Source organism: Ammodytes marinus (genome assembly GCF_949987685.1).
Source record: "Ammodytes marinus genome assembly, chromosome: 10".
In the NCBI taxonomy this organism is placed as follows: Eukaryota; Metazoa; Chordata; class Actinopteri; order Uranoscopiformes; family Ammodytidae; genus Ammodytes; species Ammodytes marinus.
The window spans coordinates 5388350-5532528 of NC_137214.1; the positions used below are offsets into that span (position 1 = coordinate 5388350).

At 40.3% G+C, this 144179-nt stretch overlaps 7 protein-coding genes across 9 annotated transcripts; 3 read left to right on the forward strand and 4 right to left on the reverse strand.

Moving 5' to 3' along the window:
• Positions 1–33347: 33347 nt before the first annotated feature.
• LOC307256096 (D(1) dopamine receptor-like) lies at positions 33348–34627 on the reverse strand (the record flags this gene model as incomplete). The annotated part of the gene is made up of 1 exon (XM_080034963.1): positions 33348–34627. The coding sequence occupies one exon, from the start codon at positions 34625–34627 to the stop codon at positions 33476–33478; it is 1152 nt and encodes a 383-aa protein (XP_079891089.1). The 3' UTR covers positions 33348–33475.
• A 23376-nt stretch (positions 34628–58003) lies between these two features.
• Positions 58004–62446, reverse strand: nek12 (NIMA-related kinase 12; the record flags this gene model as incomplete). The annotated part of the gene is made up of 2 exons (XM_080035990.1): positions 58004–58215; positions 61288–62446. 2 exons carry the CDS (start codon positions 62444–62446, stop codon positions 58004–58006), a joined length of 1371 nt encoding a protein of 456 aa, XP_079892116.1.
• Positions 62447–64399: 1953 nt separating this feature from the next.
• pin4 (protein (peptidylprolyl cis/trans isomerase) NIMA-interacting, 4 (parvulin)) lies at positions 64400–69115 on the forward strand. 2 transcript variants are annotated; one of them, XM_080034994.1, is made up of 4 exons: positions 64400–64547; positions 64740–64807; positions 66060–66179; positions 68585–69109. In XM_080034994.1, the coding sequence occupies exons 1-4, from the start codon at positions 64511–64513 to the stop codon at positions 68741–68743; spliced, it is 384 nt and encodes a 127-aa protein (XP_079891120.1). In that variant the 5' UTR covers positions 64400–64510; the 3' UTR covers positions 68744–69109. The 2 variants fall into 2 exon arrangements, with proteins under 2 accessions (XP_079891120.1, XP_079891121.1); XM_080034995.1 differs by having other exon boundaries at positions 64475–64604; positions 68585–69115.
• Positions 69116–70370: 1255 nt separating this feature from the next.
• Positions 70371–78970, forward strand: faf2 (Fas associated factor family member 2). Its single transcript, XM_080035090.1, has 11 exons — positions 70371–70438; positions 72121–72189; positions 72322–72456; positions 72991–73067; positions 73159–73297; positions 73395–73480; positions 73746–73837; positions 74357–74534; positions 75504–75675; positions 75875–76018; positions 77715–78970. The coding sequence occupies exons 1-11, from the start codon at positions 70376–70378 to the stop codon at positions 77895–77897; spliced, it is 1338 nt and encodes a 445-aa protein (XP_079891216.1). The 5' UTR covers positions 70371–70375; the 3' UTR covers positions 77898–78970.
• Positions 78971–82692: 3722 nt separating this feature from the next.
• On the reverse strand, positions 82693–109523 carry rnf44 (ring finger protein 44). 2 transcript variants are annotated; one of them, XM_080035704.1, is made up of 11 exons: positions 109160–109523; positions 105320–105512; positions 100674–100896; positions 99666–99785; positions 98977–99150; positions 95170–95331; positions 91907–92025; positions 87433–87520; positions 86716–86837; positions 86529–86628; positions 82693–86419 (listed from the first exon to the last, which is right to left on the reverse strand). In XM_080035704.1, exons 2-11 carry the CDS (start codon positions 105424–105426, stop codon positions 86357–86359), a joined length of 1278 nt encoding a protein of 425 aa, XP_079891830.1. In that variant the 5' UTR covers positions 105427–105512; positions 109160–109523; the 3' UTR covers positions 82693–86356. The 2 variants fall into 2 exon arrangements, with proteins under 2 accessions (XP_079891830.1, XP_079891829.1); XM_080035703.1 differs by having other exon boundaries at positions 99618–99785.
• A 7544-nt stretch (positions 109524–117067) lies between these two features.
• On the forward strand, positions 117068–136900 carry cdhr2 (cadherin related family member 2; the record flags this gene model as incomplete). Its single annotated transcript, XM_080035991.1, has 27 exons — positions 117068–117131; positions 117380–117468; positions 118107–118196; positions 118290–118412; positions 119954–120100; positions 120410–120485; positions 120890–120999; positions 121614–121826; positions 122550–122699; positions 122821–122982; positions 123603–123664; positions 123788–124031; positions 125626–125865; positions 125961–126030; positions 126709–127302; positions 127797–127868; positions 128280–128329; positions 128461–128612; positions 129156–129252; positions 130186–130274; positions 130389–130460; positions 133459–133594; positions 134887–135008; positions 135534–135647; positions 135900–135983; positions 136361–136424; positions 136748–136900. The coding sequence occupies 27 exons, from the start codon at positions 117068–117070 to the stop codon at positions 136898–136900; spliced, it is 3639 nt and encodes a 1212-aa protein (XP_079892117.1).
• A 2621-nt stretch (positions 136901–139521) lies between these two features.
• gprin1 (G protein regulated inducer of neurite outgrowth 1) lies at positions 139522–142883 on the reverse strand (the record flags this gene model as incomplete). The annotated part of the gene is made up of 3 exons (XM_080035992.1): positions 139522–139908; positions 139954–140063; positions 141299–142883. The coding sequence occupies 3 exons, from the start codon at positions 142881–142883 to the stop codon at positions 139522–139524; spliced, it is 2082 nt and encodes a 693-aa protein (XP_079892118.1).
• Positions 142884–144179: the final 1296 nt, after the last annotated feature.

Genomic DNA, 144179 nt, shown 5'->3' on the forward strand with positions numbered 1-144179 from the left:
CAACAACTGCCACACTCGCTGTTAGGTTATTCTTCTTCTTAGATGTTGGCTACGTGATGATGTGCCGCGTGCTGCACAATTTACGTTACGCGCTGCCCATTTTCTAAAAGGAGCTACGTACAAAAAAAAATAAAAAATGCGGAGGAGAAGGATTTTTATAGAAGCGGCGCACGTTCATGCCGCTGCTGAGTGAACGTGCGGGAAACACTGCTACTGGTCACGCGCATAGGCCGGGATGAGACAAGTGTGCGACGAGGAATGCTACATTCAGGTGCTCATCAAAAATCCAGAATTTGAATTTAGGATTCCGAAATCGTTCTGACTTTGATATTCATTAACTTTTAAGATGTAGGCTTACCCTAAGAATAGCAGTTGGCTACAAGGACGATTTAATTGTTAGGAGCGTTAAAGAAAATATTAACAGCTGTTTATTGCAATACAGTATAAGGGACTAGAATCCTGGGGGGGCTGAACCGGGGCTAAGCAGATTTCTAACGGGGCTTTAGCCCCGGTTAGCCCTGGTGTAGCGTCGTCACTGAGTTCAGTAGTATGATGGGGAAAAAGATCCTCCTGAAGTTGTGAAAAGCTTAAAACAAAGAGACTGTTCATTGAGGCGAGCTAGCTTCACAAGCGCCGCTCCTCTTCGTGTGTCAGCAGGTCTGTGTCCAAACAATGTGCCCTCTAACTGCATAGCCGGTGTCCAATTAAACAGTCTGTCACACTTTGCGTGAAGTAACCTCCTGGCGCCAATGTCCTGGACAGTGTAATCACTAACACAGCACTCATACACATAGCTACAGCATGTTAACAATCAGCTCCAGTACAAAAAATACCATCAAAAAGGAAAAGGAACCTAAACGCTGTTGTAACACTGTATTTGGCCCTCCATAACAATAATATCACGATATTTGGGATGGTCGCTATATTGCAAGAAATTTCATCTACTATATACGTCATGAAATCTGTGACTGAAAAAAAGACACCCATAAAAAGCCAAAAGGCAGGAATTGTGTATTTATTCACAGAACTGACATGAGAAGCTCCCTAATCCCAATTGTAGTAGGAAGGAAGCACTCTGACATGACAGATAGGCCCCTTGATTGATTTGCATGTGTTTACAGTAGAGTGAGCTCATGCTGTGTCAGGACTTTGCTTCATACAGAGCCTAATGATGTGGAGGCACTGTGGGAGTGGAGCCCCCCCGATGCCACAGTAATCCTGCTGATTACAGAGAGCACGCTTTGTCTACCCTACCCTCAAATCCTGTTTAAGGGCGCACTCACACTAGTGCCGTTTCCCTGTTCCGTGCTCAGCACGATTCAGCACGATTCCCCCCCTCCCCACTCCCCCCGCAGGCCCGTGCTCACACTGCTCGTGGCCTGGGCACACTTGCACCTTGCCTACGTCACCGTGCGCGTTTAGGATTTGGAGCTTAGTCTACTTGTAGGCTATACGACTGTTTGTGAATATTTTCATCCGGCCAAATTTGCATCAAATATTCCACTTCCACATTAGAGCAACGAGAATCCTTAAGCTATTGTTTTTTTTAAAATGTAGCCTTGACGTAATAGGTCGCGGTGGACAGTCTCATATTTGTGCAGCACGCTGTTTATTATTAATATAACGGCCCGTCATCAGACCATATGTATCCGGATGGTTTTGTACACATCGATCGCTCCATCAAATCCAAGTCAGAACTTTTTGTATGGGCAGAGATCGTTTTTTTAAGTGTCTTTATAAAGTTTCTTGTTAAACCTTAGTGTAGGCTACTGTTTCCTTATCACCGGGCCGCGGTGTGTTGTTTTGGGTGCGTCTCCACCGCCATGCGTAAATGCAGTTATGACAGCTGACGGGAGGAAAAATAAAAAAAATCATCTGACGAACGTGAGTAAACACGAAAACCTTTTTGTGTGCTTTCTGAGCCGACCTAATTAGCTCTCTCCCTCTTTTATTAGCCCACACCTAGGCTTACACACACGTTAATTCTCACACATTATAGCTACAAGTCCAAGTGGTGGGCAATTCTGGTGCCGACTAGTAAGGCAGCGGACGTTAACGGACAATGCATCCTTAATAAATTCACGTCAGGAACGCCGCCTGTGCGCTTGTTTGTGCGCGTGTCATCTCATTAGCATCTGTACTTTGGCCACGGCACACCACTCCCAGGTGTGCCGTGGCCAAGGGGCTGTTCCGTGCTGGAATACGGATGGCGTGGTCACACTTGCCAAACGTTCTAGACTTTAGTATGCTAATGAGCTTTGGCACGGGGCCGCGGCCCTAGTGTGAGTGGCCCCTAAAAGAGACCGGATTCCACAGACCTAATTACAATTAGTTTATAATAACAATGTAAAGAAACTAATTTTAAAAGACCTGAATAACACTGTAATCCACCATCTCCCAACCCACTCACATCTGAAGTGTGTGGTTCGTTTGCTGCGCTATATCGGACCTTTTTAAAATAACCGGGATTTTTATTGATTACCAATGTGATTATTCCCACCGTTGGCGAGTCAGATCCTGCAAGTGAAGGTTGAATTAGGAGATCTGGTAGATTTCCTCTAAGTGGACATACAGCTCTTCAGATCTCACACTGATGCTTTTCATCAGTACAGGATGGATTACAGTTTAGCAGATGACAGATAATAAGACTTCTAAAAAAGTAAACGTTCTGCCAACATATTTTGTTAATTAGTTTTCCAGTTAGTTTGCCTCAAAACAGAATTGAAAACAGTTGCCTTGACATTTTAGGGTTTCCTAACCGTTTACTTTTTTACAGTTTACAAAATAGCAGGCCTCATTCTCATCAAATATCCCTTAACGTTAATTCTGGACATCCAGCAGGGCTATACAGTACTTCCACTGTCAACTAAAGGTTCGCAAAGTGAATAAAACATGGTCTGGTTCTGTCAGTTACTGTATGTGCATTAAACAACTTGAGCATATATCTGAGGAACAACCTTTTCCTTGCCTGATTACTGCTGAATGAGGCAGCCGACAAAGTGGGGGTGTGGCACCACCGTGGATCATTGGCTGAAAGTCCCGACGAGACTACCTCCCCAAAGTTTTTTTTTTCCCAGCACCAATTTTTGTCCCACTTTGTAACACAACGACTTGTGCTGTGGATGCATGTTCTCACTCCGTGCCAAAGAAAGTGATGTGTTTTCTGGATTGGAATTAGATCTTGAGATCCAACACCTCCATAAAAAAGAAAGCATGTCTTCAGCGAGAGACTGGAGGGACAGGTTTTCAACAGACTTGGATGTGAAGGTGTCAGGCCTGCCCCTTGGTGTGGACGCACTTACGTCTCACAGAAAAGATTACTCTCAGAGCAACATGCACACGTGGCAATTCTCCCCAAAGTCAGCTTCTATCAAATCAGAGCCATCGGAACGAGGAGCGTCCTGGATATCCAGCCCTGTTCAGATGTCAACAAAGCCCCGTAAGTTATCAGGAGTTATGTCTCTAAATATTGGTTATAGAGTAGAGATTAAATGGTTAATGGAAGCATTTAATGTCTTCATATGCCTTAATGGCCCAAAGTGGAATCCAATTTAATGTGTTATGGATGTGAAACTGAGGCTAATAAAATAAAAATGAAGTGTCAACTGATAAATGTAAGGACAGATACATCTATCAAGGTTATATACTGTAGGTCTTAGTACATAAATGAATATAAAGGTTGAGTCAATCTTTAAAGTAAAGGAATAGGCTACACATGAAAGTTTGATCAAATAGTCATCTAAATAGTGAAACATGTTCCTCTTATTTGCCTGTACTTGAGTTTTTAATAAATGCATAACATTTTTCTATGATAAATGATTAAAAGAGTTGTAACTAATATACGGGTCACTCGATATATTGATTCAGCTCTTCATCAGTTTTTGGATGTCATACCAATAAAATTGTAAATAACAAAATAAAGGTGAAGTCAGCATTTCTGGAGACAGCTTGTTGTCAAAATCAATTAATATCTTCATCGATCCGCTACCTGTCCGTACTGTGTGTGTGCGCGCTGAAAATAAATCCAGTGTTAATGCACAGCCTATAGGCTCTGTAAACGGGCATGTTGCCAGCATTCTCCAGAATCGCTGACTCCACCTTTAACTGTACCATCTAACTCTATCTAATTGTGTCACAATCCTCTTGTCTTCTCATGTCCTCTCTAGAGATCTGTCTGTCGCTGTGCTCCTCTTGGAAGCACAAACCCAACCGTAAAGCCCGCACTCCCTTCAGCACCACACAGCTGCTGGCCTTGGAGACCAAGTTCCACCACAGGCGATACCTGTCCGTGGCTGAGCAGGCCCACTTCTCCTCCACCCAGGCCCTGTCGGAGACACAGGTCAAGATTTGGTTCCAGAACCGGCGGACTAAGGCCAAGATGCTGCAGCAGTAGGTCCGGGGGGGGGGGGAACACTCAATCTGGGGCCCTATGCGGTGACAGAGCCAGGCCGGTCCTTCTTGGGTTTTCCCCTCACTTTGAAACCTATACCAGCATCATCATCTCTCTACGAACTGGGCTGCTCATACGGCCCCATTCTCCCTGCTGCACACCTGGCCCTTTAAGCCTCACAGGTCGGACCCAGCCTCTTCCACTTATCCTGAGAAGGAAGCAGCATTTATACAGACAACGGGTGTCGGTCGGGATTTGTGTTAAAATAGAAAAAATAAGGGGAAAAAAAAGACCATTAAAGATTCATGACCTTCATTGGTCTCTGAGCTACAAGAAACATCTTTTTCACCAGAGATTCTATGGAGGGACAATCTCCCACATCCTGCCGATTCAGCAGGGGTTATGATAATGAATGGACTATTGATCAGGCCATGTGGAGCTCATTATTGATCGGAACAACAGATTGCTTTTTTTACCGCCTTTTTGATTCTTTTTTTTCTACTCTTCCTGTATAAGAGGCGGATTGCTGCATTTGGGGGTATTATTTTTCACTTGTAAGCCTATATGCAGTGATATTATATATTATACTCCTTCTATAATAATAATTGGAGAATGGCCTGGTGAAGTACATGCTTGCTTTAAAACCAAAGCATTCCAAAATGACATATTTATTTATACTAGCCCTTAGATTTTTTTTATATCGTGATGCATATCTCCATTTTTAAATGTTAATATTTTGTTTTCCACATTAAATTAAAGCTTTTAGTTAACAATCTCTTTTGTAGTGGCAAACAGACCTGGTGGTTAACCCCTTCATTTACCCGTTGAGCTTACCCCCTAGCCTGCTGCCCATCCATCAAGATGCTCTCTGATTCATGGAGAAAAAAATAAATTCTGTCCTCAAACAGTACAAGTCATTATATACTGATGAAACCAGGATCATCTGTGGCATTGTTGCCATCTATTGTAGCAGCAATCTAGAGTATTTAGCGGGTATTCCAAGGATTTCCCTCTTCCCTCTGACAAGAACTGTTAGCTCCACCAGATTGATTTTTCTCGTCATTATATGTTATGGATCACATTTTTAGAAATGCAGCCACATGCAACATCACTTATGTTTTCCCAGCAGACATTTTGACTAGTTAAATATTTAAAAAAATCTCCTGTTTTGCTAATTAGATTAGTAATGGTTCTGTTCTATTCATCCATTAATTATTGACAGTAGGACTTTTAACTTTTCAGAAAATGCTGTAGATCCACACGGGACAGAAGTAACGGCTCTGCTCATTGTTCTGCAGACTTGTCTTCTGCCTCTTCTACTCTCAATTTGATGAGTGCTTGTAAGAAAGTGAAAGGAGAAAGCCAAACGTTCCATAGAGTGCTTTGAATCCTACTCATTATCCTGCGCATTATGTAAGCTGATTAGTCGTCCATGCTATAATATCAGTTAACCCCTATTATGGCCTTTCTACTGTGTTGCCATCTTAATGCTCTTGAGCTGAATTGAAGGTAGCTTTGGTCTTGGATTGATTTAAACATAATTGTGTTTGAGGGAAAACCACCTACACATTGAAGCCCAAACAAAGTTTCATCTGGGTTCCCCTTAAGGTCTTGTTGTCCTTCTAAAACCATATGTTGACTAGCTGCAATCATTAATCTAGCTACCTTAGCCTAGCCGCTGGAAACGTAGAGTGTGGTGTAATAGCGTATGGCCGTTTGGCTGCTCACATGTATGGAGGATCCACTCTATGTATTGTATGGGTGTGTTTAACTGGGTGGCGCGGGTGAGGAGGTGTTGCACTCTTTAAGAGTTAGAGTTAACACCTTTGCTGGTTTTAAAAGTAAAATGAAATCATGGCTGAAATCAACCCAAGCATGCACCCATCATCCATAGATTGTTTTCTTAATGTTGTGATGTCCTGTTGTCTTGGTGTCTTACTGTTGTGATGTTGTTGTTGTGGTGTCTTAATGTTGTGATTTTAATGTCGTATTGTGTTATGTTTTACTGTTGTGAAATTGTGTGTTATTGTTTTTATACTTAGGTTTCCCTTTTTGACAGAGATGTATTACTCTGTTTCCTGTCCAGGGACTACAGATGAAAATTAGCTTATAGCTAAATCTGGTACTGCTTATGTGCTGTGCATTGTCCCTGTTAAATAAACAAATAAATAAATAAAAATAAAATAAGGAATGTTTATCCAGCCACATTCCCTCCAAAGATGTGAAATTATGTTTGCAAAAATGATTTTTTTTTAGAGATTTGTTCGTTTGATTTGAGCTGTGTTTTTAACCTGTATACTTTACATGTACTCAGTTCCTCTCTGTGGACTTTGTATAGCTGCGTTATTCCAGCCAGTCCTTATGCAGTCCACGGTTTAATTGTCCTTGTCCCTAAATTGTGACTCCAAAGCTCTGTGAAATGATGTGTGATAACAGCACAAGGCAGGCATCATATTCTCTCTCTCTCTCTCTCTCTCTCTCTCTCTCTCTCTCTCTCTCTCTCTCTCTCTCTCTCTCTCTCTCTCTCTCTCTCTCTCTCTCTCTCTCTCTCTCTCTCTCTCTCTCTCTCTCTCTCTCTCTCTCTCTCTCTCTCTCTCTCTCTCTCTCTCTCTCTCTCAAAATAGTCCAGGCCTCAAGTTTCAGATGTTTTCAACGTGAAACTTTAGCTGAAGATACGATCGCAGCTGAAAGTGGAGCAGCTAAACTTATTCTAGGAAAACAATTGGTCGAGTCTTGATTGTAAACTGGCCTACACAAATATAGAAACATATTAAATGAAATTTGCCACAAAAAAAGACATGCTATTTTGACAATGAATACTAGCGATCATAATCGACACGTTTTACTTCGGGGTGGGACAACAAATCCATATTGCCATATATCATCGTAATGTCTCTTGTGTCATGATATCGATATGCTAGCATTTCTTTTCTTTTTTTTAAAATATCAATATTTTATTACAACGTGAAGGTGAACACCTTTTTTCTTTTGCTATTTTCAAAGTCACTATTTAAAGGTGCATTATGCCATTTTTTGTGAAATTTTTCATGTACGATTGGCCAGTTTGTGATTCCTAGATTGCAAACTAACACATCTGATCAGCTTTTCACGTCAGTCCTGTGAATAAATACATAATTCCTGCTTTTTATGGGTACTTATCTTCTTCAGTTACACAGATATCATGATGTATCGTAGATGAAATGTCTTGCAATTTATCGATTATCTATCCTATTCTTACATTGTTATCGTATTTAGGAGGTGAACTCTTCCGGCCGAGTATTAATGGACTGGAGGATCACTAACAACCCTTTTAATGTAAATGTCGGCATTTAAATGTCCTGTATTTAAAAGGCCTTACGTTTTCAATTGATTTTTACGATTATGTAGTTGAAAGAACTTCATTGTTACCAATCTGCTCTCTGTCATTAAGAAATCTCACATGTTCCATTCACAAGCTTGTAAATTGATTTCAAAGATACATAATCAGCATGTCAGTTCACCCGCTTTGATCCAAACCTAAAGGAACTTGCAGTTGTGTCATGAACCCACTAGGTATAATAGTGCCCTGTCTGTTTGCAGCTCATGTCTTTCATACTGTCCTGAATAGACTACTCTCATATTAAAGACATATTCTTGGCATTTCAAAAGACATTTCAGAACACTTGAGGAAACTGCATATCATCTTAGATTTATAGAGATTTACGTGTTATCTAACTTACAGGCTCTTAGATAATGTATTTAATTCCTTATGAGGACACTTGGTAAATAAAAGATGAAACTCTGTATGCCTTGTCCCATTGTGCCGGTGGTGAATGGCACGAGTTTGGGGACTGTGGAATTTCTAGAGCTCAGTGTTGTAGGGATTTATTCTTAAAACAAACAAATCAACCATTAATATAAATACACCCCGCCCCCCCTTTTTTTGTATTGGGTTAGTTGCAGATATACACGATAATATGCTTCTGTCTTGATTGCTTCTACTCTACACTGACATTTCAGTAGACATGACTGCACATGGTGAGTTGGTAGTCTGAATCCATTTGTTCTTGTTCAAACGTGTCCCAGGCCACACAAAGCAGTCGGAGCCATTTTGTTTCGGTGATTTCTCGCCGGCCCTCTCCCCCCCCCCCATGTCCTAGCCTGTCTGAACATTTCACTATCTAAAACTGCACACAGGAGCAAAGTGTGAGATACAGCCAGCGCTTCATAGTACTGCAGGATAACACACACATTTCATTTGAGTACCGAACATCACGTTTCACCAAGGGCCGTGCACAGACATTTCGGGAGGCCGGGGGCTCGAGCAAAAAGAAAAAGACGCAATAATCCCACTGCCATCAATAATCACTCACTTTGTTCATAACACAAGACCTGTTTGTATTATTTTAACATATTATTTCATGAATAAACCAAAGTTTCTTCCGACGTATCTGCCTCAGAAATGAATTGCATATTTATAATTTGCCTTGCATGACAAGGACAACATTTTAATGTAGAATTAGACTAGCTTGAATGCTAGCAAGTACGGACTAAAAAGGTTTATAATGAGGGAATTACAACCAATTCCTACTGACGTGTTTTATCATATCATATTTAACAGTGTCTACCCCACATGAGTGATATAAGGGCTGGAGGGTTGTTTGCTTTTCATGAAAAGTCAGGACAAGTTGCAATGTAAATCTAAGAGGGCAAGGCATGCAAAGTACTCCCTTCATTTATAAGGCATATTTTTTCCTGGTTACTACTATACATTTCTGTCATTATTTTTTATAAGTTATTTATTATTAAGGGCACTTTTGGACTCTGGGGGGGCTCAAGGGCAGGGGCTCATGTCCTCCTTGGGCCCTAGGTGCACAGGCCTGTGTGACAGTATTGAGAGAGAGAGAACAAATAAAAGAGGGGTGGGAAAGAGGGAGATCATTTTTTGTTCTTTACTCCACGCACCTCGGAGGCAGGGGGAGTGAACAAACATTGACATGTGTTGTGTTGGAAGTGCTGTAATTAGAGGCCATGCTTTCATCTGGTCTTCAAAGGAGCAGGTGTACAGTGTTCTCCCTGAACAATCCCCGCTCTATCCTCCCATCTTTTGTTGTGGATTTTCCGGTTCTGCATCTTTGAACACTTTTTTAATTTTTTTAACTTTTTTGCTCTGACTTTCGGCAATTTCATCTCGACTCTTCATATTTCATGCCTCATGAGAGGTCAACGATTGTATAATTTTGCAATGAATAAATTTGCATCACTTTAAAACCAAATAATCTAGATGCTGGATGAAGCCAGATTTGCATTATATTAGTGTAGATTTTTGACAGAACAGATATTGGAAAAAAAAACTTTTTTCATTTTAGAAATACAGAAATGCATTTTCAGCGTTTTTTTTCAAAGAGCATAATTTATCGTAAATCAGACAATTAACCGCATATAATCAGAATTTTCTGTAGTAAACTTCAGAATAGTGCTTGGAATAATGATGTAAAGTTTGGTTGATGTAGGTGCTTTAAAAGCCGAGATCTTTAGTTCAGACTATTGAAAATAAACAACGAATGTTGAGATAATGTCCATTGAAGATGATTATATTGTAGAATTATATAGACTCAAACAGACAAGGTTTAGTCAAATAACAACTAAATGTACATTTCAAACCTGTTCTTTATGCTATTATAAAGGAAGACAAAATAGACAAATCTCAAAATTTACCAGTGCTTAAATTATTATTTTGCCTGGTGTTTCTCATCTTGAGTACATTTAAGTGCTGATGATGATGGCAAAAGAGAGACTAGCACAAACTATGGTGCCAGGCATAGATACACTAACAAGTTGACAGACTCCTTTCTGGGAGGAACCAGATCTTCACAGAAACACTCAGGCTCACACACACACACTGCGCTCAAAGGGATCCCATCTCTTGCAGTTTCTGTCTATTGTTTTGTTCTTTCAGCTGGTTCAAGGGACCTTTTCCTCAATCAGGTCACCCTAACCACATGACCTATTTAAAGATAAATAAGACACACCTAACAGCTTTGGCTTTGAGGTTAGAACACTGAAGGCTTTCTCTGGGGTTCTTTCCTTTCTTTAATATATATAAATATCTGGGGCACCAATTGCAACCATGGAAAGGAGTTATCACATATATGAGAACAGTCCACTTCAATATTCCTTTCGTTAATACTATTATTATTATTTTTCATTTGTTCCAATGTACACAGCCTGAATCACACCTTAGTTGTCCCTCCCTCTCTCCTTCACCATTTTTGTTCTTCTGTCTCGCTCCCTTAACTCTCAAACCCTGTGGATTTCTTTCTTTGGATTTTCTTTCCCATGGTGTTATTGTAGGAAAACATGTATCCCTCCCCCCGCTAAGCATGCAGCCTTCTATTTTTTGCACTGACATGGCTGTGTGTGTGTCTGCTCTTGTGGATGCTCATTTCAAGGCCTGCGATAGGCACGTCTACGCTCAAGATTACTGCCTACCCCTGAGATTAAAGAAAAAGCGTGACGTTGCATGTTAGTTAGAGCTTATAGTACTTTACATTCGGTGCATATTGTCCTTTTGTCTCTTGCATCTGTTTCAGCCTAAGCCCATAAGATGAGTCTTTTTCCCCACTGTGTTCTTGTCCAAACAGGAAACCGATGTCAACCCAATAAGCATCCTGCAGTGACATCCATACATTGGCCTCGGTCGGAGGTTTAGATCTGTGTGCGTCTGCTCCGTCTCCTGAGATCCCGTGAGTCATCCATCTCCCCCAAGGCCTACATTGTACCCAGACCTCCAACACTTTTTTGGGGGGGTTGGAGGGGGGGTTAACTTAATAACACACACACAAACGCTGACATGAGTATATGCACACACCCAGAAACACCGGAAGACTGATCCAAACAGACACATGGAGTGGGTGGGATTTATTCATTTCCATTCATTTAAAAAAAAACACAGTCAGTGCGTTTCCATGGCATAACTAGATTGGATTAAGACATATACCGAACTAGACACTCGAACGGACCGTGTTACTTGTCTGAGTAGTACAAATGGCCCTTCAGTAATCGGATAAATGTCCGATGCATGGCTGTCTCCACTATGCTAGGTGGCACTGTAGCCCTTTCAACAAGTGGTTAAGAGCCACGTCCGGTTCCCTTCTCTGGCAATACTTTTTATATATATATGTTTATATACATAAATTATTATATATATATATATAAATATGTATTTATATTTTTATATACTATCTATGCAATAACCCTACTATTTTTTTTACGTTGTCTCCTTCCACTTCCTTGTGAAATCCTCTGCAGGGATTCTCGAGCAGGCGCAGAAGTAAACTCCGATATGCGATGTCCGATCCCTGTATACATGCAGAGAGAATGCCGACTATGAACGAGTTATCTAGGTGTTCTTATCTGACTTATCTTGTCCGTTATTGTGCCGATTTGTGTGCGAAGTAGATCGGATAAAGGTGTTTACATGCAGTTTAAAAGTCCTGTTGAAGTCTTATTCGTTTAGTTACCCGATTATGAGTCTGCATGTAAACGCACTGACTGACACCAGAGTTATGGCAAATATTGAAAAGAGAGCAACTTGTGTTCAAACTCTCCTCAGAGGCTCTGGTTGTTGAGCGTTCCTCCATTGTTGTTTTTTGAGGGGACCGTTTGAGAAATCCGCTGGCGTCTCCAAGTCTCTGATTTGTATCTGACATCTGTAGTTGCCTTCTTCAACTGTGCATGTCCTTTAGGTGAAACTGTGAAGATCTTTTTTCGGGTGGTGGATGGAAACATTAAGGATAAGTCTGATTTTTTTATAAGATGTGGTTATGAGTCAAGCTTGAAGAAGTAATTTGGTTCACGTGGGGCATCATTTGAACCCAGTAAAAAGCGTCATGAAAGGACTGCGAGTGGTTTGTGCTCATTTGTCCAATGTACCATTCAGAATTAACATGTAAATGTTTACCAGTTTTAATACTGTTAATAATATGCCCCAGTTGCCACTCCTGCAAAGCATCTACTAATTCAGGAAAGCAGGTCTGCCCCCCCCCCCCCCTTCATCCCCCTGTCTGGGCACGTATTGAATTATTGATACACAGAGGTTGTGCTAAACAGGGGAGCAGACTTTCCAGATTGGAAAATAAAAGAGGATTAACACAGTCCTCCTCTTCCTCTGCTGCACTCTGCCCCCCCCCCCCCCCTATTGTGGACATATACCCTTTGAATAGAAAATCATTTGTTTAAATAGAGGGAAATAGCTGAATGTGTATTTGTTTTTTTTACCCCCGTTCGTTAGAGTCGGTTGGTCAGTCGGTTTGTCTTACATTTTGGTCCCAAGTGAAACATCTCAATAAAGTACTGAATGGATTGTCATGTCATTGGCAGTGACCTTCATTCCCCCAGAGGATAAAATCCCGCTGACTTTGTTTATCCCCTGAACTACGAATAAAACCAGTTATTTCTGACCTAACGGGACATTCATTGAGCCTTCACAGCTGTCGGTTAATCCTGTTATATAAATCTGTTAGCTAATGCTAATGACGAGGCAATAGTAACTAGTTCATGGGAAAATCTATCTTTTCTTGTAGTAATAGGCCCTTTTGAGTAGTTTTGGCCAAGTCGGTCATGGGAAGTTACCCCCAGGTCTTGGCCCAGCATATTACTGGGGTCTGGTCCAAGGCTAGCCTGAGCCAACCACAACGAAAGCTCTATCTAAGCCTTTTTTAAAGCCTACTCTTTAATGTAGATAGGGTGTCTGCCCCCCTCCCATGGAAAAACATTTTGTACCATTTAAACAAGAATGCTGGGTCACATAACGTGGAAGCTATTGAATAATAAGTTATTATTTTTTATTCCAATATTGGTCAAAAATAAATGAATAACATATTATCCATCAAAATGAGTGTGTATATGGCATGCCCTCCTGGAATACATTGGTTTACCTTCCAAAGTAAAATGTATCAATCTGGTGCACTTTGAGAGGAAAATTAATAAGAAGGTAATTCTACTGTATCCTGTGTGAGCTGTTTAGTACTATTTTCTGGAATAATTTAGAGACATTGGCTCAATGTTTCTTGGAGACATTAATGAAAACAAAATTCTATCCATTGTAAATAAATTAAAAAACAAGACATCTACAGATACAGACGGGTTAGATATGTTCATTGTGAAAAAAAACATTGATTGCATTGTTAAACCTTTAAGTTTCATATTCAATCTTTCTTTTCAAACAGGGGTTTTCCCTAATAGGATGAAGGTATCAAAGGTGGTCCCACTTTACAAGGATGGTGATAAGCATATGTTTACAAATTATAGACCAGTTTCGTTATTATCTCAATTTTCTAAAATGCTTGAAAAGATTTTTGTTAAAAAATTTGATGATTTTATTGAAAAGAAGCAGCTGTTGAACGAGAGCCAGTATGGATTCCGTTCTGGGAGATCTACTGCTTCTGCAGTCATGAATATAGTTGAGGACGTAGTAAATGCAACTGATAATAAGAAGCATACAATAGGTGTATTTATCGACTTAAAGAAAGCATTCGATACAATAGATCATTCAATTTTGCTATCAAAACTACAATCATATGAGAGGAATAGTATTGGATTGGTTAAGTAGTTATTTGAACAAAAGACAACAGTATGTTCAGTATTACGATAACAAATCCAATAATATGCAAATTCTATGTGGGATACCGCAAGGTTCAGTTTTAGGACCGATATTATTTATACTTTACATTAACGACATCTGTGATGTATCTAAGTTACTGAATTTTGTTATATTTGCAGATGATACAAACTTTTACCTTTCTGGAAATGATTTAAATGAATTAGTAAAAAGTATGGAACAAGAAATGGTCAAACTGAAGGAATGGTTTGATATTAATAGACTATCTTTAAATTTAAAGAAAAGGAAGTTCATGCTTTTTGGTAATAGAAAAAAAGATGAAAGTACTGTACTATCTATAGCAGGAACAATCATTGAAAGAGTTAAGGAAATTAGGTTTTTGGGTGTGCTCCTAGATGAAGGGTTGACGTGGAAACCACATATCTCACACATACAGAAAAAAATATCTAAGAGTACTTTTGTATTAAATAAAGTAAAATATGTGTTAGATTACACAAATATCTTATTTTTTCACTCTAAACTTTTGAAATTTAAAGAATTGGTCGAATTACAGACACTTATTTTATGTTTAAAGCAAAAAATAAAGTACTGCCAGCAAATCTTCAAAATCTGTTTATCCTTATAGAAAATGAAGGAAGAAGAAAAGGACACTTTAAGCATCAAGTTGCAAGGACAACAGCAAAACAAATGTGTATTTCAGTGGTAGGAGTGAAAGTATGGAATTCTCTGCAACGTGAACTACAGCAATGTAATATATTTCAGTTTAAAAAACGATTTAAAGAGAAAACAATGAATTTGTATGAGCACTTATAGAAATTAATGATTTCTATATTGATGGTTGTGATCATGGTTTGCTTTGTTTTGGAATCAGTTTCAGATTGATGTTTTGGTTTCTATTTTGTTCCATTTATCATCGTCATGCACTGACATGAGTTGACGAGTGTTTTTTTTTGTTTGTTTTGTTTTTGAGGGGGCAGGAAACATAAGATATTCTTCACCCTGCCTCCTTTTCCTCATGGTTTTATGGATTGTACATGTGAGAATGTTGAAATTAGTTTTGTTGGAAGACATCCATGGACAAAATAAATATAAATCAATCAATCAATCAACATGATGTGGAGTTATTGAAGAAAAAGTTATTGTTTGAAATATTTGTATTACATATTATCAATCAAAATGAGTGTGCTACATTACATGATCTCAATTCAGTTTAATTCTGTTGAACCTAATTTTCATGAACAAATCAGCAGCATGGAGGTTTTGAAATGGTTTTGTGTAAACGTGATAGTATTTTATTGACGGTAGTCAGTGGTCAGTGTTAACCGTTCTCCTGCTGCCTACTGCGGGTTAAACCAATAAGACGTCGCTGATGAATGTCTGTCGAATATCCGATTTGGAACTTACTTCACCGCAGTAATCAACGTTACTTAAACTTAGTTTGAGGTTTGCTAACATAACGTTATGAAATGGATGTGAGTAGAGCCGTTTCTTTCAGAGGCTCTCAAACAACCTCGGTCCCTCTCTGTGCTTCCCGCTGTCTGTGTATGTGACATGGACCTATTATATGTAGCAGCCCCGGAGTAAAACATGGCGCCCATTCATTTCTATGAAAGCTGCTCATTGGCGCAGGGCAACATCACGGATAGAATTCTGAGTTTTTTCTTCCCTCGTCAAGAGCGCACGTGAGTCCACACATGAGCGGACTCGCGTGCACATTTCGTGCTTGTACCGGATGTTGAAATATTCTTGTTCGGGAACAGTCTATGGCTGTGTTCGAAAAGCCCTACTTTCGTCCTACTCATACTAATTTTGACATCAATTTGAGTATGTTGTGGTTGTGTATGCGAGTTTGTGTATGCGAGAAATGCTCGGATGAGTACTTACTTCCGGGAAGATTTTGTGTATGGATCGATAGGTTCCTTTTCCCAACTCAACTGCCCCACAATGCATTGCCTCTTTTCAAATGACAAAGACGTTTTTTTTTAATTCTTTATTGCTTCTGCGTAAACGGTCCGACGAACCTCGCATACACAATCGATCATTAAGTATGTACATGTTGAGTATGAAGGAGGGAGGTGGTTAGTATGGCTTTTTGAACACAGCCAGTGTTCTTGAGCCGCGTCTGAGCATAATCGCGTTATTAACAGACCATGGAAGTATTAGTAACTTATGATGATTCTCTATATGTGATCTTTAAAATACACTCCGTTCTTGTAAAGCAATATAGTGGTTAACAAGTTCAAAACGAAGATTCCTCCTGCCATCTGTTTCACTACGTCTCTTTTCAACTGCCCAACCTCCTTATCCTGCTCATAAAACGCTTGAGGTGGCGTTTAAAAAAATATATAATTTTAGTTTTTGTAGTAGGCCTACATGGTCTAAAGATAATTATGAGTAGAGCCTTTGGTTGATATCCAGAAAAGTTCAATTGTTGGTCATCAGGGTCATGTGTTGGGTTGAGAGTCAGCAACACAGTGAAGCCCTACAGGCCTGTTCTATAACCCGGCCCCACACTGACCTGTGTGTGGAGGAGCAGCAGGGAAAGAGAATGTTCCTTACGGGAGCAATATAACATTGTTTCATGCACACTAAGCAGTACACTGTCTTACACGGGTTAGAACAGCATTTGGTCAGCTGGTGAACTGTGAGTCTGTTTGTTTTTTCGACTCACTGTTTTATTTCCTGTCAGCTGCTGTATACGTGTCGAGAACATATGACTGTGTTCAAACACTTGGCTCTTCCTCTGGCCTGTTAAAGGTCACATACCATGATCATTTTCAGGTTCAAAATTGTTATTTGGGTTTCTACCTAGGGATGGGGATCGAAACCTGGTTCTATTAAGGACAAATTTGATTTGTGGAGGGCTAGCGAATCAGTGAAGCCCGGAAGTGAGGCGGGTAGCACAAACAGCTAACAACAGTTAGCCATCGTTTTAAAGTGTTTGTTTGTTTCGTTCAGCGAGTACTCACATGCATCAACCCTTGTTGACTGCTCGACACCATGCTCGACACTCTCTGCTAAAAATCGTGCTCTTTATGGTCCATAAATATAAATACGTATTTCTATCTATGTTTATGGTCTAGAGAGCCGTCCCATCATTTCCGGCTTCCGTATTTTTTCGGGCCACAATACAGATTAGCGCCGCCTGCTGTTATGGAGACATTACGTCCCGCGCAAGCGCAGAGCGTACAGAAAGTCAGCAGTCGGTTTGGTGTGTTCTTTGCACTTTTTCGGCCGCGACGGGAAGACTGGAGCTCCCTGAATCGGCAGTCTCCATTTTCGGGTAGTCAGACTAGTGTGTCCTGGCCTTTACAGGGTTCCAGGTTCCATTTATTCACACACAGTCATACCGGTGGTGGACACGTGGCTGCCAATCAGCGCCTATACGGCCCCTCCGATCACCACAGACATACAGCAGTCATACACATTCACACGAGGCAAGTCGGGGGAAGTGTCTTGCCCTAGGACACATCAACCATGTACTTCATGCGCTGTGGTCAATTGCACTATGAATATAATGTTGTCCCAGGCACCGTGAAGACACACAGCAGGCAGTAACAGGTCTCTTCCCAGGCGGGACTGTTTCAGGCAGCACCGTGCACTTTTACGCTTTACGCACGGTGCCAAGACGATCTGCTAGGATTTGATGGTGAAGAATGTTCTATAATCTGCTTCAAATCCTCACAGGTCGGCTGTTACACACAGATCACAGGTTGGTACTGTGACATTGTTTTTAATAAAGCAGCCCTTATTAAATAAACCTGAGCTCTATAACTGTTTTTTCCTATATAAGTACACAACCCACTTCCTGTAGATTTCCCCCATAATATGACTATTATATCAATTCAATATAATTTGAAGCTCATGATTGTTGAAGAGAGACAGGGAGACAGAAAGAAGGTGAGTATAGAAAGTTTGCGCAACATTTGTACCAAGAGTTTCATAGGCCTGCTGCAATTAGCGCTGGCCTTTGAGGATAAGGTGCTATTTGCAACGAGGCTTATTTGCATAAGAATGGCGCAGTTTTGCACTGGATTTTGAATATTACCTCATTTAAATTTCATTATGGGCCAGGTGCTCCACAGGGGCAGTTTTAGTGCAGTCTGCGCTCATTCCCCCCTTTGCGCGTCCTCTTTGGATAGGATGCTATTTTCTTCTCTCATTTGCACTGGTTTAGCGGCCGCAAAAGCGGCGCAATCCTTTAGTGGATGTGACCCTGGGCCAATCCGAATAGTCTTTTTTGCATAGGAAATTTCCTTTCCTATCGAGATGACCCAGAAGTACTCGGCAGATAGGTGATCCGAATTCTCAAAATGCTTAGGAAAGGCATAGGAAAGGAGCCTCGATTCATCCTTTAACCCTCCTTTAGCATAGGTTACTCCGGACCAACCTATGCGAAAGGAAAGGAGATAGTGGTATCACATAATCCTTTACGGCGGCAAGATTTAAAGCAACAGGCCACCGCCGGAGTTTACCGACTCTACACGAATACGAACGAGAGGTAAAACAGAAGAGAGGAGAGGAGAAGAGAGGAAGATTTAACTCAGCTAAAACAAAATACCCCCTCCCCCCTCCCCTATAAAGATAATAAAGAACTCATAAAAGACCAACATCATAATAGTTATTTTCGTAGCACATAATTTACACCATAAGAAAATAAAATACCAACTTCACATTTAATGAAGTTACTGGGGGCAGTTCATTTCAACATCAACATAAGTGTAGCCTCTTTTTATTCCACATGTGAATTGGGATATATGGGAGTGATTCTCACTCTGTTGGCGACAACCTGATTAAAATCAATATGAAAAGAACGCATGGATCAAACGAGCGCTTGTTGTAGTCAATTTTCGGAGAATAGGCTATAGTGTAGTTTCACGCTAGTGACTCACGTCAGCAATACTCGCCGTCGCGCAATGACGTCGGTTAGGAAAAGTGGAGTCGAATTCTTTTGAAACAGTGCTGTCTTTTCCTATGTTCGATAGGAAGCACCTTTCATCTCTCCTTAACCCTGATGACGTTTAGGGGTTAAGGTATAGGAAAGGAGGCTTATAGGTTAGGAGATTGGACTATTCGGATTGGCCCCCTGAGTATTAGAGTCTGTTTCTTTAGGCCCGCCTTCCAAAATGCCCAGTCTGCTCTGATTGACCCTGATTCTAACTGCCAGTTGGATTCAGGGGGATCTGGTGGTGTTCTCACCACAGGTTGGTAATGGGGGGCGTGGCTTCTTCCCCTTATTACATCGTTTTTGAACACATGTTTCCAGAAAGGTGGAGGTTGAAAAAAAGAGAGAGGGTTGTTCTTTCTCATACTCTGGCGCTCAACAGTCACACAGGGGACCTATACAGTACATGGAAACGTGCATTTTGCATAACCTTCTAAAGTAACAGGACTTTCAGTTAGAAGCTGTCAGCCCTCCTCTCTTGGCTGAGTTTTTCTCTCACTGAGATCGCTGACAGTGAGGGGAACAGAGCCTGATTATTCACATGGTGGGAGTGTGACGCTCAATTTAACAGCTTTGTGGCAGAAACAGGTGGTGAACTGTTTCTTGGTTCTCTGACATCGACCAAATGATCCCAAATCCTTGTTCCCACACTAGCCTCCAAGCGTTGAAGAGGCTCCGGTTTGACAACTTCCTAAAAATAGCCCACATTGTGTCTCCTCCTGTCTGCTTCCCTCCTATATGGAATTTGTGATAGCGGCACAGATGCACAGCCACAGCTCCAGCCGGCCGTAATAAATGAATGTTTGAGTGGGTTTCTATTCTCGGAGCATCTTAAATGAGGCTGCGTTGTTCCGACTGCTCTCTCCTCTTCAGTCATGTCTGTTTCCTATTATAACTTGTGTAATGTTTCATTCATTGCATCCAATATTAGTTCTGCTTGCCATCTAAATGGTACAAGAGACCACAGGTAAATAGAGCGAGTCACTTTTATTACTTCACCAATGGATCTACTGTATATGAAAAAAAGCTTTGAATCAAAAGACTCCATTTTTAAAATAATGAAAAGCACTCATATCATCTCCACTTTACCAGCACTTTGAATTTGTTCTCCCTTTTAAGGGAACAACGATAACACTTTGTTTTTTATTATTGAACGCTTCATTGAACACATATATCTTTTTACTCCTATTTTTTTTTGAGAGAGTGAGACAATTTCACGCATGGCAGCAGACGAGCCAGAGTGACCCGGACATTTTTGAGTGTGTTGATGCTTTGCTGAAAAAAGCACGAGATCCAAACATATGTCACAAAGGTTCTGGCTTCAAAGAAACTGTCAGCTCTATAATGCTGCTTGTGTAGAGTGTGTAGAAGTGCCAGGAGCACATTGTCAATCTGTTCCACTTGCTTTTCAGGCAGCACAGGATTCCTCCCCCCCCTCCTCCCCCCCCCCCCCCACACACACACACACTTTGCCAAAAGAAAATCAATCAAATCAGTTTTTAAACCCCCACTGAACTACTGAGCCGTGACTTAAATATAATCGCTGTGTTAAGACACGGCCCCAAGGTATTATTTTTACTCAAATTTAAAATGTCAAGCTTGAGTTGACTGGTGCTCCAATTACAGCCAACCCCTCCCCTCTAGCTACCTCTCATAGGTCTATGTAACAATATATCTTTCTAATAGTAACTCAAAATCTTAAGAATAAAAGAGCAATTTTCAGTGTCTCTGTGGAAGTTAGAGTTAGTTCCTACAGTCAAGTCAAAGTCTTTTATTGTCAGTTCTGATATATGCAATGGAAATGGTGTTTATCTCTGGCCCACAGTGCAGTTAGAACGATAACATTAAAAATATAGAGTTAGATAAGATAAAGATAAACAATATTAACGTAAGATGAATTTCAAATACTAAGTAGTGCAAAGGAATTAAAACAGTATATAATAAAATAGTATAGCAAGTAAAAAATAGGTAAGTTAAAATGAAATGTGGTATGTGATCAAACATATTTACAATATGCAATATGCAACAGTGAGATAGTGTGGAGCTTAAAGGCTGTCTCTTATCGTGCACCTTGTAGTCACTGTGCTCCCCGTTTCTTCTCTGAACCATGAAGCAGCCTCTCCATCCGCCCAGCAATTTTAGAATTGTTTTGCTTTTTGCCTCATTCTCCGGCTCAAGAAAATTCAACAGAAGCCGATCCTGTAACTGTGCGTGCATTTTTGATATAGAAATGGGCAAAGGTCGCTAATCCAGGTTAGTTTAGCTCAAACACATGGTAGTCAAGGGGAGCAGGTCAAAATATAAACTTTACAACATCACTAAATGCTCCTGTCTGCTTGTTGGGACTTGTTTATTTACCATGTTATGTTTATATATCTATATTTATATATCTATATTTTTTTACACATACAGTCATATGAAAAAGTTTGGGAACCCCTCTCAGCCGGCATTATAATTGACTCTGCTTTCACACAAAAAAGATAAAAGTGGTATGTCTTTCATTTACCAGGAACAGCCAAGTACTGGGATGTTTTCCAAACAAAGATTTTTTGAAAAGCAGTATTTAGTTTTATGAAATTAAATTAAATGTGAAAAACTGGCTGTGCAAAAATATGGGAACCCTTGTGGTTTTGCTGATTTTAATGCATGTAACAGCATGTAAAACTGAGGACTTTAAACACAAAATTGGTTGGATTATGTTGTTAAGCCTTGAACCTCATATAAAGGTCTGTTTAATCATGAGAATAGGTATTTTAGGTGCCTAAATGCAAGTTGCACTTCTCTTTGACTCTCTGCAGAAGTGAAACAGAATGGGATCATCAAAACAGCTCCCAAAAGATCTTAAAAACAAAGATTATTCATTGTCATGGTTTAGGGAAGGCGACAAGAAGCTTTCCCAAAGGTTTCAATTGTCAATTTCTACTGTAAGGAATGTTGTCAGGGAATGGAAGGACACAGGCACAGTTGCAGTTAAACCCAGGTCTAGCAGACCAAGAAAAGTGCAAGAGCGGCATATGCGGCAGATTGTGAGAATGGTTGACAACCCAAAGATCACCTCCAAAGACCTGCAAGAACATCTGGCTGCAGATTGTGTATCTGTACATGGTTCAACAATTCAGTGCAATTTGCACCAAAACATCTGTATGGCCGGGTGATGAGAAGGAAGCCCTTTCTGCGCCCACGCCACAGATACAGTTGCTTGGAGTATGCTAAAGCTCATTTAGACAAGCCAGCTTCATATTGGAAGAAAATGCTTTGGACTGATGAGACAAAAAATAAGTTATTTGGTCATTATAAAAAGTGCTTTACGTGGCGAAAGGAGAAAACTGCATTCCAAGTAAAACACCTGCTACCTACTTTCAAATTTGGTGGAGGTTCAATCATGCTGTGGCCACTTCAGGGACTGGGGCCCTGGTTAAAGTGGATAGTCGGATGAATTCAACCCAGTTTCAACAGATTATTCAGGATAATGTTCAAGCATCAGTCACAAAGTTGAAGTTGCGCAGGGGTTGGATATTCCAACAAGACAATGACCCTTAACACAGTTCAAATTCCTGCAGAGGGAAAAGTACAATGTTCTGATATGGCCGTCGCAGTCCAATGACTTGAATATCATCGACAATCTATGGGATGATTTGAAGCAGGCTTTCCATGCTCGGCAGCCATCACATTTAACTGAACTGGATCGCTTTAGTTTGTAAGAATGTTAAAAATACCTACATCCAGGATCCAGACACTTATCACAGGCTACCAGAGGCGTCTAGAGGCTGTTATTTTTGCAAAAGGAGGCTCAACTAAGTACTGATGACATTTTTCTTTTGGGGTGCCCAAATTTATGCACCAGTCAAATTTTGTCATATTTTCTATTATTCCAATAAACAAAATGACACCGCTGAATTGCTTCTGTTTACCTAAGGTATGTCATATATGTAAGGGAATTTGCTTCTTTGAAATCCCAGCTAATGATTAACAAAAATCCCCAAAATTAGAAGGGTGTCCCAAACTTTTTCATATGACTGTATATTTTATACATGTTTTGTCATTTTACAACCAAATACACATGTGACCGTCACCGGCACTTGTGACCTGCTCCCCTTTGACTACCAGTGATTGAGCTAAGCTAACCTGGATGAGCAACTTTTGCCCATTTCTATATAAAAAAAAAATGTGAGGCATAAATGAAAAATGTTGAACTATTCCTTTAAGCTTGTCACTGTGCCATTCCTCGTGTAGTCGAGTGGTCTTCTGTACTACCCTCCCGTTCTGGTAATCCCCTTTTCAGATGCACAGAGCGGAACCTAAAACAGTATGCTCCAATTGTATAATCTCCCGGCATTCGCTGGCTTTGGTAGGAGGGGTTTTTGTTTACACTGCCCAGCCCTATTTGTTTTTTTATTCTAAGCAGTAATTTCCTTTCAACATATTTCCTTTTTTACCACGTGCCTCACTACCAATGAGCAATAAAAACAGACCTGCTGTATTTTTGCTGTATGTATAAGCAGCTCACTAACAAAACAAGCAGATGTGACATGCATATTTCAATGTTTGAATTTGAATAAGAAATATGATCACAAACTATTTTTGTAACTTGAACACATGCAATACTACTCAGAACCTGGCTGTGTGGCCTGGTGATATTATAGTGACTCCAGCCATTGAAATAAACTACATTCTAACACAGTTTAACAAGATTGCATGAATCACTGCCTCAGGGGGGTATTCCACTAAGAAAATAAATAGTATATGAGCAACACATGACCGTTAGCTATGGTGTGAGTTATCTCTTTGATGATGCACAGGGTTTCCCAAGCAGCCTTTGGCAAAAGAGCATCATGTGTCATGTGCTTTATTTAACAACAATTCAATATGTTGAAAAGGTCAGTACTGTTTACTTAAAAGTACAGTGTGTAATAAAGGTGTTTTTTAGTATCATGTAGTAGTGAGATTCTAGATTGCAATGCTTCCTTGCTTACCCCTCCCTTTGGGATAATTTACAGAAGATAAGGTAGCCTTCAAGCACAAGCTACTAAAGACGGGATCATCCACCACTGCCTCAAGTCTTTCCACAATATTAAGTGATGAGGTGAAGATGTATTTAGTTATTTATATTTAGCATTTCCCCAGGACGGCCATAATATATGAAAACGTGTAAGGTTGTTAAGTTGTCCGTTCATTGCTATAGAAACATGACAGTGCCACATGTCGGCGCGCCTCGCTCCTATCTAGATATAAAAGGCACACTATAAGGTAATCAAAGAAATCGATTAAACACTTATTTTAACATACTTATGAGTATTATATTCCATTTCTACCAAGTCTGTTCTGAAAAAAGAAAAAAAAATCCAATTCCCTTTACACACTGACTGCACCCTCAAACTCTTAAGACCAAATAAGGCAGCAACCATGGCCTATCTTATGTAAAGCGCTTTGAGTGCGAGAAAAGCGCTATGTAAATTAAATATATTATTATTATTATATTATCTTAGGCCTCAGTTGGAATGGACAACAATCTCCATTCCCCTGGCCAGTTGTCAGTCTTCACTGTCCCTGTCAGTCCCTGCTGCCGATGCTGTAGTGCTCTCAAAGAGATGAGACACATCTGCTCAGCCCCTGAAAAACTAGCTGATTAACATTCACATCATCACAATTCCCACGGGGCATCCTACCAGTCTGAGCATTCAGAACCGCCATCATCATGTGTAGCATGATCTCTCCTAAGAGCCTCTGTCCCTCTCTCCCTGCCACTCTGCGCCTCTCTCTCCAGCTGTGTCTGGAGTGGACATCACTCCTGCTGAAAACCCTTATTCATATCAGCCAGCCAGCCTCATTTGCACCTGTCTTCTTATTCACTGCATCATTAGATATGCCTTCCGCTGACAGGCTTTAGTGATGCTACTCTGCTGCTCTCACTCACTCTCACTTCATGCCACAAAATTAAAAAGGAAATGACCGATTAACTAGGCCAAGCCACATAATGAATGCACATGCATCCATTCCAATCACAACACCAAGGTTTTGATTAGTATGAAAAGTAAATATATATTTTGGGTTAACTATTATTACTAATATCCGATACCGAAATCCAGTGTTAATACACAGCCTAGGCTCTGTAAATGGGCATGCAAACAAAGGTTATCTAACTTAAGGGTGCCCATCGTAGCTAGCGACATGCTCGTTTACAGAGCTTAGGCTTCATGAGTCTGTGTATTCAAATTTGTGTAAAAAGAATCACTGAATATCAGGAATTTACAGTTTATTGTGTCCTCCTCCTCCTCTGTCCTCTGTGATAAATATTTGTGTCTGCCTATATGTGTTTACTCAGAGGAGAGACTCTCTGTGTTTCTCTGGCTCTCTCTCTCCCACTGGTGGGGTCAGAGGCCCTGTCCTCTCCACTGGAGCCTGTTGGAGTGACGAATGGCAACGCGGCACTGCCAGAGGCCTGCAGCACACACACACACACACACACACACACACACACACACACACACACACACACACACACACACACACACACACACACACACACACGGAGAGTGAGGGTGGAAGGAGAGAGCATGGTTGGTGTGATAAGAAGAAAGGGATGGGGGGGGGCCTTGGCACCAGGGACGATCACTAAAGGTCAAAAGATGTGCAGGGCAGAGCTAGGTTTGTGTGTCTATTTTTGAAGCACTAGATTGAAGTAGCCTATACTGCTGCTGAGAATCAGATGTGTGTTGACATTCTTTAAAAATTCATTTCCAGGTTTAAAACCTGAAATGATAACCCCCCATATACTGGTGGTGTAGCAGTGGTGGTGTAGCAGTCACGTTGGCCTATACCTTCTACTATCAGTTTAAAATGAATAAAGAGAAAGAGTGCATCAAAGGAGAGCCGACACACACAAAACCCAGCATTTCTCCCTGGGGCGTGCATAGAATCTCTTAAAGGTCCCATATTATGCTAAATGCACTTTTTAAATGTGTTCCAACATATCCATGCGTCCACGGTGTGCCTAGAGACTGCCAAAATATCAAAAAAAATAACAATCTCTCCTTTTCTCACTCTCCCCTTTTCTGAAACCCCCACCCCTCCCCCCAAAAACACTCCAGTCAGAATTATCCCCTTTTCTGACCTCACAAACCGTAAAGCCAGAAGCTTCCACTGTGCAGCCCACACCCCTATTTCTTATTGGTCCACGGCCCTGACAGACAGAGGGCGAGGCGTATCTGGCTTCGCTTCCGGACAGGGGGCGGGGGGAGCTCAAAGATTGTATATTTACGAGGGGACCTGCAACTCTTTTTTAAAAAATAGGCCATTGTGAGATTAGCTGAACATCAGCATAGTACAATAAATTATCTGAAAGTTTTTTTCAGCAAACAATTAAAGAAAAACATATTAGGGACCACTAAGACCATATAATATGGTGTATAATAGAACCGAAAAGTGTATAATATGGGAGCTTTAAGTGCACTTGATGTGAACCAACGTGGGGCCCAATATTAGTTTTGGCTGAATTACTGTAGGTGACACACATCTCTGTTGTATCCTTAGGTCCAAAACAGAGTGTGGAAGTGTTCCAACAGGGCGCCCTCCTTCAGATACAAAAAGAATGGGGACTACGGTGCATGCTACTAAGCCTGTATGTTTGAGGAAAAAAGGCTACATTTTTGCCCTAATTTTGGTCACACCAGACCAGAGGGTCACCTGAGCCACTCAAATTCCCCTTGTATCAACTTATAGTGCAACAGTGGAAGTCCCCTTAGCCATTAGCTTAAATGCACTGGTTTGAATGAAGATTTTTAAATAAGGCGCTTGATACATCTCCATGTAGCACTTACATGTGGCACTTTGTAGTTTGGTTTATTTGAAGCTACAGTACTTGCGGGATTCTTGTTGTTCTGAGTTTGTACCTTCATGGTTGAATGCACTTAATGGAAGTGGGGGAAGTCGCCCCCACCTCACCCCATGCACACCTCTGATTTTCTCCACATGCAAAGTGTAGTCAAGTCTTTAACCATGTTTCCGTGCTGATGCATTTATAGGCTAGAGTCACCAACCAACACGCTCACTCTCGATTATGCTCATCTTGTTGTGTAAGGTATTAAAAATGCATTAGAATCTAGCGCAATTACGATAGCTCCTCAAGTTGTGAATAATACATATTTAATAGAGTCATATGGATTCATGCAAACTGTTTAATGAGATATTAACTCCACAAGACCCCGCCTGAAGGGAGAGGGTAATGATATGCTAACCATTAACTACATACATTTAAGAAAAAAAATTAAATCCACTTTCTCATGACCAGTTGTGCTGCCCTATACTGTATATGGGCCAGTTGGTTCAGAATATAGATAGTGACTCTGTAGTCCAACTGTGTTGATACTTGTGGGGGTCATGTGATATTTACACAGCCATCCTTTGAGGCTGTTTTTTGAATTGCCATTGCTTGGTACTTACATAAGAAGCTGTCTGTCTTTTTGCCCGTTCTTTTCCTCTTTCTCTCTCCCTGTCTCAGTAAATCATTTCCCTAGGGCCAGTCATTAGCATCATCTGAAGTCCCCACGTTTGACATTGCTTCTTCCATTACGTGCCAATCTAAGAAAGAAAATCTCACAAGCTCCACTTTAGCTTAAGAATATAGACAGTATAGTATAGCGTTGTCCAAAAGCTATAGTATAGTGCCCAAACAGAGAGTGCGGGCTGACATAGCCGGCAGCCCGGCACTCTGAGTTTCGGCACTGGAGCAGGTGATAGTAACGCTGTCACACACAGAGACACACACACAGACACACACACACACACACACACAAACACACATATACAAACACACACATGCACATTCACTGTCTTGTCAGCCATCACTCTGAATGATGTCAGTCAAATTAATTGCCGTTCCCTTCCCGTGGCACGCTTGAGGAGGTTTGGCAGAGGCAAGGACGGTCCAGGGCTCAGAGAAAGCAAAGCTTCAAAGGACAATTCTTGAGTGTGTGTGTGTGTGTGTGTGAAGGAGAGAGTTATCATCACAGTATCGACACTTTTTCATTCTTCTAGTAAAGCCCAAACATAATTTGATTTAAAAACAATATCTCTGCTAAATCCATGTAGACTTGCAGTGTAATGAGTGTTCAATCCTGATGATCCCGTGTATGGGACAAGACATAGCACCTGCTTCACACTGAAATCCATCTGATTGGATGGGCCGGGGCCGAGCTTATTCAGATTATATGATCCATTTATCACTTAAAAAGAGCAGCTATATTTGGGAGGGAGTGTTTATCTGGGTCTCACAAAAGAAAAAAAACATCCCTTTCTGTTCTACTGAAGTGTATACGGGCCAAGGGAGAGAGAAAATAAATAAGAGAAGGAAGTTTCTTAATATAATGTCCAGTTATAAGTTGGAACGACGTTGACAGATTCTAACTTCAAGTGTCAATTAATCATAAGCAAAAACGCTATTACCGTAGAACACAAACAATGCATCTTTGCTATCGTCATAAGGCAGACAATGGGCTACAACCTCATTCTTCATGAAACCTGATGATGTAGGAAGATGGCCTTGGGGTAGTAGGATGGAAAAAAGGAAAGAGGGGCCGACCAGTAACCATGAGGTCGCTAGTTCAATCCCTGTCCTTGAGCAAGGCACTTAACCCCAAAACCTGCTCCAGGGGTGCTGTACTATGGATGGCCCTGCGCTCTGACCACCTCTGGAGTCTGGTGACTTGAGAAGGGATATGCGAAAAGATAAAATTTCCTTGTGTTAATTGACTTAAATTAATATTTCTCTCTATGTGCAGTGGGCTGTGAGAGGAGAGCTTCTTCTAATATGCACAACACCGTAGCGAATAATATTAAATACCTTTACTCTGATACAGTGCAGTTATTGGTGGAGAAGTTTCTGTAAAAATGAGGTTGTAGCAAAGATGCGAGCTTTGCGTTTAAATTTTTTTTTTGCTACGAGTTATTGATCCCTGAGTTGAAATCTGTCGATATCTTTATGACTTTACCGCAGTCTTTAAATGGCGACCGTATAATGAACAGAAAAAACTTTCTCTCCTTTTTTTCTCTCTCCTGTGCTTCTTATACTCCTCTGTATTGCTCTGCCCTCCCTCCACACTTCAACTATTGCTTCATCTCCCTCTCTATCACATTCACACATCCTTTCAGTCAACTTTGGCGCAAAGGAAATCAAAGAATCCGACGCCATCAGTGGGGATGCAGACACCACGCTGGTTTTCTTCACTTCAGGCAGATTAGGGCCATGCTGTTTGTTATTGCTACATTCCTTAGCCTCATAGCATAATTGCCTAAATCATATTTACTCTATTACTACTCTACTTTTACTCTATTCTACATCTACTTTTCGTTAGCCTAATAGCATAATTGCCTAAGTCATATTTTAAGGGTTATAGAGTAGGGTAAAGTAGATGTAGAATAGAGTAGATGTAGATTAAAAGTAGAGTAGAGTAAACATGATTTAGGCAATTATGCTATGAGGCTAACGTAATGATACATAACATGAGTGGACGGACCTATGTGAACACGAGTGTTATGCCAGAGTGAAATTGTGTGTGTGAGACACAGCTGGTCTTGTTAAACGTCACACTTTAAACTCTGATGTGAGATATGCTTCACAAATCACACAGTTGGATTTGAAGAAAACAAGACAAAATAGACTTTTATTTACGCTGTGCATTGGGAGATATTTCCACACGATCTGAAGCAGACACTAATACAACAGTTTCTTCTCACGGGTTTATACTGCATGTAACATAACATTAGAACAGGTCAGAACTTCATAACAATGGCTTATTCTAAATAGTTTTTAAGCCGAGTACAAACACCTTTTGTATATGTGCCATGAAAGCTCACTCGGAACTGGACATGAAGGAGCAAATAAGCACATCGAAAAATAAATAAATGCGATACACAAATAGAGGTAGAACTAACTGTTGACGATCATGGCAGTGCGTCCTATTCACTTTATAGGAGGCTGCCAGGGTCTTATTTCTCCATAGTTTGGGCCATGGTTTCTATCAGTCGAGATGATATTGTAATCACAATGCTTATTAACCTTAAGCTCACACATTTCCTGAGTGTACTTATTTGTTTGATACAATGTTTTTGATTTTGGGGTGGGACTGTTTTTCTTGACTGGGTGTAGTGAATGACCTAGGTCATCACTGAGAGGTTATGAAGACACATTGCCAAAATTGTCAAATTATCCCAAAATGTCTTTAACTATGAGTGATGACTTTGACACATCACTCATAAACGGTCTGATGAGAGCATGCATGGAAGAATATGAGGGCTACCTGAGAGAGAGAACAAAAAGATGAGGACCTTTTTTTCTTTATTATGCACTGGGAAAATAAAGTTGAAATGTCAAGATTAAAGACAAAATATTGAGATAAAAACTGAATACAGTGTCGAGAATCAACAGGACAGTTAAAGACTGCGGTGAAGTTGGAGAGATGTTTCTAATAGTCAATCTGTCAATGTCTTTCCACATGTAACCGTCCAGTTTTTTTCTTCCACTTTATTCTCAACATTTCATCTTTACTTTCAAAGCACATCATGAAAAAAAACGTCCTCCTCTCGTTTTCTTTTCTCTATCGTGGCCCCAATACTGTTCCATAGAAAAATATTTGTATGGAAGAGTAAAACAAAGTCAAAACATCAAATGCATCACACAAACTGTCCATTCTAAACACATTTACAGACCGTTCTTATTTATTACCACCATCCAAAAGTGTCATTTATTCAAAATGATATCTGTGATGATTTGAAATTTGCAGTGCGTATACACACAGAAGACCTTGCCTTGTACGACATCAATGGTACACTCCGTTCTATTGCCCTCACTCAACCCGACTTATTGTTGTCCTTTTTTCTAATGCAAAATGTAGAAAAAAGTCAAATGTAATGCGAGAAAGCATTTTTCAATTCATGAAATCGCGAATATGGACAATAAGGCTATTTCCTGATTTTGCAGAATGTTACCTCAACACTCAAGTGAGGCAGCAAAGGCATCAAACAAATGTAACGCTTATTCCTCATCATAGATTAGCTTTGGTAAAAACTAAAAAAAAAAGTACTTTAGTGATTGCAATGTTATCATAACCGGGGAGTGATGGCCAACCCTATAAAAATACGAACCAAGTTTATCGGAGAATATCCTTTGACAATTAAACCTAACCCAATATCAAATGAAAAACAACATCATTTAATCACTTACAACTCTGTATCAGCCTCTGAATAAGCACAATATAGTCAAAGACACCACCAGCCAAGCCAGACCTTTGCAATAGGCTATTCACCTTTTCCTTAACAGAGGTCACATCTGCTGTTGTTCATCTATAAAACACGTTCTAGAAGTGCAACAGAGCGTGTAGAGGTGTCGGTTGAGTGGATTATGTTTAAAGGTCACATATTGTGCTCCTGTTCAGGTTCAAAAATGGAATCTTAGTTTCTATTAGAAAACTGTTTTGATTGGTGTAGTGTCAAAGAAACCCTTTATAATTCTCACAGTGCCATTGCTAAATCTTCTCTTTTCAACCTGTCTGAAACGCTCCATTTTAATAGCCTGTCTCTTTAAGCCCTGCCTTCCAAAAAAACCCAGTCTGACTCTGCTCTGAATGACCCTGCATCTAAGGGCGTGTTCACACCAACTTTGTTGAGTGCGGTTGAAACAAACCCTGGAGCGTTTAAGCCCTTGGTGTGGTTCATTTGTGTTGGTTTGAATGCAGTCAGAGACACTAGTTCCCACTAAACAACCAGACTCTGCTCTGCTGGAAAGAGGTGGTCTCAAGCCGCTTGCAAGTGAGCTCTGGAGCAGATCATTGCTGGTGTGAACCCCATCCGCACTAATCACAGGAAGCGTAGTTTGTACGCATCATTTTGCCGTCTTTTGCATGATGTCTTTCATTAAATGCACGTTTTATCAAGTTATTTAGTGCACGTTGTCAGAGCATACGCCCATACGTCCGCTACAGTCTGCTGCTATTGTAACGTGGGCTGACAGAGGAAGTAGCACTAGATTCAATAGATTCTGGCTGTTACAATATGAGCTCCACGTTAAGCATGAAAATAACCGGCCGATGCTCTGTTTTCAGAAAGGTGGATGTAGCGAAAAGGAGATAAGGTTTTTTTTTTCTCATACTGTGGGAGTCTCTAGTCACACTCTAGGACCCATATTAATGTTAAAATCATGAACATGTGCATTTTGCATAATAGGTGACCCTTATAATTTGACATTTGGATGAGATATAAAAAAAAAGAGTTCTGAGCCAGTAGCGAATGTCCATTTCTTAAAACCTGTAAAGTCATAACGTTAATGGACGAGGCCAGATGTCAAAGCGAATCAGTTTGATTCTTGCTTGAATATTAGCTCAGATACAGTACATGTTCATCTGTGTAGTTAGAAGCATGATTTGGTCTGACGCTTTACTGCTGGAGTCCTCCGCAGAGCACAGGAAGTTGACGTCATGACTAAGACTATGTTATGTGTTGTAATGTGCGTGCTGGGGAGCGCTGCACTTACACTGGATTTGGCAGAGCATGTGTTTTGACAGGGGTTTGTGTATGTGACAGTATTGAAGGGAGCAACGTCTGACAGCATTAGGGACGTGTGCTGCCCAGTCATGGGATTATGTATCTCAGGGGGCGTGTCAGCACTTGCTGCGCTCACCACATCCTGCTGGCAGCACAGAGTTTTATAATCTCAATCCAACCAAATCCCCTCTCTCCACTCCTCTCCTCTTTTGGGAGCTTCTTTTTTCTATTGAAAGGCAGTGTAGAGGCCTCGGTGAGTGACCACGTTTACTTGCAAAGCGAAAACTCCGATATTGTTAACCCCAGTAAAATCATATTCCAGACCATTGCCACGTGAACAGCTGTTTTTGGTCACCTCAAGCAGAACAAGGTCATAGTCAGAGTAAGCAATAATCACATTAAGACAGCTGGACTATTCCGAGCTTAGTCGCATTATTGAGGCATTTAAACACTTTAATTGCGCTAAATATTCCCACCGGGCTTTCCGCAGTTTGCAACGCATGTCCTGGTTTACGGCTGTTAAAATAATTTGTGCGAACAATGTTGTACACCTCTTTAAAAGGAGAGGTGTCATTTTTGGCTGACAAAAACAATGCAAGACCATGTTCCAACGTAAAATGTATGATTTTTATATCGTTCATTTTCCTTGGTTGAATATATTGTCGGAAAAGAACGTTGCTGTTTTCTTTAGAATTTCTCCGTGTAAAAAGAAATATTCCCGTAGCTGCTGCACATGTAAACACCTTATTTGGATTATTGTCATTACCGTGATATGGACCTTCATCAGAATATGCTGTGCATGTTAACGTGGTCAGTTTGACAAGTCTGCACAAGGACAGGCCACTGGCCTAATACACATCGCGGTTCACATCGGGTCATTGTAGCCTCCGGTCACACTCAGTCAGCACGGAGCGTCCTCTTTTCAGGTCCATCAGAGCGGCCTGTGCACAGGAACACTGGGACTCTAAGCATTAAGGATGAGTCAACACTGTGAGAGAGTTGTGAGTCATTTCTTGTTCAGACTGACCGTCTCTATGTTATGGCCTCCTGGATGCAGTCTGTGGCAGCCCAGCAGGATGGAGAAGGCCTTGCGGAAATCTGCGTTGAAGGCATAGATGATGGGATTGATGGAGGAGTTGGCCCAACCGAACCACACGAACACGTCGAATGTCGTAGGGCTAATGCACGGGAAAGCCTCCCCACTCCCACTCCCACTCCCGCTCCTCGGCCGTTCGCAGAAGGGCACCATGCAGTTGAGGATAAAGAACGGGAGCCAGCAGCACACGAACACGCCCATGATCACCGACAGTGTCTTCAGAACCTTGGTCTCCCTCCTGAACGCCATTTTAAAGGAGCTTTCGGACTCTGCGATGCTGGAGCGTCCTCCTCCCGTCATGCTGTCGTGCCTGTTCTTGGCGCTTTCGGCCGCCCGCTCCAGGGCCGAGATCCTCCTGATTTGCCTGTGGGCGATGCGGTAGATCTGGGTGTAGGTGGCCAGCATGATGGCCACGGGGATGTAGAAGCTTATGAGAGAGGTGGAGATGGCGTAGGTCCTGTTCAGGCTGGAGTCACAGTTCTCCAGGCTGTGGTAAGACGTAGCGTTAAAATGTGTAGAAGAAGAGGAGGAGCCAGCGACAGGGCTGTGCTGAGATGTGGTTTGGTCCTTGTGCCAGTTGAGCTGAACGGGGATGAAGGAAATGAGCACAGACAGCGTCCAGGCCACGCTGATCATGACATAGGCCACCCGGGGCGTCATCTTCCTCTCGTAGAGGAAGGGGCTGGAGATGGCCCAGTAGCGGTCCAGGCTGATCACACACAGGTTCAGGATGGAGGCGGTGGAGCACATGATGTCAAAGGCCACCCAGGTGTCGCAGAAGGATCCAAACGGCCAGAAGCCCACGATCTCCGCGGCCGCCTTCCACGGCATGACCAAGATGGCCACCAAGAGGTCCGACACGGCCAGGGAGATCACAAAGAAGTTGGTGACCTTGGAGCGCAGGTGTCTGAACTTGGTGACGGCGGCGCAGACCAGCGTGTTGCCCAGCAGCGTGGTGAGGATCAGCAGCGAGAGGAAACAGCCGGTCAGGACCCGGCTGGAAGGAACCTCGTCCAAAAAGCCATCGTCGTTGATGACAGTTGTGAAGTTCACCAAATCCATCCCTGGACATATGTGTTTGTGTGGGGGGGTTGGGGGAGTGTGTCTTTTAAGTCTCATTAAGGTGCTACATTACATCCAAATAGGATTAGAATCTAGGGGCCTCCTGTGGTCTAGCCTTGCAAAAAGTAATCCCCATCATTGTATCTTCTGATACATGATGCATGCTGAGATGTTGGAGGTAAACCCTCTCTTGGCGGGACAGTTGCCGCCTGACCTGGCTCATTAGATCGGACATCTTGTGATTTGCAGCAGTGCTGAAAAAAAAGTCCTGGGAACTAAATTCCTCGATGTAATGACAGTGGCCCAGTTTGTAGGTCCCAAAGGGCTTTATTTTCAGGAATCCTTTGTCTGCCAACTAAAACCATCAGTGGCCCTGTGGAGTAAAGAAGAGTATTACATGACATTGCATATGAATTCAGTAAATACCTCCTGACATAACAATACCACATTGGTTTCAGAAGGATCCTTTATCCTTATTTATTGTTTTGGTCAATGTCAGCAATTATTATACAAACTTGTGTTTGTATATAAAAAAAAATATGTTCACCTTTTTTTATACAGGCAGGTATTTAAGAACAAGTTCTCATTCACAATGGCAGCCTAATAAGCGACAAATGCCACCCAAAAAAAGATAATACATTAGACGTCAAACATAGCAATATGTTGTTCCGTCGCAATAATGCGCTCAAATAGACTTCAACTGCCAGAATATGATTTTTTTTTTCATGATCGCATTTTAACTATTAGAGCACGAGCAATCCAGTGTCACACATCCTGCTCATGAAACCAAAATACTTAATCATCATACTCGCCTTTCACTCGTGCAGAAACGCGGACGGCTGTAGCTTCATTTCAACAATTTCAATTTCAAAATAAACGTCCCATCGCTGCCTTCCATGAGAACTTGACAGCGTAAAGAAGAGAGTACATCCAAAGGGATCACCGAGTCTCCATGTCCGACAAAAACACACCAACAAGCAGTCCGATAGTAGTATATCCTCGATGGGGTTCCACACAGTGACTGTTGTCCACCAATAATAAACAGGCCAGGCCAGGACCGTATATCTTTAAATGTCACTCATCCATCACCGCGCGCCTCTCACACGCGGCTGTATCCTCCTGTATCCCCCGATGCGCGTCTGCTGCAACCAAATCTGTGCGCTCCGACGCTATGACGTGTTCCCATTGAGGAGAAAGGGAAAGAAAGAATTCAAACATATGACCCTCCGGAGGACCAATGTCCCACCATACTGTCCAATGTACAGTGAAACACAGCAGGCAACATCTTGACAGGTCACGAGTCACTAGTGGCCTCTCATGCACAGTTTAAATACATCACATGTTTTCGGCGGGCGCTGTATCAGAGTTTGACCTATTTCATTCAGCAAATGTGGCTTAGTTTAATTCAATTAACATGGCTGGCTTATAAAGCAATAGAGTCAGGACAGGGACCAAACACGCAGGGTGGGGGGCGGTGGGTCGTTGACGCCCCCTAACGGAGAAAGAGAGCAAATGCGTGTGTAGAGGGGAAATACAGTAAAAGCATTGAGGAGGAAACACCATGCAGACTTAACTAGGTCAAATTAAGAGACAGCGCTGCTCAAAACATCATGTTTATATATTTGATTTATATGAATAAAATATACTATATACAGATCTAAAAAAATTATAGATATAGAAAAAAATATATAATAATTCATACAATTAACAACATATGAACAACTCCTTTTGTAATTACTTTCAGTACAGTGCTGAGAATGTTAATGGAAAGTTAGGTTGATGTAAATGCTTTAGAAGTTGAAATTTGTGGTTCAGAGTATTGAAAAAAAAAACAGTGTTGAGATAATGGCCTTTAAAGATGGTTGTATAGGAGAAATGTACAGACGCACACAGACAAGGTTTATTCAAATAAACACCCGCATACATTTTGGACCTTTGATTTATACTAGTATGAAAGAAGACATGTTATGGAAGCAAAATACACATCTCAACATTTACCAGTACGTGAAAATAACATGCTTTTGCCTGCAGCGTCTCGCCTAAAACTGTGCATAAAAGGTGTCAAGTCAGATGTTGCCTGCCTGTGTCACACTGTGCATTATTAGACAGCACAGTGGGATCTATTTGACATCTTTCCAGAAGTGTTATGTATTAAAATGGAGATTTGATGAAAGACAGGATTAGGCCCGCAGACCGAAGATTGGATCAGAAAAAGGAACATTCTCGGACAGAGTTTTCTTTTTTTTAATATGCAGACCAATGTCATGAAAAGGAAAAGGAAAAATCAGTCAGCGTGCATAGCCACAATTGTTCCATTCACTTCAGGCTGGTGTGTTGCATGCAGAGCGTATAGTGGCAACGCATACACAGTAGTGACATGCCAGCTGTCACCCCCATAGTGATGTTAAGCACTACTGACAGGAGGAAAAGAACCCCTGCTTTCAACCTTTTTCCTTCACCATCATTGGTGATTCATACATGGTTTACAGTTTTTCTCAGTCGCTTTGGTGCTTTTCTCAGATCAGAATGAAAATTCTCATAACTATTAGTTCAACCTCCTCAACATTTAGTCATTTGAGCACATCATAGTAGCAATTTCTCCTTCCTCTGAACTAATTGCAAATGCTTTTGGACATGTATCAGTTGCTTTCATACAATTATCTGCTGTTTTATAACATTGTCATTTGCTTATGTCATGTCAGTCAAAATGAACTATACTTATGGATGCTGAATAGTCGTTCCCAATAAAACTAATAGTCTTAATTTCATTGCTTGAGTCATTACATACAAAATTGTTGAACTAGTTATCAAATTCTGTCAAGCAAATATTATACCTTTTCTTTATCATAGATACTTTCCTCGCTGCATTGCAAGGGATACTATCCGTTGTGATGTAGATGAAAATATGTGGCCAGACAGACAGGAACGTCTGGATGTGCCAGAATGATTTACCTATATATGTTCAGTTACAATATGTCCTGTTATATTGTTCACATTTGTGCACAGCTCTACCAAAAGGGTGTTTTTTTATGTTTGTTCTAAATAAGTGACTGAAGTGTATTTTTCCTTTGCACAATGCTGTAGAATTGCAAAGAGCATATACAGTAAACATGTGAAACATACGTATTCAGTGTCTTGTACTCACTTACTCCCCTAACTACAGCAAAGTATAACTTTACTGTAGTTTTCAAATGGCTGTACAAGTAGTGTATAGTGCTGTCTTGAGCATTTTCAGGTAGTGTCACTGAGTTCTGACCTTTTTTTTACATTGGAAAACACTGAGAGAATAAACTGTCATAATGAAAACATGACAAAGCCATTTGACTATCTTGTTCATAAACGATGGTGTCAAGACTTCTCATTTTGATGACACCGGCAGTTTCATTGACATGAATACTTGCTTTTGAGGAATAGACTATCCATTTTGAGCAAGTGACGTACTTTTGCAGGTTATCCACTAGGTTTTGCAGTTTGCACTAATTGTTTTGATAGATAGATAGATAGATAGATAGATAGATAGATAGATAGATAGATAGATAGATAGATAGATAGATAGATAGATAGATAGATAGATAGATAGAGTAAGGCAAGGCAAGGCAAGGCAAGTTTATTTCTAAAGCACATTTCGGACACAAGGCCATTCAAGGTGCTTTACAGATGCAAAAACAAAATACATCAAGTATAGAGCACACATTAAAAAAAAGCGAATGAGAAACATGAATATAAATAAAACATAAAATAATTAAAACATTTAAAAAGAAGAAAAATAAATAAAAATTTAAAATTACAGGTTAAAACGGAAACAGTAAAGTCTTCAGACCTGATTTAAAAGAGCCGAGTGTTGAAGCAGACCTCAAGTCCCCTGGAAGTTTATTCCAGAGCGTGGGTGCATTAAAACTGAAGGCTGACTCTCCCTGTCTAGTCCTTACTCTGGGGACTGTCAGTAGCCCAGTCCCAGACGATCTGAGAGCTCTGACTGGTTCATAAGGAATCAGCAGGTCAGCGATGTATTTAGGCCCTAAACCATTTAGGGCTTTATAGACCAACATCAATATTTTAAAATCAATTCTTAGAGTGACAGGAAGCCAGTGTAAATACCTAAGAACTGGGGTAATGTGATCCACTTTTTTGGTCCTAGTGAGGACTCGAGCAGCAGCGTTTTGAATTAGCTGAAGCTGTCTGATTGATTTTTTAGGAAGGCCTGCAAAGACACTATTACAGTAGTCAAGTCTACTAAAAATAAATGCATGGACAAGTTTCTCTAAGTCCTGCTGAGACATTAGCCCTTTAATTCTTGATATATTTTTAAGGGTTTAGTAGGCTGACTTAGTAATTGATTTAATGTATTTTTTGAAATTCAAGCCTGAATCTATGACTACTCCAAGATTTCTAGGTGTGTGCTTTCTAACATAACAGATTTAAGTTGTGCGCTAACTTTTAATTGTTCATCCCTGGTACCAAAGACAATGACTTCAGTTTTGTTGTTGTTTAATTGAAGAAAGTTTTGGCACATCCAGTCATTGATTTGTTCAATGCACTTACTTAGTGCTTGAATCGGACTATAGTCTCCTGGTGATATGGTTATGTAAATGTGTGTGTCGTCTGCATAATTATGGTAACATAATTTGTTCTTGTTCATAATCTGAGCTAGTGGGAGCATGTAGATGTTAAACAGAAGAGGCCCAAGAATGGAACCTTGGGGGACCCCCTATGTAATATTTGTTCTCTCGGATTTGAAATTGCCTATTGATACATAGTAGTCTCTGGCCTTTAAGTATGATTCAAACCAGTTTAGTACAGTTCCAGAAAGTCCAACCCAGTTTGCTAGTCGATCTAGTAATATGCTGTGGTCAACTGTGTCGAACGCAGCACTGAGATCCAATAAAACTAATACAGAGCTTTTACCACTGTCTGTGTTTAAGTGGATGTCATTGAGGACCTTAACCAGAGCGGTCTCAGTGCTGTGGTGTTGACGAAAACCTGACTGAAAGACATCAAAGCAGTTGTTCATTGCCATGTAGTTATTTAGCTGCTGATAGACAGCTTTTTCAATGATCTTGCTTAAAAATGGCAGGTTAGATATGGGCCTATAATTGTTCATGACTGATGTTTCTAGGTTGTTCTTTTTTAGGAGTGGCTTGATGACTGCTGTTTTCAGGGCCTGTGGGAATACACCTGTCCGAAAGGACAATTTCTAGGACATCTGAGGCCATGCAGTTAAAAACCGGTTTAAAGAAACCTGTGGGTAGAATGTCAAGGCAACAGGAGGAGGAGTTCAGGTGTTGTATAATGTCCTCCAGGTTTTTCTAGTTAATCAGACAACATTCTGTCATGGCATCTGGATTGATTTTAAGTGGGCACAGGGATAAAACATATCTTGAACCCGGTACTGATGTGATAACAGCTTGTCTAATTTTATGAATTTTGTCAGTAAAGAAGGAGGCAAATTCATTGCAGGCTTTTGTGGAAAGATGTTCAGATGCTACTGACACAGGAGGGTTTGTGAGCCTGTCAACAGTAGCGAACAGGGCACGTGCATTGTTGCTGTTTTTGGTGATGATGTCAGAGAAAAAAGACTGCCTTGCATTTCTCAGTTCCGAGTTAAAAGTGCGAAGTTTTCCTTTGAAGATGTCATAATGAACATTGAGATTTGATTTTCGCCACCTACGTTCTGCTTTACGGCACTCTCTTTTTTCTAGTCTGACCTGCGGGGCATTTCTCCATGGAGGTCTTTTTTTACCAGAGATGACCTTCACCTTGGTGGGTGCAATAGTATCGATAATATTTGTAATTTTATCCAAACCTGAATAATCTTGACCCTAGTGTTCATGCAGCTTGCGGTGGGTATTTATGCACTGTAAACCAGCCGGTTTGAAAGGCGACCTGCAAGCAGATGTAGCGATTACAGGTGGTTCAGATTAATCCTGCTATTAGAAATTAATCTGAAGATTAATAATACCTTAATAATTTATTAAAGTTCAAAGGGGCACCACCATTCATTTTAAGAATGGAAAAATAATAGCAAATTGTCTCGTTTAATCAATGATTTATTCTCAAATGTTGATTAGTTTAATGTTCAGTTAAATAAATCAATATTAATAAATCCTAGTCTCAATGATCATTTCCATAAAATAATGTAATCAAATAATTACTATTATAAATTTGGTAATATGATCTTAACACTGAAGGCTACAGAATCCTTGTACTTGTTGGTTGCGGACTTCCCAATAATATTCACACAAATGAATGACAGAAACTTCTAGTTACAAAAGAAAATGCATGTCATTTATTAACATAAAGTAAATAAAATCCAACACATTTAAAAACCACTAAACTAAGGCCCTGTTCTCACGGCAACACGAAACGGTGCAAAAGCGGAAAAATTCCCGCGGTTGCACTATATCATGTACATGAAAACAGCAAACGCAGGCATGAAACCGCAAGTTTTTGAGATCTACTCCCAGGTAGCCTGGCATTCCCAGACCTGCCACTAGGCGCTGGCAAACTCCCAGGGAGGATTTTTTGGAAAACACAACGGTTTTGGTTTCTTGTAAACACCTAAACCATTTCCCCTGATAACGCTGACGTCACGGCTCCACTTCACGTATGCGTAGTCTATAACATTTGCTGTCAAAATACCCACACGCGAGTTATAAAGTTAGAAGACAACATAACATGCACAGTGTCTCCTCGGCACCATCACTGTGATCAGCGGAGAGTGTTGTGCAGGGCTCAAATATAACATTCACCAATTTAGTCTATAGTCTATTAAGTTATTGATACCATGCAACCGCCACTTTGTCTGGGGAAAGATTTGTGCTCTGCCGGTTTTTCTAGCAAAATAAACGTGCGTAGCTTCTATATGCCAGGGACACAGCTCTCTCTACATTAAAAAACACTATCCATAGTTCGCAGCGGTTAAGTTACTATTCAACAAAAGGAGCATTAAGGCTACGGCTTCACAGTAAAAGCATGTCACTGGCTAAACATTAATAGCATTTCACTGGACAAACGTGAGTTGACTTTTATTTTGTAGTACGCCTAACAGGAAAGATAGCCGCTCACAAAGCCCCTTCACTACCAGCATGTCTTCTATTTTCACGAGTTCAATGGGGGAAATAAGAGTACAGAAAGCTTGTCATTTACAATACTTGTAACCCCAAGCTTACACCAACCGCTTTATGAATGTTAGTGGCATTTATTTTCGGTTACAGTAAGGTTGTATGCATCAAATTGTACCGGAAAAGCTATCTACTACTACCTTGTACCACCAACTGCTGGCATGGCATGCTTACTACAGCGATTTTGTCCCGTTTCCTCTAAAAACATGTGTACGAGTGAAGATGTTAGATAAATTGTGTCTGAACGGGGGTTTTTTTTAAACCAAAAACGGGAAAACTGTCACGTTTTCACCGTGAGAACAGGGCCTAAAGCACACAGAGTGTGTGTGTGTGTGAGTGTGGGGGTGCAGGTCTGTGGATGCAAATTGAGTGTGTGAGTGTGGGGGTGTGAAAAACCTTTGTCTATGGGGGAGAGCTTGAGGCTTGGTTAGCCTGTGTGTTGTGTTCCCCTAAGGTTAAGGTCTCAAAGTATGTAACAAAACAACAATGAATAGTTCAAATCAGTACACATACATTTCCAAGTTAACAGTCTTTCAAGCCATGTGTTCTTGCTAAGCTAAGCTAACTGCCCAGAAGTTCATACGATACCAGATGTTTACAGAGCGTTTGTTGCAGTAAGGTGTGAGAGGTTCTGGATCCTTTGGCATGAAACAGGGGTTTTGCTTCGCAGGTCGGTCTTGATGCAGTTCGGATGATCTGGTGCTTTCTGGATCTTCAGTAGCAGCATGCTAACTGGCGTGGTTGCCTCTGGGCTACGGTTGTAGCTCTTAGCTTGATTCTTAGCTTCTTCGTCTTAAAGGTCTGGCCTTGGTGGGAGCTTGGTTCGTTCCCTGGTTCTTCTGGTTGCTCTTTAGTTGCTTGGAGCAACAGGGTGGATCCTTGTTCCTCTTTGGTTGAGAGGGGCTTCACGGCTGTTTGGACAGGCCATGCTGTAGAGCCTGTATCCGGGAGACCAGAGCTTGTCTGGGTCCAGAAGGTTGAGCTACCCCCGGTCTGGGTGGTTAGCAAGGCAGAAGAGAGCACCGAGCACCTCGGATGGTGCCTGAAGAAGAGCGGGCTGCACCACTCCGTTCGGAGATGCAGAGACTAATGCCTCGTTTCCACCGAGTAGAGCGGGTCGGATCGGAGCGGTTCGGTCCGGGTAGTTTGGCTTTTCATTTGCCAAAAGTTGGGTAGGGTACGGTTTAAGCGCACCTAACCGCTCTGAGCCGCTCCCGATCTCAGTACTCCTCTGTAGGGGTACTAGCCGCCTGAAAGCGGGCCGAAACGGCGGAGCCGTCATTTGATTGGTCGAAATAATCATTTCCGCCATGCATAGTCATCTCGGCAAGAGTGAAGAGAGTCTTGTGTATTGGCGAAATGTGAGCACAGCAATGTTTATTGTGTGGTGTTTTTCCTCGTCAATAAATGAATCAGTTGGTTACACTGTGTCCCACTAGTCACGTAGCTGCCGCAGCCAGCACTGTTCGCTCACTGTCTCTATCAGTTGCAACTTGCACCGAGCCGTCTCTGTGTGTTTTCGCCATAGATAGTAGGCTAGTAAATAGCCTACACGCTCACAACAACACGGGGGGAATAAATAAAGAAACGGCTGGTTTGACCAAGCAAAAACGAGAGATCGCTGGCTTGTGAGCGCGGCACTGTTTATTGTGTGGTGTCTTTCATCGTCATTAAATGAATCAGTTGGCTACACTGTGTCCCACTGCTACGATGTCACGTAGCTGCCGCAGCCAGCGCTGTTCTCTCACTGTCTCTATCAGTTGCAACTTGCACCGAGCCGTCTCTGTGCTCACAACAACACGGGGGGAATAAATAAAGAAGCGGCTGGTTTGACCAAGCAAAAACGAGAGACCGCTGGCTTGACCACAGTTGTTCCACAGCCCGATAGTTTAACCCACATTCTGGCGGCGGCTATCGCAGTCCAGCCTAAACCCCGCCCCACCAGTAAGGGTAGGGTCCGCGGTGGAAACAACACCGAGATTCTTAAAAGTGAGCTGTCCCGCTCTGAGCCGCTCTGATCCGACCCGCTCTACTCGGTGGAAACGAGGCAAAAGAGACTGAGCTGTACTAGCTCACTAGCTGTTATCATACAGCATAAGGGGCACTTTACACGGCCACGCAAAACGGTGCATACGCAGAAAAATTCTGCGGTTGCACTATATCATTTACAGGAAAACAGCAAACGCAAACGCAAACGCAGGCATGAAACCGCAGATTTTTGAGATCACCTCCGAGGGAGGATTTTTTGGAAAACTTAACGGTTTTGGTTTCCTGTAAACACGAAACCATTTCCCCTGATAACGCTGACGTCACGGCTCCACCCTCACACATGCGTAGTCTATAACATTTGCTGTCAAAAATACCCACAAGCGAGTTATAAAGTTAGAAGACAACATGAACGGTGTCTCCACGGCACCATCACTGTGATCAGCGGAGAGTGTCGTGCAGGGCTCAAATATAGGCTAACACTCGCCAATTTAGTCCAAGCGATCACCGCAGTAAGTTATTGAGACCACCCGCCACTTTGGCTGGGGAAAGAGTTCTGCTCTGCCTGTTTTTCTAGCTAAATAAACGTGTGTCACTTCTATATGGCAGGGACACGGCTCTCTCTACATTAAAAAACACTATCAGCGTGCAGCGGTTAAGTTACTGTTCAACAAAAGGAGCATTAAGGCTACGGCTTCACAGTAAAAGCATTTCACTGGCTAAACATTAATAGCATTTCACTGGACACACGTGAGTTGACTTTTATTTTGAAGTACGCCTAACAGGAAAGATAGCCGCTCACGAAGTCCCTTCACTATCAGCATGTCTTCTGTTTTTACGAGTTAAATGCTGAAATAAGAGGACAGAAAGCTTGTCTTTTACAATATGTGTAACCCCAAGCTTACACCAACCGCTTTATGAACGTCAGTGGCATTAATTTTCGGTTACAGTAAGGTTTTATGCATCAAATTGTACCGGAAGAGCTATCTACTAGGCTGTGTCACCGCTGACTATTGGCTTGGCATGGCTGCTACACTGCTACTTCAGCGATTTCGGCCCGTTTCCTCTGAAAACTTTGTGTACGGGTGAAGATGTCAGATAAATTGTGTCTGAACGGGGTTTTTTTTAAACCTAAAACTGGAAAACTGTCACGTTTCACACAGTGTAAAGTGCCCCTAAAGGCCAGGACACACCAGCCCGAAAATCGCCGTCGTAGAGTCGATAGGGGGTCGGGAGACGAATCTGTTTGGTGTGTGCCGTGACGTCGGCCGACGTAGAGGTCGTCGCGCTTGTTTTGAGCCCACAACATGTTCAATCGGCGGCCGACCGTCTTTCATTTGGAGCAATTTGATTGGTGGAGGGCTAGCGAATCAGTGAAGCCCGGAAGTGAGGCGGGTAGCACAAACAGCTAACAACAGCTAGCCATCGTTTTAATGTGTTTGTTCGTTTCGTTTTGAGAGTACTCACATGCATCAACCCTTGTTGACTGCTCGACACCATGCTCGACACTCTCTGCTAAAAATTGTGATCTTATGGTCCATAAATATAAATACGTATTTCTATCTATGTTTATGCTCTAGACAGCTGTCCCATCATTTCCGGCTTTCGTATTTTTTCGGGCCACAATACAGATTAGCGCCGCCTGCTGTTATGGAGACATTACGTCCCGCGCAAGCAACAGAGCGTACGGAAAGTCAGCAGTCAGTTTGGTGTGTTCTCTGGCCGCGACGGGAAGCCTGGAGCTTCCTGAAACGGCCGACACTATTTTTTGCGTAGTCGGAACAAGTAGAAACAAGTCGGACTGGTGTGTCCTGGCCTTTAGACTTCTGACTAATGGCAGAAGAGACAGGGGGACACATCCTGGGGGGGTTAGGACAGAGGGACTGATAGGTGTGAAAACACAGATAAAAGCCTTGGCTTCAACCAGAGGAATGTTGGAGGTTGTGACACCAACATTTTGCTGTAGAGTCAGAAACAAAGTCTTAATGAATGAATGAACCCATGTACATATTCACTACACAGACAGCCCCCAATATCCTTCGGATGTGCCCCCGAGACAATTGACATTGAACAATTGACACTAACCACGCCCCACAGCACTACCAAAAGGGAAAAACAACAAAAGAAAAAAAATTCACGCAACCCAAAGGGGAAACGCAACTGAAGCCTAACAGGGAAAGTTCAAATTCAGACATGTGCTCACCAGACAATCAACTCTGTTAGCCTAGCCTCAGCCGATTACCCACTATGAAAGGAACCTGATCCCAAACCAACCAGCCGCCAGCCTGTCCTATGTGATATTCCTCCAAACTGTTCAACTACTCAATCCAACCACTTATTGACCAGCCCCCATGTCACATCCCGGCTCAAGGGAAGGACAATGAGGAAACCACACAAGAGAATTAGTTTAACCAAATAATAATTTATTTAAACCAAGTTTAAAATAATCTACTAAATGGTAGTGATGGCAGTCTGACACTGAAGCTTCGATACGTGCTTCAAACCCTGATCTACAATTCCCAAGAAGCACTGCTTCGAAGCTTGCTTCAGTACGAAAAGAATCACGTGACATATGACGTCCGAAGCAGCAACTGCTTCGTTGCCTGAATCACTTGACTGGTCCGCGGCTCGGTGGAGAAGCTTTGAGCTATAAAAGAAACCGGTTCAATCCATAAACTGTTGAAAAACTAAGGCAGCCTACCTCAATACAAATCTTTGAGTGTTCCCCATCCCACATAATTAAGAGTTAGGCTACTCAAGCACACCCAACCAACCTTGCCCAAAGCCAGCCGGTCACCGCGGCACGGCCTAATTATTTAATGGAAAAAATTATCACACAATCAGCGCTACAACCGTTTTCGGGAGTTGTGTCCAGTATGTAATAAAACTGTTTGAAATGTCAAATAGATTAGGATAGGGGATAACACACCGGCTGAGGTGTGGATGTCCGGGGTTCGAATCTCGGTCGGTGGCAGAGGTCATTATATTGTAGGATTTTATAAAATGCTGTTTCAATTATATCCTAGCCTAAATCAGTTAGCCTATTTGGACATGGGCTAGGCCAATCCTTTTAAGAACAATTTAGACATCTGTATTTTGATCAATCTTTATTCGTGAATAGATCATGATATTGAGTAGGCCTATTTGGGTTTGTGGGGTGTGTGTGTGCGTCAAATAATTTTAAAAGTAGGGATACTTTGAATCCACTGCAGCCTCGCACTTCGCCAGCAGAGGTCACTGTCACTGAAGCTTCGAGTAATGAACCTATTTTCGAAACATTGGCTCAACTGGTTCAATGCTTCATAAAAGCTTCATTTGCCCATCACTACTAAATGGTGCGTGAATGTCAGTAATCAGTAATGGGTGCAGTGTCTGTGTGAGTGAAGAGTGTAATGTATGTGTAAAGCAGCACTAACTAAACCAAGAGCTGTCACACTCATCATAGTCTGGCATGACCACTTCCGCCAGCGTCTATTCGCTTGCGTCGAAAAGCTACGCATCCCTGACGCAGCCCCCTCCTATTCCGGTTGCTGGCTTTCCCCTATTGTGATCCCCCTCAAATTCGGAAACAATTCGCTCAGTCAACCCGTGTGCTTATGTGCAGCGCTCGCTCTCTCACACACACACACACACACACAGGGTGTGAGAAGTCACATTACTGTAGACAGAAATAAAGTGTGGCGATACTTCGGGATAATAATATTGGCGGCGGCGGTCCGGGATGCATCCTAGCTTAGCCTAGCTGTCCAACTTCATTGTACAACTACCCCCGGGCAGAAATACCCTCATAAACTCTGGAAAATGAAGCGTGGGGGTTTGAATTGAGCACCGGACCTTATAACCAGCTAGATTAAGATCCGCCGTTCCCTTTCTTTGGTGAATTGGTAAGCAACTCTTACGGCTACTTGCTGCAGTTGGTGTAGCGCTCACAACGTCAAAACCCTGTTCTGCCTGTAAACAGACGGACTACGGCTCTGACTACAGCGATAGGAGGTGGTGACATAAGTTCTCGAATGCTAAAAAGTCTACTCGACCGCCGTAGCCGTCCTCTCAACCGCCGATGATAATGTTACCAGAGATAACACTACGTGGGTGGCTAGTTAACTCCGGTTAAGTTATCCCGTGAGCTCCTCGGGGGCTAAAGTGTGTCTTGACATGCTGGTTAGAAAGCAACACACTATGTATATTCTTTTTGTCTTTAATAGTTTTTGTGTGGCGTTTGCGGGTTTAGCCATTTCTCTGACAGTCTCTGGACGTGAAGACGTTCCATCAAAATAAGTCCCCCCCCCGGCACTATTTTGCAGGACACCGCTGCTGCTTCCCGGGGTTAGCCCCGCCCTAGATGATTGTGATTGGTTTAAACAAATACAAACAGGCTAGCCCAGTTTCCCCCGGTTTCCCCACCCGAATAGACGGCTCTAAACAGAGTGCTTCCAGACCCTACTACTTGCTGTAGTTTGGTCTGGCTTTGCGAGACTACACTCATCATGACCCACGATGCTGGACAAAAATACCAACGCATGGCAACAACAGCATACTGTTGATGTGTTAAGAAAGCCGCCCAGACATGTCACACATTTTGTCATCATACTGACAGAGGATTGGCAGACTGTGACACACCAATGAAGTTTTACGTATTATGTGGTTGCTATTAAAGGAATACTTCACCCATACGGAACTGGCATTCTATCATTATAAAATCTCTATTATAATATAATGAATGAGGTTTTTCTTCCCTCAGTCTTCCCTTGGCCCAGCTGTCCTATTAATCCTAACCCTACATTTTACCATGTGTGATGTCATGCATGGGAAAATGTAGGGTTAGACAGTGAGACCATAAAACACTCTTTCTGCTTTTTCTCAGGCTAGGATGAACCGATTTCTATAATGTTTGCACATTTATATTACATAGAATCTCAGACTTCAATAATCTTTAATGATGGTCCATGGAAGTCAGGGACGACTGACTCAATGATAAGCACAGGAGGATCTATCACATGGAGTTTACTGATAATCAAAGCCCATCAATGACAATCAATGACAAGCGCAGAGAATGGATGATAAATGCATGTTCCCTATTACCGTGTGCTAGAAACCAGGCAAAAAAAAAAAAAGAGACACGACACCGGAATTGGCCGACTGTTACACACCATTTCAGTTGTATTAGGTCATATAGTTTGTGAAGCCCAACCCACAAGACAAATACTGTGACTTAATGAGTTAGACCTGGAAGTAGACCCAATTAGATTAGGTTTCAAATAAACGTTACGAGACTAGTGTGAATAGACAGTATAAAAATAGAATTCAATGTCCTTGTGCAATTCTGACAGTCCATAACCCCTTACACCCCCCCCTCCCCTCCAAACCACCACCCCCGTAGTTCTCACCCTGATTCACCACATACACACGCACGCACACGCACACACACACACACACACACACACACGCACACACGCACACACACACACACACACACGCACACACACACACACACACGCACACACAGTGTTCAGTGCACAGTCCTGCATGCATAACTGTCATGCCTGCCCTATCTGGGTTTATATAAGTGTTTTTTCATTGCTGGCATGCAGACATGTCAACTCTTGCTGTCCAAATGGGTAGAAAGACGAAAGTAGTTCCTCTTCTTCCTCTACATGTCTGTTTTACTCTTTCTTTCATCATGCTTTCTCTGTGCACCTCACACTTCTGGTTCAAAAGTCTCTCCTTAGCCGCCATACATAACATCGTATGAGCATCCAACATTGAACTTTTTCTGACTGACTGACATAATGAATGAATAATACTTTTTTGTCTTTGTTTTTTTGCACACACTTATTATGTCTTATTATTTGACTCAAAATGTTTGGAAAAAAATGTATACAGGTGTATTAAGTCACGTTTTTAAAATATTATTTTTTTATTTTGACGTCCAAATAGTGTAACATTGACTCTTTAAACAAAGCCTTGTATCAATGAAGGATTTACAAACACTTTGAACAGATTAGTGAATGAGTTGATTCATTTGACAACAGCAGCACAATATCTCTTAAATGAAAGAATGTTTTTTTTGTTCACATTGTGAATGTTTGTGCCGTCCAGACAGCTGGTTAGTAGGCCTACGTCATATAAAAATGTCTGTATAAAAAGAATAAATAAATAGTCAAATAAATAGAGATGTAAATTAAATAAATACATATATCATTGACATTTCTGGAAGATATAAAATCAGAATTAGAATAAAAATATATATGTATAAAAGCTGGTCATATCTGTAACAATGGAAGCTGCCCTTCATAAAACAGAGAACAGTTGAGAATATTCATCTCTTCGCATAGTTGTTGAGTCTCCTGAGGAAATTAGCGTACGGCTTGAACGGTTGACTGGGTTTGCGCTCTGTCATCGGGCATATGGTGTCATTCTGGAGAAAGCACAGTGTGTGTGTGTGTGAGAGAGAGAGAGTTTGATATTAGGACTCTTAATTATCATGGTCACTAATGACGTAAGCAAGTAAAAGGTAAACAGTATGAAATCCCACATCCACAGTCATGCTTGTGTCGACTAACCTCCTTATGCTGACCCAGAGCCTCTAGGTTGGCCTTAAGTTCTTGGAGGATGTCCTTGTCATCTTCCTGTAGTACCGTCACATTGGTCAGAAGGTCTTTGAGCTCCCTGACAAACACTCCCAGGCAGTAAAGCTGAATTGGGACAAAAAATAAAGCGGACAGGGCCCAGTCAGGCTATTGCAAATAAAACCAGAAAAAAAAAAAAGCAAAACATTGATCTTTAGAGTCTAGGCCATTAAGAGTGGTGAAATGATGCAAACTTACTGCATTCTTAGTCATATTCCTCGTCGGCTGTCTCACTGGCTATGGGGACAGAAAATGTATTCAAGTCAAGGCACTGTTTTTTAATATTTTTATAAAAATGGCATATTATGATGTCAACATTCATTGAAGGGTTTCAGATGAATTTCATTATAAAATCGCTATTATAATATAATGAATGGGGTTTTTCTTCCCTTGGCCCAGCTGTCCTGTTAATCCTAACCCTACATTTTTACTAGTGTGATGTCACACCAGTAAAATGTAAGGTTTGACAGTGAGACCATAAAACACTCAGCCTTTAAGTGAACAAGGTGTGATATCGTATCATTATATTAGCATTAGCTACTTACAGATGTGATGTTGACTCTGCTGTTCAATTGGTCCAGTCTCTCTATCATCTCCCCGTTGAGTGTTGTGTTGATCTCAACACATTGGCACAGGTGCAACAGGACCAGGGCAAACATGAGCTTCATCATACTGAAAAACCTTGTCTATTGTCTCCGCCTTCACAGCCACTCTGAGAAGCCTTAGCTTGAGATCTGATGTTATCAGCGTCTGCATCTCTCTATTTATACACAAGGAAGTTCCTAGTAATTGTTGTACGCCCACTTCAAATGTGATTTGACAGCTTAAACCTGCAGTGTGTAGAATTTTGGGTTTTATTTCCTAGCAGATTTTTCCTTTAGGTAACACTTTATAATAACTATCCGTTGTAACTCGTTAATAGATCATTAGTAAACTCTTAATTAATGATTATTAATGATTTGTTAAGTGTTTGTTAGCAGTTTGTTAAGGATTTATAACAATGGTAGATAGTTAATAGCTTAATAATTTAATCAGTTCATCTGGGAAGTAATCCGAGATACCGACGAGGCTGAAATAGGCTATAGACTATATACAGTGCATGGGCAACTGAGGGCAGCCCCATTTTCAAATATTTTTTCAGTTAATCTCGGATTACCTCCCAGATGAACTGATTCAATTATTAAGCTATTAACTATCTACCATTGTTATAAATCCTTAACAAACTGCTAACAAACACTTAACAAATCATTAATAATCATTAATTAAGAGTTTACTAATGATCTATTAACAAGTTACAACGGATAGTTATTATAAAGTGTTACCTTACTTTATAAAGTAATTATAATATCCATAAGTACATTTCCATATTTCTGCATATTTTGGACCAAGGCCTAGTGCCGCCATCTTGAAAGTGTCATAGTTGGAATGAGTTGGGGTTACCCAGGGAGTGTTGCATTCTAGAACTTTGTAGAACTTTCTTGATGATGTCATATTACACACTGCACCTTTAATTTCTTGTGTAATGTAACTAAGCAATGTACGTTAGCAATGTGTGGTGTATTTCGGTATAACACATTCTAAAATTATACTGTTTAATTAAGACATTGCTTAATTACATACAGAATTAACTATAAGGAAAGCCAGGAGCAGCTCTCTGCTCTCAGTGTATGCTGTTGGAGACAAGAATGTTGATTGTTTAGGTTAGAAGGCTGTGGTCGCTTTCTACATGCAGAGGGTCATTAAATCACGCTCAGCTAGTATATGTATAGAAGGCAGGGCTGGACTGGGACAAAAAATCGGCCCTGGCATTTTTGGCCATGGCAGCCCACCATGATTATTTATACGATATGCGGAGGCAGGGGCGTTGCACCAAATTCTGGGCCCCTATACAGGAAGTCCTGATGGGCCCTCTGAGAGGCGGTCTTACAATACAAACATGTAAAAGCTATGTTTGTCTATAGTCCAAAACGTATGAGTGACTGGTCCCTCTCTGAGCCAGATAACAACACAATGTTTCTATTGATGAATGACCAAATCATTACGCGTACTTGAACACAACCCCTGGTCTAATGACTCTTAATAAACATGCACACACAGAGGTTGCTTTCCGAATCGCATACTTTCTACTATATATTATGTAGAAAAAAGATTTAGGATGTCCCGATTCTTGTGGCCAGATTTAGGATGGTTAGAAGTACCCGGATGTCCTACTTCATGCGGCCAAGATTGTTAGTGTTGAAAAGTGCATCCTATTTGGGTGATTCTGACCCACAATCCAGTGCGCACGTGAAGTGACGTCACATCGACGAAGCCTCCATATGAAAACAAACAGGGATGCGACGGATATAAAAGCAAGAGGCAAGATCAAGGCGCAATGTTATGACGAAATAAGAGAGTAAAGTATCCCCCAATAGTATGCCTACTGCATCATAAGTAGATTATTTTTATCGTCGGATGTAGTATGTAGAATAGAAAAAAGAAAGAGTATGCGATTCGGAACGCAACCACAGTGTTTCTCACAGGAATTTGGGAGACTGTGTCGTGGACCCTGGACCTTCTAGGGGGGTCCGGGGATTTTTTAAAAATGTATAAGTAAAATTCATCAATCTGGTGCACTTTGAGGAGAAAACTAAGGCTAAATCAACTGTTTCCTATGTAAGCTATTTAGTACTATAAAGGGTCCATAAAATAAAAAAAAACATATTTATTTTTTTATGGACCCGGCCCACCGGGCATTGCCCGGTACGCCCGATGGCCAGTCCAGCCCTGATAGAAGGATTTAAGAGCCAATGACGCAACAAGAACGGTTCATGGAACGTCAAGGGCTTTGGATGCACAAGGAATGCGTCTTGTTACGAGCCTAAACTAGAGATGCATCTGAGTCTATTTAAACAAACCCAGGAAAGCGTGTAGAACTAATAGTTCATTTATGGGACGCTGTCCAACAGCGTTGCTGCAAAAGCACAGAGCAGACATATGATATGCAGTAAGCACTCACAGTATTGCAATATAGGCTACTTCGCTACCTTCTTCCACCTCTGGCAATGTACTTCGGACTTCTTAGAATGCAAAAAAACACACAGCAGCGTGCCTGTGTTTTATTGCATGTGGTGCAAAGGAAATGCAGTATTCAGTTAGACACTCGTTTTTTATCAACTGGAATCAGTATGTTGACTTTCAAACACAAAACACGTGATGAGAAGTAGGTGACAAGAGCTGTTCAAACTAGTTAGTACTGGACGTGATCCAAGTAGGTCAATACTGTGATTGCTTACTGCATATCTAATAAAAAATCATTGAATCGATAGCAAAGGATTCTTGCACCATACAGCTGGCATGCTTGAGAGCAAAATATAGCAGGTTGGCTTTGCACTTTGTTGAAAAGCAAAAGAAGCTGACACTTCTGACTTTCCCCTTTTTCAATGTACGTGACCAGAGATAACCATTGTGTCTCACACCTCAATGTTGGTGTGGGTAAGAGGAGGGAGGAGTGTGGGGGGGAACTTCTGCATGCAGTGATGACACTTGCGACGTAGTTAATGTTGTCACCAGTTTCACTGGGCAATTCCTATACCAAAAATAATATCATGGTCATTTCTGATCGGGGACATTTAAGTAAAAATATATTGATCAATCTGATTTTCATGTCATAGAGTGCAGCATGTGTCATCCTGTAAACATGTGTGGCGTTTGTAGAAACATCAATGTGGGTATTAGTATTTGTATATCTTGTGCATAATCACAGATGGACATGTCAAAAAGGTGTTGGGAAATTGTTCACTTTAATCTGCATGACGAGCTGGTTATTTGCAGGTATAACCCTGAAGCCTATCAAATCATGTTGTTTTTAAATAGCGTTAAATGTACCACAGCATTCTAACGAATTATAACGTCAAACTTTAATAATAAAAAAATGTATAATATTGCTTGCCTCATACATCATATTTTTCATAGATTGTCCCCACCTCCATTAAACAAATATAGAAGACTACCAGACCACCATTACTACTCAGATAACGTCTACTACTAAAATGTCCTGTCGTTTAAAAGGCTGTGCATTGTGGGACAGTATACCACTTTCAGTCAGGTCAATTAAAGTTGTAGCTGAGAATGAACCAAACATGTGACCATACTTACACTTATGTAAATGCAAACCATGTGCCATAGTCCGTACATAAGCACATCTATGGATGCTACCCCAGTGCAATTGTACCTGCTCAAACATGTCTGTGTGTGCAATCCATGTCAATAAATAGGGTATTGTCCCATACTAACGCTATGGGCATTTTATCCTAATATCTGTGTATAAGAAACCAGGCTTAATAACGTTCCATCTTTAATGAGATACACAAAGCTGGAATTGACTGACTTTTTAATTTTAATTTTTTTGTATTTTCCATGCTTTATTGACAGTGTGAAGAGACAGAGATGAAATGAGGCAGAGAGGGGAATGACATGCAGAAAACGGCCCGGGCCGGATTCGAACCCGGGTCTGCTGAGATGAGGACTGAGCCTCTATGTGGGGCCGCTCTAACCACTGTGATAGAAATGAATATTATATTTATGTATATACTGTATATATTATATTAATTTCCATCACACCACTACACCACAAGCACCCCAAATTGACAAACCTTGACACACCAATTCAATTGTAGTATGTCACATAGCTTATAAAGCCCTACTCACAAGCCAAATGCTGACTTAGTGTTGTTGTTAAATTGGTATTCATTCACTCCCTGGAAGTAGACCAAATACAAGTGGTGTGTATGGAAAGTAGTAACAGTAGAATACAACGTCCTTGTGCAATTTTGGGAGTCCCAATCATACAGACGGAGCTGTGTCAATAGAAGGGAAACTTCTAAAGTGCTTTTGGTAGTGATTAATCTTAAGGTGGACTGATGAGATAAGTTCATTTGAGTGGGTGTGGCTGTAGTGAATAGATGGATGGATGGATGGATGGATGGATGGATGGATGGATGGATGGATGGATGGATGGATAGATAGATAGATAGATAGATAGATAGATAGATAGATAGATAGATAGATAGATAGATAGATAGATAGATAGATAGATAGATAGATAGATAGATAGATAGATAGATACTGTAGAAGGAAATCCTTGAAATTGTAAAATCACAAATCCATTACGCAATTTCCCCCCTTAAGCGGTATCTATTTTTATCTGTCTCAGATCTTTGAGAAACTTGATGACTCACACTGTAGATTAATCTGGGCATGTGGTTTGCAACATTTTGTTGCAGATGTCATCATGGAAGTTTGTATGCTGCTCTTGTCATTAACACCATCAGTAGCATGAATAATCAAATGAGTGAGCAGGTGTGATTCTGAGGTCGTTTGAGGGGAACATCTTCGTTGGTGGGAAACAGAGGGAAAGTTACAACCATAGTTTTTTTTGCCGTCACAATTCCCAAAAGGTCCAATAGCTATGTTGTGTGACGCTTGTAAGTCGAATGTGTGTGGGTGAACCCGAGACTGCTGACTTTGTGCACGGAAAAACACTTTAGCCAACTCATGAGTGTTCATGAGATCGTGTGTTGATAAAATGTTGCTTAGGTTTTCCGTTGAAACACAATGTGAAATTGGCGCAGTCGAAGCCTAACACGTCCCTGTAGGCCTAATTGTTTCATTTTAATGACATGTACCAGACAGAGTAGGAACATAAATGCATTATTGGCAAAACATTGTTGCTCTAACCACTACACCACGAGCGGCCCCACTGTAAGGCCATTTTAATGATAAGTTCATAAGTTTAATAATGAAGAGAAGGAGAGCAAGACAGTAGCATGAGGCATGACCACTCTGACTCAGTCACTACGTTTACATGCAGTTAGATAAATCGGTGTATTGTGTTAGCCCAACTGAAACCGGAACTTTAAAATACACATAACATGTTAGTCCAACAGAAATTGTACTAAAACTGATTTCTCAAAATTGAGCTAACACACCCAGTTGATGCGGTTGGGAGCCAGGCTTCTCCTGCATGTATACAGTCAATCAGACTGTGACAAGCCAAGGCGCTCTGTGCATGCTCAACAGTTTCCCGCCCAAGGCTTGGACCCGTAGTTGAAAAGCATTCAATGCTAACAGAAGAACAACAACAAAGGAATAATTGGAACTAGCTTGCTGCTCGCTATCCGTAAAGACGCACTAACTAGTTAGCATCTTGCTAAACTTTAGCAACCTTCTAAACATAAGCTGCGCAAATCTGGCACCAACTCACACTTGGACTCAAATATGAATTTGTTAAATTCAGGAGGTCAAAGGTCAAGGTCACTGTGACCTCACAGTGTGAACGCTCAAGAACACTTTAAGGGATTGTCTTCAAAGTCTTCAAACACGTCCACTCTGACTCTGAGATGAACTGACTAGATTCTGAAGGTCAAAGGTCAAGGTCACTTTGGCCTCAGATCTTGTAAGCACACTATTCTAAGAATTTTTTTTTTGTCAAATTTAACACAAACTCACACTTTGACTGGAGGGGGAACTGATGGTGAACAGTCTACCTACTAAGCAGAAGCTCTCCTACTTTTCCCACATGACCTTCCCATACTTCTTGCTTATGAATTTCTTCCTTTATCAATCTCACTCCTGGTACTTCTGCCTTTGAGTCTTGATTTTGTTATGGATTGGAGGATTTGGTTTCAGCCTTTCTAAGTCAAGTCAGCTCAGTCAATTCAGCAGTTATTAATGCTTAGTTGATGTATGTTAAGCATTCACTGTGTATCATCAACTAACAGCTATTTAATGTATCCTTATTGTAAAATGTTACCGATTTATTTGATCATTTATTTGATGGAAAAAAATTGAAAAATATTAATACATTGGTGGTGTTTTAAGTGTGTTGTATGTTTGCATCTAATACAAACATTACTTTTATGAAAAATGACTTACTAATAGCACCAGTAAAATACATGAAAGAACAAAAGGCAAATACCAAAGGTATCCCCAAAATAGAAAAATATATTAATCTAAAAACCCTGGCCACCGCTATCCTTGCTATATCAATAAAGCATCAATATGTTTCTACACACTGTACAAGCTTGGGTTGTATGAGAATATCCAGTCACTTTTGCTCTGTTTGTCATTACCACCTCTCCTATTGACCATAATCTTCTTGAGGAATTCTCTGTGTCTCTTGTTGTGTTAGTAAATGCACTGCTGCAACATGTTTTTGACAAAATCCTTAAGTCCTTTTTATCAGTAAATTAACAAATAAGGCTGTGAGCACCAATTAGGCCTTGTGCTTAAATAGGAACCAAGCTTTGTTTCCTTAGGTCTTTCTACCAGGAGGGCAAACTGTTTTTTGATCAAAGTTACTTGACACGCCATGCAATGTTGTCGGTGCAGTAAGGGTCTTTGGTTTGTATATAGCTAAACATATTCTGAGTAAACAAAAGTGAAAATCATTTGAAGAATGTTTTTAATTGCAAATATGACTCATTCAAAAAAGAAGTGCTTCAAGAAATTAATCCGCACAGCATATCAGGGCTTTAAGCATGGGTTTAGCCTCTCTACCAAAGGCACTTGATAGAATTGTCACTGTCCCTTTATTTTGAAATTGCGGGCCCATTCCAACATGAGGTTATTTATTGTCTGCATATTTATTATCGGCATCTTTAACCCTTTTCCTTCAGTGCTTTCAGTGTGATGGTCAACCCTCCGGCGTCACACAGCTCAAACTCCTCCCCCAGAGTGATGTCATGACCCTGCTCTTCCTCACACTCTTCTTCCAGCTCGCCTTCCTCAAAGTCATCGAGATACTCCGCTTGTTCTGAGACGTCGGGAGCGTCCGGAAAAACTGCAAGAGAAGAAGAATCCGCTGAGTGATCTGCCACAAGCAAGACATCATACAAGTCATAAAAACAATCTACAGCTGCAGGGTCGACCATGTTATATACATGGAGACATTTGATCAACAATCACGTACAATCAAAACTATCAGGAAGCATTTATGTATTAAACAAAGTAAAACAGGTTCTAGATCAAAAATCACTCCGTATTCTCTACTGTTCACTAGTCTTACTTACTGTACGGAAGTCTGGGGCAACTCGTATAAAACGTCATTACATTCACTTACTATTCTCCAAAAAAAAAGCAATTTGCATTATTCCCAATGTGAGATATCTGGATCATACTAAACCATTATTCATACGGTCAAAATTATTAAAATTCACAGATCTGGTGGAATTTCACACTACACAGATAATGTTTAAGGCTAAAATCAACATATTACCCTTGTACAAACATTATTCAGTGATCGTGAGGGGGGTTATAATTTAAGGGGAAAATTAAATTTCAAAGTGAACAGCGTCCGTACGACCAGGAAAATGTTTTGTATTTCAATATGTGGTGTAAGACTATGGAACAGTTTGAGTGGGGAGATCAAGGAATGTCCAAACATTAACCAGTTTAAAATAAAATACAAAGAATTGATTTTCACGAGGTACAGGGATGAAGAAGGTGTTTAACATAGTGTATGTTTACATGTATGTATATATTTGACAGTATTTATGTAATATTGAATGTTTAATTAGATATTATTAAAAGATTACTTGACAATATTATTAGATTATACGACGATATTATTAGATAAATATGCAATTGGTAACAAATTGTATCATACTGAAAACTAATATATTAATACATATTGGGCCAGTTTCACGGACATGGATTAAGCCTAGTCCTCGACTAAATTGTACTTTCAATGGACAATCTCCATTCAAATTTCAATTTAGTCCAGGACTTGGCTTAATCCATGTCTGTGAAACTGGCCCATTATGTGTTTAAGCCTATCCAGTTCCATTTTTGTAAATAGTTGTACTTTCCTACAATATTCCCATTTGATGCTTATGCTGGGTTTACACTAGAGGACTTTTAAAAGACTTTGAAAAGACTGAAACCCTCTTACATCTGAAGACAATCAACTCACACCTGAAGACAACTAGTCATTAGTTTTCAGTCACAGAATGAGATTTTGAAAAGACAGGGGGTCTACAACTAGATTCCTTTTGAGATTACTATTATTTCCGCAAACGCGATAGTGATTATTTAATTAAAAAAAGGTTAATTCAATATTCCGAGCGGGGGACTTCCTTTATTTTTTTTATATATTTTTTTGGCATTTTTATGCTTTATTGATAGTGTAGAGACAGAGTTGAAATGGGGCAGAGAGGGAGTGACATGCAGAGAACGACCGCGGGCTGGAATCGAACCCGGGTCCGCTGCTGGCCGAGGCCCATGGGGGGGACGCCCTACCAACTGAGCTAAGGGCGCCCCCTGGACTTCCTTTAGTTATTTGACCATCTTTATTTGCTGATCTTGTCCCCCAATAACTTTAACTCCTAACCCTGTATTTGACGGTAAAGTGTTAAGGTTGCGCGGCTGTCAGCTTGGTTCTCCCCCGCCGAGGCTTCAAGGAAAAAGTGTCCGAAATAAGTGCCAGCACAGGCGGACACAGGTCGCGACTAATGCCGCTCCTCCTGCGTCGTGCTTGGTGCATGCGAGAGTGTGACAGTGTTTACGTCATTTTGCTTGAGCCATCCCCTTAAGACTAACGATAATATCAAACATGTTTGATAATGTCGGAACGTCAAGACGGGAAGAAGACTGGCTGAAATCGGGTCGGAAGACCACCATACACCAAACGACTGAGATTACGTGCGCGCCACAACTCCAGCACGACTTCTGTGATATCAGTCCGACATTGGAAGATTGTCTGCGACTGTCAAATCGCGTGAAAAGCCCAGCATTAGTTGTAGTTTTCTCAACATTTCAGTAACCAACATTGTACATTAACTGCACTATATTCATCTGAAGTACTGGTTCACTTTCAACATTTTTGGCTTGTTCGATGTTTTAGATGTCTGTTATGCTGGCCTTACACTACACGACTTTTCACGCGATTTGACAGTCGCAGACAATCTTCCAATGTCGGACTGACATCACAGAAGTTGTGCCGGAGTTGTGGCGCGCGCCCGTAATCTCAGACGTTTGGTGTAAATTGGTCATCCGACCCGATTTTCTTCTTCCCGTCTTGACGTTCCGACATTATGAAACAGGTTTGATATTATCGTTAGTCTTAAGGGGATGGCTCAAGCGAAATGACGTAAACACTGTCACACTCTCTCCTGCACCAAGCACGACGCAGGAGGAGCGGCATTAGTCGCGACCTGTGTCCGCCTGTGAGACACTTATTTCGGACACTTTTACCTAGTAGCCTCGGCTGGAGAACCAGCTGACAGCTGCGCAACCTTAGCACTTTAGCGTCAAATTTAGGGTTAGGAGTTAAAGTTATTGGCGGACAAGATCAGCAAATAAAGCTGGTCAAATAACTAAAGGAAGTCCCCCGCTCGGAATATTGAATTAACTTTTTTTTAATTAAATAATCACAATTGCGTTTGCGGAAATAATATTAATCTCAAAAGGAATCTAATTGTAGTCTTTCAATATGAGACCCCCTGGCTTTTCAGAATCTCATTCTGTGACTGAAAAAAAATGACTAGTTGTCTTCAGGTGTGAGTTGATTGTCTTTAGATGTGAGAGGGTGTTAGTCTTCAGTCTTTTAAAACTCCTCTGGTGTAAGCCCAGCATTAGTCGTTCCGCCAAAGAGTGATTCTTCTTTTAAGCATTTTAATAGATTGTTTGAAACCCAAATAAAGTCACATTATCCAACATTTCACCACAAAAGCAAACAGTAAAATGAATACTGATGCGAAAGTACTCTAACAATAAAATCTTAATGCCTTTGGTACTTTAACTACATTTAAAATAAAAACCCTTCGTACTTTTACTTGACTGGCTATAGTATATTGAATGAAAGACCAGTACTACTTTGACTGAAATAATAAGTGCTTTTCTTCCATCACTGAGATGTTTCACTTCCCATCTCCACCTCTATTACCAAGAAGAGGCTCAGGAGAAGAATGGCTGCTGTCTTCTGGCGACCGCGGTCCTTCACTGCTCTCCTCGGGAGAAGACACACTGTCATCTTCATCAAAGTCTTCAGGATAGTGGCAGCTGTCCTGTTCTCCAACACACAAACCACCAGGATCCCCTTCCTCCTCCTCCTCTTCCTTCTTCTCCTCCTCCTCAATATCACTGGAACTAGCCTCCGTGTTGCCTTCTTTCTCTTCCCATGACAAAACATCTGGCCCAAGTGTGGCAGTATCTTCCATGTCAGGGCTTTTTCCTTCTAGGTTGATGCCCCAGCTCTCCATAGGAACACAGCCTGCCTCTGTGTGCCTTTTTATGGACTGTAAGTGATCTCGGACATAGGCGTTTCCCAGTATAGAGGCGGCGCTTGGCCTGCTCTCCGGGTCCAGGCAGAGCATCTTCTGGATCAGATTGGAGATGTGGTCGGAGTAGACATTAGCCACCAAGGGCTCATACTCTCCTTTGGTGATCTTGTAGTAGAGACTAAGGAGGTTTGTGGCTGTGAATGGAGGCCTGAGGGCACAAATCTCATACAGTAGACAGCCCAGGGCCCACATGTCAGACTTGGAACTGTACGGGACGTCCCGGCACAGCTCGGGACTGAGGTAGCTGGGCGTCCCCACACACGTGGAGGCCATGTCAGCCGTGTTGCTCATCACTCTGGATATGCCAAAGTCCCCCAGCTTGACGACGCCTTGCTTTGTTAGCAGCACATTGGAGGTTTTGATGTCCCTGTGTAGTATTTTAGAGGCGTGGATGTAGTTGACGGCCACGGCCACTTGCATGAACCAGCCCATCACCGTCTCCTCCGGGAAGAACTCCTGGGGCTTCCTACTCTTCACCTTGTCATCCAACGTGCCGCCGTCGCAGTAGCTCATGACGATATAAATGAAGCCGTCGTTCACAAAGGCATCGCTGCATTTCACTATGAGAGGGTGCTCCAGCCGCCGGATGATTTCGGCCTCGTGTAGTATGGCCCTGCTGTGGGTGTTTGCCAACCCCGTGTCCTGCTGCTCTACCTGGATCCTCTTGACCGCGTGAAGGCTCCCGTGCTCGACGTGCCTCATCAGGAACACGTGCGCCGCTCCGCCCCTCCCCAAACACAAAACGCTCTTGTACTTCTCCATGTTACTTTGGTCTGTGAAGGGTCTCTGGAAGTAAAAATATATATATTTAAAGAAGAAGTAAAGTAAAGAAAAGAAGAGGAGTGTCGAAGGGAAAGGGAGCACTTCGTCAACACAGCTGACTACATAGCAGGCTGCGTCACGGACAGTTTGTGTTCACTCCGCGTTGCCGTGGTGACCAGGTCAAGCCTCTCGCGCTGGCACGGGGAGATCGGATTGGATGATATTTATTTTACTGGTAATTTTTAACAGTAGGAACTTCACCTGCTACACAAACGATTAAACACAAGAAACGATCGAAAACGTTTTCATTTGATAGTGATGGATGTTTACTTCCGAGGAAACAAAGTCCAGAGGGGGCAAAAAAGATAGCCTAATAATAATAATAGCCTAATAATAAAAAGACGCACAGTTAGGGTTTTAATGATCGCAAATAGGCTAGTTTTTATGTTATGATTTCCACGCCACTTTTCATAGCTTTGTTTGCAGTAGGCCTATTAATGGTAGACTAGCTTCTGACGTGTAGAATGATGTTGTAATGTAGACCTATTAGGCCTATGCTTAATTGAGATAGATAGATAGATAGATAGATAGATAGATAGATAGATAGATAGATAGATAGATAGATAGATAGATAGACAGACAGACAGACAGACAGACAGAGAGACAGACAGACAGACAGACAGACAGACAGACAGACAGACAGACAGACATAGCCTACAGATAGAGTATCATATTCGCCTATTATGGAGCTTGCAACGTTTTGTAAAGGGGATTATAAAAAAGTGTCCTTTACCTATTGTTATTGTTATAAGACAAGTTTGTTGTTCATTTGTTCCTCTCTCTCTCTCTATCTTTCAAATAATGCATGCTTAGAATAATTTGTTAAATGTCAGGCCTAAGTGATTGTTTTCATATTCATTTTCATTTAACTTTTATTTATCCTCGAGAGACCAATTGAGGGGTGACCCTCATTTTCAATGACGTCGAGTTGAACAAATTCCAAGGAAAAACAACAATGCATACACAATATTCAATGTAAATACATCAAATAGCCTACACAACAACAGGTGAAGAGAAGAAAAAAACAAAAAACAAAAAAACAATTGAAACATTTACATAGTGGTGAAGAGTGGCAGCAATTAAAATTTAATTAAATGGGTGAAAGTACAATATAGCCTAATTAAAACAGTTTTGTAAAATTGTATTTGAAACTATTGAAAAATATAAAGCAAACATTGTGCGACGTGCAGTTGGTGACTTCTTTGTGGGATATTGGAGATGGAACTCTTATAGAATGAGGCTATTCAGTCATCATACACATGTCTTAATATAAATGCTATTATTGACATAAAGCATTATCCAAAAGTTAAACACGTGACCTACCACTGAATCCAACGTTCATTAATCACAGGCTGTTTGAAAAAAGTCTGCGTTACCATATTCCTCCAAAGGAAAGTGCCCTTCAGGTTGTCATTCTCAAGGTTTCACTGGTACAACCACAAAGATCCAGCAGTGGTTGTCTTGATGTTACACAGAAATGTTTAATAGGTAAAACAGAGGCAAACTGAAACAGAAAGATGCATGGCTATACGAGATTGGGTTTACGGAGGGCTTAGATATAGGGACTAGTCAAACAAACTGTCGACAACAACAGTGTTAATAACTTCACAACTTCACACTGCTAATACAGTAAATATATCCCATAGCAGAGCTTGTCAATACTGATTGAAATAATTTTGATATATAACTAGAGTAAAAAGAAGAAGAGAAATGGCACATTTAGTTTACATTGATTAGTGTTGTCCAATGCATTGTATCAACAGCTCACACTTTGATGTTTTTAAATTTGTTCATTCATTGCTCATTCTATGGTTTGAGGCTGCACGCATTACTACATGACACTAGGTGGCGGTGTGGACCTTAACTGGCTGCAATCCAACACTTCTTGGCTAAAGAAGAAGAAACACTTCCCTGTTGTGTTCATCACAACACCACAGTATGAGCACATGCTAATGTCGTTTCATTCATTTTCATAACTTAAATTTCGTTTCACGTTTATCTAAAATGCCACCAAAAGGAAAGGGTGGCAAGGGTGCAAAAGGTTAGTGCTCCGTACATTATCTACGGTTAGCCATGTGCTACGAGCTGTTAGCTTACAGTAAGCCACATTACATTAGCACACTCACACTTCAATATGGTGATTCAGCTTTACACTTAACATGATGTTCTGCTTGATACAGTGTTGTCGTACGTTGCGGTGTGTCCCTGGTCTTAACGTGTTGTTTCTGTGTAGGGGCGGCTTCAGGTGGTGCAGAGGCTGACAAGAAGGAAAAAGCACCCAAGGGAGGCACAGCTGTAAAGGTAATATTGTTGTAAATGATAACCAATAGCTAAATAAAGTCACGAAAGCTGCACCGGAAATGCAAATGTGACACTAGGTTGATTTTCTTTTTACCTAGCGATGGATTTATTTACGCTCATGGACATGGTCCTCTTCCTCCCCACAACACCTTTCATCAGCTGGGTTTCCACGGCAAGAGTTGTTTGGCAGGAAATGTAAGCTATAGTGTGTGCGGTTGAGCCGGGAACATGTTAGGCACTGTGGCCTCATTGATGAAGTTTAGAGGTGATAATTCAACTCAACCATCAAAGTGCTGGGTTCTCCCCTCCATGATATACGAATCTCTGGTTCCACCACATCCCAAAGGGGCTCTATTGGGTTGAGATCTGGTGACTGTGCAAGCCATTGGAGTACAGTCAACTCATTGCCATGTTCAAGAAACCAGTTTGAGATGAACTCATTGGACCAGGCAAGATCTTTCCGATCTTCTATTGATCAATTTTGGTGAGCCTGTGTGAATTGTAGCCTCAGTTTCCTGTTATTAGCTGACATGATTGGCACCTGGCGGTGGGGTCTTCAGCTGCTGTAGCCAATCTGCTTCAAGGTTGGACGTGTTGTGCGTTCAGATATGGTATTCTACGTATATAATACATGGGAATGTAACACCTTGGTTGTAACGAGTGGTTATTTGAGTTACTGTTGCCTTTCTATCATCTTGTATCAGTATGCCCATCCTTCTCTGACCTCGCACATCAACAAGGCATTTTACGTCCACACAAATGCCGCTAACTGGATATTTTTTCTTTTCCGGGTCATTCTCTGTAAACCCTAGAGATGGTTGTGTGTGAAAATCCCAGTAGATCAGCAGTTTCTGAAATATTCAGACAAGCCTGTCTGGCACCATCAACAACATTGCCATTTTCAAAGTCACTTAAACCCCCTTCCTTCCCCATTCTGTTGCTCGGTTTGAACTTCAATGAGTTGTACTGTCCAGTGTCCAGGTCTATATGCCTAAATGCATTGAGTTGCTGACATGTGATTGGCTGATAAGTTATATGTGTTAACAATGAATTGAACCGCTGTACCTAATAAAGTGGCCGGTGAGTGTATATAATATCATAATCTGTAAAACATAACATCTTCTATCGGGATGTTTTATCTGTGTTTGCTAAGCACTATGTCTACAGTGTTTTAAAGTAGTTATAGATTGCGACCCAACTATTGTTTTTTTTATCCCTGATGCCTATTTTTTCTTAATGTGTTCTTCCAAAGGTTAGACACATCCTCTGTGAAAAACATGGGAAATGCATGGAGGCCATGGAGAAACTGAAGGCAGGCGTCCGATTCAACGAAGTGGCGTCGCAGTACAGCGAAGACAAAGCCAGATCAGGGGTAAGAAGAACGTGCGCTCGTAAATCATTTCCATCCAAATAGTTTTGATCCGTGATGTGATAGATCTTCTATTACTCCATTCAAATCATCCCATGGCAATAACACTAAGTCCTAACTGAGATTGAAACTTTGTTACATTCTTCCTGGTTCTTGTATAAGTCAGGTTCTTTTAAAGAGTAGTTTTGAAACTGACTCCATTTTATAGGTGCACTATGTAACTTTGGGTGTGTCAGAGGAGTGAACATTTTCTAAGGTATATTGTTAAAGCTGAATAAACAAAACTTTCCTCACAGGAAAATTTGATCCCTGGAACAGTGTTTGAGGTTAGAAAGTTACTGTTTCACTGTTGTTGTTTACAGCAGCAGGGTCCACCTTGTTTAAAACCATGTTCTGGTCTTACGTTTGGTTCCAGGTGTCTCAAAATAATTTTGCTTAGAGTTATTCAAAATTATGAATTACATGTAGAGAAAATATGTCTGTTAAACTAACTGCAGGCTCTGCAAATGATAACAAATTCCCCTCCCCTGAAACTGCATGGTGCACCTTTAACCTGTGGTGATAATTAAGGTGGATGATACATATAATGTTGCTGCCCTAAATGTCATTATGAGGGTGGGTGTATGGGTGGTGAATTCCAGACTGATGAATAACAATAACCCATTAACACGTTTCCTTATCACCAACCATGTGCATCCTGTCTTGTTTATTCACACCTTGTATGCCCAACCAGAACACCTACAATGGTGCACACTCAGCTACTGGGAAACTTTTATTGGCGATGATGAAGCTGTTACCAAGTAAATATTTGAGTTTTTAATGGAATCATTGCTGTGTGCTTCAAAGACAATGAGCTCAGTCCAAATATTTGACCTAGTAATGCAGGGCTATTCAATTAGTTTTGAATGGGGGCCAGTTGGTGGAAATGATCCAAAATGAGGGGCCAGAAAAAAATGCCTAGAATTGATGAGCATCACATCAATAGCTACATATACTGTAAAACACTACAACGACATAGGAGTGCATATATTGTCTTTATTTTATCAAATAGAGTTCATCAGCTTATCAAAAAAAATCCCTATTTTTTAACAATCTTATCAGTTCAGGAAAACACAATAGGTTAACTCTTCAAACCTTGAACGCTTATCAAAATACATAGAAATAAATGTACTCTAAGTGCAACAGCTTATCAAAATACAGGTAGGCCTAGGTTTACTAAGAGTGCAACAGGTTATCAAAAAACATAGAAATAAATGTAGGCTACTCTAAGCGCAACACCTTAAAGTGTTTCCCCCAAAAAATGTGTTTGTCAAGGGGTCACTGTCCAGGGTCATGGGAGGCACGGCGCAGCGTGCCGCGGCGAAAATTTTGGCTGTATTTTGCTCAAAGATGCCAATGCACAGTACAGAAATACAACAACTGCTTATTTGAATACAAAAAAACTACAGACACTGACTTTACAGGTGTGCAATTTTGTTTGCTATGTGAAGGTACAAATGTTGTGCAAACATGCAGACAGTACAAAGCAAAGTTCTACTGGTGCAATATTATGCAGACACACTAAATACAAATAATGGACCATACACTTACACTGCAGTACAATCGCGCACGCAAAGCTGCATACACAGAGCAGCTGATAGAAACGCTTGGAGACACGTGCACATTTATTTACTGCAGATCGCGGCCTTTCGCGCAGTTATGACCATGCAAAAGCACACATCGCGCGTGCTAGTACATTAATTGTGCTCCACTAAAAAAAAAAATTAAAGATTTATTTTTTATTTTGGGTTGGTCGGTAGTCAAGGCGGGGGCCAGTAAATATTCCTTCGCGGGCCGCCTATTGAATAGCCCTGTAGTAATGCTTATGAACTGAAACCCATAAAAAAAGTTGTTCTTAGTTTCCTGCATTGCTCACAGTTGAGTTGACCGAGTAACTTGCCCTGTGTTCCAAATCGCATACTTTCTACTATTTAGTATGGTAGAAAAAAGATTTAGTATGTCCCGATTCTTGTGGCCTGATTTAGGATGGTTAGAAAGACCCGAATGTCTACTACATCCGGACATAATTTTTAGTGTCGAAAACACCATCCTATTTGGGCGATTCTGACCCATAATCCAGTGCGAACCTGAAGTGACGGATATAAAAGCAAGAGACAAGATCAAGGTGCAATGTTATGATGAAATAAATAAGTAAAAGTATGTCCCAATAGTATGCCTACTGCATCCTAACTAGATAATTTTTATGGTCGGATGTAATATGTAGAATAGAAAAAAGAAAGTATGCGATTCGGAACGCAGAGAGTTTTATTTATTATCAGTCATTTGTTGCTAACGTTAATTTTGATTTGTCCTGACTTGGTAACCGTATATATCCGCTCGCTGCGTATTCAGTGTTCTGTTGGTTACAGGGGGATCTGGGCTGGATGACCCGGGGCTCTATGGTTGGCCCTTTCCAGGATGCAGCGTTTGCCCTCGCCACCAGCTCCATGGATAAACCAATCTACACCGATCCTCCTGTCAAGACAAAGCATGGCTACCACATCATTATGGTAGAGGGCAAAAAGTGATGCGGACCCCCCGCTCAACTCACCCAACATTAGGACATTGTGAAATGAATTTTTTTTTCACCAGTTTTATTGTTCCAATGCATAATTTGCCTCATATTTTACAGAATGTTGAATGAACAAAGATGAAATGATCTTCGCGTGTTTGCTTTGCCTTAATTATAATCTTACACCGGACTGAGATTTCAATCTGAGGTAATATTTCTTAGCAAACACTTTCACATTCACATCATTCACTGCTGGGTGTTTCTTTTATACAGTGATAGTTTGTGGAAATCAAACTAAATAAATGCATTTTCACTGAAGTAGTAAGTTACTTGTATGCATTGCTTGTGCTTTGACCCTGTGTGTGTGTGTGTGTGTGTGTGTGTGTGTGTGTGTGTGTGTGTGTGTGTGTGTGTGTGTGTGTGTGTGTGTGTGTGTGTGTGTGTGTGTGTGTGTGTGTGTGTGTGTGTGTGTGTGTGTGTGTGTGTGTGTGTGTGTGTGTGTGTGTGTGTGTGTGTGTGTGTGTAAAGAGTAAGTGTTGGCCTTACTTCAAATGGTCCAGTTATGTATTGAAGTCTTTCATAAAGGGAGGCGTTGTCATGACTGATGTATTGTATTGATGTATTCTTTACTAATTGAAATATAACTCACATTTCTGATGACAAACCAAAACTATTTAGAGGGTTTTCATGTAATTGAATGAGGTGTTATGCATCTTTTATTTAAATAATGAACTGTTGGCTAAAAAAGTTGACACAACAGACAATGGAAAACAATGGTTTATCACTGTATCTTCTGACTATTTTCTCAGTTAATTGATGGAACTCTAAAATAGTGAGTGCCATTTGTTTAAATCAAAGGTGATTTTTGAATTGTTTTAGTCCGACCAACAGTCATGTCAAAATTTAACTTTGCATTACTGTGATAACATTTGATATCACAAATTAATGTATTGTTAATCAAAGACTGACTGATGACTTGAATAGGCCTACTCATGTCAGGTTATACGGTAAGCCTCTTTTTTAATTTGTTTTAATTAACTAAATATAGCATGGGGTGCTCCTGGTGTAGTGGTTAGAGCGTCCCCCCTAGAGGCATCAGTCCTCCTGCAGCAGACCCAGTTCAAATACGACCCGTGGACAGTTCTTTGAATGTCCTCCCTTCTTTGCCCCATTTCAACTCTGTCTCTCCAAGAAATCTGTCTAATAAAAAAAGCGAAAAACAAAAGGATAGTCTATGATGAATAATGATCTATTTAGGTAAAACAACTCAAATGAACTTGTTATCGTGGGGAAACAAGCATGTATTATTTGAGCATCTTTTCCATAGACGTATGATTTTGTTATTTGCAATATCCTCTTCTGCTGCTGTAACACTGAGCATGTCCCCGCTGTGGGACTAATAAAAGGATTATCTTATCTTATAAAACGTATGATCCCACGTCCGTTTAAGGCATCTGTTATTATGTACTTAACCAAACCATAAGTTTATGAGGTGTTTACTTTGATGCTTTGGTAGTTGTGGGTCCCTATGGTAAGCTCACATCCAGGGCGCTAGGCGGCGGCGGCGTGCGGAGGGATATGCAGCGCGGTGGCATCCGGAAAAGACAGCTGACGTTGTTGCGCCTTGCTGGATGATTGGCGAGGTAAGATGGCGGCGCCAGAGGAGCCAGAATTATCTCAGGCGCAGACTGAAAAACTCCTCCAGTTTCAGGTAGACAGCCTCAATTCTGCTTTATAACGCCTCTATTTGAAATCCCATATGGTTATACATTGTGGTTGATACGGAAACCCCGTAAATAGGCGCAGCTTTGCCTGTTTAAATGCTTTTTTGTCCCGTCAACTTCGATAGGGTTTCCCACAGCCCGTCAACTCAGCTAACGTTAGCCAAGTTAGCTTAACAAGTTAGCATACTTTTAAGGGCCTTGGGTGGGCTTTTATAACTTATATTTTGTCATAATGTACACGTGAAATACCTTACCAATTCAAATTCGTTCGCCAGTGTCACTCGTGCTGTTTTTAATGAATTATTTTTTGGACTGTACGTTAACTTAGCTAACGATAGGTTTCGCTTCGGCGCTCCCTGCTAACCGAACACTTGCTGAGTTATCATGAGCAAAGCAGTCATGACCGAGCTGTCACTGTAGTTTCTGAGCAACACAGCTGTTTTTGAGCTATGTTGAAGGAAAGTGTTGATAATGAAAGGAATTCTGGTTTGCTCCCCTGTTAATATGCGGCCTTCTGTAATTCTGCTAGTCTGCAATTGATGAGTTTATCTCTGCATGTTGAGATTGCTGCCTGACTACATCGATTCGTAGCTATCCCATTTCATGCACAGTGGTATACATTGTTCAGTTAATTCAAAGCTGTTTCACCGAAGTAGATTTTATGTTCCATATATTTGTATTTTATCATGTTCACATATTATATCATTTGAATAACTGGGTTGTTAAACATATGTTATTTAATTTGAGAAACCATTGAACCCTTTTGTGTTTAATTCAATTAAGTGATTTTCCCCCCATGCTTCTAAGAGGAAAAAATCCCGTCCAGACAGTTTAGTTTTATTGTAGCGACTTTGCATGTAGCTTCTGGTTTGCTGTGATCTTGATACAGCAAACCAGTAGTCTGTTAACGACTGTTGGAGGCCCTGGCTGTGTGTAAATAAACGTGTTTTTTTCTGCTAGTACAGGGTTCCTACAGATTCTTATAAGGGAATTGGAATCTTTAATTTAAACACCAGGCTTTAGTTGGTTTTAAAATGTCTCAAATCAATATTTTCACATTTTTGATTTTGGTTTTTATTCAAAATTTGCCAATCGTAAAAAATGGTCTATACATTAATTGAAATTCTTCAGTCTAACACTTGCCTTTAAAGGTGAAATAGACAATTTTGCATTAACGCTTCACAAAATGACATGGCCATTGTTATATTATAGGCTATATTGTCGAGCTGTGTAGGCTACTAAAGCCATCACAAATCTATCAATTTAAAAAATCCAGAGGAATATTACATTTGAATGATTTTCACTCACCCTCCACTTCCTGAGAATCCACACAGTGAGGAGCGCAGTAGCATCGTAACATTGTATTGTTGTATTTTAATGTTTTGTTTGCGCCATCATGATGTACCATAAGTATGCCTTGCCCTCCACCGCACATTCTCACGCCAAAGCAGTTCCCATGATTTATGACCTCCCTTGGTTGCATTGATGGTCATCCCCCTAGCGATGGATTATTACATATTGTGCATTAAAGCTTTAGGGAAATGTGTGACACAGCAAATTAGTGGCCGGTACACTACTGAAGGAAGGCTTGAGTCTTGTGTATTTTTGCTTTCATGACTAACATGAGGCCTCAGTCTGATTTTGTATGTTTTCCCCCTGTGTCTCACAGGACCTAACTGGTTTGGAGTCGATGGACCAATGTCGTCGTACATTAGAACAGCATAATTGGAACATAGAGGTAAAAAATCACATGGCAAAAAAATACATGTTTGAAACTGAGGATTTTACAATTGGATTCTCATGGCTCTGGCTCCTATTGTTTGAGCTTTTGGTTTATTGCGTGTGGTGGGCTTGACTGTTTGTGTTTCAGGCTGCAGTACAAGACAGACTTAACGAGCAGGAAGGAGTGCCCAGCGTGTTTAATCCTCCACCCTCCAGACCTTTACAGGTCAATACAGCAGACCATAGGGTATATAGTTACATCGTCTCCAGGCCACAGCCCAGGGTACGTCTGCACATTCCATCAATCTTTCCGTGTGTTGGGATGAAAGCTCTGCATATATACTGCATTTCTCTTACACTCTGTTGCTGATGCTTGATACAAAGTCAATTATAGCAGGACTGAGAGAGATGTGCTGCTGTAATTGCTGCAAAAGGTGGACATACCCAATATTAAAGTTAAACGTGAATACCAACTGAAGGACTGACTTCATCTGATATGTGTTGTGCTCAGAACAACCATCTGTATATTTCATTAACATTAAGAAATGAAATCATGTTTTGGAGACAAAAGAAAGGTACATATTTTCAGAACAGGTGTCAGGTGTTAATTTATTATTTTAATCATTTTGGCCACCAATGCTTTTTTAATAGTGTCGTTGTGAAAAGGTTCTGAAATCATATGTTTTCTATATTTTAATATGAAGCCTACATTGTTTAGTTTCTTTAAGTGCACAAAAGAAATCCCTCACGTCTTTGTTTTTTTCATCTGTATTGTACAGTTGTTTGATAATAACCTGGTACTGGTGGTTCTTTTCAGGGATTACTAGGATGGAGTTACTACTTGATACTGCTCCCTTTCAGATTTACATATTACACACTTCTGGACATATTCAGGTAATTGAAGCACCTTGGTTTGAGCTTGTAGCTGCTGGATTGGTCAACCTGTAGCTGGAGGTGACGTCCTCGATGTGTTGTCTTCCCCCAGGTTTGCCCTGCGCTTCATCAGGCCGGATCCTCGTGGTCGTGTGACAGACCCTGTTGGAGACGTGGTGTCCTTCATTCATAGTTTTGAGGAGAAGTATGGCGGCTCACACCCTGTGTTCTATCAGGGCACATACAGTCAGGTCAGTTAAGAGAACAAATAGAAATACACATCTGTTTTTTTATGTTTCCAAAATGACAATATTCTTCATTGCTTGTTTGTCACCCTGAAAAATGTAGGCACTAAACGATGCCAAACGGGAGCTGCGCTTCCTATTAGTGTACCTTCATGGGGAGGATCATCAAGACACTGACCAGTTTTGCCGGTATACCATTTATTCCATTACTTACCTACGTCCACTCCTAAATGAAATGTCAGCCATCAGAATGTGTCAATCAGAAACAGTTTGTTTCTTACTCTGATTGTTCAAATCATTTTTCTATTGTCACTAGGCAATTGTTGGCAATTAAAGTCTTAGTTCTGAGGCAACGGTAGATTAGGAAAGGTGCCAATGCTCTAATGAATGAGCATGTGTAAATGCATTCTGTTTAATAATGATTTTTTTATGCTACTGTTCTGTCACTTTCTAGCTCCACGTTATGTACAGAAGAGGTCTTAACCTTCCTCAACACGCGGATGCTCTTTTGGGCATGCTCAACCAGCAAGCCTGAGGGCTTCAGAGGTCAGTACATTCACAGGTGTTCACCCCGCCATTCGGTGTCTCCTGTTAATGTGACATGGGTAGTTCTAATCATGAAAAAGTATCCTCACAGGGATTTAGGCACGCTTCTTAAGTTAAGACCTCATTTATGATAGAAAGGTGAGAGAAAGTTGAAATGGAGGATTTTAAAGACAGGACATAGATCATTGTTTCTGTTGTGCAAATCAAACCATTTAAACGGACAGCAAGCTTGATAGGTTCTCCATAGACACTGGGACATTTATCTGGAGAGATACTCATGTTGAGTTTCTTGAATGTAATTTGTTTGATGCTCTGAGAAGGTTCGATGCCCCAAATGTCAAATTTTTTTATTTCATTCACCTCTTGTGTTGGAGTGAGAGCTCAAAACGTGGGCGTATCAAAGAAATGATTTGCATGCTAGTTACTACTACAAGGGCTAAGAGTGTTATAGTTTGTTGTGTGTAGCAGCACTGTTGAAACGGTGAGATTTTAAGTGTACAATGTCTGTCTGTGTTTCAGTGTCCCAGGCATTGCGAGAGAACACCTACCCATTCCTGGCCATGATCATGCTGAAGGACCGCAAGATGACAGTGGTGGGCCGGTTGGAGGGCCTCATGCAGCCCGAGGACTTCATCAATCAGCTCAACTTCATCATGGAAGCCAATCAAACACATCTGATGTCAGAGCGCATGGAACGGTAACTGTCAATCAATCATTCCCTTTATGTCACACTATAGGATCTTATCTGTCTGTCACCATGGTCACTGTGTTAGATTAGACCATTATACTTCAGAGACATAACAGACTACATGTTGCTCACCCATCAATAACCGCCTGCCGTCCTCCACTGCGTACGTCATGTCATGGGAAGGAGTTTCTAGTAAATGCGATTCCTATCTCCTGCGATTTTAAATCGATTCATAATTTGTCAGAATTGGTTAAAATGTATTTATGTATTTTGCTGCTGCCGATGATGTTGACTTGACTTAAAATCACAATCATTACAAGCTTCACATCATAATAGACTTAAATGAAGATAATAAGACATGTATTCGAATCGTGACCCCAAAAATCGGAATTGAATCGAGGATTCCAAAAGATTCACAGCCTTAGCGGTATATACAGTGCTGCTTGAAAGTATGTGAACCCCTTGAGCATTTTTATTCAGTTTAACCATTATTAATTAATTTTTATCAATACCAGTATTTTTTATATGAAATAAAATATGTTTGTTTAACAATTCAGCATTTTTCTTTTCCGGAAATCAATTATTAAAACGGATAAAACAAATGATTTGCCCACTTTTGTATGTGCAAAAGTTTGTGAACCCTGAGCTCATTGCTTAAATCGAGCAGGTTAACACAATCAGGTGGGCCATATTGAGTGATGAAATGGACCAATGTAATGAGAGATCTTTTAGGGAAGAAATTTGGTGGCACTAGATAAAACAGAGATAACACCATGTCAGTTTAGGCTCACCAAAGTGAACCCATACAGGTCAGACATGCTAAAAGGGAAAGAAAATCTCAGAGGATCTCAGGAATACATGCTAGTCCATCATACATGCTAGTCTATCATACATGCTAGTACATCATACATGCTAGTTTATCATGCTTACACCATACATGCTTGCTATTTTCTGAGCCCTGCTGTGTATGTGTTCCAGGGAGGAGAGGAACCAGACCCAGGTGCTCCGGCAGCAGCAGGATGAGGCGTACCTGGCCTCGCTCCGGGCCGACCAGGAGAAAGACCGTAAGAAGAGAGAGGAGCAGGAGCAGCTGAGGCAGGCAGAGGAGAAGGTCCGCCAGGGTGTGCTGGCAGAGGAGCGCAGGCTGAGAGTGAGTCCTCTTTTACATTGAATAACAAACGGTGTTCCAGGGATTACATTAGTTTCTTTATTTAGTTATTAGAATATACATTCAAAAATGTTCACTTCTCTGACGCACCCACATTTACATAGTGCAACCTTTTAGTAACAAGTCATTTAAATGAGACTCACCTGACCCATGTTGTCTTTTTGTTCTCGTCCCACTGCAGACACTGGAAGAGGAGAAGGAGAGGAAGTCAGAGTGTCTTCCCCCCGAGCCGCCTGCAGACGATCCAGAAAGTGTCAAAATAGTGTTTAAGCTTCCCAATGACTCCCGGGTAGAGAGACGATTCCTCTTCGGCCAGTCACTGACAGTGAGTACCTTCTGCTGTGTGCACACCTGGGCTTTCAGGAAGCGGGTTTAGAGGCAACTCAGAGTTTGTTCACTGAGTTAGTGAAGACTCTGGGTTTTCTGTTTCAGGAAGCAGGTTCAACACAACTCAAAGTCTGTTACTGCAGCAACATACTCGTTTGTGTCACTTTACTCTGCTGCTCCGACTGAAGACAGTGTGTCACAACTCGTCCTTGTACAGTTTGAAGTGGGATGTGTTTTTTTTTTTATCATTTCCTGATGATTTTATGTTTGATCGATCATTTATCTGTTCAGTATTCTCAGCCCTAGTGTCGTTTATATAGGCGGCCACACTGTGAACATGCTCTACATTCAGATGAATTATTTGTGTGGCACTTAGTCTTAGACCCTTTTTTATTAACAGGAGTTTTCTGTGACGCTGGGCAGATTTTCTGTCAAGCTGAAATGTGACGCTGTAGCCTACGCGATCGTTACTGTTCACTTGTGTGATGGTCCCAAAGTCATAGACAAGCCTCGTTAAATAGCCTAATATGAATATAGAAATGATGTCATAATTTAAACTGTGATCACTTGCTGAGGAACATGGATTTGGTTATAAATCAATCTCCCCGGAGCAGAAGTCTGTTTACTGCACGTGATCCACTTGCCATTTTATATACAGCGAATATAATACCGTACAACAAGCCTATTCATTAATATTTCTCACTCTAGTGGGAGGAGTTGAGAAGTTTATTTTGTTTTTTTTAAGTAGGAGGATCAAGCATTTGTTTCTCCTGTTTCCATGGTGAATCATGTTATCAGCGATCCATTGACGATGATTTTTACGCACGTGCTCCACCCAGAGTGAACAGAGTTGATTGACCCATATCCCAAACCCCGATTACCCAGAGCTGCTCATCTCAGAGTTGGTCAACTCAGAGTGCAGGGTTGAACTCAGTTTGTTAACCCTGCTTCCTGAAATAGGCCCCTGCTTTGCTCTGTTTGCTTTGTGTTACCCAGTTTTCACCTGGTTTGACAGTCTTTTATTGACAAAGTACAAAGCCAAACCACCTGCTATTTACAGCCAAGTATCTGAAAGCTTTATCCACAAACAAAATCCTTTTTCCCCTTGACGCTGTAATATATTCACTGAATGCTATCAGCCCTTTAACCCTTAACATTCTGTCATTGTTTACCTAAAACGTCTAAGAAAAGCTTAGCTAAAGTAAATTGTGAGCTGTTACTGAAGCATTTAGAGCATAAGCATGGGGGGGGGGGGTCTCTTTTAAAAGGTAACACTCTGTATTATTTTTCTGGTCAGTCCGAATCACTGTAAATGCAACTGTTGTTGTGTAATGACTGTTTGAACACTATATTACCAGAAATATGTATTCTCGCCTGAATATCTGTTTGGTTTAGGGAAGCCCTGGTGAGCTGGAAAACACATTGTGCCCACAGCCTGAAGCCTTGTCTAATCAGGATTCAAAGTAGATGAAATAACCACAGAAAAACAAAGCTTTACACAGTTTTCTCCAAGGGAATGTTTAGGCGTTTCCGTCAAAGATGATTTGGACTATATTGACTTGTGACATGTTAAAAAGGCTCCAACTCTTTAAAACGTTGATATATACACATACATTTGGTCTCTATGTTAACGTAACCGAGTGTTGATGGTTGTGGTTATTCGCAAATTCACTGGACTATTTCTTCTTCCTCAGGTAATATACGACTTCCTCTTCTCTTTGAAAGAATCCCCGGAGAAGTTTCAGATAGTCACAAACTTCCCTCGCCGAGTCTTGCCCTGCCTTCCGACTGAAGAGCAGCCCAACCCCCCCACACTCAAAGAGGCAGGACTCAGCCGCTCCGAGGTGGTTTTTGTTCAGGACCTTACGGACGATTAATTGATGACATACTTCCTCTCCACGGAAAACCTTTTCTCCTCCAATGCCCACCCAGTCCTCTTTTTTCATTGTTTTCTTCTTTTGTTAAATGGCCATTATGCACAAGGGATCAGAGAGATAATTCCTAACCTGGACAAATGTAACCACCCATCCAGTCCTTGTTTGATTGTGTTTACAGGGTTCCCAATAGCCTGGAAAGTCTTGAATTTTATCGAATAAACATTTCTTGAAGTCCTTTCCTTGAACTCATCTTTGTATCCGTGCAGACAACAAAGTTTTTTTTTTTTCATTGTCTGCACTGAATCCCAGTTTATCCCTGTCCCTCACCAGTAGGTGTTGCAGCAAAGAATTAATCATCTACTGACATGTACTGAAACAGTAGCACAGCTTTTTTGCAAAAACCAGAACATTATATACCAAATTAATTTATGTCTAGGCCACCGAGGAAGGAAGGGTGTATTGATACCTCCTGAAACATGCAGGATGCAGTATGGAGTTCTACGACAGTGTGGATGCCTTGGCTGTTTATTTTTTATTTTTGTCAAAGACATGATGTTTGATTTGTGTGTCTTGATTCAGCATCCTTTTGCCCAGAGGTTTACATGTGGCTCCCCCACCAGTGACTGAGGAGCACTCAAACAGTCTTAAGTTTAGCTTTGGTACTGCTGTGATTGTTAGCACTGTGGTGGTGAGAGCAACTGTACTTCAGGGGTCAGGTTGGTGGATTTGGACATAAAGGAATTATGGGAACCCTGTTTAAAAATGAGCCATGACCTGTACATAAGTTAGATATTTAAAAACCTCAAATTCCTTTTTTTTTTTTTTTGATTGATTGATTCATCTGTGTCATAAAATGACCAAATGCAGGTTGGTTACTATGTAAAGCAGACTGCCTCAAGTTCATGAAGTTTAAAAATACCATATTTAACAGAGGCCACAGTTTTTACATGTGGCTTTTATCTAGTATAGTAAGAGTCTGCCCATAGTGTGCCTGTGGTTACTCATAGATGCCTGTTCTGCCTGTAACATCTAAATGGGCTCATGTAAAGATGTAATTTTCCAACTATAAATTAAAAAAAACATTTTAAAAATGTGTGTTTATTGACAATGTTTAACATTTGGTTGCAATACTGGTGCATATTACCAGCTTGTTTTTGTGTACATTTGATTCATTTGATATTTTAGGTATAGTAGTTCTGGAGCTGACGTGGTGTAGTCTGCGATTCTGGAGAATGCTTGCTGTCAGAATCGTTGAATGTCTCCTCACGGTCCGCACCCTGTCCGTCATTGTGTGTACACAGCTTTGGTTCTGTAAACGGGCATGTTGCTAGCTACGGTGGGCCCCCTTCCACACACCGTTTTACTAGCCGATTACACAGAGTACACACTGTACAGGCAGTGGTGAACTTAGCCATTTGGGGGCTCCAGGCGAACAGTCATTTGGGGGCCCTTGCATAGCGGTCTAAGGGTTACTTCAAGAGATTAATTAATGCTCATGAAGTTAGTGGCAATAGTTCTTGTCCACTAAACCTGATTATTAGCCAACTGTTACAAACCGTTAGCTTAAGCCATAGATAGTTAAGCTAGTGAAGCTAACACAATGTAGCATACTCCTCCTAATAACACAAGGTATTTTGTGTGCTCTGTCGAAATAAAGGTGGTGTTTTGTCCGCTTTCATTCTCAGATATTAACTGATTTAGTGCATTGATGCTATGAAACGGAGAATACATTTTTACAACGTGAGTTTAGTAAAAACCACAACACTTTTTTTCTACCAAACATGCTGCTTGTATGTAATTACGCCTAGCGACCAGTGTGGTTGTAGTAATGATTGATGGCCACAGGAGGGCGCCTGCACTTACGCTCTGAATAGGATTTAAATGATTGAGAACTAATTGGACTGACTCCATGTCTGTGGGTGTAGTACCTCATTGTGGCCATACGAGAGCAGTAAAGAGGCGTCATTATAAAGAGATGTCTTATTGAAACAAGTTCCTCTCACTGAAAATAGACAATAAACAGTCCAGCAAATATACATATAATACAATTTATATTTTTTCATAGGGATTTTAAAAAGTGATTTATTTTTATTACATTTGTCTTTATCAAGTGTATTGTGTGTGTGTGTGTGCGCGTGCACTCTTAATACTTCAGATGTGATTATAATTTGTATTCATATTTTTGGATGATCGTTCCTACAGTCAGAATATTCAAGGCATTTTGTGCATAATGTACAAATAGCACAAATTGCAGTAAATGCACGTTTACAAGCTCTCTCTCTCTCTCTCACACACACACACACACACACACACACACACACACACACACACACACACACACACACACACACACACACACACACACACACACACACACACACACACACACACACACACACACACACACAGGAGTGTCAGCAGTTGCTTTAGACACTAAAGAGAGACTTCAGGTGTATCTTGCCGATTGCAGGTGAATTCATTTGTTAGCCTATCTATCGGAAATATTGCTTGTATGTAAATGTGTCTAATTTTATAGTGTTTTATTTTGAAAGGTTTGACCGGGAGAATGACTTGTATGTGATTGCGTCTGGCTTTATATGCGGTTGTAGTTACGGTATGTGGCCACATGGGGGCGACAACGTCCGTGCTTTGAATATTATACCGAATTAAAGGTGAAGTAAGCGATTTATTTATGTTAATATAAGTGTTCAATCGCTCTTTATTCATACAGTGATCACTTACATAGTGTGCACGTTTCGTTAAGCCGATCTCTCAGTCACCCGCTCTGCGTGTAATCAGCAAAATAAACTTTTCTATGAACCGTTTTCTGATATCCAATCACAAGAGAGAACGCTACAAACCGGCACCCGTCTCACTGCCGGTGCACGCGCAGAGCGACAGATGTTTATGCGCCTACAATGGCGGAGCAGGTAAAAATCCTTCCCAATGTCTGCTTTGATGGTTTTTATCATGTTTTATCACACTGACTTATCTGAGATGATGCTAGATAACTCGCTGCTTGAAGACCGCAGTGCATTAATGTGGTGACGTGAAGGGATTGCTAACTGCAGTCACTGACAGGAAGTTAGCTAAACTGACCATTCCGCTTACTGAACCATTAACTTCTGTTCTGCTTTTTGGACTCGATCTGAAGTTTCGCTTGGATGTTATTTAAAGTAACGTTGTTCCAAGAGAGTAATATATACTGCTTGCTTATGAAGAAGTTAGTGACAATAGTTCTTGCCACACTTAACCTGATTAGTATTCAACTGCTTACTACAAACCTTCTTTAAATGTTCAACCGTTAGCTTAAGCTAGTGAAGCTAATTAAATGTAGCACACCTTCCTCCTTCTAAAATAGTCTCTAACGTGTGCTCTGCCGAAATAAAGGTAGCGGTTTGTCCGCTTTCATTCATAGATATTAACCGGTTAGTACATTGATGCTTTGAAACGGTAAATGCATTTTTACAGTGCAAGTTCAGTAACACAACCATCACTGTTCCAAAATATTGTTTGTATGTAATAACGCCTAGAGACCAGTTGTAGGAATTATGTATGGCCACAGGGGGCGCCAGGAGTCATGCTCTCAATCTGACTCATTTAGAAAAAATAAATTTAGGAGTAGTACCTCATTGTGGCCACGGAGGGGCAGTATAGAAGCATAGTCAAAAAGGGATTTATGTTTTATAGACATAAATTACTGTGCCGTCTGCCTACCCTTCCAGATCCATACAAATAATAATAATTGTATTTAATAAACATGTATTTGTATTTTAACTGTTTATTCTTGAGATTTTGATATGTAAACTTTGTAATTACTTGAAGAGTAACTGTACCATTACACTTGTTTTTTTTTTAGAAAGAATCTGAATTGAATTACTTTGTTGTTAAGGAACACATAAACGCTAGTGTTAATGTTGACATTTTTTTTCAATGTGTTAAATCTCTGCATTTTAGACATTTAGGGCCGGTTTCACAGACATGGATTAAGCCTAGTTCTGGACTAAATTGTACTTTCAATGGACAATCTCCATTCAAAATTCCATTTAGTCCAGGACTAGGCTTAATCCATGTCTGTGAAACCGGCCCTTAGTGTTTCTCAAAATGACTTTAGTGAGCTACCTTTTCAGATCCATACAAATACCTACCCTAAGAACACCATACATACTGTCAAACACGGTGGTGGGAACCTAATGCACCAAGATTTTTAACAACAAAATCAGGCAGTTGGCAGAGAAACTCGGCCTTGGGCACCAGTGGACATTGTAGCAGGACAACGACCCAAAACACACATCAAAAGTTTGTCTGTTTGTAGAGACAGTTGTCTGGATGAGTAGCTCATGAGGATAGAAGCTTGCTTGGGAGATTCGGATTCAGTAGGATTACCTAAGATATATTGAGATGAGCAGCAGTTATTTTAAATTCATTTTAACCTTTCAATAACTTCAGGCAAATAGGACCAGTATGATATTGGTATACGTCATACATTTATTAGTGAACAACCCTTTCAAATCAGCCACAACAATTCAAAAAAAATATGATTGCACTACTTGGTAAAGCATAACTAGCAACTTTTCATTTAAAAAAAGTACAAATCTTAAAAATTTCAAACAGTATACAGATGTATATATAATACACTAACTATGTATGTTAAATGCTACAAACAATATGATTCCAATGGAATGAAAAATGATAACATTAATAAGAACCATTTCCTATATATAATATATATTAGTTGTTTTCTCCCCCCACCCCACCCCCCACCCTCCAATACAAACATGGAAACAATGAGGTAACTGTAAATGTGCAAGTACCAAAGCAAAATCTCTGCCTAACACAGAACACATGCCCCTGGCTCTGTTGGCGGGTGGGTAGTCTGGCGTTCAGGCAAAAGACCCCTAGAGGCCAGGGAGAGTAGGAACAGTAAACCACTAGCCCACCACAGCAAAAGTCATTGGTAAACAATAAATGGCATCTACGGAGCAATCAATCACAAATCCTAAATCAATTTTAGCTGCTTATTGGAACACATCTTTGCACCACACAAGCTGTGAGATTATTCAATAACTCTTTAAACAGAAAGACTACAAGACTCTATTCTCAGTTATCATTAAATTGCCTAGACCTTAATGGGAGGTTCCCTTTTAATTAGGGTAAGCTGGATATTGTCAATTATTAATATTCACTCAAAAAAATAATAGTGCTAAAGTTAACATGAATTAAGTTATCTATATGTGAACAATACATTTTAAGATATTGATACACTGAGAGCAAGAGCCTAGTAGGCAGGTACAGTACTACACTGAAATAAGTATGACAACACTTTATTTTATTTTTTTAAATCCCTTAAACTATATTGATATTGACGGACATTGTTCAGGGGTATTAGTATAACATGCTTTAAGAATACATGAGATCCATGACAAACTATTGCATTCACGCAAGTGAGTTTTCATACCTAAAAGCAGAACATCTAGCACCTTTTCACTATGGCTTTTATAAACTACAGTAGTTTCAGAGCATGTCATTTTCAGTCGTTAGGGCAAATAACAGTAACACAATGTATGTAAGAATTTCTGGATTCACGACCCTTTTTTTTTTTACCCTATAAAATGAAGTTAGCGCAATAAAATCTTGTAGTCATTCAGTTCTATTACAAATGTGTGCAGTACAATGCATGGCAGTTATCAGCTGAGCGTTTAAGATCCAAACCCCCACAACCCAAAGCCATCTAGAGCTAAAAAAATCAGTTGGGGATCTGGTCGACAAACATGCATATTGTGCACCGTTAAATAGGTCCAAACCAGATTCTGAGATATCCTCCACTATATTAACTTTTTTTTAATTTATTTTTAAATTCATGCAAACACCTCTGAAGTAGAGTCTGGGAGTGAATTAGGTAGGATAGTGTGCACCGTGGCACATTTGGAAAATGGGATTACAACTGCCATACTGTCAAACAAATGGTTTGAGTTAAAGAAAGAAAAGTCAAACAGGTTTGAATAATACACTTTGTAATGAGTTGCAGTGTACATTGCCTCTTTTCAGTGAATACTAACATATTTACTGATCTTTTGTTTTTTTTAATTCTTTGCATGCCTGTCTTTAAATTATGCAATATCTACTATTTCTGACAAAACAGAATATTATAATTGATTACATTAAAATTATGTATGGTCTGAGGAAAGCGACCTTTAACAAACTTAATATTCAGATATATACCCCTTTTCATGGCATCCTTTCCATTTGTAATGGACTGTTATCCTTTATTTTTAATATACCGAGAGGCCCTGAGTGATTTTTTTTTTATGTTTTTTTTTAAACTTACAATATATGCCAGTGAATAGATATGTACACATAGGTTAAAATTCTCAAAGCTGTGGTTTTAACTCATTAAATGGCTTCTTTTTTTCCCTCCCTCTCTCTCTCTTGAAGGTGGCACACAAATCAAAGACTCACATTCACTTAAGAAACAAAAAGTTAAAGAAAGGCAACATCCCTTACACATAAAAGCAAAGGTTAAACTGCCTTGATAGTGCTTCCTGGGGCAGTTAAGAGATAAAGAGTCAATCCAAAGCAAAACGTCCACATGTTGCTCTTTTCCCTCCCACCCCAAATATATCCTGTTTTGTTTTTTTCTCGTATTTTTTTGCGCGTGAACACAAGCAGGGACCTAGAAGTCTAACAGTGTCTCTACACTACTGAACACTCCAGCTGGCGTATCGTGGAGCGTCACCAGTGACTGGGGGGGGGGGGGTTAACATTCTTCTGTCTTCAAAACATTAATCTAAAAAGCATTCACACTTGAAGCTATACATACAGTTGCTCTTTTACAACACCGTCACCATGGCCTAAGACAATGACCCGACCGAGTTACCAGAATATAACACATACCATACACAAACATGTGTTAGTGCTCCTACTACCGTTTTCCTTCAATGTAAATTTTCTCTACAAGATAAAAGCAATAAATAAACTTTTTTTTTTTCTTTTTTCAAACGGCATACTTTTAAAAACAAGTGGAAATGACAAAGTATTTTTCAGGATTAGTAATAGGTTTGTGCTTGTCAAGGTCATAAGAAGGCAGATCTGAAAATCTTGAACAGTATAGGCTATATCTGTATATTGGATTTGGCTCACAAACAAAGAAATAAAAAGCCCCATCTTCCTAAAAAAAAAAGGGGAAGAAAGTTCATTTAAAACTCGCCACTCGCCGCACATATTGCTTTCTGCACAGGCCTTCAGACGAGGACTCACACGCAGTCAGGGTGGAGCCACATGCTAGTCTTCCCTCATGGCGCTTTCTGAATAAGCAAGCACTTCTTTTTAGAATGCTTATTTTTTTTTTCTTAAAATTGGATAATTTTGGTGGCAATGCTTGATTAAAATATTGCTAGTCTGAATCAACAGTTCATGCAAATCTCAGCATGCTGCCCTGTATCCAGTGGTTACACAATGCATTGGCTCTGCGAACAGGACAAACATACATACACATACACACAATATGCTCACACACACACACACACACACACACACACACACACACACACACACACACACACACACGCATACACACTTGCCAGAAGAACAATGCCGACATGGAGGGTGGATGTAGCACTTGTGCAGTTATGCCAGATGACCTCGAACACAATATGCAGTCCATTAATCCAGGTTTTTTTTCTTCTTTTTTTACAGATCTGTGTTCCAGAGGGGATCGTTCAGGGCTGAAGATGTCCTCTCACTTGCAGTCCATAACCTTAGGCTGAACAGAGTCTGCTTTTAAACCACAGCAAGTCACACTTTCACAATAGCATTGGCAAATCTAAAACAAATAGAAGGGGTAAAAACGCTTGAAATGATCAATACATTATTGCAGAACATTATTAACAAGTCACTTTGCCCAACACCTACACAAACATGCATCTATGATGGTCAGGCGTCGCCTCCAAACACAGACATCCATGTTGAAGCATTCCTATTCTTTTTCTCTGCTAATTGCACAAGGTGTCCAGCCTTTTTCCATCCTCCCCGACTCCACCTCTTCCAATGCAGGACTCCCACTATTCTCCGACAACCACAACCAAATCCACTAAATAAAAATGAAACCCTGTAAACAAAAGCAGCAAAGGATGCATTGTAGGGGGAACTCTTTGGAATCTGCGACGAGGGGGGCAGAGAAAGGAGTGGCTGGCGATCCCAGAACTCTGGCTATAGGCTGCGATAGGCAGTGGGTTTCATGAGACTCGGGACAGTGAAGCACAGCAGAGGTACAGCAGGCTCCACAACACAATTCCTGGGTTGCTTATTATTACGGAAGGGGGCAGGAGTGGTTGGGTTGGTAAGCCATATTTACTGGAGGACACAGGTTTAGGTGGCAGGTAGCCCCCCTCTCCGCCCCCCCCCCCAGACTCTGGGTGTGTGCAGCGTTCCAGTTCAGCACTCAGAGATAGACACAGTTCTCACTCCGCCTCCCGGTGTACGTCCGAAGCGTCGGCTCGGCAGATGGGACAAGTGCGATTGGTCTGGAAGTCAAGCATATTATACAGCATAAAGACATTAACACTGTATCCAACATATTCAACTGAACCAATGAGAACACTTTGAATTGTTAAAAGATGGCCATCCACTCACCTTTAACCATTTATCCACACACTTGGCATGAAATTCGTGGTTACAAGGTAATACCCGAAGTAGCTGCCGACACTCAAAGTCACTAAAGCACACGACACACCTGAGGGGGAGCAAAGAAGAGGAGTCAGCAGGTTGTATATTCAGATGATGAATGGGCTCTCACTGTTAGAGGAGGAGAGAGGCTTACAATGTTTGTTCAGATAGATGATTCTCTGAGTTGAATCTGTAGGACGGAAGCTGCTCTATGTCTGCTTTAGTGAGTCCACGTGGTTTGGCTTCACCCAGCCTCTCTGCTAGATTCAGTAATGCCTACACAGGGAGAGAGACAGACAGAGAGAGATTATGCATGGTCATCATTCATATTCCAACAGTAATGAAGTTCTTCTTGTAGAACATACATGCCATTAATTTTTCACTTCCAGCGATTTATAATGGATTGAACACCTATTTGACCAGAACATCGTAGACTTCTCAGTGAAAAGCGCTACACACCTACTGTATGTTATATACTGTATAGTAGATAGTAGGCCTGCACCCTGAAAGCTGATGATCTCAGTCGAGGTAGATTTTTCAACGTAGTAGTCTTTTAGTAAAATGAAGTTGCTTTGTCAACAAGTGACCTGCCTGTTTAGACAGCAAGCTTCTCAGACGTGTTTCTGTGTACTAGTGCGCCTCACAATGAAACCTTCTCATTTGAATCAACGCCACTGTCACCGGCTCGGTGTTTGCGCCTGTGTCTCAAACCAGGATTCAGACAAAACTGAAAACTGATAGAGAGATAGACACATCTCTGTATTGGGTGGGCAGGTCCCATTCGACTGAGAAAGTTGTAAGTTGTGAACAGACCTACTGTAGTCATGATTGCGTGTGGCTATTTTCCCGTTTCCTTAAGCGTGACACAAACCTCATAGTTCTCCATCTCCACATCATCCACATCCAGGTCTAGACTGATGGCTGGGCCCACTGCTGTTGGAGGCACAGGAAGCATCGACCTGAACAGACAGAGATCAATGATACAATCAGCCCAACCTTATGGCCTTTGGAAGTAGTACATTGTCTGCACATACAGTACTAGCGCCAAGTGCTAACTGAAGTTAATCAGTGTTTCTGTCCTGCTTCTTCACTCCTTTGCTTTTGAAAAGCATTAATGCAAAATCCAGAATACATGGTATTGTTAACCCTAACTCGGCTTGACATACAGTAGATTACATAAAGCCTTTCAGTAAACGAACCACATGACTCAAACTGTTCCATGTCTTTAAGGAGTTTCCTTTCACCGTACGGACAGGTAGCAGACTGCAGTGTTTCCCCCAGTGCTTTATGGCTAAGGCGGCCGCCTTACCAACGCCAGCCCCCCGCCTTGGCTACCTAGTGCTGCACAATTAATGTACTAGCAAGCGCGATGTGTGCTTGTGCGAAAAGGCCGCAATTTGCGGTAAATAAATGTGCAAGTGTCTCCAAGCGTTTCTCAATCAGCTGCTCTGTGTCTGCGACTCTGTGGCACTGCGCGCGCGACCACGCCACACGTGAGTACGGCATGCACGCGGGAGAGTAAACTAGCAGAAGCAAGTTGACACTGAACTAGCGGTGAAAATAAAATACCCTGCTCTATGGGGATATTTAGATGAACAGAAAGAAGAGCTGTGCAAAGCTAGACTAGTGTACAACACTATGGCCCCTGCAAGTTTCAGTAAGTTTACAGAAGTGCCACACTGTAACTGTCTTTGAAATGCATTTAGACATTTTAAGAGGAAAACACATTGTATTATTTCAACGATTGAGTTATTTTTCAAACAGCATGCCTGTGTAGGACAAGATTATTTAATTTCTGAATTTTTAATGCTGCTTTATTTTTATGTTTTAAACTGGGAAATACATGTTCCAAAACTATCAATAACCTCTGTATTTAAAAAGAAATCAAGCAAGAAGGCTAATAATAACCATTTATGAATTATAGGCTATCGCATCACAGTAGGCCTATTGTCCACACTAATCGCACAACAGCCCCCCATTTAAAAAGTTGAATTTTCACTTTGATGTGCTTAAACATGTTAAAGTGTAACTGCACCCTTTTACTTGTTTTTTGAGATAGAAGCTGAATTAAATCACTATGTTGTTAAGGAACACATACAGTATCTCACAAAAGTGAGTACACCCCTCACATTTCTTCAAATATTTCATTATATCTTTTCATGGGACAACACTGAATAAATGACACTTTGATACAATGTAAAGTAGCGTGTGTACAGCTTATATAACAGTGTAAATTTACTGTCCCCTCAAAATAACTCGACACACAGCCATTAATGTCTAAACTGCCGGTTACAAAAGTGAGTACACCCCTGAGTTAAAATGTCCAAATTGGGCCCAAAGTGTCAATATTTTGTGTGGCCACCATTATTTTCCAGCACTACCTTAACCCTCATGGGCATGGAGTTCACCAGAGCTTCACAGGTTGCCACTGGAATCCTCTTCCACTCATTCATGACAACATCACGGAGCTGGTGGATACTGGAGACCTTGCGCTCCTCCATCTCCTGTTTTAAGAAGCCCCAAAGATGCTCAATAGGGTTTAGGTCTGGGGACATGCTTGGCCAGTCCATAACCTTTACCCTCAGCTTCTTTAGCAAGCCAGTGGTCGTTAGGAGGTGTGTTTGGGGTCGTTATCATGCCGCAATACTGCCCTGCGGCCCAGTTTACGAAGGGAGGGGATCATGTTCTGCTTCAGTATGGCACAGTACATGTTGGTATTCAATGAACTGTAGACCCCCAGTGCTGGCAGCACTCATGCAGCCCCAGACCATGACACTCCAACCACCATGCTTGACTATAGGCAATACACACTTGTCTTTGTACTCCTCACCTGTTTGCTACCACACACTCTTAACACCATCTGAACCAAATAAGTTTATCTTGGTCTCATCAGACCACAAGACATGGTTGCAGTGATCCATGTCCGTAGTCTGCTTGTCTTCAGCAAACTGTTTGTGGGCTTTATTTTGCATCATCTTTAGAATAGGCTTCCTTCTGGGACGACAGCCATGCAGACCAGTATGATGCAGAGTGCGGCGTATGGTCTGAGCACTGACAGGTTGACCCCCCACCCCTTCAAGCCCTGCAGCAATGCTGGCAGCACTCATACGTCAATTTTCCAAAGCCAACCTATTGGTATGACGCTGAAAACGTGCACTCAACCTTCTTAAACTGGGCTGCAGGGCAGTATTGCAACATGATAACGACCCCAAACACACCTCCAAGACGACCAGTGGCTTGCTAAAGAAGCTGAGGGTAAAGGTGATGGACTGGCCAAGCATGTCCCCAGACCTAAACCCTATTGAGCATCTTTGGGGCTTCTTAAAACGGGAGATGGAGGAGCGCAAGGTCTCTAATATCGACCAGCTCCGTGATGTTGTCATGAATGAGTGGAAGAGGATTCCAGTGGGAACCTGTGAAGCTCTGGTGAACTCCATGCCCAAGAGGGTTAAAGGCCTACTTCACCGGTTTGAATATGAAGTTGTATTGAATTCTGAGATCCTATGTAGTATAAATGTGCAAAAAAAAAAAAAAATCGGTTCATCCTAGCCTGAGAAAAGGCAGAAAGAGTGTTTTTTTTAACCCTATATTAATCTTACTGTGACATCACAGTAAGATAAATATAGGGTTAAAAAAAAATTACTTTGTAAATATTACTGTGATGTCACAGTAGGAGAAATCACAGTAATATTTACAAAGTAAGGTTTTTTTTTTAACCCTATATTTATCTTACTGTGATGTCACAGTAAGATTAATATAGGGTTAAAAAAACACTCTTTCTGCCTTTTCTCAGGCTAGGATGAACCAATTTCAATTTTTTTTGCACATTTATACTACATAGGATCTCAGAATGCAATACACCTTCATATTCAAACCGGTGAAGTAGGCCTTTAAGGTAGTGCTGGAAAATAATGGTGGCCACACAAAATATTGACACTTTGGGCCCAATTTGGACATTTTTTCTTAGGGGTGTACTCACTTTTGTTGCCTTCAGTTTAGACATTAATGGCTGTGTGTCGAGTTATTTTGAGGTGACAGTAAATTTACACTGTTATACAAGCTGTACACTGACTACTTAACATTATATCAAAGTGTAATTTCTTCAGTGTTGTCCCATGGAAAGATATAATGAAATATTTGAAGAAATGTGAGGGGTGTACTCACTTTTGTGAGATACTGTATATGCTGGTGTTAACATTGAAAAAAATTGCAATATGTTAAATATCGGCAATTTAAGAAATGTTTTGTATTGTAAATCATTTTAGAACTTTACTAAGATTTGAAAAAAACTTTTTTCCATCGGGTTCGAAAAATGACGTACTACTGTACTTTTGGTACAGTAGTACGTCATCACGTCGCCGCAAAGCCGGTCACGCTCTTCACAGGTCCATGGCTGATCCATGAGCTACTACTGTTATACCATCCCTCCAAGGATGTTATTTTGGGGGTTAACACACTTCACTTCTATCGGCAGTGTGTCTGCATTATCTCACACTGTATAACACACACACACACACACACGGACCCGGACTTGTTCATTACTTCACTTGATTGACACACGCTACCGCTCGCTCGCTCGCTCTCCTCGCTCACACACAGACACACACAGACTGCCGCTCGTTCACTTGCGCTACTCGGTCTCCTAACACTACGATAGAAACACCCGCCAACAATTTAGAATAAGAAAGTCCTCCACCTCAGACGACCCATCTGTGTGGCATATGAGCTCACTGTGTAGCGATAGTGCCGTTAGACTTTGTGTCACTCAATATTTCAATGAAGTCATGTCATTCAGATCTTCCTGAGTGACAGCTACTAGCAGCTAGCCCCCTCCTTCACAGACACCGCGCGCCCCCTCCCTCCCGAAAGTCGGCCGGCTGATGTCGGAATGTTTAAAAACAATGGTTCTCAAACGGAATTCAGAATCCATGGTCTGAAAGCATTTTTCAAAATCGTGCAGTAGCTCAAACAGGGGGTGCAGTTACCCTTTAAGTGTATGGTCCATTATTTGTATTTAGTGTGTCTGCATAGTATTGCATTAAAACAGAAGAAGTTTTCTTTAATTGTGCTTTGTACTGTCTGCATGTCTGCACATAATTTGTACCTGCACATAGCAAACAAAATTGCTCAACTGTAAGGTCAGTGTCTGTTGTATTTTTGTATTCAAATAAACAGTTGTTTATTTCTTTACTGCGCATTGGCATCTTTGAGCAAAATACCCCCAAAATCTTCGCCTCCTGTGACCCTGGCCAGTGACCACCTTGACTAAGACATTTTCTGGGGGAAACACTGGACTGTGAGGAGACTCCACCTCTGAACAGGCTGCTTTTCCTCTAGATACTCACAGGAAGTAAGGGAGGAAGCCTGGGTAGAAAGACGGCGGTGGAGGAGGAGGAGGGGGGAGGGGCTGCTGCAACCGGTATCTCTGTCCACTCACTCGCCGGGGCAGCATGTGGGGATATGGCTGAGGAGAAACACACACACATTCAGGCTGGGGGTTTAAGGCAGCCGTCTTTGCTCATTTCCCGTAAGAAGGGTAGAAAGTTTCATTGAAGTCTGACTTTGCTCATCTGTCTTGATGAGCAAAGTGGGTAAAACGTTTACATAACTGCAAACGCAAGAACAGTTTTAAAATAACATGATACATATACTATCTTATTTTTTCCAGGTTTATTTTTTTGCATATTAGCTTCTGTGTTCATTATTTACTTTGTCTAAAGCTTCATTTTCACATGAAAAGTAGAACCAATGCAGTTACCAGCCAGTCCACTAGGGGGCAGACATGAGTCACACAGCTGTCAATCTGACCCTGCAGAAGAAGTCTAAAACCCCTATAGGAAGCACCAGCTCATTCCCAAGCTCCCAACCACACCGAGTTCTACCAGCATCCAATGCGGAAGTGCCAGACATTGCAGTACCTCCAGACAACTGTCTCAACAAACAGACAAACTTTTGATGTGTGTTTTGGGTCGTTGTCCTGCAACAATGTCCACTGGTGCCCAAGGCCGAGTTTCTCTGCCAACTGCCTGATGTTGTTGTTAAAAATCTTGGTGCATCAGGTTCCCACCACGATGTTTGACAGTGGGTATGGTGTTCTTAGGGTAGGTATTTCAGTCTGCATTGTATGTATAGTTTGTACATGGTTCCTACAGCTTAATGCAAGTTAAATTGAAGACTTTTTAATGCCACTTGAAATTAAATTTAAGACCAACAGACCAAAGGAAAAATGTATTGTCTCGGTGGTCAGACACCACAGTAACTCTGCTTTCAGCGTAGACGTCATTATCTGTATCTGTTCAACCAACAAAATAATCTGTATATGTTTCTGTATTCGGATATGAAGCCGGAAATGGCCGGGGCTTATGTCTGATTTTTTTTTTTTTGCAATTATTGTCCCTTCAGTGCATCAAACTGATTTAATATTGGCATATCATTAATTATGAGATACATTTCTACCTCATACTGTACTTTTCATCCGTTTCTCTCTCTCATTATAAGTTATATGAACTGTCTGAGCCCCACTAGCCCTTTGACTGGGGGATATAATGAACATTCAGAATCTGAAAAAGAACAGTATTACATCACAGTAATTAAATTAGTCTATTTTATTTAATTTTTTCATCTTTTTATTTTTAACTCAACAAAGTTTTATGATATATCGATCCGAGATCTAATCGATCTATTTTGCCCAATTTATTTCCCTCTACTCTCTCACTCACTCTGTCGCTCGATCTCTCCCTTTTTTTCTAACTTGGTTCAATGAATAATTACTTTGGATCAGGAAACAGCGTTTAGTGCTCTACAAGTGATCAACGCACAAAGATTATATTATTTTTTCAGCTTATCTCTTAGTTATAAACAGATTTTTTTTTATTTTTTTATTATTATTATTTTTTATTATTATTATTATTATTATTTTTTTTTTGTATTGTTGTCTATGTCCCCATGTTTTATTTTGATTTACATATGCTCTAGGAATTAATAAATTATGTGTATAAACCAATATTCCCTTCACGGACTTACATACACACTCATACACTTACACACGCACATTTTCTGCTTTTATATTGATGTTATTATTATGTTGTTTTTATATATAATTTGTTATTATTAGTTGTTTATCACTTTATGTAGTCATATGATTTTTTGTATGTTTATTTTGTGTTTCCTTATAACTTTGTGAAATTTTAACATTATTTAGGTGGAGGCTTCAAATAAGCCCATCGGGTTTTCTGCCTCTCCCTGCACTGTATGTTATTTGTATTCTTTGCCATTCTTTATGTATGTTTCTTTTTTAATTGTGCAAAAAAAAAAAAAAAAAATTGTATGAACTAAACAGGCGAAGCGTCACATATCGAATGTTTAAAGATCGATTGTGTCTATTTAATAGCATTATACAGCCCGCTGCCCGCTACTAGAGAGACGTGGTCCATGTTCAGAGGTCTGAAATAAATGAAAGGCAGGAAGGGCTGACGGTGATACGGGCTGCAGAAAATTCCAGCGGAATGGAGAGAGACCGCGGGTAACGGAGCCATGCATAAATGCAGCCGGTCTTTCTCCTCTCCGCCGCGGCAGCGGAGATGAACAGCTGATCGGTGCCACTATAGTTAAGGCAGCACGCGCTGCGTCAATTTAGCGCTTAATAAATAAATATTTTTCCCCCGAATATAATGAGACTATCGATCGATCTCATTATCCGTGCTTTTCCGAATAGCCTACACATGTTCGGATTCGGGCTCATCCCTAGTACGCGTGCAACCGAACATTGTCTGGAGATTTGGTGCTGCTGTCCCGGTTGTTGAAATCGGAGGTGGAGCATGGAGGGGTGGAGGCACGGCACGACGAGTAGAACAGAACAGGGAAATACCTGGCGTTTGTTGACAGCTTGATTTTGAGGCTTTGTGTTTCGCGCTGTGCATGTACAACGTGCCTCGTATAAATTGCCGGGTACCGGTTTCAGCCAGGCAGAAAAATCCTTGTTGGATAGCCAAATTTTGTTGAATTTACACTTTCCCATGATGCGGGCCGACTGCTACTCATGCTGCTACTGCTACCTGAACGACGTGCGTCTGCTCTGAGTCACGGCCGCAAACAAATGTTTTGTTGGTTCCGCTCCTTTCTTTATATGTCCATGTTCCGCTCTCGTGATTGCGCGACATTAAACTATTCGGCAATTTATTAAAAAAATAAAAAATGTTACGTATTATTTTTAGATTTGAGACCAATTACAGTCATAAAATCCTACTTACCATGTGTTAACATTTTTAAGACCTTTGAAAGATGGATTTAAGACTTTTTAATGCTAATTAAGGCCTTATATTTAGATTTATGCATTTAAGACTTTTTAAGGATCCGCGGGAACCCTGTTGTATGGAGTATCATCTCATTATGCATACATTAGACCAGTAAATGCAATGGCCCCCAAATGACTGTTCGCCTGGAGCCCCCAAATGGCTAAGTTCGCCACTGGATGCAGATGGTATATTGAGGTCAGCCCGGATGCTACATCCATTTTATATACTATCTATGCACATACCCTGTCCAGGGTGGGAGGGAAATGCAAGATTCCCTGTGAAATAAGGGCCTTTACAATGTGCGACTGTCTTACCACTCCAAAGGGAAGCTCCTGATGCAGAGGCTCTTGAGGAAGATACTGTAAGGGCAGAGTAGGAGGCAGCGCTGGTGGGTGATGAGAGGGAGGGTAGGAGAAGGTTCCCAACGGGTGCTGGTCCCCTCTTAGGTCCACTTCATTGTCTACCCTCTGTAGAGGCTATGTGCACAGAAAAGGTTACGGTTAAGACCCCACATGTTCAATGTTCACATGCAAATATACAAACTAGTCATTAGATTCTACAGCCATTATACAGTCTTGTTTTCACTAGGGCTGGGAATCTTTTGGAATCCCACCATTCCAATCCCATTCAAAACCATTCTCAATTCAGTTCAAAGGAGTATTTCAGGATCGTCTCCAGTCCGTTGTGGAATTTTGGCACAAAAGCAAATTAAACTCCATGTTTTCTCTATAGTATTTGAAGTCTTACTTTAATGTGAAGTAGGGCTGCAACTAACGATTATTTTAATAATCGATTAATCGGTCGATAATGTTTTCGATTAATCGGATAACAAAAAAGAAACATTTGTAAATGCCGCATCTTTATTCAAAAACTGAACATTACTTCAAATTCACAGTGCAGACTGAAGTGTCAAAACACCAGGTTATTGCTCCAACGTCCCGGAACTATTAAAAGTAATATTAACCCTTTGGTGCTCTTGGGGACGTTTTTGTCCTTTCGCACTTTTTTTACGCTCTTTTTTGTGTATAACTTTGGCTGTGCTTATGTTAGCTGAAATATTTTTGGCCAGGGATTTTTTTTCTTCAAATATTTTGTTTATTTCTACTCAGCAACTTTGTACAATCTATTATAAAGGCTGTACACTTTTTTGTTCCTCTCAGCTCCCTAAGGACGTTTTTGTCCCCTATTGACTCCCATTCAAAATGGCCTTTTTTCACCAATTTGATCCTGCTGTCATTACAGCATAAAATATTTTTTTCAATGATTTTATGCTTTCATCCTAGACACAAAGCATCAAAATTGATCATTTTCAACACCATCAAAATTTTGAGCCATTTCCCTATATTTGGCATAGGGTTGAATTACAAGCAATTTTCCAGGTTGTCGGTCCTGCCCCCCACAGTGCAATAGAAAAAAAAATTCAACCTAAATGGTGTGAGTGTGATGGTAGGGATGCTAGTGTGTGGTGCATATGTGTGTATTGAGAAAATATAGTGTGTGTGTTTGTGTACACACAGCCAAACTTTACAAACTCAAACGTGTATGGAAAAAATGGCCCAATTTAAACTTTATTTTTTCAAACCATAGCCATGATGACAAACACATGTAAATGTGATGATATTAGGCAATAATCCAACACTTAAGACACCAAAATTGCTTTTTTAGCCCTATCTAGCTCAATCATTTATTTTCTCCAGTTTTTTTTGAGGATCAAATATGCTCCCTAAAACCATTTTTGTACTTTTTTGTAATTTTTTAGAGTTGCAGGCCTAAACATAAGAAATATGATAAATTAATGGAAAGTGTGGATCCATATGGATACCTTAGGGTTGTGTATGTGTGTGTGTTGTGAAATTACTGTGTGTGTATGTGTGTGTGTCTTTGTGCGTATGCATATGTGTGCAGCTGTAATGTGCAATTTGTGGGTTTTCAGGTGGCTGCAGGTTTACTTTGTTACTTTGTTGACATCATCAAAGAAACTGGAATTAAAAGGTCAAAAGCAACTAACAATGAATTAATATTTGATATGTATGTAAAGAGGTCAAGTGGGATAAAAGGTTTTAAAAAAAAAAAGTAGAAAAAAATATTACTGTATAATGTGTTTAGGGCAGTTTATAGGGAGGTCATGAGAGGGAGTATTTATTTGCATCTGTGACTGCACAAATACTAAACATGTATCAAAAGCAGTTTTATTGCAAATCATTAACATATCCTAGAGTCTAATTATCCCACTCAAAAAAATCCACTTTGCATCTATTATATGAGAAATTTTTCAATTATTGTGTTTTTTTTAAATAAAAATGGCTCGCGTCATCACATAAGCATGCATGTAAAGGGTTAAAAGCAATTACAAATGAATGAATATTTGATATGTATGTGAAGAGGTCAAGTGGGATAAAAGGTTTGTAAAAAAAAAAGTAGAAAAAAATATTAATGTATAATGTTTTTATGGCAGTTTATAGGGAGAGGACGTTTTTGTCCTCTAAGGTCATGAGAGGGAGTATTTATTTGCATCTGTGACTGCACAAATACTAAACATATATCAAAAGCAGTTTTATTGCAAATCATTAACATATCCTAGAGTCTAATTATCCCACTCAAAAAAATCCACTTTGCATCTATTATATGAGAAATTTTTCAATTATTGTGTTTTTTTTAAATAAAAATGGCTCACGTCGTCACATAAACTTGCATGTAAAGGGTTAAAAGCAATTACAAATGAATGAATATTTGATATATATGTGAAGAGGTCAAGTGAGATAAAAGGTTTGTAAAAAAAAAAGTAGAAAAAAATATTAATGTATAATGTTTTTATGGCAGTTTATAGGGAGAGGACGTTTTTGTCCTCTAAGGTAACCAAGGCGTAGTAAAAGTTAAGGATACCCAAGGGTTAAATGATAAAAAATTAAAAATAAACTTAACTGGGATAACACAAAAAAAACATACAATGTATGATATACATTTATACAGTATATAAGGGATGTCCATGGTAAACCAGTCAACCGATAAGATTTTTAACCAGTAATTTTTAACGGTTAAGAAAATTAAATCATCTTAATTTCTCTCAGATGACAGGAGATGTTAGATTGTTATTGATATTGATACAATTTTCGAGACTCCTTAACGATCCAAGTCTTTATTGATATTACTAGTGATACTTTTCTATTATTTTGTTGAAATAGAACTTGTATTAATGCTTTAATTGCTGATATGATCATAGCTCAAGATAGGACATTAAACAGGTCATAATTCCATCTTTACTATCTATTTTATATTGCTGGGAAAACAAGTTTTCGCCAAAATCTCGAATTTTTTTTGTGCTGCATTTGAACACATCAATCATATTACTGAGCCTGAACACATCACAGTTGACATGTTTGCTACTTGTTTTAAGCTAACTAGCTCTATATCCTTCCGATTTTAACATGGATTTAAAAACTGGATTACTATTTTTAACTGAAGGGACTTTTACACCGTTCGGTTGTGTGATTACTGCCGCTGCTTTGAATGACTGTTGATGCGCCGATGCCGACTCTTCGGGCCCGTCTGCACACCGTCTGCAGCAGTTTTTTTGGACTAGACGGATACTGAGTTGAAGGAGTTTTTTTAACCCAAAGACAGCAAAGGTACAACACTTTTATATAGGCCTACAGTCCAGTGTTAGATATGACCAAAATACAAGCTGTGGCCGCTCACACTATAGCTTTCCCGCACCGCTTCACGTGCGGAAGGCTCACTGTGGGCGTGCATGAACCTGTCGGCGGCTGGATGTAAACAGTGCCGCGCCTACAAGTGACTTTTTAATCGCGAGACTCAACAAATCGATGACCAAATTCGTTGCCAATGCTTTTAGTAATCGATTTTAATCGATTTTATCGATTCGTTGTTGCAGCCCTAATGTGAAGCTTGTAATGCATGTGATTTGAAGGCAAGTCAACATTACCGGTTACAGCAAAATACATATTTTGCAAGAAAAATCTAAATATATATATATATTTTTTTTATTCTTTTGTCCAAATTATGAATAGATTTGTAATCCAGAAGATAGTAATCGCAATTTTCACATGAATGGATTTTTTTCAACAGCCCTAGTTCTCAGTGATACAGGTGTGACGACTCACCATGCGTGGGTGCTGAGGCTGTAAAGGGACGAACTGGCTCAAAGGAGTAAGGTGCGGCGGCTGGTGGGGGGGCACGGATGGGGTCGTGTGTAATACAAAATGTTCGCTGGAGATCAGGGGTGGAAAGGCTTGATAAGACACTGGCATATGCTGCATGGTGCATGCCTGTATGAGCTGAGGAGAGAGAAAAAAACACACCAGACAGACATACATTTATTAAAGTCACTTTCCTTATTTTTTCTGTCATTTCATTTATGTCAACAATCAAAGCTTCCAACACTTGAAGCAGCCTCCATCTAACTAAAGAAAATGTGCTCTTTTTATATTAGCAGTAGGACAGTTATAACAAAAGCCTGTTTTACCCGTGTAGTGAAAATAAGAAACACATTAAAACCACAGCACTGACAGTAACACCACACTATTATTCTGAAGTCTGTTGGTTACCACAAATGAACTAAATGCAAACGAGTCCTGTTTGTGTTGTTTTCTAACTGTGCCAACATCGAGACTTAACCACACATTTTTGCACAGTAAGCGCGGCCGCTCATATGTTAGTCATGAACAGTGACAGACTGAATGGCTGGTATGGTGTGCTACATGGATGCCACTGACATGTGGGGCTCTTCCTTTTTCAAACTCACAGGAGGAGGAAGGCAGCAGAGCAGAGAGAGCTGTCCGCTGAACATTACCGAGCATGCTGGGAGCTGCTGTGTGTTGCACCCGGGGAGGGGCTGCCCGCTGTGGATGGGAAATCCGTGAGTCGTCACCGTCGTAACAGTGTACGATATTGGAACCGATCCCTGGTGCATCTTTTAAGACAAGAAGATGGGGAGAGATGGGGTTACTCCACAGTCGCCCGTAAACGCACACAAGCCTATCGGGCCAAAAAGACACATTGCCCTGCATGTTTTATAGTCCCTCTGCATATCACTGAGGGCACTGAGCATAACACAATTGTTTAAAGGGACAAGGCAGACAAAAACTATTTTCTTTTTTTGAAGCACTGGTCTGTTTTGATATTGTCCTTCCATGACATGTCTTCTTTCATAATTAGTTTAAATAAAAGGTTCCAAATGTACATTTAGGTGTTCATTTGACCAAACCTTGTTTTTTTGCATCTGTTTATTTCTCCTGTACAACCATCTTTAACGGCCATTATTTTAAAGTTTTTTTTTTTTCAATATTTCAAAAGTCTCAACTTCTAAAGCAATTACATTAACCTTTACTTATCATAATCATGATTAGAACTTTTCTGAAGGTTAATACAGGAAGATTTGTTCATATGTTAATTGTCTGATTACAGTATATAGTATAGTACACTATATTATTATTAGTATAATATAGTATTATACATTTTATTTTAAACATGCCGAAAATGCATTTTTAAAGACCTGTCCGTAGTCTTTGTAGGTCTATAAAATTTAAAGAAAAGACTATTCAAAATTGGTTCAATAAAAACGTTGGACACAAATACCTTGAAAAAAATGAAATAAAAGATCCCGTGTGTTGCTGTATGTAATTTATGATCATCAGAGAAAAAAGAGACTGTTTAAAAAATAAATATTTAAAAGTTCCTTGTAGCTAATTTAATGAAAGTAATCAACTAGCAAAGTTCAATGAGGATACCACTAAGTTAAAAATGTTGTACTGTTAAGCTGCAGTGTTTTATCTTAATACATGTAATGAAGTGGTGGTACCTGGTCGTGTAGATCCACCATGATGGGGCTCTGTTGGGGCAGGTGAGCAGCAGGGTGAAGCATGCGTGGTGCGGTGCTGGTGTGGCTGTATTGTCTGGACTCATCTAAAGGAACCTGGTGGTGGTTTTGGGAGAAAAGCAAACGATGGAAGTTCTCATCCTGGACCAGGGAACTGTGCAGTACAGGTCGGTCTCGTCTCCCCCACTGGCGTCTCGCTGGTGGACTGCGACATCACATAGGGACAAAAATGGAGAATTGGCACATAGTTCAATGCACTATCCCTATAAACAGGTAGATGTTTTTTTTTGTTTTTTTGCTATCATCTCTTGAAGTACCTCTGAATTGCATTAGTTAATGTGCTTTTGCACCATATACAATTTAAATTTGTTAAAAATAAATGTTTGGTTTTGAAAGAACTAGTCAGTTTCGTCATACAACACCAACTCATAACAGTCACAATACTTGTTCAGTGGTAGGGTTTTTCCATATAAAAATGTATCGATGAAAATCTGCATTAAAGATGTGATATTTTGAAGATATTTATTTATGTTTATAAAAAAAAAACTATTGTCATAGTGATGCACCGACGTGGTTATTGAGTCGGTGTGTAGTTTTATACATAACTATAATAATTACATAACAATTTACTGTAGCTGGAGGTTCTAAGAGGCAGGTTACACGGTAAGGATAACAAACGCAAAGGTATTTTTATGTTTGCGGCCTGTCATTTACATGATTAGAGGCAGGTTTCAACATAACTTTTTTTTCCTACTGGCCCGCCGGGCCAGTGGATCCGAGTTTTACTGGCCCCTTGTATATTTTCACTGGCCCTGCACACACTTTTTTTTTCTTCATAATTTAGTGTCAATAATTATAATACCTGTATTAGAAAAATAACCAAATCTAAAGGGAATATCTATACTGTAACAGTATAGATATTCCCTTTAGATTTGGTTATTTTTCTTTTAGTTAATTATATGAAATATTGATATTGCTCAAACACATAATATAAAACCAGGAAAACATATTGAATTTGAAGCCTACAACTGAAAGTATGTTGAAGGGGTCGGCCAGTATTTTAAAGTCCAACAGTTTGATGATTGTTTTTATTCTTGAATTTGGGCAGTTTAATGAATAGTTCACCTGCAGAAGTCATGTTCAAACATAAAAAAAAAATAAGAGATGAAGGTCTGATCATTCTTTGTGGTGTGGTAGGCTGTTTTTATTACTTTCTCTATATGCATTAGGGATGTGAATGTGTCGACCGAATGACCGGTTTTCCACTTGCGCTCAAGTTGACTTTAAAAATAAAATAGAAATCCGAAAATCAGGGGGTTATGCCGTTTCTTTAATAGGAGATTTCACCGTGTATGTGAGTTCACGTCTGGTCGTGAGCGCGCTGCAGGAGCGTCACTTCAGCATGAAGTGTCAGCTTCACATAAGAGTCCAGTGTGGGACCATTTTTTCAAACTATTGATAAAAAACAATGCAGTGCAAAATATGCAGCAAAAGTTAAACGCTCGTCTGAGACTATGACGTTAAATCACCTTAGAAACACACAATGCCTTCGTCCGACCATAGCAGCGTTTCACCGTGAGATCTCGCCAGTGAGTGAGTGAGCCGTCGCGCAGATGAACTGTGGTTTGTGGCTAAAATAATAACCGGGGATATTCCCCCCGTTAGCGATTTCAATGGGAAAGACTTCCGCGATCTGATTGTATGTCTCGAGCCTGAAAAAACAGTGCCATGTCGGCAGACAAACTGCGCGACTATAGAAACTGTCCAGTGAGCCGAGTCCCTCCGTTGGTTTCTGTCTACAACCGACACAATCACCGGAGACGCATTCACAGCGTTTAAATAAAGCCTCTCATTTGTATTATCATTGGGGCTTGCATGCAAATACTGTAACATTACGGCGGCAGCTAAAGGAAAAGCGCAGTTTTCACTTCATTTTCTGCACCTCAACCTCTGCTGTGGGGAGAAAGAAAGGGGGCAAAGTAAGTCGATTGATTTGTCGACTCGCAGGCACTCGAAGCGAGAGTGCGCCCGCTTGTTGCTCCGCCTGTCAAAACGCCCACGCATCGTTTGTCCACTGGCCTTTCATTAAAAAATATATTTTATATTAGGTTTATTATATTGAGTTTTAAATAAACACTGCTTTCATTACGACTCTCAACGCGCATTTCAATGAACCATGATGTAGTCTACAAAAAGATACTGAACTGTGATTGGCCGTTACTGGCCCGGGCGGGACAGTGACTGGCCCCGGGCCTACGGGCCATGCGTTATGTCGAACCCTGAGAGGCCAATGCATTCATGAAAACGTAAACTTTTGAAACCAGGGTCCCAGATCGGAATCGTTTAGGGTGTATTCACACTGGGAAAGTCGACTAGTTCACTTGCTTTGGTCCTGACCAAACAGAGTTTAGATTTTTTTTGTTTGGTGTGGTCCACTTTCATATTGCCCCTTTTGCAAGTGAATCAGCATCACGAAGCAAAACCACACGTGATCTGAGGTCATTCATTCATTGGACAGACATTCTGGGGTGGAGAGAAGCAGGAAGCACGAAGTAAAAACTGTGAAATATATCATTGATATATAATATGGGGTTAAAAATCATAAAAATGCCTATCTAGCCTATAAATAAAAAAGAAAAACATCAAATTATTGTTGTTTCATATGGTTATAATATGTAGCCCTATGACAATGCCACGTTATGTGGCTTGTAGTCTACGATGTGAAACATAATTTTTACTGTATTTTTGCTGCTGGACGTGCGACTTGCGAGAAGAATAGGCTCAAGCTGACCCTCAGCTGATTAAGCTGTTTATCAGCTGGGTATCAGTTCCGGCGCAGTTCAGCTCCAAACTGACACAGGGATAGTATGGACGGTCCCGTACATGGGAAGCAAAATAAAAACACACACTTCTTGCGCAGCGTGAACCTGTTAGCACTGTGCGGGAGACGCTCCCCTCTCCTTCATCTGATCGCTGAACGCATTCAGCATTTTTACGCGTCCTCTCGATCAAATGTAGGGCTGCAACTAACGATTATTTCAATAATCGATTAATCGGTCGATTATTTTTTCGATTAATCGATGAATCGGATAAAAAAAAGAAACATTCGTAAATGCTGCATCTTTATTCAAAAACTGAACATTACTTCAAATTCACAGTGCAGACTGAAGTGTCAAAACACCAGGTTATTACTCCAACGTCCCGGAACTATTAAAAGTAATATTAAATGATAAAAAATTAATAATAAACTTAACTGGGATAACACAAAAAAAAACATACAATGTATGATATACATTTAAACAGTATAAGGGATGTCCATGGTAAACCAGTCAACTGATAATATTTTAACCGGTAAATACTAACGGTTAAAAAAAATTAAATCATCTTAATTTCTCTCAGATGACAGGACATCGTTAATTTGTATTGATATTGATACCATTTTCAATTTGGGTTTGGGTTTAATGTGTTACTAGAGTAGGCCCATATGTGGCGCTTCCATCTCCTCCATTCCACAGGTCCGCTACTGTATAGTTGCGTGTCTCGCCTTTTTCCTTCCGCATGCACTTTACGATTTCGCCAGTTGTTATTTCTAAATTGCGAATTTCCTGGTTTGTCGCTGTCTGACTATTGCGGCATAGTCCGCCGTTGAGGGAAATACAGTGAGAGTGCATGGCGTGCAGCTGTTCAATGAGGATATTTTTTCCGATTCAAATCATTGTAACATTTTAAATGAAGAGACCTATGTGGCGCTATTGTAGGTTAATTGTGAACGAATGTGTGGGAAACCCTGCAGTATCTTGGTTTCATGTTAAATCAGTGTCACTTGTCATTAATTGTATATAAAAACTCTTCACTTTAATACAGTGACACGATATGGATATCTCCCACAGTGTTTCTATCATAAACTCACTCTTAGCTCTCATTCCCTCTCAGCCAATCACTGTGGGCATAGAAGGTATGAACATGACATCATCCATAGCAACAGGGTCAACACCGCCCTCTATTCTTAGCTTAGGAGTCCCTCCCATTCCTTAGTAAAAGTTGATCTTATCAGCTTTGTGAATAGGTTTTAAGAAATTACTCCTTACTAAGAACTTTTAGTGCTCCTTAGGAGTACTCTTAGCGCTAAGAAAAAATGTTTTGTGAATACGGCCCCAGATCTTTAACCACTGTATATTGCATTGTAATGTTTTTTTTATAATCTTGTTTTGTCAAAAAAAAAGCCACTTGTGGACAGGTGTTGAAAACTAGCATTTGAAACCCTCTCAATCTTAAAGGAATACTTCATCCATACGGAACAGGCGTTCTATCATTATAAAATCACTATTATAATATAATGAATTAGGTTTTTCTTCCCTCAGTCTTCCCTTGGCCCAGCTGTCCTGTTAATCCTAGCCCTTACTGTGATGTCACAGTAAAGAAAATGTAGGGTTAGACAGTGAGACCATAAAACACTCTTTCTGCCTTTTCTCAGGCTAGGATGAACCAATTTCAATTTTGTTTGCACATTTATACTAAATAGGATCTCAAAATTCAATACACCTTCATATTCCCACCGGTGAAGTAGGTCTTTAATCATTTAAAGTTAGATATGACACCATTTTATCTTTTAAGAGAGTTTTTTTTACCTTCTCCTGAGATGCACTGGGGCGATGCAGGGCTCTGCGAGGAACCTCAGTGGGTTTAAGGGGGCTGTTGGTGGCAGCCTATTTACTGCTATTTCCCATGGTCGCATTGGTGACGTCGTGCAGACCGGTCACACTCTGGGACAGGAGACCGTACAGCGGAGGCACTTGTATGTTGCCTCTGATTGTCTTAACCCTGCAAAAAACCACACAAATTGACAACTGATTTTTCTCAGAATGCTATGAAAACGTCTTAATATCCTTTTGTCTTTCAACCCAGCACACGGTCTACTTTCACTTTTATCAAAGAGTCATGAAGGTGTGAGCTAGTTTCCGTCCCGCTTTCCAACAGGAATAGGGGAGAACGGGGTAATTTGTCACACGGGTTGGTTGTCACAATCGTTATATCTCGGAACCAGAAGGCGCTGTCTGTGAAATTTTGGTATGTAAATATCCAGAATTGGGATCAGAGGTCACCTACATAGTCTTCCTTGGCGTTAGACTGCTGAATTTGAGGTACCATAAAAAGTGTGAAGGGTAAACCAGGGTTTTTCCTGCATAGAGAAAGTTTTGGCGCGCGCCAAAGCGGATTTATCCAGCGCCAAAGGAAAATCAGGAGCGCCAAAATGATAAAGATTGAGAATAAATATAGCTATTTAAAACCTCTCCAAATTCAGCCCAATTTTAGTCATCCTTCTTGAGGGGCTGGGCAATAACTTGAATTTAATTTTCGATTACTATTACGGCTTCCCTCAATCATGAAAACAAAATAATCATTATTAAACTATCATTGTTCCGCACGCAGGGGCATGCAGGCTTGTAAATGCAGCGAACCCTTCTGCTATGCGCTCCGCTCGGCCCCTCCCTCACCTGGTAGTTATATCAGCTGGTCCAGAGCAGTACGAGGGAGATGTTACGCATTGCCGGGTGTTTTGAAAAACTTCTAGATGACGAGAATAAAAGGTAAAACTAATTGTGTTGTCTGAAAACACTTCAGACTCACAACAAACTAAAATAATGTGCAAGATATGTCACGCGCGGACACGCGAGTCACGTAACATACGCGACCACGAGAGAGAGAGACAGAGAGAGAGAAAAAAAGGCATATACGACCTGATCTGCACCTTTAAACATCCCGACCAATTTGTTTATTCACTTTAAGTTGAATCATAGTGGTCTATGACCAAGCAATCACTGAATAAAAAACACAGGAGGTTTAAAGCTCCTTGACTCCTGCCACCACAACTGTCAACACTACAATGCAACTATATCCACCCTGCTCCTTGACATAAATAAATCATGCCCTTACATTTAATGCTATCAAAAGACGTGCCCTATCAACACCATTTACAACTGGTTATTTTTATTTTGACATATTTATTTTATTCAATTATTAAAAATATGTTTCACTTTTTTAGCCTATTTCTATTCTCCCTGTTTTCAGTTCAATTAGGCCTTTGTTTAAAGTCCAAAGTCATGGTGTTATTAGAAAAAAAAACTTTTTAAAAGTAAAATAAATGCATAATGTTCTTAACTGTCTTTAATAATCGTGATTACACAATGTGATTACTCAAAATAATCATGATTATGATTTTTTCATAATCAAGCAGCCCTACCTTCTTGCAATTTCCATGGTTTAGATCAATTAGAAACAATTAAAGTATTAAATAGGTAGGCCTAGTCATTATTAGTATTTTGACTTCATATCTACAGGTTGTTTATTGTGATTTCATAAGCGTCAGTGAGCTCCATGGTAACGCAGTGATTGACAGGCTGACTGAAATGCTCTTTATCTGGACAGAAACTGCCCTCTCCCAACCCCACACCCTCTTAAAATACATAAACCATTTGCCTTTACTGTTGCACATAGTCGCAACCCCAAAAAAAGTCGGTCGCGTACTGACCCCCCAAAGGCCCATTCTGAGCCAGGAAAAACCCTGTAAACTATAGTTTAGATTGTGGTTAGCAAGCTAATTAGTTGTCAGATGGTTGTTGGCCTTGATGCTAGCAAGAAATTCAAGTTGGGGTTGGTCGTCACATTTTTTGGGGGGTTGGTTGTCACATGTTAACCAAAGGCTACAGCCAGAAAAGGAACCCAATAATGAAATAAATTGTCAAGCTGTATCCTCACTGACACCCCAGAGAAGGAAAGAATAGAGCAGGAAAAGGCAGCTAGCATGCAAAAGAAAAAAGGGCAACAAAATCAAAACAACCCAGTGCATCCCAAACTAGACCAGTTGCCAAGGCTACAGTAAGTTATGTAGGCCTATTTGTCAACTTGACAATGCAATTAAATGTTCAAATTTAGTTCTACTTTCTTTCCTTCTTTTTATGATTATTCCCATTAAGATAACATTGTGACAAACAACCCCATAGTGTGTGACAACCAACCCCTTGATGGGGTTGGTTGTCACAATGTGTAAGGGTGTCTTTGAGGATTAATTTCTTCTTTATTACAATAAGATAGAAAAAGTGAGCAGTACACATTTCAAGCCAACACCTTAAGCTTCAATTTAATGTAGGAATGACTATTGAAAGATGTTTTGGTGATGAGCAATTCTCACTAGAGTAAAAAGTGTGCCTACTTACAACGTTCTCCCCTACAGCAGATTTCAAGTGAATTATGTTCCACTCATATGTTAAGACCTTATAATTAAAAAAATTCAGATCTCTGACATCAAACACAATAGTGGGTGAATTTAAATTGCTGGTTATTTCTGTATGGACCATTCCCGGTATTTGTCAACACAATTTACGGCAAAAGCTAATTTTTCAAGTGTAGGTTAAATATAATGTAATCCAATCCAATTTCAAGTGATGTAAATCCCCTAGAATTAAGAATGAAAGGAATAGAGTAAATTGAGAAATTGTTTGGGACTTCAAAGTTAACTGAAACACAAGTGTTGTTCAGGAAATAATGTATTGCATTGCAGGATAACATTTAGTTCCACGTTGCCTTGCTCTCTTAAATACCACAGCTCCTCTAGTTATTTATCTTGATAACATTTGATTGTGCCTATGTGAAATAGTTAGTTTTTAAATTATGAAGAAAATGCATACACTTTTAAAACACATTTCCCAATTATAAGAAAGGTAAAGGTATGTTGTCTACTACAGGTGCCTAATTAGACGAATGCAGATCTAGGCCGTTATAATTAAATGTAGGTTGCTTTCTAATTCAAACTAAGTCACAAAGGTATCTCCGTTCAGGAGTAAACAACATGCTTTAGTTATATTTGTAAAATTATAGTAGGCTACGACCGTAGCTAAAGGTGTTGCTAAAATAGTGAAGTGTTATGTGTGGAAGTGTAATTAATGTGGTATTTTCCGTGGACCTATTAGATTATTAGAGGTAGGCCTATAATAGGGGTCGCTGTAGCCTGCCTGAACAAAAACATGGTAAGCCATGTGCTCAAAAGACAAAGCAACAACAAAAGATTTGGTAGGCAAGCAGGACCACACGCTACCACACATTATGTGAGGCCACCGTAAACACAGATTCTTACGTAATATCATGCAAAGCCATGCAAACATCACTGCGAAAATGACAAACAGCATCGTTGTAATTAATCGGTTGCCCCTAACTGTCAGGGGCAAATTCGACGTCCCCCGTTGAAGGAGAACAGCTAACTTTAGCCACGCTAGGCTAAAGCTTTGTCCAAGCATAGCAAGACTCAACAACAGCAGATAGCAGGCTACTAAGCCAGCACGCTAATTCATTGGGTTAAGTAGCATATGGCTTCATTTTCTACCTGTGTAAATATGAACCACATATAAAAGAGCAGCATTGCATGTGAAGGTTTTAGCTATGTGAGTTGGCCAACAACACAGCCCACAGCTTACTTTCTTAGCTAGTTTGCTCGCTCGTTGAGAAGGGGAGATGGCAGGTGTTTCAGCCTCCGAAATGTCGTGTCCCATGAAGTTATCGTTGCCTGTAACCGCCTTTAACCGACTATCATCACCGGATATAAACTAACGTTACCGCACTATCAACCGACTAGCTGTTTCTTTCCTCTTTTTTAACAATATCGGACAGAGCTGGTATTAGCTTGCTAACGTTAGCCCTGGCTAACATAGATTTATAACAGCTTTATACATAGGGAAAATGTCCGGTGGCCCTTGAATGTCCAGTTCGTTAACGGCAGCGGTTACCTCAGCTATGAAATGCCGTTAAACGTGCGGAAAGATAACGTAATCTACCCAACGACAGTAAACATTCCTTGGCGCGTGTATGTTCCTTGAAAATGCATTGTTGTGACGAAACCACGCCCCCTTACACAGTGTCCAATCAGCACACAGCAATCACAGACAGTAGACCTCCAGACAGTCTTGGCTACAATGTATCAAAACAAGCAGTTCCTGTTATCTGTAGCTTGTAATTTGGGGTAACCTACATTTCAAATGTATTCTTGTAGTGGAATCGAAAGCACTTATACACCACATTTATAAATGCCTTTGTCAAATACTGTAAGTCCCCGAAATGTATTGAAATGATTAAATAGATAGGCCAAAAACTAGACATGTAGGCTATAGGCCTACCTCCTTGCTGTTTTAATTTCTCCAACCTTGCTATTTGGTCTTTCCATATCTGTAACTCTTCCATGCATAGTATAGTGTTCAATAAAATGGACAGCTATTTAAAAGCAGGTCTCTTGGGTTTTAAATGGTAAAGTTGCAAAACAGGTTTTGGATTTTAGAATATTATAGCCTAATTTGTATTGGCCTATAGCCTATATCTTTATAGTTTTCACATAATATGTGTTTGTTTTTCATGCTTTGCTCAACATATATTACTTAAGCTGAAAAAGTTAAAAAATATAATTTATTTTTGAACTAATCTACAGTATATATACAATACATATATAGGCCTATATAGGAGAACTATGAAATGAGACATGCATTTATTTATGCATATATAAATGTATATACTATATAAATGCATATATATATATATATATATATATATATATATATATATATATATATATATATATATATATATATATATATATATACACACACACACCATGGTGTAAAGTATCTAGGACAATTTACTTGCAGTTAGAGTATACTATAAAGGTATTGTAATTTGCTTAGCCTATTTCAATGTTATGCTTCTCCAACTTCTACTAGAGTAAGCTAGTGTATACTTTTTAGAATTACTGCCCATATGTACTTAGCTCTACTGTGCCCACTGCCCGCATAGTCTTGTTTTGGTTCTCGCTGGAGATCACAATGTGTTGACTAAAGCCATGTTATGTAATATTGCACTTGCATGATCAAGTCCGGAACATCCTTCATCAGCTATGCCAAATTGCTCAGCCGTCATTTTGGAGGCCAGCGAAAGCAGCTGCAGAAGATTATATGTGATGTTGCAATTAAGGATTATGCATTATTACGGCCTTATAAACTGTCTATCGGGCCCAATTTGTTCAGTTAGAGTTGATAAGTAATGGCTTTGTCTGCCTTACGTTAAATCCTTAGAACATGCCTTTGAATGTATATCCAAAGGCATGCACCCAATGAAAAGCTGAGTAAGGCAAGCAGCAGCAGTGGTGTGCAACACAGACTAAATGTAAACATTACAACATTGCCCTCGGTAGCAGCAAAACAAGGAGGGGCTGGAGGTTGAGCAGGATGACAGCCCCATAACCCGTCTAACCATCTCCCGTGAAGACGCAGCGAAATCTCCACAATTAAAACCGAGACGAGGCAATAAGAGGAGGAGTGTCGTTACCTGATTGTTAATATGCAAACATCTGATCACAGCTATTTCCCTTGTAATGTTCACATCTCGTTAGGTTAAGTGCGGCATCCTATGGTCATCTGTTCCCGTGTGGAACATTCCCTGGATTTCACCACTGCTGTAAAAATCAAAGGTGCTGAACAGCAGCCTCTCCTAATAACAGCGCATTCTGTCTGTTAATTGCGCGGGTTTATTCTTTTGCAACCCCCGAGTTGTTTCCGTTTTCGCCGCTTTTTCGCTGCTGGGGATGGAAATCCGGCCCCACGGTTGTTTAGGGTTTCTACAGTTGCCCGTTACACCCCCCATTTGTGCGTGTTTGCAGAGCAGAGAGCGCCCGCCATGCTGCCATTTTTTTTTACCGTAATGGACCGAAAAAACTGTCAGTCTGATTCAAACGTCTCGTGGCGAATATAAAAGGCGTTCATTTGTATTCAGGGTATAAAGAGGGGGGAAATAATTACCGTTGGAAGAAATACTCTGCACCTTTAGCCTATATGAACACATGAATAGGCTATGTCAGTGTAAAATACTCACAATATGTCAAGGTGCATTCAAATCTTTATTTTATAGAAAAGTACAGAACATTTAAAGTAAAAACTTAAAAAGTGTGTGTGTGTGTGTGTGTGTGTGTGCGCGGCGTTTAACTATAGACCTACATGTAAAATAAAAATATCATCATATAATAGTTGGTTGAGGTAGACTGTGTGGTGACCTTCATTTAATGATGAATGTCATTACAAGTTATCAGTGAGGTGAACCTGTCTGATCTACTTAAGGAGTACACTTTTAATTTATTTAAAATGTGTCATGCTAGGAACAATTATTTCCCTAAAAGAGAAAGACAAATATCCTCAACCCAAAAGGAGTGGATAAACGCATGACTAACAGCTTTGTGGTCCCCAAAAGGGAATGGAAAAAGCAGCAGATTTATCATCATAAATTATATCACACAAAGTAACTATCAACACCGGTGTTCGTGTGAGTCTTCCAACATCTGAATGTAATGTCAGTATACTGCATTGTGTAATCATCAGAAATGAATGTTGACACTGTGTAGGCTACGTCATTACTTATCTTGACTTATTTTATAATTTTGTCTATGTGGAAAAACAACACCCTGAGCAACGCCTAGGATCATTCAGTTTGATAATTTTCTTTTTTTAAAGATAAAGGCCTACTTCACCGGTTGGAATATGAAGGTGTATTGAACTCGGAGATCCTATTTAGTATAAATGTGCAAAAAAAATTGAAATCGGATCATCTTAGCCTGAGAAAAGGCAGAAAGAGTGTTTTATGGTCTCACTGTCTAACCCTACAGTTTCCTTCTTGTGACATCACAGTAAGGTTAGGATTAACAGGACAGCTGGGCCAAGGGATAAGGGAAGACTGAGGGAAGAAAAACCTAATTCATTATATTATAATAGTTATTTTATAATGATAGAACGCTGGTTCCGTATGGATGAAGTATTCCTTTAAGTTTCTGTTGACTGGAATTGCTTTGTGTCATACAACCCTATTTATATACTTTTATTGCTGGGTGAGGACTGGTAGTGCTGTGTTCAATACGGGAAGTCATAAACCAAAGTCTAGTTGGATAAGATTTTAGGAACTTCTGGGAAGGCCGTCATCGACTGATTTTGCGTGTCAGAGTGTTTTATAGCATGTATGTTTCATCTCTGAGTTAAAAAATGATTGACCAATCTCACCAACGTTGATGCTTTTTCTCACATTTAACACATTATAGTAAGGGTTAGTCCTAGATCATGTATCCTTATCGTTTTCTCTAGTGCCACCATGAGGGTTGTCAATATTGGTTATAATAACAACTAGAAATTTGGTACAGAAATTCATGTTATAATTTATTTATTTGTTCAGTCCTTGCTTGTGTTTCTACATTCTTTTCATCCCCCTGTACTTTTGTAAAGTGTCTTTGGGTTTCTTGAAGGGTTTCTTCCATTAAACTAAGATGGTGACCATATCAGCTAAGCATCAGCATATTGACAACGTTGTTGTCACCATGCCAGCAATACTGACATTAGCATTTAGCTCAAAGCATATGTCTTCGCCTCCCAGAGCTGCTGGCGTGACTGTAGACCTTTACAGTAGTCTTGTATAAGCACAATAGACTAGAGACACATCTTTACTTGTCATTGCAGCACAGTTATTAATATTTAAGGCTGTCTGTGGTTTAAATGAAGTTTCAGATTTTAAAGCATATTTTTAACATGCTAAAATGCTAAACTAAGACTGTAAACAACATCATACCGGCAAACATGAGCATATTAGCATTGTCAGTGTGACCGTGTTAGCATTAGGATGTTAGCATTGAGCTCAAAGCACTGTTGTCCCACAGTACTAGCCAGATCAGCCTCATCTAGCGAGGTTCACATTCAATAAATCTTGGCTTTCTCCAATCTCAATGGGGAGTTAGTGAAAGACAGCTCTGATTGGTCCATGTAGTTGTCAGTCTAGCCTCCAGCCAGGCCGGGCCCTCCCCACTTTCTGTCTGTCAGTGGAAGGCAGCCCCTGATTAGTTGTTGTTGTTGTTGTTGTTGTTGACATCAACATGGATGCATGGATGCACGAATACACTCGTGAGAGATGGCTGCTCTTAGTCTAGATTGACGACGACACAAACCAATCAGAAGCTGCCTTCCAACATAATTCGGTCCCTGTTTGGCCTGGTCATGTTTTGACTGATCTCCAGTCCTCACCAAGGAGATTGGAGGCCAGAATGATCTGAGCGAGAGAAACAAGCGTGCTACCACAGTGCAGCTTCACAAAACTGCTAGCATGGCTGTAGTCTCTCAATTGTTAGAAACATTGTATTATTTAAAAAAGAATGATCTTTTGTGCAGTTTTTATGACAGCTGAACAATTGCATGAGTAGCAAGTATCTTAAAGGTGGAGTCGGCAATTCTGGAGAACGCTTGTTGTCTAAATCACTTTTCGTCAAAATCAAAGAATATCACCTCACAATTCTGCGACCTGTTCGTACTTTGTGTTGAAAAAATGTCCATTGCCTATGCTCTGTAAAGTGGTATTAAAGTGTATTTAAACAAAGGGGGCCACCAAAGCTAGCAACATGCTTGTTTACAGAGCCTAGAAGGCTGTGTAATAACTCTGAATATTTTTTTTTTCAGTGCAAACAGTACAGAAAGATAGCGGATCGTGAGACAATATTAACTGATTTTGACAACAAACAAAACAAATCTTCACCTTTAAGGCTATTTTAGTTTTACAATACCAATTATGTTTGGATTATGTAGGCTTCTGTACACCTGTTGGGGGTTCAACATGTGTGTTTGTGTGTACCTTCATTCTAAAGACCCAGGTTTTAAACATCAGAAAGGGGGAAAAATGGACTGTCAAATGTGTTCTGTGCTGGGCCGTTCTTTTGTTTGGATGCAAATGTCTGATTATGAATGAATCCAGTGGGTCGAAGAGAAGACAATCCTTTGTGTGATGCCTTTCTAATTAGGAGGGCATAGCCAAAATGGTGGGGGCTTATTGTCAACAACTCATTAAGGAGGTACATGGATCTGTGCTTTCTGTAAAAATCCGCTCCATCCTGATTGGTTTTAATGAGACGCAATTTAGGCCCCTGCTGGTTACATATTTTTTTGTTTTTCTCAATGCTAAAGCAAAGGGACGGCTAATGTTGCCATAACAACAGAGGCACCCATTCAAAAAAACAGATCAGTTCAGATGCCTCTTGGTTTCTGGTATGAGGCATTGATAGGCCCAGAATGGCACGATGCCAGACTGTATGACAGGTCACATTGCTGTCCAGCCAATGAAGGGACAAGGGGTTTGTCTCTCATTACTACCCAATGCTAAAAGAGCTATACTGTGGTCATGTACTAGAGCAATACAACCATTTCACTTCCTTAAGATGCTTGTGGGTGTTTTTTTTTCAACAAGCATACACAAGGAAGAGGTTTAGTGGCTGTGTGTTTCTTGGTGAAGGTTAATCATTGATGTTTTTACAACTCCTGGCCATAATCACTAGCAATGAACAGGAGCCAAAGGTCTCATCGAGGCATCAGTGAAGGGGATACTGCTCTGTGGATGTGATCGGGTGAGTCCGACTGCTGCATTTTTAAATTATATACTTTTAAGCGTTAGTGTTTTTAGTCACCATATATAGTGGCCTGTTTATTATGACGAAATGAGCAAATGCAGTTTTGCTTTTCAATAGCCTATGTGTACTTAAATGCGCTGATGCTTAATAGATAAAGAATGTGTTCTGTTTTCTTCAATCTGACATGGTCATATATCTTGCCTCAATGTTTTTAGCCTATAATTGTCTTTTGATAGATTTCAAGCAATTGTTAGAAGCATGGAAAACCAAAGTGATCCATCCCCTGAGGATAACAGCATTCAGAACAGTTTATTCCCAAATTGGTTATATATTGATTGTTGCTCATAACATCTAAAACCTACAAAGAGTGCAAAGGCAATTTTTTTTTATCTCCTCTTTTAAATCAAGGGGAAAACAGATACCCTTTATTAATTATACAGACTTGTCAACATAAACCCATGGGTCTGTAAAGGAGAACTTCTATTAAGGTTGAATTCAAATCTACAAACTGAATCATGAATGTAAAATCACAGGACATCAAGGGGCATAGGCCTATACTGAAGAATTTCTTACTTTATTTGAGCCTTTTTCACGATAAACTTTCAACCTAATGTAATAAAGAGGCACTGCTTCCCGTGAGTTTAAGTCAAAAATGGCGTCTGACTGTCTGTAGAAGTAATTGCTTGCACTGGAAAAGGTGATTCATGTAAATGTATTTTCAAGTTTATCACGATTTCGCATAATTCAGGTCTCCGTCCTATTGCCCCTGTTCTACTTCTACCTTTATCAATATACCCAAGTGGAAAAATGTCCCAGCAGGTGCGGCAGCTGTTATCATGTTGTTTATTTGGGTGTTGCCAAGTGATTCATGCTGTTAAATTTGAACCAATAAAAAATCACGTAAGAACAGTTTTCTACCCTGTGTGCATGGTTCCCTTCAGGTAGCTTTACTGTGTTTTGTTCTGCCACGTTACTAAATTTACTTGGTCACTTCATACAAGGTAATTTAATTAAATGATGTTGGTGGAAAGTTAAATAGTTAAATGTTTTACTATTAATATCAATGCTGAACTTTTCCATCACTAATTACTGAGATAAGTGGGATGGAATAAATATATGAAATGTTTGAAATATCTTTATCATTTTTGTCATTTGAATGTCTTTGTAATGACAATAGTGCTACAACGTATGATTATTTGCATTATTTCTATTCATCATTGTTTGAATCAGATGCTAGCAACATGGCACATTGTCTGCCTGTGGGTCAGTGGGTCAGGCCACCCCTTTGGCCTGGACTGATATATCTCTACTATTCGACAATTGAATAAATTCAATAATATTTCTAGTTGAAATCAGTTAAACACTTTGAAATTGATGGCCTTGAAATTTGGTTGAAGTGCGCCTGAGTGCGCCTGTCCCATTTACACGTCTGTAAATAAGTGAATATTACAAATTTCAGTGCAGAATTCCCCCTTCCTATGCAAATGAGCCTTGTTGAAAATACCATCTAATTCGCAACAACCAATGCTAATTGTCACAGGCAGTTAAAGTGGTGCTATTTACCGCCATTGACACTTGTATTATATCTGCATAATTTCTCTCTGTCTCTCTCTCTTTCTCTCTTTTTCTCAGTCTCTTAAAAGCTTGAGATTTTAAATGATATTGAATTGAGATTGAGATAAATTCAGATTTTAAAATTGTTGATACGACAACAACATGGGGCAGATTCTCAGCAAATCGTGGGGCTATAAGCACGCACAATCCATTAATTGTTGATCTTATAGTTTTGTCGCTTGATAAGTGACGATGAATCGATTCTTAAAATAGTTACCAACTATTTATGCGTAGATTGACTAATCAATTATTTGACCAATTGTACCAGCTCTACTTATTAAATGTCTCTTTCTTTTTATTTGCAGAGATGGAGGGCTCCAAAGGAAGTATAATTGTGTTGGGCCTGTTGTGCCTTATCAGCTTAACTAATGGTGAGCATCCACTTCATTTTTTTTGTTGCAAGTTTGTCATTTTGTTTTTGTATAACTACTTAACAACTGTTTCTTTCTACAGCAAATACCGAACCTCAAATCGAATCTGGCTCTGTTGTTAGTGTGTGTGAAGACACCCCAGTGGGTATGTATGGGTATAAATATTGAAATCTGTCTTTATTTCACCTTTGTGACATTCTACCTGAGAGATGTATATACTATATGTTCCACTGATGTTGTTTTCCCAGGTACCATTGCGTTTACCATAAATGCGACAGATGCAGACAATGACCCGTTGACCTATTCAATATCTGGGCCCAACGCCGGGTTCTTCCAAGTTAATACAAACAATGGGAGCGTATCAGTCTCTAGGCCACTAGATAGAGAGGTATGATGTGATGGAAGTAGGCACCCTTCAGTTATCTACACTTTTCAATGTGACCTCTGGGTTTATGTGTTTTATCAAATTGAACTGTTTTTTTCCCCTTTTTTTATTCTAGAATAATAATAATGTAATGGAGCTCGAGGTTGGTGTCTCTGATAGTGTCAACCCCGTAAGTGATTTTTTTTGTTTGCGCTAATCCTCTATTTCATATGCGTTTGTTCATCATATTCAATGAGTGCACCATGTTATGTATTTTAGATCGTACTGAAACGAATGACTCTAATATTATTAGAGACCAACGACAACAAACCCATATTTGTCGAGCCTTCATATGACCGTAGTATCCCAGAAGTAAGTCGAACATAAACTGACATTATTAATTCTCTTAACCTTTTTATTAGTTAATGGTTTGCTCTACTCCAGCATGTTATGTTGTTAGTATATTCAATGCTTTTGTTGATCAAAATTGATCATTTATTCCACCATGATGTCAGAATTGGCTTTACACAGTTGTAAACGCTGAGGAACATTTTCGTGTTTAATTAAAAAGGAAATTCACCCTTGTTTATTATCCTCGTCGTATTCATCAGAATACCACCGTAGGTACCACTCTTTTCAAGGTGAATGCCACTGATGCAGACACTTCAAGTGGCGGTGTTGTCAAATACAGCATTGACGAAGTAAGTTTATTTTGTAAATCATGTCATTGATTTAGATTATATTCTGATGTTGCATGGACTTAACTGAAGCACTATGTACACTGTATTTTATAGGTTACTCCAGAATCGGGTGGCAGTTTGTTTAGCATCTCAGACACAACTGGCAAGGTCACATTAGATGGACCTCTGAATTACACTGGATTGAGCTCTTTCTATAGGCTGAAGATTAATGCATCGGTAAGTATGATGCTACAACATGAGTTGAGCTTTTGCAACTTTCCCCTAATGGTTCTATTAATGATTAAGGAGAAGTGGAACTATTGGTAAAACATTATTTGAAATTTCAATTGGGGAGAGTGGGGTTAAGTGAGACACGTTTTACATTTGCTCCCCTCTAAGCGAGCTAAAATGATTTATCAGTAAAATGAACACACTTGAAAGTAACTCTAATCAAATACAACATATCATTCATAATGTTTTATTAATTGAATTAACATTCAAATGACAGATAGAACCAGTTAGATTAAAACACAGTCTGGGGGTCCGAACACAGGACCCTTAGAGCTTGCTAGTGTCTGGGGGTCAGTGCAAAGGATAATCAGAACCAGCTGTCATTTTCCATCTTTTGAGTCTTTGATTTATATTCTTCTGCATTGTTTTATTGGGATCATTCATTTGAAAAAATACATATTACTTAGAGTCCATTGATGTTAAATGTCACTCTCCTGTCCCCCACATACATATCTGCCAAACCATGCCCTTGCTCACACCCCTTTAACCATTCAACCGCCACCTCTGGCCCGCATGTTCTGTTTCTTATTCGAACTAGTTTCCTTGTTAAGTTGACAGCAAGAAAATTTACTTTTACGTGCAAAAAAACATGATTACAACAGAACCATGATGTCCTCTCTTTTATGGCCAAGGGGAAATGGGAGGGGCTTGAAAACATAATGCTCACATGACCAAAAATGTATTCCATTACTTAGATATGTCTCACATCACCTCGTTCTCCCCTATGTAGGAATTTGAACATGCATAAAGTCAGTGTAGCAGCCAACCAACTATGTAATATTGGCAGATAACGTAATAACTGCCTGTCACGGCACCCGAGGTGAAGCGATGCATCCGGAACATGTGGTGTTTGATATACGCACTCCAAAACACAGTTTTCTTCCAATTTTTAGTGATTTATTTTCTAACAAAGTGATTCAAAAAATTAGTAAAAAAGGTTTCAAAATAAAGTAAACTCTTAACTAAACGAAAAACTAGGATATATAGGTCAGTTCACTTAGAGCTGGGGTGTATGATTTGGGGAGAAAATAGCAGTTGGGATAGAGATTCGAATCCAAATACCTCAACCGCTCCACTTGTTCTCTTTGGTCCCTCCCCTATGGTCCCTCCCTGACACACTCTACACCGACAACGTTGGTGCCAAAGTGAATGGAAAGTCCCAACAGCCAATAAGAACAGAGAATCGGATTATTTTTTTTTTAATCGGAGCCTCGCTCTGATTGGTCAAAGTGTACCGCTCATGTTCACTTTGAACAATCAGAAATCATATACCCCAGCTTTAAGAAGTAAACAATATTTTCTTGTTAATAAACGTGTTAAATGACTCTATAGTTACCAAACAAATAAAAACAAATATAACAAAACTAGGCCCAACTACTCACTAACTCAGCAACAAAACCAAACAACGAAAGGCCTACTCTGCTTATCTTAAAAAGGGTGCTTCACAGGAAAGAAACATACAACATCTTTGTGTGTCCCGTAAACAGGATGGTGGAGGCCGTTGTCATTTTAATGAAACTAAGTACTTCTCAAGCATCGTCTATTCCTTCATTACGGTTCTGGACATCGCAGACCTCGACCCACGGTTCCTTGGTGTTCCCTACGTCGGGAGCGTCCCAGAGAATTCTGATGTGGTGAGTGCTGATAGGTCTTATAAGTGTTGCATTGGGAAACGTACATTCACTGGACTCATTTCAATTGTCAAAAGGGTAAGTATGATTTTACTCTCAATATGTTGTCCAGTGAGTTCCACCATTCAGTAAAAATCAACATTTACATTAGACATTTACTTAGCTTCCTGTCCCTGTTTAAGCCCATGGTTTGAATGCATATGTGTGTAACCCGATAAAGCAGTTCCTCTTGATGTGATATAATGCAAATCTGCTGTAAATAAGGAAACCATTTCCAGTTTTAGGAAATCCTTTTTTTTCTCTCTTTGCCAGGGCACGCCTGTGTTAACAGTAAGTGCTTTGGACCAGGACACTGGAGTCAATGATGAAATCATCTATTCCATTGAAAGTGAGTCTCATTAACTTAAAAATAAAAAGTTAGACCAATTATTGTTTGTCATTAAAGGGATGGTTCCCTAGTATAGTATTTTTGAAGTGGGGTTGTATGGGGTACAAAGGCATAGTTAGTGTGTTGCTTGTGGACATGGAGGTCAGCACAGTCAGTTCATGGAGTTTGGGGGAGACTTTGCTGTAGCAGAAGTCAGCCTTGTATTGTTGCAGATGGGGCCAGAAGAAAAAATAATTTCCTCCGGATATATAAGTGCTAACCTCAAACCTAAAAATATGTTCAATTGTACACTAAACTGAGATTTCTCTCAACTCAGAGATACTGCAGACTATTCAAGGGACACAAGAAAACAAAAATAAATGGCTGTCTGGCTCTTTTTTTGTCTTATCCACATTGTTTGACAGATTCCACAGCAGAAGGCCTGTTCAACATATCAAGCGATGGAGGCATCATATCTGTGTCGTCACTAATTGACAGAGAAGTTATTGGCGACACTGTAACCCTGACTGTGAAGGTACAGTTGGTTTGTTTGTTGTCCGACCTTCTATCATGTCATGTGTATCTCGTGTCTGATTTTGGAGATGTTCTCAGTAGCTACACAATACTATAAACTGTATATCAGTAATATATAGCTATAAGTGTGACAAGCTATGCAGTAAAATTGACCAACTAATGGCTAATTACCTACATAGCACATAATAATGTTCCATGGGGACAATTTTACAATTTCCATAACATTTTAGTTTGAACACAACCATTTAAATAAATAGTTAAGCATTTTCCTTTCAGCAAAAGTGTGGGTTAGAAGAACAATATGTATTTACGCTAGCTTAGCATAAATACTGAAAACAGCTAGCAACAACAGTGAAACTAACTTTTCAGGAAGCTTTCTAACTTCAAACAGTGTTTCAGGGAGCCACATTGCTTGAGAGGAAAGTTAATTAATTCAGTTTTAAGAGTACACCTTAGAAACATTGTAATTCCTCTGACACACCCAAAGTTACACAAGTGCACCTTTACATTTTAAAACAAGACAAAACAAACAAGTCCTCTTCAGGTCTCGAGAACGTTATCAAATGAAGAAGAGCCTTTCTTTTGCATAAATTATTGTATTTTGCTCACTTCTAGGCCACTGAGTCTAAAGAAAACATCCACGGGGAAGAGGCCAGTACCATAGCTACTGTGCAGATCAACATCGTAGACCTCAATGACAACAAGCCAGAGTTTCTCCAGTGTGGAGACTCAGGAGTCTGTGTGAACGCTAGTCACTTCACAGGGGAGGTGGATGAGCACTCACTGGCCTCTATTTCCATCAACATGACGGTCAGAGATCTGGACAAGGTAAGAAAAGAAACGGTTTTCCTGTAATGAATGCATAATTATAGAAAAAAAAAACTCCCAGCAACATTAAAGGGAAAGTTTAGTATTTCTGAAGTGGGGTTTTATGAAGTACTTGTGCATAGTTATTGCATGGAGATGGCTGTCAGCGCTGCATATATAAGGAGTTTGTGGGAGACGTTGCTGTAGGAGAAGTCAGCATTGTGCTGTTGCAGAGGGGGCCAGAAGAAAAAGTTTTTTTACTGCACATATATTAGTGCCAACCTAGAACCTAAATATCCCTTCAATTGTAAAGTTAACTGAGATTATTTTAAAGCTTTAGTTTGCCGCCTGACAGCTGTTTATTTTTGTCTCACTCCACCAATCAGCCTCTCAACTCAGAGCTACTGCAAAAAGATACACAAGAAAACAAAAGGGCTGAAAAATCTCAGTTAAGCGTACAATTGAACAGATATTTAGGTGTTATGTAAGCATTTATAGATGTGGGAGAAAAACGTTTTTCTGCTTGCCCCCTCTGAAACAGTACAATGCTAACTTCTGCTGTGACGCCTTACTAAAACTCCTTAAAATGACTGCAATAACCCCCATCTCCCAAAATAACACACTAACTATGCCTAACAAACTAACTATGCCTAAGTACCCCATACAATCCCTCTTCAAAAATACTGAATCTCTATATCTCTTAAATGCAGTCAAGTATGAAATATCTTTCTTGACTTTTCACAGTCTTCAAACACAAAACTAATCCTGGAAGGACTTCACAAGGATGTGTTTTCTGTGCAACCTGACTTCACCGTGTCACAAAGCATCGTTCAGCTTCTGGTCAAGCAGTCCGATAAATTGGACTTTGAAAATATACAGCAAATGGTAGTAATGGTAAGAACAGTTCAAAAGAGGCCCACAAGTCTGTGATAATGACCCATTTTTATCTTTTGCTTTTCAAGTTTGTGATTTATAGCCACTCTAAAGGTGTTTCCTGTGCTTTTGTTGCGTGCAGGTGATTGCCATGGATCAAGACATGAACAGTTTTCAGTCCACTGCTACAGTAACTATTAACATCAAGGACATCAATGACAACAGCCCCACGTTCCCACAGAACACGTATAAATTGAATGTGTCCGAGCACTCTCCTGCTGGGACAGTAGTGGCCAACATTACTGTAAGTCCTTTATTGTCTGGATTCCCTCTTTGGCGGTTTGAGCTTGCATTTAAAGGTCACATATTATGCTCATTGTCAGGTTCGAAATTGTAATTTGGGTTTCTACTAGAAACTGTTTTCATGGAGTAGTGTCCTAAAAAACATTTACATTCCTCACAGTGCCATTGCTTAATCTCCTCTTTTCAGCCTCTGCCTGAAACACTACGTTGTAGAGCCTCTCTTTTTAATACTAGCATTCTATAAAGCCTAGTTTGCTCTGATCTGCCCTGAATCTAACAACCAGTGTGAATCTACCTGCCAGTTAGCTTCAGGGGTATCTGGAGGTGTGGCTTATCAGAAGTAGAAGTGCTAAGTTAGGTTGGTAAATGAGGGGGCGTGGTTTTTCGCCTTATGACATCATACGGGGAGATAAATCTGACTGGGATTTTTGAACACAGGTTTTTAGAAAAGTGGAGGTGGAGAGTGGGACAGAGGGATGTTTTGTCTCATACTTTGGGAGTCTCCAGTCACACCGGGGAACCCATATTAACGTTGAAAAAACATGAAAAAGTGCATTTGGCATAATAGGTGACGTTGAATAAACTCTTGAAAGGCAAACACGTTGTTTATTTTTCTTCCAGGCAGTGGATCCTGACACGATGGATCAAAACAATATCATTTACAGCCTACTCCCAGACAGCATGTATGTCTACGCTTGAACTGAATTGCATTTTTTTCTCGTTATTTGAATGCAGCCCATTGTGTACCATTTGCTGTCAGGTTAACTGATAACAACGCCACTAAACTGTCTGTATCTGTTTTCCAGACTACCGTATTTCGATGTGGAGCCCCATGCGGGCATAGTTTATGTGAAAAACCAAACGATATTGGACCGCGAGGTAAGGTCCCTGTATTCAGCCACACTGCAGGCCAGAGACTCCGACGGCAAGCCCGGCTCCACAGTCCTGGAGATCACTGTGACTGACATCAATGACCACCCTCCGCTCATGAACAGAGACTCCTACCTGGCCTTTGTTAAAGAGGGTGGAAAGCTTACACTGAAGATAGAGGTAACTGTGAAGCTAGAACAAGATATACTGTTTATTCCTATTCCTATTTCCCTCTCATAGATGTTGATGCTGTAATGTGTACACACAAACCTAATGGAAATCAATACAGAAGAGAGGGAGAAAGATGACCATTGTTTTGGACTGAGATTTTCAACATATACAGTATATATTTTTTTTTTGGTGTTCACATACTCTGCAACATTGTAGACGTATTACAATAGAAATGCACGTTACGGTGAGACACTGCACTGAATAGGGTAACATTTTTAACATATAGATTTCCTCATGAAACCTTGCCAGTTGATTATGTACATCAAAACAAATTGTCTTTTGGAATCCACATTTGTCCAGAAAGGTGTGAATAAATGTGAAATATGGCAATTTTGAACTAATTATGCGGTACATTTGCATCTCTTTAAAAACCAAAGATGTTGGATAAAGCCAGAGTTTCAATACGTATTTAATTTTTACAACATGTGAGTGTCAAATGTTTTTACAGAACCTACTTAGGAAACACGCCTGTTTTCATTTTATGAATAGAGAAATACTGTGTACAGGTCTTAAAAATTATTTCTAAGAACAAATGTTATCATAAATCAGACACCTGACAACATACGAACAAACCCTCCTTTAATAACCTTTAAAAAGTGCTAAGAATGATGATGGAAAGTTTAGTTAATGTATGATTCAAAGTGGTAGAGATAAAAAGTAACTAATTAAAAGAGTAGATAAGCCCGACAACGCCCCCTACAGTAGGTTAAAAGAGCCTAGGACCCAAACAACAACACAGGTTCTTAAAATCAGGGGTGAGCAGAGTTAAAAATGTACACCAACTGTTTCAAAATAAAAGCATGCAGTAAAACTGTGGATACAAACACAGCAAATACTTGAAACACTATAATATATAAATAGCAATATAAATCCAAATCCCAAATAAGAGCATACTACAACCTTCAAATGGACTTATGCCTTGTGACATCCCCCCGTTCTTAAATGGTAGCAGTCCCTGGACACCTCAGTCAGGACTTGCATTTAATTAATTCAAAGTAAAAAATAAATACAAGAAAAAACACAAACAAATAAAACCTTGGTTTTAACTCTGCTCAAGGAATGTTCCAGCAGACAACGCCAAATGTACCGATGATGGTACCGACGTGTGATTTTAGAGTTAAGATGAACCAATTTAAAAGGTTAAATAACTAAAAAAGTAATTGCCGACAACGCCACCTAGGTTAAAGTAAAGAAATAAAATCAATAAAGATATAAATGCATGCTACACATTAAATGTAACTTCTGCCTCGTGACATCAGTGCTTTAGAAGTTGAGATTTTTGGTTCACAGTATTGAAAAAAACAAACTGATGTTGAGATAATGGCCGTTAAAGATGGTTTTATAGGAGAAATATACAGATGCAAACAGACAACCAACCATCAGTCAAATACACACCTTAATGTACATTTTGGACCTTTAATCTATATTAGTATGAAAGAAGACATTCTCAAAATTGACCAGGGCTTCAAAAAACTATTTCTTTGCCTGCAGTCAGTGTCTCGCTTTAAAACCATTTTTCTTCTGATGTGTCTCATCTTGCCAGGCTACTGATGCAGACGACTCGGATACAGTAAACAGCCAAATAGTGTTTGCAATCGAACCGAGCGAGTACAGCGATAACTTCACCATCGACCCAAACACCGGTGTGTTAACAAACCGTGGGGTGCTTGATCGCGAGGCCCTGGACCCAGAGCTGGATGGGAAGATTGAACTCAATGTGACCGCTACAGACAAGGGCAATCCGCCAAGGTCCTCCGTTGTATCAGTTATCATCAATGTAGAGGTAAAGCTCCAGCAGTTTGTCGCAAATAATGCCTGGGTGGCTGTGTTTCTACGGGGATACTCACTGTCAATGTTTTCCTCTCTGATGCATCCCAGGATATCAATGACAACGAACCACAATTTGAAGCCTCCTCTTACAAGTTCTCGGTTAAAGAAGGGGAAAAAGGTCAGTATTGCTATAATTTTTTTTTGCAAAGCCCTTTCGGTGTTCACTACTGTGAAATTGTATTTCTCCATTCTGATGATCAGTTATGTGTTGCCATGCTTTGTTTTGATGCATTGTGTTGTGGTGAAGGATATATTATACAGTGCAGAGATTCCCACAAACTTGAGTTTAAAGGTGCACTGTTCAGTTTCAGAGGAGGGGGATTCGTTTCCATTTGAAGTGCGTGCAGTTAGTTTACAACAGTTAACAATTAATTTTATTCTAAGTATTGAATAATTACATCATCATAAATCAAAACAAAATGATCTTGAGGCCCCTCGAACCAAACGTAAGACTAGAATAGGTCCATGAAAATGCAGATGCAACGGCTAAACTAAACTTTTGGTCCTGCTGCTCTAAACAAGGGCAGTGAAACAGTAACTTTTCAGGTAGCTTTCTTACTTAAAACAGTGTTCCAGGGATCCTTAATCCTTTAATTATATCCGACACACCCAAAATTACATAGTGCACCTTTAAATTTGAAGACAAGAGAGATCACACAAGTCCTCTTTGGTTTTCGAGAACCTTAATCTCTACCCTCAATGAAGTATGGTTTGTAGCTATACTCTTCACACCACTGCGATAGACTGTGTGGCTGTATTGTGATTGTAATTTCTCTCCAACCATCCAACCAACCAGGTGCGTTTGTGGGCTCGGTTTTGGCCGAGGACCTGGACCAGACCACTGAATTCAACCGCATTTCCTTCAGCATCCTGGACGGGAGCTTCGGTAGCTTCATCGTCCGTACCTTTGCGGAGGCTGGCGAGCCGGGCCTCTACCGGGGGAACATCACGGTGGACCCGGACATCGAGCTGGACTACGAGAGCGCACGCAAGAACTTCATCCTGCGCCTGGAGGCCACCGACCTGGGGCAGAAGAAAGCCGTGGTGACGGTGGAGGTGGAGGTGTTGGATGTGAACGACGAGAGGCCGGAGTTCAATCCCATCGAACCAGTGTCTGTCAAGGAGAACACGGTGGTCAGTGGGGCCATCGGGAGCTTCTTAGGCCAGGACAAGGATGGAAACCACTCCCTGGTCTACAAGCTGGAATCCATGAAATGCAGATGCAACGGCTCCTTAACAACCTGCTCCAGCTTCATCCTGGAGCCCAACGGGACAGTGTTCGTGGACCCTGCCAACCCGGTGGACTACGAGGAGTGTGACCAGGTGCTGGTAGAGGCTCAGGTGGTGGATGAGTTCACAGAGAAAGGAGAGAACGACAGTGTCACAATAGGTCAGCACTGGGTCCCTTCACAGATATTCAAAGCATTAATAGTCAAATTAAAGGTGAAGTAAGTGATATTTTCTTGTGAATATGCGTGTTGAATCACTCTATTTTTCATACAACAAACACTTAAACAGTATGCACAGTTCACGTAACAGCTATTCCAGTCATTCAGCTTTGCAGTAGTTGCCAGATAAAATGTTGAGTATCCCGCTAGTTTTTTATCCAATCAGGAGACAGAGCGCTATAAAGAGGCGGGTCTATGTGCTCATGAATGATGACTTGCTGCTCTCCATCATGGCACTATCTGTTGAAGGCAGCTGTGTGTTCATGTGGTGGTGACGTAGGGACGAGGGAGGGGACTGCTAACAACAATCACTGACAGGAAGTTAGCTAAAAGGACCATAACACTTACTTCTCCTTTAAGTAGTAAAATCATGACATTGTCAAATGAACACCCATTGCATGTCACTTTACATCCTTTTCCTGTTGAATGGTTTCAGGAGTAATGGTGATCAACATTGAAGACATCAATGACAACGCTCCAGAATTCATCTACTCAGATTCTGTGTTTGGTGAGTTTATATCTGAGATTATATAATTGTAAGAAAATTTGATATAGAGCAGCAATTTTTTTTTGTTGAAACATGAGCCCTTAAAAACTGGAAAATCTGTTTTATGATGTAGTGTGTAACTTATGTCGCCCCCCCTGAGGAATTCTGGGCAGTATTTGTGGGCTCTTCTTGAGCTAATGCGCCTGAGTCAGTGGGCTGAATTGTGTCATTTTTTGTTTTGTCAACATGATAAAGTTTGAAAGTGTTTGAAAGTGAAATTTTTTCTTGATTTTAACTGGATCTGTCTAACCCCCCACCCCCACCAAAGAGCACAATTTAGTTTCACAGAAACTAGTTCCGATAATCTCTCCAGATCTTCGTTTTTTCATGGAAAAGTTTAATAATACAGATTTCCCTTTGCTTGGACTCTAGTTGTGGTGTCAGAAAGTGCAAGTAAGGGAACATCGGTTGCGGGAGTCACTGTGAGTATGAATGTGAAAAAAAAACAAATCACCGACATGATTCCAGCGTGTTAATGAGATATGTGACATCATGATGTGTGTGTGTGTGTGGACACATTCTCACTTGTATAATCTGCTGCTGCTCTCTCAAGGCTTCGGACCGTGACTCTGGAATAAATAGGCAGATTGAGTTTAAGGTAACAGCGGTCCAATTTGAAGACGCCAACAACCACACAAGTAACATGAGGACGCTGTTTGAGGCCGTCACCACACAGCAAAAGGACATTTATGTCGGCATTATTCAGTGAGTACAAAGTCATCCATTACATCATTACAAAGAGACGCAAAATGACCACAATGAGATATACAGTACATACAACTACAAACTGCTGCAGCCAAAGAAGCCTGTTCAGGTGAAGGCTGCTGTCCCAGGCCTGCTCCACTGACAAAGCAAACACACTGACGGACTGAGGCGGGATTTTAATTTGTTCAATTAGTCTCTATTTGCACTTGTTACATCCAGGCACTGCTGTATTGTTGTCAAAAACGGTTCTTATTTCTCCTTTGCAAGGCTTTATTTTGTATTTCAATAGATGTCAATGCCAGTTTTTATTTCTCTTACTGCAAGCTATAATTGCATAAATATTTAAATAATTTTGTATTTCTTATTTATATTACAATTAACTGTATTAACTCAAGGTTTAATTGAATTATTTAAATAAAGTATTCATCTATCTACTATATATCTACAGTATATATCAATATCTATGAATGAGGGCTACTGTTGGCTCATACGTGTAGACATCTGTCTATATGGCTGCCCTCATGATCCCCCCTCTCTCCACAGAACTACAGAGGGTCTGGACATAACACTGAAGGGGAAGTATTTGGTCACGGTCACTGCCACGGACACCGGCGACCTCTCCACCAGCACCGTACTGGAGGTGAGTGAGAGACAGAGGCTGCATTCCAATACCCATACTATCTACTATTTAGTATGGTAGAAAAAAGATTTAGGATTTCCCGATTCTTGTGGCCAGATTTAGTATGGTTAGAAATACCCGAATGTCAACTACATCCGGAAAAATTTTTTAGTGTTGAAAACAGCATGCAATTTGGGCGATTCTGACCCACAATCCAGTGCACACCGGAAGTGATGTCACATTGACGGAGCAACTATGGTTGCGTTCCGAATCGCATACTTTCTACTATATAGTATGTAGAAAAAAGATTTAGGATTTCCCGATTCTTGTGGCCAGAATTAGGATGGTTAGAAGTACCCGGATGTCCTACTTCATGCGGCCAAGATTGTTAGTGTTGAAAACTGCATCCTATTTGGGCAATTCTGACCCACAATCCAGTGCGCACGTGAAGTGACGTCACATCGACGAAGCCTCCATATGAAAACAAACGGGGATGCGACGGATATAAAAGCAAGAGGCAAGATCAAGGCGCAATGTTATGATGAAATAAGAGAGTTAAGTATGTCCCAATAGTATGCCTACTGCATCCTAACTAGATTATTTTTATCGTCGGATGTAGTATGTAGAATAGAACAAAGAAAGAGTATGCGATTCGGAACGCAACCCATATGAAAAGAAACAGGGATGCAACGGATATAAAAGCAAGAGGCAAGCTCAAGGCGCAATGTTATGATGAAATAAATAAGTAAAAGTATGTCCCAAGTGTATGCCTACTGCACCCAAACTAGATTATTTTTATGGTCAGATGTGGTATGTAAAACAGAAAAAAGAAAGAGTATGTGATTTTGAACGCATGGTAAATTAATGCAGATGGCTGTACCTTCACGACCCCATGGTGAACCCCCCAGACCTGTGTGTGAATACCTCTGCTCTCCTGATTGATTATTTTTGCAGATTTTCACAGTAGACGAGTCGTATAAAGTGGAACTTGAATTCACATCTTCTGAGGCCGAGGTGGAAAAAAACCTCAATGAAATCCTCAGGTATGCACTTCTCCACTCTCAATTGCTCATTCATTTTAAAAACTTGTTTTAGTAAAGTTGGAATTTGCTGTCAGAGATTTGACTTGGTATTTTCTCCGATCTCTACATTTCCAGGGCTCTCACTGCTGCTACCAGGACCGCTGTTGAAATCGTTGCAATCCGGCCTGACACAGCCTCAGCATCCAGGTGAGTTTCTTTTTCTCACCCCTCCATTTAAATCAACATTCATCAATTACAAATGATACAGTAAGAAAGGATACAGATATGTTATTGGCTGGGGTGGATAGAAAATAATCCTTAGCTTTTCACTTGCACACATGGAATGTTGTCCACTAGGTGGCGCCAGTGTCACTGTAAACAACCCTATTGCTGAGGATACATAGCTGAGGACTGTAAATCATAACTGCAGGAACACATACGCTGATTTCAGTTTTAGACTTAAACCTCATCAAAATCTTGCTAGCTGGTTACTGGCAAAACGATTTTTCTTTTGTATGACAATTTTTAAGAAATGTTTGAATCAATATGCAAATGTGGCAATATCTAAGTAATTATGTGTCAATTTGCATCCCTTATGCCCCGTTAAAAAAAAGTTACACTGGGACCGCTTCGTACATTTTGTGTATTTTGACCTTTAAACTGCATTAAAATGATGAAAGATCAATATTTTTTCACAATTTTTTTTTCCATTTTTTTCATGAAGGGGTTGTTATTCAATTCATGTTGTGATTTAATTAATCACAATTAAAAATTAACCCTTTAGATGCCAGTTTCGATCATATACCACCAACCGCTTTTTTGAAAAATACACTAAAATTCAATATTCAAATATTTTTTTTAACTTTGATTATTATTAGTAACACCGGCTCATCCATCTGAATGATAGGTGAGAAAATTATATTTGGTGCATTATTACTTTTTGTTTAATGTCAGATTGAATAAAAAAGTTACACTGGGACCGCTTCGTACATTTTGTGTATTTTGACCTTTAAACTGCATTAAAATGATGAAAGATCAATATTTTTTCACAATTTTTTTTTCCATTCGTTTCATGAAGGGGTTGTTATTCAATTCATGTTGTGATTTAATTAATCACAATTAAAAATTAACCCTTTAGATGCCAGTTTCGATCATATACCACCAACCGCTTTTTTGAAAAATACACTAAAATTCAATATTCAAATATTTTTTTTAACTTTGATTATTATTAGTATCACCGGCTCACCCATCTGAATGATAGGTGAGAAAATTATATTTGGGGCATTATTACTTTTTGAATAATGTCAAATTGAATAAAAAAAGTTAGATTTCTACCATTGACTTGCATTATAAGAAAACTTTTTGGCAACCCGCCTTTAAATTAAAGTGAAAAAATTTTTTTGCCTCTGATTTCCCATATTACTGCAGAAAACACAATGCAATTGGGTAAAATGAAAGAGAATAGTAAAATTTACCCATTTTATCACCTCTTTTATCATCAAAATATGAATTTTTATGATGAAAACCACTCACTAAAACTACAAAATAACAGCTTTTTTTTTTTTTTTTAGTGTGTGAGTGTGTGTGTATGTGTCTGTGTGCGTGTGTGTGTGTGCATGTGTAAGTGCATGTGTGTGTGTGAAAGTGTGCTTGTGTGTGTGTATGAGAGGAGAGAAATTACAAGGGGTACAGATTTGCAGCCCTAATATCGTATGACACATGCAAACACACACACCCCCCCACACACACACACATACACACACAATCTTATTTTGTCATGGACATGCAGACAACAGTCCCTCCCATCCATATTCAAACACATTTGACATTTTTCTTTAGATTTGTTGTCGCAGTGGCCAGTATTCCTGAAATTTTTTTAAATTATGAAAAATCCTATTTTTTTTCAGATTTGTGTCATGAGGCAAGTTTTCCCCCAGTAATACACCATATGAAATTCATAAATCAACTAGATAATAGTTAAAACCTAAAATGTGATGCCTTACCTTCAAAATGAATGCACAACATTATATAAATTCTGATTTTATCTTGGCATGGCCAAGGAATCAAAAATACTGGTTTTATGGCTTTCTATGAGTTTACGAAATGGCATCTTTTTAGACAAGGATTTCAGTGTATTTGATTTGAGTACACACAGACACACTCCTGGATTTTTTTTTTAACTTCAACCATTCTGACTAAAAGATGTGTTCACTAACTACACATCAAAACTATTTTATTGTATTTTTTAATTTTTTTAACTGGTTTGCAGCCATGAATTACACAAGGATGCCAATTTGTTGTAAAGGGTCACCATAGAGGTCAGGGGGGGGGGCTAAAACGGGGCATTTTTTTTATTGACCTTATTTTTACATAACCTTATCAAGTTTACTACAGAGAAATGGGAAATTACAGTCAAAAATATTTTTCCCTTTAATTTTAAGGGGGGTGTCAAAAAATGTCGTTATAATGGAAGTCAATGGTACAAACCGCGTAGTTAGCGGTCCCAGTGTAACAAAAACATCTCACACAGTCAAAATGAAGTGGAAATGGATGAAACTCAGGATATCAAAACTTCATTGTAAAACACACCTCCTTACCAAATTTTATGGCTTGGGGACAATCACAGCCAAAATTATCTCAAAAATGCAACCCCAGATACACAGAATTCCACTAGCGGGGCATAAGGGTTAAAAATCTAAAATCTAGATGTTGGATAAAGCCAGAGTTAAAATCTTTATTTAATTTTATACAACCTATCATTGTCCAAAGTTTTAACAGAACATATTTTGGATACAGCCTTTTTTAAATTTTATAAATCAGAAAATCACTATGTACTAGTCTTAGGAACGCATGTTTTTAAGAACAAAATGTATCATAAATTGGACAATTAACAACCTATTGACAAATCCTTCTGTGATAATCTTCAGAACGTTGCTAATAATTATTTTGGAAAGTATTGTTGATGTAAGTGCTTTAGAAAATGTTGTTTCAGAATATTGAAAAAAAGAAAATATTGCCGGTTTAGTCAACTAAAAACCTTAATGTACATTTTGGACCTTTTATTTATACTAATATGAAAAGTCAGAATTGACCAGTGATTGAAACAACAATGTTTTTGCCTGCAGCGTCTCACTTTTAAAACAGTACATTTAGGTTGATTATTTGAAGTGTGTACATACAGTAAGTGGTATTTTTCTTCTCTCAGGGCTTCGGGGAACACTATCATCGTGGCTTATTTTGTCTACTCCAACGGGACGGCTCTCACCTCTATTCAGGTGGAAAGGATGCTGTCTGAACCTGAACATTATCTTGTACTGGGACAACTTGGCCTCAAGAACATCGTAAGTATTAATTTGATTTGATTTGATTTGATTTGATTGAAATTTATTTCGAACATGAAAAAAAAACTGAAAATCATACAGAAAATAATGATGTTACACAAAACAGAAAGCATAACTAGAGACATGAATGACAAATACTTGATAATTGTAACAACATGTTCAAAAAGGAGTGGGAAGAAGTTTACACTTATTTAATCCAACCCCTTGTCCGTAACTCATTTTAATTAAGCTTCCCGTCATAATAATAATAATTATTTTTTATTAATTATATATAATGTATACATATATATATATATATATAGATATTGTAGAACATTGTAAGTATAGGATCAGTTTTGGTGTTGATGTCTGAACGGGTCTCCTCTCTGTCATGTTACATTTACTTCAGGTTACATTATCCTTCCTATCACCAGCATCTTTGCACGCCCCTTGTGATTTTCCTTAGGAATAGTTTTCCACACTGCTGCTGATGCATCATTTAACACTGCACTGGAAGAGATTTTCTTTTAAACAGGACAGTAAGTCCCTGAAAATGATCTCCAAGTAACTTTAAATCATAGCAAGAAGCAAATCTACTGCTAGTACTACTGCTGTTCACAGTTCACAGCAGCATATTTTACATCTCTTTGATTTCCTGCTCTGTTATTTACAGCCACGTGAATAGATTTTTTTAAATAAATAAACTGTATATATATATTTATATTTATTGTTATTAAGGGCTCAGCATTTTGTTTCATCGTCGACCAGTTATTACATTTTGAGTTTTCTTTTCTTTTCTTTATTACATTTTGGGCTGTTACGGATTACGGCAGTCGAGAAGAGACTGGCATATTTCCTGGTTCAGTATCTGTGTCTCTGAGAAACCTACATACTTATACTCGCGGCTAACACACAGTCACACACATACACACACACACACACACACGCATGCACGCACGCACGCACGCACGCACGCACGCACGCATGCACGCACACACACTCACAGATTACAAGTGAGATTAGTTTTAAAAATAAACTAAAAATAGCAATTAATCCGACTGAATCATTTTAAGCTGCAGATGATGGAGGGTAAGTACATATGGATTATATTTGTTGTGTCTACCTAAGTAGAGACACAAGTGTCGTGTGGAATGTCTTTGTTTTGTTTTCTCTTTTGTGTTACTATGGTAATAATAACTAAATAAAGTTTAAAAAAAACATGTCAATCTAACTGAAAGCTTAGGTCCAGAGGCTAAAACAATATCCTCCTCAATATACCAAAAGTAATTTTTATTTCTGACTTGTTTTTGCAGGGAAGCGCTCCGGTGAACGAGCAAGAAACAGACCCGGTGAAGTACGTTCTGCTGGGGATGGTGGGAGGCCTGGTCATCGTGCTGGCTGTCCTCACCACCTCGCTGATGTGCACTCGCAGAAAGTAAGGCAGGGCCTTCGGGTCAGAGTTAGAATCGGACAGGACCATTCACTACTAAATGTGTAGTCCGCGATTCCGGAGAAAGCTTGTTGTCAAAATAATGTTTTTTTTTGGTCTCAAATAGGTAAATATATACTCACAATCCTCCGCTACCCAAAAAAAATCCAGTCTTACGTAATACCCAGCCTAGGCTCTGTACATTTATATGTAAATAAAGGCGGCCCACCATCGCTAGCAACATGCCCTATAGAGCCGGGGCTGTGAATTACAACTGGGTATCTTTTTCTCTAGCACACACACAGTATGTACAGGTAGAGGGACCGTGAGGAGATATTCACTGATTTTGACAAACAAGTGATTTGGACAACAAGCGTTATTCTCTAGGATTGCTGACTCCGCCTTTAATCACACAGTTTATCCCAATAAAGAAACACTTTATACCAGTTTCCAAAGCATCAGTCATGGAAACACATCTATGAGAGATACTGTGTCTATTTGCTAATCAACCCCCTCCCCTCACTCTTACAGCTACAAGAGGAAGCTGAAGGCAGCTAAAGCTATGAACTCTGCATCCATGGTGAATTCTGACAACCAGAAGAGTGGGCCGGTGGTGCCTGGAACCAACAAGTACACCATGGAGGGGTGAGAAGTAACAGTCAATGAATGAACGAATATGCATGTAGGGTATATGTACTGTATGTATGTATGCATGTATGTGTATGTGTGTATATATAATATATATTTTTAAATATTTTTTGGGATAATTATTGTCAATCTTGAACAGTGTCTTTCCTCCCGTGGCTAAAATGTCCAAAAAAACCTTGTCACAAAAAGAAAATGAATGGAAATATAAGGCATATCTTTGACTGCCTTTGCCTTTTTCTTCCATAACAGGGCCAATCCTGTCCTCAACCTCCACATAGACACAACCCTGGTGCTGGACCTGGACGAGGAGAGCTCGGATGTGGACAAAGTCAGGTAAAAAAGGCAAAGCATCTCTCCGTGACGTCTAGCCTCTCCACCATCTGTTGATGTGCCCCTGTCGCCACAGTTTGAAAAGGTGGTGACACAGGCAGTGACACACACACCACCTCACCCTCCGCTCTGCTGCAGCACACTGCTGCCTAATAAACTGGGCTCTCTTCCAGCTTAACATGTTGTCACAGTGTGCTCACTCTATGTAATGGCGTGGCGCAATGGAGAACTGGCTTTTTCGGCTCTCAACTGCTGGCATGCGACCCTTATTTCAACAGAAAACCTATTGATGGTTGAGTGGGAGAAAAAAACACTCTTTCTGAAATAGTCAATTCTGCATTATTGCTTTGATTCCCTTGTTTTTATTTTTCCCACTAAAGCCTCAACTCCCTGGACTGCGGCGATGACATGATAATGGCTCCAAAGGAAACAACCAATAAGATGGTGAGTTCACATTCCTAAGTAAATCTGCATTCGTTCTTAAAGGTTGCCTATAATGCAATATGCATTACAGAGGCTGAAAAGAGGAGATTCAGCAATGGCACTGTGATCATAATTCTATTAATAATATCTTAGTTTTCTATAGCGCCTTTCAAGTAACCCAAGGACGCTTGTAGAAATATAACGTTTCTTTTGGACACCACACCATGAAAACAGTTTCTAATAAAAAACCCAAATTACAATTTTACAAACTGAAAAAAGAGCATTATGTGAGCTTTAATAGTTATATGGCCTGATCTCAAAAAGCCTGTCTGTTCCTCCATTAGATGATGATCCAGGAAGAGGACCAGGACAGCGGGCCTCCAGAGTACATTGAGCCTCTGGGTGCAGCCTTGGCCGGACGGGGACAGAAGAAAGGCTCCAAAGATCTCGACTCGGGCTTCAGTAACCCTGCATTCAGCACTACCTACGACCTGTGATGGAAACAATGGCAGGAGAGACCCCGAACCATAGGTGGAATCGTGTTGCTTTCTCTGTAATCAGATCAAATTGCTAATTGTCAAACATATCAATGGTGTGGTATAAATGCCCTGCTCTTCAAACAGCCTTCCGCTCTAACCAATAGTTATGTGTTATGGATATATGTGCACAACATGCATGGCACCAAAAGGGATGATTTAGCTTTTATTTCTCCAAACATTCCATTCAAGAATTTTTTTTTAAAAAGCTTCATGAAAATGGGTGATGTTTCTGAGTGAAAGACTGTAAACAATATATCACATAGTAAATATCTGATGTAGTATATTGATATCGTGGAACTCGGTTTCATTATTTAATTGAGAACTGTTTAATTTTTTTCCAACTGTCGACATGCTTTGGGAAATATGCAAGTAAGAAGAGTTATAATGGGAAAATTGATGCAACTTACGATTGGAAACAGAAACAAAAAGCTACCCTGGTTCTGCTCAAAGTTTAAAAACAGCTTGCCAGCCTCCTAAACAAGCTCCATCTTGATTGTTTTATCCGTACAAAAACCTTGACATTTTTGGGCAGAGCAAACATATGAAAGTGACATTAACCTTCTCACCCAACTCATGACAAGACAGCACAAAACAAAACATATTTCCCAAACTGTGATAGTTTGTATTGGGGAAAAGCAAACAGAGGCATTAATTGTTGCACATGTGAATCACTTTATTCTTGTTAATATACAGTATTAAGCAACGGTTAAAAAAAAACTGCTTTGTTAGCTTTGAAATAATCTGTTAATAAATTGTAAATTATAAATTGTGTCAACACACGATGCAAATTTCTGTTGCAGCTGATGCTACTAGGAGGAAAATCCAAAAAGAATAAAACAAAATATTACACAATGTATAATAGAAATGTTTATGTATGACTGCAAGTCTGCCAAAAGGTTTAACCTTATGTTTCATTTGTCTGTGTTTGCTTTGGGATTGAGATGGGTTGTTGCTGATTTTAAAACCCCATGCACTGTGACTCTGTGACGGCCTACAAAGGAGAAGTTTAGAAATTTATCTAAACGAATGTATCATACAATGTGCAATCTGTGAATAAAATCAATTTCTCCCAACGTGGATTTGATCCTAACCTCTATGTAGGCGAATGTATGAACACCGACACTGACACTTTACCGACCACAGCATTTAAACACATTTAAAAAGAAGCGTCATATCATAATGTACAGCGGAATCCCCAATCAGGGCGTTGAAATACAGTTAAGAAGTAATAAATAAAAAAAAAACAGCTAATTTAAGGAGCAATTGCCTTTCTCAAAAGATTGTGCGCGTCATTAGTACATTTCCATACTTCTCACAATACAAACAAGTCAAAACGTGCCAAATCTGAAAGCAGTATATAAGACATACACAGGTCCAGTTGTGTGCACAGACTCTCTAAGGTGCATGGAGCGGAAAATGCTAAAAAAAACCTCTGATATGACCTTGCCAACAGGTTAAATACCCTGGTTTGAATACAGATTTAAAAAAACACACCACTGCAAAGGCCTGTAGCAATGGTGGGCACTCATCTCACAAACAGATCATCATATAAGCCAATTTAAACTCCCATACTTTAAACTCCATTACAAATGATATCCACATTGTAGTGACTCATACCAACGTCATAAATCCCAATCAAAAAAACAATCACTCTGCTATCATTTTTCTCTGAGTTGCAGCTGTGTTCATCTCCAATGCAGCCAGGAGAGGGATTGTCATCATTGCTTCATATTGTCCGAGGTGAATGAAAGACATAAAAGCATCAACACCTACACTGGACTGGATTGGATTGAATGGAGTTTACGATTACATTGATACATCACCTTTGTCCAAACATGGAGGCAATAAAAAAACAACAACAACAACAACAACAAAGAATTCATCTGTCCATCTTGTAGGGCCAATTGTCAGCTAGGAACGCTCGGTGATATCAAATGCTTTTGTGCTTTTTTGTCACGTGGGAGAAGGGGGTTTTGCCTCTCACACCTTGAAGACGACGTAACGCTGAAATAAATCTGAAGTAAATGCGGGTACATCACTGCCACTTCTGTAAAGACCCGAAATTGTAAAAACGGCCCATAATGTAATAGAAGAAATGTAATAAAACCCAAAATGTAAAAACTGGTGGATAACCCTGACCCTTACCCTAACCCTAACAAAAGAGAGCATAACGTAACAATTTATGGCATATTGGGTCACTCATTACATTATGGAGCGAGCAAAATATTTTTCTCCTAATGGCGTCATCATTATATTACAATTATAGTGAGTTATTGATTCATGGATTAAAGGGCTTATTGCTTTAATGGAGAGTGTAGTATCATTAAAAAAACATTCTTTCGATAGTTTAAATGTTATTCAAGGCTCAAAGTGTCAACACAAAAAGATTATAGGCAAAAAGATAGTATGTCACGGGCACAGCATTTTGTAACATTATCAACCAGTCATTACATTTGTGTCTCATAATGATATTTTTTTTATTACATTATAGATTGTTATTACATTTCGAGCTCTAACACAAGTCTATTGGCTGTTGTGTGAGTTACCAACCACCTGTTGTATTCTTCTCCATTGTGACGTCACTCTGCGCTGTGAGCTCTGGAGCAACAGTGTGGCTGCTGCATGTTCTCCATCAGCAGACGGAAGGGGTTCCTCCTGCGCCGGCTGGCCTCCTCGTTCTGCTCCCCCCTCCTGCCCGCCCGGCCTTTACCCAAGCCCAAACCCTTACCCTGCCCTGAGCCCTTATCTGAGCTGCTCCCCCCCTCTGAGGCCGGAGGCGTGGCCAAGAGGCTGAGCGGAGGAGGGGGAGGCATGGAGGGCTTCTTCTGCTTCTCCACCTGTTTCTCCAGGTGTTTCTGGATGGCCGAGCCCAGCACGGTCACCTCCACCACCGCGCCATAAACCTCCCACGTCATGCCCTTCTCATCCCAGCTCACCTCCTGCAGAGGCTCCTCCTCCTCCTCTCCTTTCTCCACACCGCTCCCTCCCTCCTCCCTGTCCTCTCCAGCTGCCTCCGACTCCTTCTCTCCGCTGACGTTCTCCTCCTTCTCTTCAACTACTTCCTCTTTGTCCTCCACCAGCTGCACCTTCTTCTTACCCTCTTCTTCCGAAATCTTCTCCTCTGTAGGGGAGAACGGGGTAACCATGAGCCACCATGAATTGGATGATTTCAAGGAAGATTTAAAGCTAGTGTGCGTAACTTCTGCTGCCCCTGTGAGGAACTCTGAGTAATTACAACAACACTGTCTGCAAATCTACATTAGGTAAGCCTTCGGTGATCGCGCAGGAATTTATTACCTTCTGCTGTACGTCCAGGTTTTTTCTTAGCAGTAGAATAAACGACTGAAACATTTCTGGGACGCTTCTTGGGATTTTTCTGAACTCTTGCGCCAGTGTCGGGGTGCGACAACAGTTTGTAAACGCTCCCATACTGAGAAATATCGAAAGTGTTTTGTGGAGCCGAGCGGCTTAATCAACTTAGTGCCAACTGCTTTGGCGACAGCTTGAATGTAACCAACATGCATTCATTTGAAACAGTTACGCACTATAGCTTTAAAGTTGATTTGTAGCAAGCAAAAGTTACTATTTACACAATAGTTAGGCGCTCTGGCGCAAAAGTGGGGTGCCCAAAACTGCAGTGCTCCATTAATGCTGCTAGGTAATATTGGGTAAAATTATCATGGGGACTGAGTAAATTGAGACCAGAGTGGTTTATATTGCCAATGTTTATATAAAATTAAACAAAACTACTTCATAAAAGGCAAACCTGTGTATGTGTAAATGTATGTCGTGTGTAGCTTAAATTAATTATTCAACAATAATGTTTTTATTTCAAAAACATTGTAACATTTTCATAAACTTGTAACAGTGACACACATAGTGTATTGGTGAGTGTGTAAGCGTAGATGTGTTTGGCCAACAGTGACTGACTCTGAACTATTGGCCATCAACTTCAACCCAAACATCCCTAGCACCTTTTACCCCACAACATTCAATTTGACAAAACTGTGAAATACAGTGGCTCAAATCCACAATCATGCTAGGTTTATGGGCTTGTTTTGTTGCTTACACTGACGTTAATTAACATGACATAATGTCCAAAACGTATCTCTTTTACTTAAGATACAAGACTGATAACTTTAATAACATAATCAAATCACTTTGCATAACTTTTTTTTCCCCAATTTTTTTGGGGAGTTCTGGTTTTCTTACCAGTCTCTCCATGTGCTTGAGTCCAGGATGACTTGTTTAATGTGAACCACAGCTTCTTAATATGTGGTCACATGATCACTAAAATAATAGTTGGACCTAGATACAGGGGCGTGGCTCATGATCTTACCCACTGGCTCGACTTACCCCTTTCTCCCCTACTAGCTTCCTCTCTGACCTCGGGGAAGGTTGTGGCGGTGGGCGTTCTTGGGGTCATCGGCGCCGTAGCGACTGAGCGAAACTCCACCTGTTCACCTGCCTGCATCTGGGCGTCTTTAGTCTCTGTAGCTCCACATTGACCCAGAGAGCTAGAGGGGAAGCAGAAGGCCTGGTCCCCTTGTGGAGGGGTCATGGGGCTTGTGGCCACAGACTGACAGTGCACTACCTCCAGGCTGACCTGCGTGCGCATGTTGTGGCAGCCGAATGGAGCTGGGGACTGTGGGATGCTGGGAGGCTTTGTCACGGAAATGTTTCTCAAGTCTTCCCCTGTGTCGTCTTTGTCCGCTGAAATGGAGGATTCATCACTTGTGTTTGTTTGGGGGGTTGTTCCAGAGGTCTCCTGTGCATTTGCAGGAGCAACAGTTTGCGTGAAGATCATTTCTTTGCCATCCTTCTTCTTGGCATCTCTGGTATTTGTCTTGATTTCGTCACATTCTATCTGGACCATCTCTGGCCCTGTGGGACACGGGGATGACTCAGCCTTCTCTTCCTCCTCTTCACTGTTGCCATGGAGGGTCACCAGGATTGTAATGTCTTGATCCATACTTCCCATCCTCTGCTGCTTGCCTTGCTGATTAGGCCTACTATCCTCCAGAGTTACTGGGGAAACGTTTAGCCCGGTGGAGGGGCAGCTCTCTGTGGATATGCTTGATGCGGTGCATTTCAAAGCTCCACTTTTATCCGACGCAACCTCCGCTGGACTTTTTGTCACAAGGAAAATCTCCCCCCCGACCAGCTCTGGGAAGGCTGTGGCGGATGGCGTCTTGGGGGTCATTGGAGAAGTGGCCACGGAGCAGCACTCGGTTCGCAGACCCACCTGGAGCCCGGCGTCTTTAGTGTCACTGCCCAACGAGGCTCCACATTGACCCAGAGAGCTGCTGGGGAAGGTGAAGGCCTGGCCCCCCTGTGGAGGGGTCATGGGACTGGTGGCCGCCGAGCAACACTGGACCACCTCCAGGCTGACCTGTGTGCGCATGTGGTGCTGGCCAATAGGGGCAGGGGACAGTGGGCTGAAGGGGCCCGGAGTGGACGGCACTGGCACCGAGATGTTCACTATCTCTGCCTGTTTTACTCTGTCGTCATGACCAGCTATGGCTTTCTCCTGAACTTCTCCTCCTCCACCTCCACCTCTCAGGAACTCAGTAGACGTTGTCGTATCATCGTCGTCAGTAGCCGTTGTGGGCTGTTCTGTCGGAGGGATGGCATCAGTTTGTTTAGAGTCTTTTACTTCTGTTGAGTCTGATCGGTCTGCGTTGTCGGCAGCCCTTCCTGAAGGCACCTCATCTTTGGATGGTGGATCCTTGTCGCTGTCTTCAATGTAGATGGCATTAGTGTGAAGTTGTGGCTGATAATCCCCAGGAGTTATGTCTTCGCTTGTGTCCATGTGAGGTGCTTCAGGCACAGGCACAGTGCTGCCGTCTGAGCCCCCCGGAAGCTCTCCATCCTCTGCCATCTTCTCAAAAGGCGCGCGGTCCTCTCGGAGACCTCTCATCTCGTCCTTAAGGCTGCCCATTGTGTCTCATCGCATTAATAAAGTGGCGGAATACCTGCAGGGCACAACACAACACTGACACACTGTTTCTAACATTTGTAATCAGTGACCATGGCAACAAGCTTCCCAGCATGAGTGTGAATGGAAGAAAAACACACAGGTTTGTTTTTGTGATGAAAATGTTGTGTCAACGGTATTTATGTGTCAGGTATCCAAGCAGTGGCATGGAATCAAGTTCCATCATTGCTCCTATTTAATGGCAATTGTTCATGTACACTGTTATCTGGTATGTTTATTATTAAGGAAAGACACTGCAGGCGAATTGGGAATTGGGTTTACATTTATATATGTCATCATGGAACTTTGCCAGTGGATTATTGACAATTAAAACAATTATCTTCTTTCGTATTAAAGAAAATTCTGAAATGTTTGATTAAATATGCATATTTGGCAAAATCTTACTAATTTGGCATAAATCTGCATTCCTTTAAACAATTTTAAAACCTAGATGTTGGATAAAGCCAGAGTTCACATCTTTTTTTCATGTTTACTAAATTTTACTGTCCAAAGTATTTACTAAAAAGCCATTTTCAATTTATAATTTAAAAAGAATACTATGTACATGTCTTAAAAGTACATTTTTGGCCTGTTCTTCAGAAGAAAATGTATCATAAATCTGCCAATTAACAACATATTGACAAACCCTTTAGAAATAACCTTCAGAATGGTGCTAAGAATGATAACAGAAACTTAAGTTGATGTAAGTGCTTCAGAAGTTGAGATTTTTGGTTCAGAGTATTTAAAAAAAAAACTAATGTTGAGATAATGGCCTTTATAGATGGTTGTATAGGACAAATGTACAGATGCCAACAGACAAGATTTGGTCAAATAAAGACCTTAAGGTACATTTTGGATCTTTAAGTTATTCTAGTATGAAAGAAGAAAAGAAAAATGGCCAAAAAATCTCAAAATTTACCAGTGGCTTTAGAAAACGACGTGTTGTGCCTGCAGTGTCTCACCTTAAGCCATACTCTCTTGAACTCAAAATCATGCACAGGAATCCAGAGCATTTGTCAAATTCGAAACAAAACAACAACACGAATAATTAGCTAAAACAAATCATTGGAAATCCCCAGTGACGGACATACCTCAGCAGTCCAAGTCAGACTGAAGTCTCTCCATGACCCTCTCTCTCTCTCTCTTTCTCTCAGATTTTGGGTCGATATTCGAGAAAAAAAATCAAGTCTCAGTTGATGGAGACCCACATAATGTCCGTGTAGCTCCCCCCCAGTTGACTGATAAGTGAGTGCTGTGGCT

Bases quoted from the DNA above. Each gene is read 5' to 3' on its own strand.
- pin4 (XM_080034994.1), top strand. From the start codon at position 64,511: ATGCCACCAAAAGGAAAGGGTGGCAAGGGTGCAAAAG. The intron at 64,548-64,739 runs GTTAGTGCTCCG...GTTTCTGTGTAG, and splicing joins GGGTGGCAAGGGTGCAAAAG to GGGCGGCTTCAGGTGGTGCA. The intron at 66,180-68,584 runs GTAAGAAGAACG...TGTTGGTTACAG, and splicing joins AAGACAAAGCCAGATCAGGG to GGGGATCTGGGCTGGATGAC.
- faf2 (XM_080035090.1), top strand. From the start codon at position 70,376: ATGGCGGCGCCAGAGGAGCCAGAATTATCTCAGGCGCAGACTGAAAAA. The intron at 70,439-72,120 runs GTAGACAGCCTC...TGTGTCTCACAG, and splicing joins AAAAACTCCTCCAGTTTCAG to GACCTAACTGGTTTGGAGTC. The intron at 73,481-73,745 runs GTATACCATTTA...GTCACTTTCTAG, and splicing joins GACACTGACCAGTTTTGCCG to CTCCACGTTATGTACAGAAG.
- rnf44 (XM_080035703.1), bottom strand. From the start codon at position 105,426: ATGCGACCATGGGAAATAGCAGTAAATAGGCTGCCACCAACAGCCCCC. The intron at 99,786-100,673 runs GTACCACCACTT...TTGTCTTAAAAG, and splicing joins TGGTGGATCTACACGACCAG to ATGCACCAGGGATCGGTTCC. The intron at 86,629-86,715 runs GTAAGCCTCTCT...GCTCCCCCTCAG, and splicing joins CATCTATCTGAACAAACATT to GTGTGTCGTGTGCTTTAGTG.